The sequence below is a fragment of the Anolis carolinensis genome, chromosome 4 (genome assembly GCF_035594765.1).
Source record: "Anolis carolinensis isolate JA03-04 chromosome 4, rAnoCar3.1.pri, whole genome shotgun sequence".
In the NCBI taxonomy this organism is placed as follows: Eukaryota; Metazoa; Chordata; class Lepidosauria; order Squamata; family Dactyloidae; genus Anolis; species Anolis carolinensis.
This window is the reverse complement of record NC_085844.1, coordinates 126,568,863-126,700,858: the sequence shown is the minus strand read 5'-3', so window position 1 is coordinate 126,700,858 and position 131,996 is coordinate 126,568,863. Positions and strand designations below refer to the sequence as shown.

At 41.2% G+C, this 131,996-nt stretch overlaps 2 protein-coding genes across 5 annotated transcripts; one reads left to right on the top strand and one right to left on the bottom strand.

The window, feature by feature from the left end:
- The first annotated feature begins 30,061 nt into the window (after positions 1-30,061).
- kiaa0040 (KIAA0040 ortholog) lies at positions 30,062-66,651 on the top strand. Of its 4 annotated transcripts, XM_062979426.1 has the most exons (4): positions 30,062-30,463; positions 51,702-51,816; positions 57,163-57,282; positions 61,384-66,651. In XM_062979426.1, the coding sequence occupies exon 4, from the start codon at positions 61,514-61,516 to the stop codon at positions 61,829-61,831; it is 318 nt and encodes a 105-aa protein (XP_062835496.1). In that variant the 5' UTR covers positions 30,062-30,463; positions 51,702-51,816; positions 57,163-57,282; positions 61,384-61,513; the 3' UTR covers positions 61,832-66,651. The 4 variants fall into 4 exon arrangements, with proteins under 4 accessions (XP_062835496.1, XP_008107151.2, XP_008107150.2 ...); XM_008108944.3 differs by lacking the exon at positions 51,702-51,816 and having other exon boundaries at positions 57,167-57,282; XM_008108943.3 differs by lacking the exon at positions 51,702-51,816.
- A 243-nt stretch (positions 66,652-66,894) lies between these two features.
- On the bottom strand, positions 66,895-123,565 carry tnn (tenascin N). Its single transcript, XM_062979424.1, has 14 exons — positions 123,153-123,565; positions 121,305-121,676; positions 115,442-115,705; positions 111,413-111,595; positions 109,867-109,956; positions 96,589-96,852; positions 93,269-93,532; positions 91,519-91,649; positions 87,866-87,998; positions 85,960-86,111; positions 81,196-81,292; positions 77,610-77,771; positions 73,433-73,596; positions 66,895-68,932 (listed from the first exon to the last, which is right to left on the bottom strand). Exons 1-14 carry the CDS (start codon positions 123,556-123,558, stop codon positions 68,786-68,788), a joined length of 2,829 nt encoding a protein of 942 aa, XP_062835494.1. The 5' UTR covers positions 123,559-123,565; the 3' UTR covers positions 66,895-68,785.
- Between the last annotated feature and the right edge of the window lie 8,431 nt (positions 123,566-131,996).

The following is a 131,996-nucleotide window of genomic DNA, read 5'->3' as shown; positions in this document are numbered from 1 at the left end:
TCTATGGCCAGCCTCGGTTAACAGTGGCCACAGCTCTTTGGATCAGGCAAAGTTTCCAAACACTCTTCAAAGGGAAGCTCCGTGTAGACTGCATCAGAGAAATTCAAATGGGATGTAACTAAGGCATGTACCACCATGGCCAGATCCAATGTCTCAAGGAATGGCCACAGTTGGCACACACATTTTAAATGTGCAAAAACTGCATAAACTGGGCCTCCAAGTTCAATGGTAAATCTAGGAGTACTCCCAAACTGCAGATCTGTGTCTTCAGGTGGAGTGTAAGCCAGCATAAAATGAATCTCTATTCCCTTCTGACTGGCCAAGAACACCTCTGTCTTGCCTGGATTAAGTTTCAGATTGTCTATTACTGATGGCCCACACTGGTTTAGGATTAAGACAGTTTCCTTGGTTATGGGTGGAAAGGAATAGTAGAGTCCAGGGCCGGTCCAACAATGAGGCAAATTAAGCGGTCGCTTCGGGTGCAAAACATACAGGGGTGCAGTTGAGACTGCTTTTTCTGTTGATTTCTTGTAAAACATGATGTTTTGGTGCTTAATTTGTAAAATCTTAATGTAATTTGATGTTTAATAGGCTTTTCCTTAATCCCTCATTATCCAACATTTTCGCTTATCCAACACTTTTATTTTTCAGTGATTGGTTTGGGGGGGGGGGGGGTGCCAAAATTCTGTTCGCCTATACTTGAAAAATACCTAGAGCCGGCTCTGGTAGAGTCTCATCTACATATAGATGGCACTACACTCGAAAACTCCTAATGACCTCTCCCAGTACTTTCAGGTATATGTTAAACAGCATGGGGGACAAAACAGAGCCCCAAGGGATCCCATAAGCCAAGGGCCAGGAGTTTGAATTAGAGTCCCTCAGCACCATCTTCTGGGTTCATTCTTCCTGGGAGGTGCAGAGCTACTGTAAAACAGGGTTTCCAAGTCCCATCTCAGCAAGGTCGTCTAAGAAGATATCATGGACAATGGTATTAAAAGCTGACAGGTCCAGGAGAACCAACAGGGACATATTCCCCCTGTCTAATTCGCTTTGCTTTGCTTTGTTCCTGTGTAGAACATTATACATTATTTCTAGGAAAGTTGTCTTTGCTTCATGTAGATAAATCACAAATAGACTGAAAGCCCATGCCCTGTAAGGTGGCCTTGCCCAGGGATCTTCTCTCTAGTTTCTAGTAGTGAGAAGCCAATGTAATGTGGTCATTCTGAGGTCAGTTTTGACTCCCTAAGAGGCATTAATTAAGAATGATTTCTACAAATGGTGACAACTCCAGCTGTAGCTAATGGAAGTTTCTCAGAAATGATATTTCATAATGGTAGTTGAATTTGTCAGATGGGTGAGTCACAGACTCCATTATCATATATCTAGTCCCTTCTCATAGATCTGTGAACTTTCAGAAGGATGCATACCACACACATTGAACCTCCATCAACTAGAGAAACTTCATCCATGTTAGATATCTATTCATCTTAAAGACTGGCGTGGCATTTACATGTGATCTGAAATCTAAGACCCCAAAAGAGTTTATGTATGTATTCTCATGGGTTTCCCACAAAACAGCTTTCCCTGCCTACTGGGATTCTACTCTGAAAGAGTTTCCCTCTCCTGAAAGAGAGAGAAGCTCTCAAGCACACGTCCTTCGGAGGCAAGAGGGTCATCCTATTGTTTGCATAGTTACTCAGAAGTAAGCTCTATTGTATCCAATAGGGCTTACAGTGTTCCCTCACTACTTCGCGGTTCACTTTTCGTGGATTCACTGTTTTGCAGTTTTTCAATAAACTCTAAAAGACTATTATAAATCATAAAAAATTACAATTTACAGCCTAAGGAAGGGAGGAAGGAGAAGCCAAAGGAAGAGAAAAGGAGCCCAAGAGCCAACGGGAGAAGGAGGCCATTTATCAACACACAATTGGTTGATAAAGACTTAAAATAGTGTATAACTACTAAAATAATGTATAAATATTTAAATAAATATAGCGTCCCTATTTCGCGGATTTTCACTTATTGCGGGTGGTCCTGGAACCTAATCCCAGCAATAAGTGAGGGAACACTGTACTTCATATTAAGGGAGTTTAGGACTAAAGGCAAAGAAATATATTGAGCCAGGCTCTTGTTTATGAATGTCACCATCATGATTAAGATACCACATGACTCCTCAGTTGATTGTGGATGGTACAATTGATTAATGTTACTATCCTGAAGCTGCCGCTCCCCCCAACACACATACACACACACAAATGAGGATTATATGATACAAGAACATTCCTCTACTTGTAAAACTTTAGAGTGTGAATCTTGTGCCATTTGAAGCAAAACATTTAAATTTAAAATAATCTAGGGCGCACAACAAAATCACATTATATGGATTTGCTGCTCCTAAAAATCCAATTTAAACCAGCTATCCTTCTGTATGTGCAAATCAGTGCAATCCATGCATAGAAGGTGGATATTTCACAAAAGAGAATGCATGATTATGTGTCCTATGGAGGTATATAAATAGTGTGGCTATTATAAAAGTCCTTGGTGTGAGATCCACATGGAGAGAAACACTTCTGTGTCTCTTCCTCTGTCATTAGTCAGATAACTCTTGAAGTTGAGCCAATTTCTGAAGTGAATTGCAATGCAAGTAAAGAACTGCAGCTAGAAAAAGAAAACAAGAGTTCTATTGTACTGACTGATATGAAAGAGCTATGTGGATCATGCAACCTATGACTACTCAGTGATAATTATTCTTGATTAATGAATCCAGAAATGAATTAATGAATTGTTGATTTTGTGTCATTCCATCATTTAAAAAATATTTTATATTTCCCAGCCTCCTGAAAGGCAAAATGGTCCAAATATTGTTAAAACCAGAGATACCCTTTCCGGATGGAAGGTAAACCTCTGTGATAAACCACTGTGATGCTGGAGTTTACTGGGAATGCTGGCCACAGCATGCCCCCCTTTCCTTTCTATGATGTTCTTGCCTGGGGTTCTCCCCGCCCTTTCTGGTTCTGTCCAGGGATGTGACTAGGTGCTCTATTGATTATTTCCATTAACCCTTCAACCCACAGTGCCTGTGGCACTCCAGTAATACTGCCTAAAGGCTAGAGAATGCTACATTAGTTTAGACATTGCTGTGCCAAGTTAGGATGGGAGGCAGCAGAGAAAAACAAGACCAGATCCTGCTGAAAGTAGACTGCATACCAATACCAAAATCTAGGCTAATGTAACTTTTGCTTTGTCAGAGGGATGATTTAAAAAATTAAACTTGGGACACCCACCCCTTTTGTATATTCATTATTCTGGAACTGTGCATATTATTTCATAGGGAGGGGAAGGTATGAGGTGACAACTCCCTCAGAGAGACTCTGATGAACTAAATTTTGCCAGTAGAACAGAATGAAGGGGAGAAAGAGAAGGAGAGAAAAAGCAACTGCCCTCCCAATGATCCTGTGATGGAACTGTAGCTCAGAGAATAGGATATACGCTTGTTAACCATTGTTAACTAGTATTTTTAGTCCTGATTGCTCTTAGGCTCTGTATAGTTCCTTTTTTAATGCATTTTCTATACATTAATAAAAGATTCCAAAGGACAAAGTGCTGTGTGTTTGATCAGTGTGAAAAGGATGGCGAGCCTTTGTTGCGAGATGTCTGCTGGAAGAAACACATAGGGGAAGAAACTGAGTGCTGCCCATTCCCTGAGGTCAGCTCAACGTTGCAGAGATTAAGGACCTTATCACATGAACCGTGAGAAGTGTTGGGAACCATCTGTCTGGCAAAGGTAATCATACCGTTAGATCCCCAATCATCCCTTTTCAAGCTCTGCCTCCCCATCACACATGTTTCTCTCTTCAGGTTTTTGCCCATTGTTGCTGTCACACCTCAGCCTTGAATTCACCTTGCTACAGCACACAAACCCCACAACAGGTTTAAGTCTTTATAGTTTATTAAAAATAGATGGAAGAAAGCTCTTCAAAAAGCAAAGTAAGCAGCAAGAGTCAGTTACAAATATAGTCTTGAAGTATATGTCCAGAGCTTACCAGGAATAAACAATATCCAAGAAGAGCATGACAAAAATCCAAGACACATGAATACATGGCATCAGGGTAATCTAAAGCACAGCAAGGAACACTGGAGCTGCTTCTCCCGTAACAAGAAAGTTGCTTTGACAACCGCTTTTCCCCAAAGCATCCCTTTTAACAATCTCTGCAAAACATGAAAGCATTTCTGTCCCCGCACCTCCCTCCGTCTGTTTGCAATCCTAGCACTACGCTGAACCCTTAATTCCAAGCGCTAAGCCCTATATAAAGATCCCATGCTATCAAGGTCAGGTTCCTCGTTATTTTTCTCATTATTCATCTGGGAATCGTCCAACCTCTCTTCTCCCATTCCCGTGTCAGTATGCACCTGGCTGGCTTCCGTGGGTTCAGGGCCATCCAGTCCAGCCCTATCTGTGGGAAACTGAACTTGCATCCTCTGTTGCTCCTCTTCTCAAGCAGCAGGCCTTTCAGGCCAATTCTGAGCCTGAACCTGTCTTTCCTCATCAGAGTCAATTCTAGAACCAGACTGAGTCACAACAGTTGCTCATGTTCGGAATCATCACACGGGGAATCCTTTTCTCCGCCCTCCCCATATTATTTATTTTTTAATCAGGGAAAACTTCAATATCCAAAAGTCAAGATTACTATGGACCTCATCCCATTTGGGGGGGGGGGGAAGCCCCCAAATATTTCCCATCCCTTCTTTCCCTCCATTATACCAATGTAATTATAAACCCGTTTGCCACAAGTCCCTCTTGTAAGGCTTTGCTTCCCTCCATTATACCAGTGTAATTTTAAACCACTTTGCCATGATCTCCTCCTTCTAGGCTTTCCTTCCCTCCATTAGTCCAATGTTATGATAAAAAACTAGCAAGATTGTAATTTCAAGCCTAGATTACTATGAAAGAGAAAATGCAGTAAAAACAAAGTGGTGAGGAAGGTCCATTCCTCCATGTCAATGAAATGATTCAACACTAGTGAATCTGTCAGATCCTATCACGTGTGGTTTTTAGAGTTAGTGATAGTTCTGGCACATGCCAGGGGCTCAGAACAAAATTTCAGGCTGTGGCGCAGGCTGGTTAATAGCCAGCTGCAATAAATCACTATGACCAAGAGGTCAGGAGTTTGAGGCCAGTCTGTGTCGGAGTGAGCAACTGGCAATTAAAATAAAAAATAGCCCTGCTCGTTGTTGACCTAAGCAACCCAAAAGGCAGTTGCATCTGTCAAGTAGGAAAATTTAGGGATCGCTTATGCAGGGAGGCTAATATAACTGATTTACAACACCAGATGAGGAAGTACTCCATCAAAAAAGACTCGTCATCATAGTGAATGATGAAGAAGCAGCTCCTCCTTTGGCCGGAATCGAGCATACCCTCACAAAGCCAGAAGCTGGGATGTTAAATAGCCTCTGTGTCTGTGTGTTGTTTGTCTAATAGCATTGAATGTTTACCATATATATGTACATTGTGATCCGCCCAGAGTCCCCTTCGGGGTAAAAAGGGTGGAATATAAATACTGTAAATAAATAAATAAATTTCTCACCCGTGTTCCTTTCAGCACGCTTCAGCTCCATTTGAAAGATGAAAGGCAACGGATGACATCCGGAAGTAGGCAAACATCATCTCATGAGGTCCGTGCCACTTTGTTCTTGAAATGGACCTAAAGTGTCTTAAAATGGGGAAAACACTTCATGTGATGAGGTACTACGATTCCCAGCTCATAATAATTGTATGCTCTTAACTTCTCTTCACTGTCTACCACTTCCCAAATTCTGAAACCCAAGAGTTAGTGTAGGGACAGATTATCTGTACTTATATCCAGCTGGGATATATGCACCTCCAATACTGCAGACACACAAACAAAATTAAAGGCAGGTGAATCATAGAATCATAAAGTTGGAAGAGACCACAAGGCCAATCCAGTCAAATACTCTTCTGATGGTTGAACATTCACTATGTTTGGGCAGCTCCACTGGAATAGATGTTTCACACAAAAGAAAGGTTTGTCTGGGAGAAGAAAGACCCCAAACAGCACAAGCTCTGGAGTTGGCAATTTGACCCAGAAAGTCAAGTTTCCTTGCCCATAACGAAAGTATCCCATGGGCCAGGATCTGCAGTCTTATCACACACTGTTAGTTCACACAGTTACCAGCAATTCAAGAACCTTTTGCTTCTGCCATTTCTGGGTCTCTTGGTCTACTACTGTAGCTGTCTAAAGCAATTGAGATATTGTGAACCATTCACTAAATTGATGCTCACAGAAGTAACATGCTAAAGATAGCAGGGGTGAACTCTCAAAGACATTTCTGGAGAGTTGATCACCTTCTGTAGCCTCTCCAGGTGATTTTACCTCAGTAGGTGTGGGGAGAAGGGGATGTCTTGAGGTAGCATCCCCACCCACTGAGCACGTATTTTAATAAAGCTAATGTTTCAAGAATATTCCATACATCACTAATGATGAAGCTCTATTCTGAGCCAGGTTCATCTTTCAATTTCTTCCTATCACTGTAAAAATGTCAGTAAAGCTCTCCTACACAAGGCTAGAAAAAAATTCTTGGATCTTCCAAAGCCAGAGAACAATCCTTTTTTCCCTTCAAATCAGAAAATTGGATGAGACCAGAAGGAACACCCAGTCTACCCTTTTGCCATGCAAGAATGCATAAATCACTTCTGACAGATGCCCATCTAGCCTCTGTTCAAAAACCTCCAAAAAAGAAGACTCCTCTACACTCCAAAGCAGTATATGCCTCCCTAAAAATTATTCCTTCTCTCTAATCACAATTCCTCTTTCCCTGCTATTCAGACCAAGACAGAAAGAGCAGAATGAGTATTCAGGAGAAGATGGGACACACACGCGCACACACACAAAATCCTGTTTGCTATCGCAAAGGCTAACATGATGCTTCAGCATGGGGACAAATTGAGTTGTTATTTTTCAAAGAGTTCCTGTTTATGACCCAGCAGTTGTGGGAATTGCATGCATCCTTTGAGTCAAATCTTTCTCTTTAGTCTCAATGTTTTACGCTAACATTTTTAAATTAGCTGAATATCTTCAGCTAGAAATTTAATGTCCTGCCCATAAGGTTATGAAGTGATATCTTGCTTCCTGCAATACAACCAAAAAAGAGAACATATCTTATACCAAATGAAACCAAAACACCACCTAGGACTTCATCACACGTGGGGTTGCAAGTTTTGTAGGATGCTTGCAGCACAGCTGTTGTAAGAAGCCCCACACTGCATATCACATGAGGCGGGCTGACTTCCGGCAATGCTCCATACAACATCTATGGCACAAGCATCTTACAAAGCTGCACCAAGAACATGGGAGGCTTCCCATATTCGATAAAGAACAACAGGGTCACCGTGGGAGGAAGAGTTGTGCAGTGATACTTCCCCACGTGTGATGGGGAAGTGTCACTGCAGGTGAGGCAGGGCGCAGGGTGACAGGATTACCCGGCTGCCCCACCAGTTTGCTACAGTAGCTGGTGAATTGCTTCGTGGGACCTCATCAATGTGATGAGATTCTTAGTACCAGAAACAGAACAATTTATGGGCACTGGTGGATTCAATTCATCAACCAGGCCAACCAATAATAAAAGCACAAGAAAGAGGGTCTTTTTGTCTCAAGAAGATCTTGAAGTGAATAGTTTAAAAAGTTTTCGCTAAGTATGAAACCCTCTATTATCAACTAGGAAGATCCGGAACTTTCCCAGTGTTTTGGCATTGGGGGACTGACATTTCAAATCCCCATATGGGATCCGAAATCACATCTCCACTAGAGATGTGCACGGTATTTGTTTCATCTGTTTCATTTGTCTTTCATTTCGTACCGCCCATTCAGACTGCACAATATGAAAGATGCCATTTTCAGACGAAACAAAAGGCGACATGAAAGAGAAAGCTGCATGCTCACAGTGTTTTTGCTTTCATTTGCGTGCCACAAGGCATTCACTCCAGGAGACTTCTTATGCAAGTGTCAGAGGAGATGGGAGGAGGTGATCCTTGGCCAATCAAAGGCCAAGGAAACAGTGACGTGGACTGACAGAGAGGCTATTCAAGGGGCGAACTGCCCCTAAAGTGGCCATTGTGGTCGTATCATTTGCTGCTGCAGGTGGGCTGGCCAGCTCTCTCTTTTGGTTTGGCTTGCTGCTGGTTGCCTTGCCTTGTGTTTTTCCCTCAGCCTTGCTCCTTCCTTGCCTTGTTGGTGAGGACACTGGGCAGTGGGCACAGATTTGGGTTTTCTTTTTTACCTGGCTCCTTGGATTATTTTAATAATGTTTCCTTTGAAGGAAAGAGGCTGAGATTTTTGAAGTGGTAGGGATTGCAGAGGTCAAGAGGGCCAGACCAGCTGAGAGAAAAAGGGAATGCTTTTATAGGGGATTTTATTTATAAAAAGGAAAAAAATTCGCTTGAAATCGGGGTAAGCCCCAAACATTTTAAACGTTGGTGGGCTAAAAGGGGTTGATATGCCCTCCGTGTGTGGCAATTTTCACCCCTCTAGCCCTAAAACTGAGCAGGGGCTGAGCTTCTGAAGCCCTCCTATTGCCGCCAATGGTCCAAAAAATTTCATTTTTTTTCGCACGCGAGAAGAAAATCCTATTTGTATAGGCGCCCCATTTTCGGAAGTGGGGACAGATACGAAAACAAGACAAAATGAATGAAACAGAACAAAACCAACCACGATTCCATACGAATGCACATGACTAACCACAGCCATACCGCACTTCCCAGGCTCAGGCAGTCTGGGGAGGTGAGATGGTCGTGCCAGGCACAAAGTATTTTAGCAGTTCCATTGTTTTTCTGTTCCTTCGTAGCATTTCACCATCTTCTCCATACAATGGCCCATTTACTTGTTCTTCCTTTTACTCTAAATATAGCCTCCCAAACCTCTTTTTTCTTTTTTCTTAATTTCAACCTCTTTAGCAAGTCAGAACTCATTCTGAGTGTTCGCTTTTCCGACTTTCTCCCTTCAAGTACTGGCAGCTCATCATGCTAACTAGGAGAGACGGTGAGTCAGTTGGTGGCTAACTCAATAGAATTTTTGGCTTGTCTCTTGTCTAATTTATTACTAAGGAAGGTCTGACATGTAAAAGAGTAAGACAGCTCTGCCTTTTGCCTTCAGATCACATGGGGGGAAGCATGACTGCAGTCTAGACCGCTCAATTAAAGGCTGTTTAGAGTGCTGGGTTTATCGTAGAGAGACCATAAAAATCAAACATTATATTTACTAATGGTACTTCTGCATGAAGTTTCAGTAATGAAGAAGCTACTGGAAAAGTGGGAGTAATATTTTAGTTCCAGCTTTGCAGTGCAAGAAATTTGGCAGGAGTGACACTAGGTGGAGACTAAGGCCAAATAGTGTTAAAGTCAAAATGCTTTGCAGAACATTAACAGCAGCCAGATAAAATAGGTGCTGCTTCTAGTCCTTTAAGAAATGCATCAATTGAGAAGTAGTCTAGAAAGGAAAGAACTGCGGCATCATCATCATAGGCTAACACTAGTGGCTGAGTATGACTGTATTCCAAGGATAGTCTTGGCGGTGGGTCCGTATGTGACTGTAAAGACTTATTGGATCTGAATGATCTTTCACTGTGAGAACATACATTTCCAGATCGAAGGTGGTCCCAGCAAGATGCATCTTCTCTTGGTACCTTTAGCTCCTTTCATCCCCTATTTGTGCCTCTTGAAAATCAGCTCTGTTCATAACAGCTGACCTCTAGTTAGAACACTCAAGAGCCAGGGCCTCCCAATTCTCAGTGTTTATTTCACAGTTCACACTTTTTAGGGCCTTTTTAATTCTTCAGTGGTGATCCTCTGGACTCTCTTTGACCTCTTCTACACGGTCATATATTTCAGATGATCAAAGCAGATGTTGCTTATTCCTTCAGTCGCTTCGGACTTTTTGTGACCCCATGGACCAGCTCATGCAAAGCTCCCTGTCGCCGGTCGCCACCCCCAGCTACTTCAAGGTCATTTCAAGGATACCATCCATCTATCTTGCCCTTGGTCTGCCCTTCTTCCTTTTTCCTTCCATTTTCCCTAGATAACCCACATTATCTGCTTTGAACTGGATGATATGAGTCTACACTGCCATATAATCCAGTTCAAAGCAGATAATCTGGATTTTATACGGCAGTGTAGAAAGGACCTTTGTTTCGGCCAGTGTATAGGAGTTTCCTGGTTGTAGCAAATAATCAGATTAGCAAGGCTTAGCAATTGTTTGGATGAGAGCCGGCATGGTCAACCAGTTTGATGTCAAACTAGAACTCTGGCAGACCTGGTTGGATTCTCCACTTGGCCATGAAAATCCACTAGGTGACGATATGCAAGTCACACTTTCTCAACCTCAGAGGAAGGCAATGGTAAATTCCTTCTAATACAATATCGCCAAGAAAACCTTGTGATAGATTTGTCTTGGGTGCATCTGCCCACTCGAACACAGATCGTTCAGTTTAAAGCCCTGTTGATCATATTTATGATAGAGGTGTGCAATTTGGCCAAAAGGCATGGCGTTTCAGGGTACATTTTTGGCTAACTTCCTCTGTCTACCAGGAAGTTACTCAAATCAGGAGGAGCGTTGCCATTTTCATTCGGCAAAGATTCGACCCAATGGCTACAATGGGAAACTTTAAAGGCTCAGTCCTCAGTCATTTTAAGGCTTATCTGCATGAAACCTATCTCAGTTTTAGAACCCATTTACAACTGCAGGCCTGCTAAGTTTCAGAACAATTCACCAATCTACTGATATTTTAGAATTATTTTAGGTTTTTACCATAACATTTTTAAAAATAAGACAATCCACAAGAGAGGGTTCTGGGAATTGTAGACACCGGTTGTGTCCATTCTCAGCCAATCAGAGCATGGACACAACCAGGCCTTTTATTGGCTAAGAAAGAGAGAGAGGGAGGGAGATAAACTTCAACTCCCATCATGCTCGGAGAGGAACTCAGAGACTTCTTTGACCTCTTTCTATAACCTCTTTCACAGAAATAGAACAAAGGGGAGAGGAGGGGGGAGTAGCTTTATATGTCAAAAACAGTTACGTTGCAGAAGAAATGCAGGACTGTAATCCGGGAAACCAGCTTGAAAGCATCTGGATAAGAATCAAGGGAACCGGGACTCAAAAAGATCTTGTCGTGGGTGTCTACTACAGACCTCCAAGTCAGGATGAAGGACTTGATGAAGCCTTCTGTCAACAGCTGACCAAACAGGCACAAAGAAGAGATATAGTAGTCATGGGCGATTTCAATTATCCCGATATCTGCTGGAAAACAAACTCAGCCAAGTCCAACAAATTCCTCACTTGCCTTGCAGATAATTTTATGGTCCAGAAGGTAGAAGAGGCAACAAGGGGATCAGCAACTCTTGATCTAATCTTAACAAATGTGGAAGACCTGATCAATACAGTTGAAGTGGTTGGATCCTTAGGGGCAAGTGACCATGTGCTCCTGCAGTTTGCAATACAAAGGAATGCTGAAACTAAGACAAGTCAAACACGCATTCTGGACTTTAAGAGAGCTGACTTCCAAAAAATGAAGGAATTACTGAGCGGCATTCCATGGACGCCGATATTAAAAAACAAGGGAGTTAAGGATGGATGGGAGTTTTTCAAAAGTGAAATACTCAAGGCGCAAATGCAAACAGTGCCAACAAAGAAGAAAAATAAGACAAGTGCAAAGAAGCCAGAATGGATGTCCAGAGAACTTCTAACTGAGCTAAAGCTCAAAAGTGACATGCACAAGAAGTGGAAAAGGGGAGAAATCACCAAAGAAGAATTCAAACATATAGCCAACACCTGTAGGGAAAAGGTTCGCAAGGCTAAAGCGCAAAATGAGCTCAGGCTTGCCAGGGACATAAAAAACAACAAAAAAGGCTTTTTTGCTTACGTTGGTAGAAAAAGGAAGAAAAAGGAGGCGATAGGGCCATTGCAAGGAGAAGATGGGGTGATGGCGACAGGGGACAGGGAAAAGGCAGAACTACTTAATGCCTTCTTTGCCTTGGTCTTCTCAGAAAAAGAAAGCCATCTTCAACCTCAGCAACACGGAATGGACGATGATTGGGGGAAATCCAACCCCGAATAGGGAAACAAGTTGTCCAGGAACACTTGGCCTCTCTAAACGAATTCAAGTCCCCAGGGCCAGATCAGCTACACCCAAGAGTACTGAAGGAACTAGCGGAAGTTATTTCAGAACCACTGGCAATTATCTTCGAGAGTTCTTGGAAGACGGGAGAAGTCCCAGCAGATTGGAGGAGGGCGAATGTGGTCCCTATCTTCAAGAAGGGAAAAAAGAACGACCCAAACAATTACCGTCCGGTCAGCCTCACATCAATACCAGGCAAAATTCTGGAAAAGATCATTAAGGAAGTGGTCTGCGAACACTTAGAAACAAATGCGGTCATTGCTAATAGTCAACACGGATTTACCAAAAACAAGTCATGCCAGACTAATCTGATCTCTTTTTTCGATAGAGTTACGAGTTGGGTCGATACAGGGAATGCCGTGGATGTAGCGTACCTGGATTTCAGTAAGGCCTTCGACAAAGTCCCCCACGACCTTCTGGCAAACAAACTAGTAAAATGTGGGCTAGACAAAACTATGGTTAGGTGGATCTGTAATTGGCTAAGCGAACGAACCCAAAGGGTGCTCACCAATGCGTCGTCTTCATCATGGAAAGAAGTGACAAGTGGAGTGCCGCAGGGCTCCGTCCTGGGCCCGGTTCTGTTCAACATCTTTATTAACGACTTAGACGAAGGGTTAGAAGACACGATCATCAAGTTTGCAGACGACACAAAACTGGGAGGGATAGCTAACACTCCAGAAGACAGGAGCAGAATTCAAAACGATCTTGACAGACTAGAGAGATGGGCCAAAACTAACAAAATGAAGTTCAACAGGGACAAATGCAAGATACTTCACTTCGGCAGAAAAAATGGAAATCAAAGATACAGAATGGGGGACGCCTGGCTTGACAGCAGTGTGTGCGAAAAAGACCTTGGAGTCCTTGTGGACAACAAGTTAAACATGAGCCAACAATGTGATGCGGCTGCTAAAAAAGCCAATGGGATTCTGGCCTGCATCAATAGGGGAATAGCGTCTAGATCCAGGGAAGTTATGCTCCCCCTCTATTCTGCCTTGGTCAGACTACACCTGGAATACTGTGTCCAATTTTGGGCACCACAGTTGAAGGGAGATGTTGACAAGCTGGAAAGCGTCCAGAGGAGGGCGACTAAAATGATTAAGGGTCTGGAGAACAAGCCCTATGAGGAGCGGCTTAAAGAGCTGGGCATGTTTAGCCTGCAGAAGAGAAGGCTGAGAGGAGACATGATAGCCATGTACAAATACGTGAAGGGAAGTCATAGGGAAGAGGGAGCAAGCTTGTTTTCTGCTGCCCTGCAGACTAGGACACGGAACAATGGCTTCAAACTACAGGAAAGGAGATTCCACCTGAACATCAGGAAGAACTTCCTCACTGTGAGAGCTGTTCGACAGTGGAACTCTCTCCCCGGGGCCGTGGTGGAGGCTCCTTCCTTGGAGGCTTTTAAGCAGAGGCTGGATGGCCATCTGTCGGGGGTGCTTTGAATGCGATTTCCTGCTTCTTAGCAGGGGGTTGGACTAGATGGCCCATGTGGTCTCTTCCAACTCTACTATTCTATGATTCTACTTTTCAACGCCTGCCCCGTGAAAGTGCTTCTGGGAAAGCTAGTTCCCAGCAGGGCCCTCCGTGGAGGAAGAGCCTAGGGAACTTTTCCTCTGCCAGGGAGGCAGAAAAGTCCCTACAGGATATTCTCCAGGAACCATTCAGCAGACCTCTGCCTAAGGTGTAATGCAGACTTAACTCCATCCTCTCCAGTAGCTGATAAATCCTACTCTCTTGATCCGTTTTGCCCAGCTTTTTGGTTCCCTCTTCCCTGTTCTGTTTTTGGGGAATTGCACGAAACAGACTAGGAAATATTACAAATCAATTTCGGTGAAACTGATTCAGGCCCAAGCCTAGTTTATGAAGTTCTTAGCCAAAATGTTCCTGCCAACCCCTGTAAGGTGCAAAACATTCCTTGTCAGATGTCCAGCTTCACTCAACCTCAGACTATGGTCCAAGAAGCCAAATAATTCCTGGCGGCATCATCTGTAAAAACCACTTCTTTTTTCACTTCTATTATCCTTCTCTCCCTTCTTGGGCTGTGTCCACGAACTGGGGAGAATGATGAAATGACAGCCTGGGCATCAAAGCCCTTTAGCTTCCTTCACAAAGCCTCATAATCCCATGTGATCACCTGAAGGCTATGCCTTGCAGTGTTTCTGGTTCCTACGTGGACCAAAAGAAGTAACAGTTGTGAGCTTGGCAAGCCCTGTCAGCCTCTCTGTTACATCTTGGATTTTTGCCCCAGGGAGACAGCATACCTCTTACTTAAGTTGCTACTGTGCTTCTAACAACTCATTGCCACGTTTGGGTAACTTTTTTAGGGATTCTATATAATAACCTCCTTTCGTCTCTACCTCCCTGGAACATTTACATCAGTGTGATAATTTCCAAGGACATCAAGGAAGGAGTCGTTATACTAATTTCTGGGCAGAGGGTAACCTAGGTTGGGGAGTTCCTTTTTCAGCAGCCAGTGCTAACGTCTGAAACACTTTGTGTGGGTGGCTACAGGTTGTCTCTGGCCTCCTTGTATGTGCACTTAAATGCCTCATTTCTGGTGTCTGTAGGCAGTGTTGTTGCTTTTGGTGTTTACTGTTGTGAGGCCGTCTTGTCTTTGTAATTTTTTGGCTCCAACACAGAATTCCTTCCTGAGGAAATCCTCAGAGTGCTGAGGATATGGAGGCTGGCAAAGAGGCCTCAAAGCAAAGAGCTCTGGGAGAAGAGGAGCAAGAGATGCCGCCCAAGAATCAGCTTTGAATAGCTGGTGCTCAGAGCACTCTTCTCCCAGACGGTTAATGCCCAGGCTCCCACCTAATGAACAGAAGGGCTTCTGACTTGAGACAGGGCTGAGAATCACCCTCACCCCAAAAGAGGATATTTCGGGAGAAAGCCAACATCACTTTCTAAAATAAGTAAGCAAATGTTATTGCTGGCAACCAGACCTCAGAGGAGGGAAAACATTACAAAATGCAGGATGCCACTCCTTATAAGGACTAGAAGCAGCTTCTGCCCCGTTGCTTGGAAGATGTGGCATAGATCGAAACATGTAACACTTTTTTTAACAAACCCTTTTAGCTACTTCACTTATTGTTTTCTGTTATTACTTTTAAAATTAAATGGGACTGTTTGAACGCTAATCAAAAGTAGGAAAGGCAGCTTGGAAATAGATTTACATCCCCCCTTTAAAAAATACTGTTCAGCTGATTTTATTTGTTCTGGGGAAAAAGCACAGTGAAGAGAAACACACTTGTTTAGTGATGGCAGTCAAAATTTTAGATGTTTTGATGCATTCATGACCATTACTAGGGTAAAGGAAAAGGTTTTCCCCTGACGTTAAGTCCAGTTGTGTCCAACCCTGTGGGTTGGTGCTCATCTCCATTTCTAAGCTGAAGAGCCGGCGTTGTCCATAGACACCTCCAAGGTCATGCGGCCAGCATGACTGCATGGAGCACCATTACCTTCCCGCAGGAATGGTGCCTACTAATCTACTCACATTTGCATGTTTTCGAACTGCTAGGTTGGCAGGAGCTGGGGCTAACACCGGGCGCTCATTCCGCTCCCCGGATTCGAACCTGTGACCTTTTGGTCTGCAAGTTCAGCAGCTCAGTGCTTTAACACACTGTGCCACTGGGGGGCTCCCAGTCACTAAAATCAATCTAGACTTGTCTGAGTGTACAGTATGATCCTTGTATTCTCAGAACAAGTATCAGTACCTACCCACATCCCACAAAATATGTCTTCTCTAAAAAAATTTCAGGTCCTCCAGGCAATTCTATGGTATAACAACAACAACAACAACAACAACAACAACACTTTATTTATATTCCGCCCTATCTCCCCAAGGGGACTCAGGGCAGAACACAGTACACATACACAGCAAACATTCAATGCCGTTTTGGACAGACAGGACAGAACAGAACATCATTCAATGCCATTGTCAGATATATCACATATCACATATACAGACAGACAAGTTGAGGCTATTCTCCAGCTTCCGGCTTCATAAGGGTATGCTTGATTCTGGCCACAGGAGGAGCTGCCACTTCATCATCCACTGTGACGCCAAGTCCTTTTTGATAGTAGTACTTCCTTAAGTTCTTCACACGCCGCTGGCAGTTTTGTGGTGTCATAAATTAAGTTAAATTAGCCTCCCTGCATTAAGCAGTACCTAGAATTCTCTAATCACAGAAACAGCCATTTTCAAGCTGCTCAGGTGGACAACGAGCTAGGGTTATTAATGGTCAGGAGCTCAACCCCAACCTGGGCTTCGAACCAACAACTATCTCAAAGGAAGGGATGGAGAGGTGCTTGGTGGCAATGCAAACCCACATGGAATCGTATTTTACCTGGACACAGTAAGATTTTAGTGGACAGAATTGTGGAATGCCAAGGTCCGAAATGCAAGGATTTCTAAAAAGGTTGCCATTTGCCCCAAAAGAGAGGGTAGTAAGTACATAATAGGGCTGTTCAAAAAGAAAAATGTAGTAATAGGCAATATATCGGCTGGCACAAGCAGCTACAAAAGAAATGTGTAAACAGAAAAAAATAAATGTGAAGAATTTAACCAGAACGCAAAACAGAAAGACATCTTAAATCTTATCAATTTCTCTGTTTGTCTACTCTTCCATAGAGGGCACTAGAGCCTAGGGGGATGGGTTACGGAGCTAGCCATAGAAGAGCAAAGGCTGTTAAATCAAAATGAGTGACTGTCAGTTGCAGAAGGGGGCAGAGCACTCTCTTTTTCCGTGTCCCCCACTCCAGCAGTCACCACTAGTAGAAAACACAGAAATTTTTGCTACAAGAAGCAAAAATAGTGAAGGTAAAATGGTGATTGATGATGAAGGCAGGCAGGAAAAAGCAGACATGATATCAGACACATCACTACGGTATTACCCACATGTAGATGGTGTTTAAATAAACAGCAAAATTTTGATCAGCACAGGATCACATGGAATTAATTTTAACCTCTTTCTCCTTGATTAAAGCTTGACTCAAATCTTGGAAGTAAAGCTTCCAGTCTTGTTTATAACACAGAAGAGGGCCGTTTCCATCATAACTATCCCTCTCTATACAGTGCAGGATTGATATCATCACCTGAGTACCTGCTATTCATTTAAAAGCAAATAGCTATGCTGCTAATGATGCATTTGCCCTCATATCTAACTTGGACCTGAGTGTTTGGAGCAGTCCTGCACATCCACAGCGTAATGGATAGCTGGTTGCAACAGTTTGCCGGCCTTTCAAGAAGCCTGTCTCTGAGGTTGCTCCTGGGATATTGAATTCCCTCCCTCCAAAGCCTAGGTGGGTCCTCTTTCTGCTCACAATTCGCAGGCAGATAAAGATTTATTTATGTTAACACACCTTTTATTATCAATGGATTGTGCAAAGTGACTTTTATTACAGTACTGCATTGCTATCTGTATTGTGTACCATTTTTAATTATGAGTTATTTCACATGATATGATAGCTTTTAAACTTTTGTAATTTCACATTTAACCCTACCTGATTTTAACCCTACCTGAGTTTAACCCTGTTTTGAGCTGCCTCATGTCCCTTGTCAGAAGAAAGGTAGAATAAGAAAATAAATACTTAAAAGGATCTGGAGTGAATAGTGACCTCCCAGTTCCCGGCTTTTCTGGATAAGGCAAATTATTTTGATGCATTTCAATCGGTTTTCAGGCATAGTTATGAGGCACCTTTGTGGATTCCTCCACATCTCCCTCCCATTTCAACATCCTTAGTTATTAAAGCCTTAAATATTAAAGCCTCAACACTTTTCTTTTAGATTCTCCACTGCTCCACACACCTAAAATAAATGCTGTTTCTGCGTTAAAGTACACATGCTGTTTAGTTCTGTCCCAAGGGCTTTTATTTATCATGTAAATGTAAAATGGACTATGGTGTGGAGTCCTACAGGATCACATGGGTATGGGAAGCTGTGGGATGGGGAAGAATCTGCTATTTTAAGTATTTTTATCCTACCTTTCTTCTAACAAGGGACACGAGGCACCTCAAAACAGGGATCCAGAGAGAGCTTTTTCAATAATCGTTTTTAAAAATCTTGTTTTAGCAAGAAATTAACCATTCCCTTTACCCACTAGGCTTGTGCATCCGGGTGAATCGTTATCCATTTCTGCTTGCTGTTTACCAGAAACCCCCATATCCATTTTCCAGTGCCTCCTAAAAACCACCGCACTGCCAAATGGGAGTTTTTGTTCCACATTCAAAAACATGGTTCTTTTCGGTCCATTGGCAGCAACAGGGTTAAGAAAGCACCCTATCCAGCCCATTATGGGGGGTCTTCCCACAGGTTCCCCTGCCATAGCCTTCATGTTTAAAGAAGCATCAGCGTTACTCTCTGTCTCCAAGCCCTCAAGCGCGTGCACACCCCACCCAACATCCTTCAAGTCCCCAACTCCCGTCAGTCCCACTAAATAAAAAGAAACAGGAAAATAAAGGAAAACCAAAAAGATTCAACCGTGATGCTGAATAGGGGGGGAGGAGCAGGTTTTCGTCCTTGGAGGGCCTTACCGTTATGTGCTCCCGAAGTACCGAAGGTACTAAAGAAAACTGAGGAAATGGGAAACGAAATCCACACACAAGTCTATTACCCACTCACCCTCATTCTAGCTTTTTTAATAAACTAGAATGGGAAACAATTTAACTCTTATGTAGTGACTCTTACCTCTCCAAGGATCCTATCCGCACCCTCAGCTTGCACAAACGGAAAAGAATCCATTGTGGCTGGACAAGAAGGGGCAAAGTTAGATTCCCCAGGATCTGTATCAATTATAGCATCTAAATCAGAGTGGATCTGAAATATTTTATATGCAAAATGTCAGGCAAGGTGTTTGTAGTGGCCTGTTCAATGGCCTGGATTTTCCTTAATTGGGCTGTGTCAGTTTTCAAGCTACACAGAACACCAAGGGGGAGGGAACTTCTACATGCAGATTTAGGAATGTTTGAATTAGAACTGTTGGTAATAGTAATTTTCCATACAGGTTAAAAAATATTATAACATGCCTGTCATTGTTGAGACTGCCACGCACCCCCTCTCCCCCAGTAGAGTGGCATTCCATATATATGCTGGCTTTTTAAATGCAAGATATATGCAGAATTGTTTTCCACTGACTGCCACCCCCTTGCCTTCTGCACACCCAACGCCAAGAATGGTAGCCTGTAGGCAGGAAGCTGTGAGAACGTGACGTCACCTTTTGATGTGTCTGGAACCTAATGCCAGAAGGGGAAAGGCACCGTGTTGGCCAGAGGCCAGAAGTGAGGTTACTGTTGGAAAGAACTACAAACAGCTGCCAGCTGCAGCTGGCACAGAATGGCAGGCAAGGCAAAGAGCCCAGATATGTAGAAAAGAAAACAACTATGGATAACAAATAAATCCTAAAAGAACAAATGCATCAAGGCTTTTGGGCACACTGGGTTCTAGCCCATCAAGACCCACAGAAAGTTTGTGGGGCACATTCCAGAACTGGACCAATCCACTCCCAGCACATTCCGTACTGTAGTTTCACAAACACAGATCCTCATTCTAGTCTAAGGAGCCGAGAACACACGTGGCTCCATTTGGGAAGGAACGTGACAAAAAAGACCAAGGAAGGGTTCCTTTGATTCGAATTACCTACAGACTTGGGAACAAGAGAAATCTGTTGAATCTCCTGTTACATTCGCAATGCCACTGAGCTGAACAGACATGTGCCAAGGTGAAGAACTCTGTGAAAATTGAGTTGTCCTTTAAAAGGGCCATCTTTATGCCCCCTTACCTCTTTAGTTACTGTAACACGGCAGTGACCATTTAACACAAAACTAAGCAAAATAAATCATCTATTTTTAGGCAGCCTACTTCTGGCTGGGTTTATTTTTAGCATTCAACGGACTGTTTTGAGGAGGTGAAAGTAGAGAATTGGGGGGAGGAATAGGCAATCTTGGAAAAAACTCTAAAGGAATGTTAAAGGGACAAGATTTTCCATTACTCAGTTAATATGTGCAAAGAGAACTTGGCTGGGAAAACAACTTAGATATGGAAACATGAAAATGATTTGTCCGACTCACTTTCTTCTGTGGCTTCTAACAGGCTGGATAACACTTGTGTATTTCTAAAAGAGTACTTTTAGGCTAAAGTGCTATAAGATGTGTAAATGTATCAGAAGTACAGTTTTAAGAGGGATGGTTTATGTTCTCATACAGCAGCAATAAATCCAGGATATGGCCTCAGGAAAAGGCTCTGATGAACTTTCAGGGTCAGGTAAGGGCCCTTCCACACAGCCATAGAACCCAGAATATCAAGGCAGAAAATCTCACAATATCTGCTTTGAACTGGGTTATCTGAGTCCACTTTCTTCTTCTTCTTCTTTATTCACGTAGTCATTTCCGACTCTTCATGACCTCATGGACCAGTCTACGCCAGAACTCCCTGTCAACCGTTGCCGTTCTCAGTTCCCTCAAGGTCAAGTCAGTCACTTCAAGGATACCATCCATCCATCTTGCCCTTGGTTGGCCTCTCTTCCCTTTTCCTTCCATTTTCCCCAGCATCATGATCTTTTCCAAGTTTTCCTGTTTTCTCATGATGTGGCCAAAGTACTTCATCTTTGCCTCTAATATCTTTCCCTCCTGTGAGCAGCTGGGCATTATTTCCTGGAGGATGGACTGGTTGGATCTTCTTGCAGTCCAAGGCACTCTCATGATTTTCCTCCAGCTCCAAAATTCAAAAGCATCTATCTTCCTTCACTGAGCCTTCCTTATGGTCCAGCTCTCGCAACCATAGGTTACTACAGGGAATACCATTGCTTTAACTATGCGGACCTTCGTTGCCAGTGTAATGTCTCTGCTCTTCACTATTTCATTGAGGTTGGCCACTGCTCTTCTCCCAAGAAGTAGACGTCTTCTGATTTCCTGGCTGCAGTCTGCATCTGCAGTGATCTTCGTGCCTAGAAATATAAAGTCTGTCACTGCCTCCACATTTTCTCCCTCTATTTGCCAGTTATCAGTCGGTCTGGTTGCCATAATCTTGGTTTTCTTGATGTTTAACTGCAGCCTGACTTTTGCACTATCTTCTTTCACCTTGGTGAGAAGGCTCCTTAGCTCCTCCTCCCTTTCAGCCAGCAGAGTGGTATCATCTGCATACCTAAGGTTGTTAATGTTTCTTCCAGCAGTTTTAACTCCAGCCTTGGATTTGACAAGCCCCACACGTTGCATGATGTATTCTGCATACAGGTTGAATAGGTAGGGCGATAGTATACAGCCCTGCCATACTCCTTTCCCAAATTTGAACCAGTCTGTTGTTCCGTGGTCTGTTCTTACTGTGGCTACTTGGTCTTTATACAGATTTCTCAGGAGACAGACAAGGAGACTTGTTATCCCCATACCACCAAGAACATGCCAGTTTATTATGATCCACACAGACCACAGAACAACAGACTGGTTCAAGATTGGGAAAGGAGTACAGCAGGGCTGTATACTTTCACCCTACCTATTCAACTGGGTAGGCCTGGCAAAAGAGATAGGTCTTCAGTTGTGTCTTAAACTCTGACAGCACATTTAGCTTTCAGGGCTTTGCTGGCAGGTCATTCCACAGTCTTCTCGGGGTAGCCAATGAAAAGGTCCCCTGGGTGAGGGTTGCTAGTCAGGTTCTCTTCTGGCTGATTGGAGTAACCACCCCACAGAAGACCTCAGTGTCCAAAGGGGTGGATTGTAACAGAAAAGGTGATCCAGTAGGTAGACTGGACACAAACCATGTAGGGCTTTGAAGATCAAAACCAACACTTCATGCTTTGCCCAGAAACTAACTGGCAACTAGTGGAGTGACTTTAGGATAGGTGTAAAATGCTCACTCGTCAAATGTTCCTATAACCAATTCAGCTGCTATGTTTTCAAGTAATTGGGGTTTCTGAACTTGGTACAGAGGTAACTCAATGTACAACAAATTGCAGAAGTGCAACCTTGAGGTTACCAGCAGGTGCAATACCATCTTTAGGTCTTCTAGTTCTAGAAAGGGGTGAAACTGGTGTATCACCCAAAGCTGGTAGTAAGTACTCCTGACTATCACATCGACCTGGATTGGCATTTGGAGAGACGAAATCAGGAGCACTCCCAAGCTGTGAACACAGTCTTTCAGTGGGAGTGTAACCCCATCCAGAACTGGTTGACACACCTCCATCTCTATGTCAGGACCCTTGACAGCAAGCACCTCTGTCTTATTTGGATTCAGTTTCAATTGGTTTTTCTTCATCCAGCCCATTACATTCATTCAGAGGAGGCACACAATCCTTTGCTAAAGGTGTTTTCATGTAGTCGTACATGAACGTACGTCATAAAACAGCAATTGTAAAGTACTATGTTTTATATCTGACCTAATCACAAAATAAACTATGTATGTGTGTGTATATATATATCAGTTTCTTCTTCTTCATTCACACAGTCGTTTCCGACTCTTCGTGACCTCATGGACCAGTCCACGCCAGAGCTCCCTGTCGGCCGTCGCCGCCCCCAGTTCCTTCAAGTTCATGCCAGTCACTTCAAGGATATATCAGTTTAGTTTGATTTAAGTGTAAGATGTTCTTTATAGAACAGTAGATTTCAACAACTCAATCATAGAATCATAGAATCATAGAATAGTAGAGTTGGAAGAGACCTCAAGGGCCATCTAGTCCAACCCCCCGCTAAGAAGCAGGAAATCGCATTCAAAGCACCCCCGACAGATGGCCATCCAGCCTCTGCTTAAAAGCCTCCAAAGAAGGAGCCTCCACCACGGCCCGGGGGAGAGAGTTCCACTGCCGAACAGCCCTCACAGTGAGGAAGTTCTTCCTGATGTTCAGGTGGAATCTCCTTTCCTGTAGTTTGAAGCCATTGTTCCGTGTCCTAGTCTGCAGGGCAGCAGAAAACAAGCTTGCTCCCTCCTCCCTATGACTTCCCCTCACATATTTGTACATGGCTATCATGTCTCCTCTCAGCCTTCTCTTCTGCAGGCTAAACATGCCCAGCTCTTTAAGCCTCTCCTCATAGGGCTTGTTCTCCAGACCCTTAATCATTTTAGTTGCCCTCCTCTGGACGCTTTCCAGCTTGTCAGCATCTCCCTTCATCTGCGGTGCCCAAAACTGGACACAGTATTCCAGGTGTGGTCTGACCAAGGCAGAATAGAGGGGGAGCATGACTTCCCTGGATCTAGACGTTATTCCCCTATTGATGCAGGCCAAAATCCCATTGGCTTTTTTAGCTGCCGCATCACATTGTAGGCTCATGTTTAACTTGTTGTCCACGAGGACTCCAAGATCTTTTTCGCACACACTGCTGTCAAGCCAGGCGTCCCCCATTCTGTATCTTTGATTTCCATTTTTTCTGCCGAAGTGAAGTATCTTGCATTTGTCCCTGTTGAACTTCATTTTGTTAGTTTCGGCCCAGCTCTCTAGTCTGTCAAGATCGTTTTGAATTCTGCTCCTGTCTTCTGGAGTGTTAGCTATCCCTCCGAGTTTGGTGTCATCTGCAAACTTGATGATCGTGCCTTCTAACCCTTCGTCTAAGTCGTTAATAAAGATGTTGAACAGAACCGGGCCCAGGACGGAGCCCTGCGGCACTCCACTTGTCACTTCTTTCCATGATGAAGACGACGCATTGGTGAGCACCCTTTGGGTTCGTTCGCTTAGCCAATTACAGATCCACCTAACCGTAGTTTTGTCTAGCCCACATTTTACTAGTTTGTTTGCCAGAAGGTCGTGGGGGACTTTGTCGAAGGCCTTACTGAAATCTAGATATGCTACATCCACGGCATTCCCTGTATCGACCCAACTCGTAACTCTATCGAAAAAAGAGATCAGATTAGTCTGGCATGACTTGTTTTTGGTAAATCCGTGTTGACTATTAGCAATGACCGCATTTGTTTGTAGACAAACTGTTTTGTTTGTAGTCTCTCTCTCTCTCTCTCTCTCTCTCTCTCTCTCTCTCTCTATATATATATATATATATATATATATATATATATATATATAAAAACACACACACATTCTGACAGAAGGTGCTTCATCGACCATGTGCTGAGAGACATAGCATCAGTTATTAACTTGTCACATCACACTGTAGAGCCGTTTCCAAGTGTCAACACTTCTACAACTGAATCTGTGGTAATGGGAGTTGACAATACATACAAACACTGAATTGTGTTTAGAAGCAAAAGCTTCAGTATGTAAACACAGTGATAAAAAACAGGTTTTTTTTTACCAAAAACATATTGACTATAATAAAATTCAAATTTATGAAAAAGGAAACCACTAGCAAGGTGTGCTCATTCAACGATTTCCTGCTCTCAGATAATAATACTAATCTCGAAACTTTTCTTTTTATATATACACACTCTGTCATTGGGGCACTGTGTAGTGTGAACTTTTGGTTTCTGTTCTTGCTGGTATTTTTTTTTCTCAGTTTCCTGTTTTCTACAGTTTCTGTCTCCTTCAACCTACACCACCTTCAGGTTTTTGCATAGTTGGCCTTCTGTATTCACAGCTTGAAAATATATTTTTTTTAAAGTCCCAAAAGCAAATTTTGATTTTCCCATTCTGAATAAGGGACACCCATTTATTATGCCATTATAATTGAACTTAAGCATGCATGGATTTTGATATCCATAGAAGGCCCTGGATCATGATGGAGTCTGATTGGCCATCTATTAAGAGTGCTTTGTTGTGCATTCCTGCATGGCAGGGGGTAAGACTGGGTGCCTCTTCAGATCTCTTCTAACTCTAGTATTCAAACTCCAGCAGATATGCAGAATCTACTGTATTGTTTGCATTTTTGTCATCTATTCTACTTCGTGTGTTTTATTGCTCGTTTAGAGGGCTGCAGTGGTGCAGCAGGTTAAAACGCTAAGCTGCAGAACTTGCTAATCAGAAGGTCGGTGTTTTGAATCCGTGGACAGAGTGAGCTCCTGTTGTTAGCCCCAGCTTCTGCCAACCTAGCAAGTGCCCTAGATCACCTGTTTTAAAGAATTAGGTGTAGCCTGGGCCATTTTTCCTTATATAAGTGCAAGGTGGATCTGGTGTGCCTTGCACATACATGTGCATATGTATTGTAGTAAAAATATGCAAGTACAGTAGAGTCTCACTTATCCAAGCCTCGCTTATCCAAGCCTCTGGATAATCCAAGCCATTTTTGTAGTCAATGTTTTCAATATATCGTGATATTTTGGTGCTAAATTCATAAATACAGTAATTGCTACATAGCATTACTGCGTATTGAACTACTTTTTCTGTCAAATTTGTTGTATAACATGAAGTTTTGGTGCTTAATTTGTAAAATCATAACCTAATTTGATGTTTAATAGGCTTTTCCTTAATCCTTCCTTATTATCCAAGATATTCGCTTATCCAAGCTTCTGCCGGCCCGTTTAGCTTGGATAAGTGAGACTCTACTGTACTATATATCTGTATATTTTCAGAAAAGTAATAGCTTTAAGCGCTCTAAATCTAGGAAATAGTGAAGAAATGTTAAAACATCCCTACCAATCCCACTACCATCCTCCTAATTGCCCTCCAAATTTGAGGTGGCTATAATTTAAAATAATAATAATGATCACACCGTGTATAACCTCTAATATCTATGAACTCTCAGTATCACAAATATGTACACAATTTTACAAAAATATTTACCTACTCCCTCCCTAAACAATAATCGGCTGCTGTGTTTCCAATTATAGCAGTTAGAAGGGGGGAATTCAGGATAATTCGAATATAATAAAGGAGGTAGTGCTCTCCCAGCGTTCCCTTTCTCTTACCGCAGCTTGGGTAGGTAGACTTTGGAGCAGAAAAGGAGCACCAGCCACCACTAAAAGGTTGTTGTTGTTGTTCACTAGAAATTGCACCGTTCCAGAAACAAGTTCCCATTATGTCCGTAGAAGTTGCTACTCCGCAAGTTGAAAAGCCTGTTGTATAAAACAAACAAATGGGTGCTTATATGTGGTGAAAGGATAGAGAGAACCGCACATCCTCTAGCCCTGCCTGGCTATGACACTGAGCCTGGCCAGATGGACAGGCAGCCATGGCTCCTCCTGCTTCTTTAATTATAGTAGCAAGAAGAACTACCAGCAGGTCCAGCTTTTCTGATGAATTATAATTTTTTTAAATCAAATTATTGTGAAATTCTTTAAATTTATTTGGTCATACAAATTCCATCTGAAAAGTTTAATCTAGGGCCCCACTTGTGCCTCCACAGAATAGTCCATCTATCTCACTAATATCAAGTAATGGAGGCAAGAAGACATTTTCCTTAGTATAGGTTTATGCAGACTAGGGGCGCTTCCAGACAGCACTAAATCACGGGTGTTAAACAGGGGCAAAAAATCCCAGGGGTCCACATTCAGACCTGTTAGTCCTGGGATATCTGCCTCTGTTGTCCAGACTTGCAGCTTTGTTCCAAGATTTAGAGGCTCCCAAGATGACCACTGCGGGACTTCCGTTGGAAACCTTGGCAGCTTTTTTTTTAAAGCCCCGGGATGAGGATATGCGGATATGTGGATCTCTGCAAAAGTTCCGTTCTTTGTCCTAGCCAGATAAACAGTGCCCTCCTGACATGTCATGAAGTATCTGCCATGCAAACAAATCTAATGGGGATAGGACTGCTTCTGCCCAAGTCAGCACTGCACAATGAAACAGGAACACACATTTTCAAGCCAGGAACAGAACTTTGTCATTATTGACACTTTTTAGAGCCTGGCTATCTGCCCAGACAGATTTGGTTGTGTACTTGTGGCATCGAACAACAGGGTGCTGTTCCTGGATTATACATGGCTTTTCCTATTAGTCACCTGTATGACCTTGGGTCTCAGTATTTGCATTCGTCTCCAGCACATCCATGTCCCAACAGCCAGTAGTAAGTTTTTGCCATTTACTAAACTGTACCCATGTTGTCAGCATACACCCAATGAGGAACCAACATGTATAAACCTGTTGTTCCCTGGCACAAGTACACCACGAAACCTGTCTGCACAGATGGCCATACCAAAAAGTCTAATTACAGTAATGATGACATTCTGTTCCTAGTTTGAAAGTGTTTGTTCCTGTTTCATTGTGTACTACTTAATATGAAAATACTTGTTGCACCCCAGGAACTTCACTTTTCTGCCACAAACTTCATTAAACAGGTGAAGGATGAAGTTCCTCTTCCCAGGACAAAGTTTTTGCCTTCTACTCAAGTGTCACTTTCTTTTTAAGAAATGACCAATCAGGAACAAAACCCAGGAACAAACCCAGATAAAAATTTCTGTGATTTCCGATTGCAGGGAAATTTAACCTTTCCTCAACCTCAGACCCACAAGTGCTGTTGGGTTGCAGTGCTCATTATCCACAGTCCGGATGGCGGATAATCAAAAGTGTTAGGAGTTGTCATTCAATAACATCTGGGGACCCACACTGGATAAAAACTAAACAGTATTGGCCACGATATGAAAAACGTATAACTGGCCACCCCCTGTATTCACGGATTCTCCATCCATTTTAACTTTACCTCAACAGCCTGAGATTTATTTGTTTTCTTTTTTTCATTTTGTATTTGTCTTGTTTAAAATGTGTATGTCCTGCCAACCTAGCAGTTCGAAAACATGCAAATGTGAGTAGATTAATAGGTACCGCTCCGGCAGGAAGGTAACGGCGCTCCATGCAGTCATGCCGGCCGCATGACCTTGGAGATGTCTACGGACAAGGCCGGCTCTTCAGCTTAGAAATGGAGATGAGCACCAACCCCCAGAGTCGGTCACGACTGGACTTAACGTCAGGAGAAACTTTACCTAACCTAAATGTGTATGAGATTGTGTGGTTGTAAGCCACTTTGAGTTCCTATAGAAATGCAGGGTGTAAATAAAGTTAACACTCATGAACAGGGAATGTATGGGAAAAGTGAGTAATTTTATAAAAAGAAAGACTCTAAAAGTCTTAAAGGCTTCAGTGTTAGAGGAAATAAGGAAGTAATAGTCGTCTCTGTGAACAAAAAATAAACGTTAAGTACAGTATTTTGGTTTTCTATTCCCCAAATGGAATGCAAGGCGATTATGGAAGAACCTCTAGCTCAAAGAGAAGGAAGGAAGTCTAGACAAGACACTGAAGTCTTTATTTTTATTATTTAGCTAGCTTGGGGACCCGGCGGTACCCGTGTTGTTAGAAGAAGGCATTGTTTGCTTTGGGATGTTAGGTAATATCACTGAAGTTTGGTCCAGATGCGTTGTTGGCTGGGTTCAGTGCTATCTGGATAAGGGTGAACTACAAATCCCAGATTCCCAGGGCAATCACCCCCAAACCTTGCCAGTATTCGCAGTTGGTCATGTTGCGTCTGTGTGCCAAGTTTAGTCCAGATCCGCCATCTGCTGGGTTAGGGCTCTCTGGATAAGGGTGGACTACAACTCCCATATCCAAGGTCAATTACCCCCAAAACAGGCCCGTATGCACAGTTGGCCTTGTTGGGTCTGTATGTCATGTTTGGTCCTGATCTGACGTCAGCTGAGTTATAGACCAAACTTGACACAGAGAAGCCCCATGACCAGAAGTTAGTGGGAATGGACCTTGATTTCGGGAGTTGTAGTTCACCTACATCCAGAGAAACTGTGACCCCTACCGACAATGAACTGGGACCAAATTTGACACAGAGAAGCCCCATGACCAACTGAACATACTGCAGGGGTTAGTGGGAATGGACCTTAATTTTGGGAGTTATAGTTCGCCTACATCCAGAGAAACCGTGACCCCTAACCGACAATGAACTGGGACCAAATTTGACACAGAGAAGCCCCATGACCAACTGAACATACTGCAGGAGTTAGTGGGAATGGACCTTGATTTCGGGAGTTGTAGTTCACCTACATCCAGAGAAACTGGGACCCCTACCGATAATGAACTGGGACCAAACTTGACACAGCGAAGCCCCATGACCAACTGAACATACTGAAGAGTTAGTGGGAATAGACCTTGATTTTGGGAGTTGTAGTTCACCTACATCCAGAGAAACTGGGACCCCTACCAACAATGAACTGGGACCAAACTTGACACAGAGAAGCCCCATGACCAACTGAACATACTGCAGGAGTTAGTGACAATGGACCTTGATTTTGGGAATTATAGTTCACCTACATCCAGAGAAACTGGGACGCCTACCAATAATGAACTGGGACCAAACTTGACACAGCGAAGCCCCATGACCAACTGAACATACTGAAGAGTTAGTGGGAATAGACCTTGATTTTGGGAGTTGTAGTTCACCTACATCCAGAGAAACTGGGACCCCTACCAACAATGAACTGGGACCAAACTTGACACAGAGAAGCCCCATGACCAACTGAACATACTGCAGGAGTTAGTGACAATGGACCTTGATTTTGGGAATTATAGTTCACCTACATCCAGAGAAACTGGGACCCCTACTGACAAACTTGACACAGAGAAGCCTCATGACCAACTGAACATATTGCAGGGGTTAGTGAGAATGGATTTTGATTTTGGGAGTTGTAGTTCACTTGCATCCAGAAAGCACTGAACGCAGCTGAGGTCAGATCTGGACCAAACTTGGCGTACAGACCCAACAATGCCAACTGTGCATTCGGGCCTGGTTTGGGGGTGACTGACCTGAGATCTGGGAGTTGTAGTTCACCCTTATCCAGAGAGCCCTGAACCCAGGCGATGACGGATCTAGACTAAACTTGGTACACAGACCCAACATGGGCGACTGCGAATACTGGCAGGGTTTGGGGGTTAGGGTTAGGGTTTGCCCTGGTAATCTGAGACCAAACTTCAGTGATATTACCTCACATCCCAAAACAAACCATGGCTTCTTCTAATAACACGGACACCTCGAGGTCCCCAAGGTAGTAGGGTTATATAAAGGACAGAAAGAAAGAGGGAAAGGGCTGGAAAGAGAGGCCGATCCCGCCCAGGTGCCGCCGGAGGGGCGGGGAAAACCAAGGCGGATGACAGCCGGCGGGAAGGACCTCTCTCTCTCTTACTCACTCTCGCCTTCGCCTCTGTAGCAGCCAGGCCAGCGAGCAGGAGAGCGCGCTCAGTGCCGGCAGCAGGGAGGGAAAGTTGGGAACTTTGGCGCGCCTTTTTCCACTCTTCTTTCTCTTCGGCTTCCCTTCCCGAAGCAACGCCTGGCCGCCTCTGAGGAAACCGAAAGGCCCTCTCGTGTGGGAAGAACCTTCCGAGGCAGGAATTGTGCCCTTCACGGCAGCAGTAGCAGCACACAGGCGAGAAAAGAAACTCAAGGGAAGCCCCGCTTCATGCCTCCCAATTGGCGGTGACGGAGGGTAAGGCAACAGTTGGTTGGGAAATGGGGAAGGGAAGGGACAGAACTAGCCCGTGTTGCCTGCTGGGAGGTCTGGCATACCTGTTGAGCCTTTCTCCGCCCGAAAGGGGGCCGCACCACAAGTACAAGAGAGTCTCACTTATCCAATATTCGCTTCTGGATTATCCAACGCAGTCGGCCTTTTAGTAGTAAATGTTTTTGTAGTCAATCTTTTCAATACATTGGTGCTGAATTCATAAGTACAGTAATTACTACATAACATTGCTGTGTATTGAACTGCTTTTTCTGTCAAATTTGTTGTAAAACATGATGTTTTGGTGCTTAATTTGTAAAATCATACTGTAATTTGATGTTTAATCGGCTTTTCCGTAATCCCTCCTTGTTATCCAACATATTCGCTTATCCAACGTTCTGCCAGCCCGTTTATGTTGGATAAGTGAAACTCTATTGTAGGTGATTTGCACGAATCACATAAGATAATAATGGCAATTATTATTATTATTATTATTGTGGGATAGATGTAATCTTGGTTCGGACTTTTAGTTGGACATAGAGATAGTAATGATGTTGATGATAATAATAATTATTTTGTGTGAGCTTGGCTCAGAGTTTTGGTTGGACATAGTGATAGTAATAATGATGATGATAATAATAATATGTGGGATTGATGGGAACTATCATAGTGATAGTAATGATGATACTAATAATAATAATTTTGTGGGATTGATGGGAACTATCATTATAGTAATAATGATAATGATAATAATAATTTTGTGGGATTGATGGGAACTTTGCACAGATTTCTAGGTGGACATGGTGATATTAATAATGATAATGATAATTATTATTTTGTGTCAACTTGGCTCACAGTTTTAGTTGGACATAGTAATAGTAATAATGATGATGATAATAATTTTGTGTGATTGATGGGAACTATCATTATAGTAATAATAATAATAATAATAATAATAATAATAATAATAATTTTGTGTGAACTTGGCTCAGATTTTAGGCAGACCTAGTGATAATAATAATAATAATTTGTGTGAACTTGGCTCGGGCTATTAGGTGAACATAGTGATAATGATAACTAATATTATAATTTTGTGTGAACTTGGCTCAGATTTTAGGTGAACATAGTGACAATAATAATAAACGTTTTGTGTGATTGATGTGAACTTGGCTCGGACTTTTAGGTGAACATAGTGATAATAATTATGCTAATTTGTGTGAACTTGGCTCAGACTTTTACGTGGACAGTGATATTAATTATTATTATTATTATTATTATTATTATTTTGTATGAACTTGGCTCAGACTTTTAGTTGGGCATAGTGATAGTAATAATGATGATGATCATCATCATCATTATTTTGTGTGAACTTGGCTCGGACTTTTAGGTGGACATAGTGACAGTAATTCTTCTTATTATTATTTTGTGTGTACCTTGGCTCAGACTTTTTAGGTGGACATAGTTATAGTTATAATGATAACGATAATAATAATAATTATTATTATTAATTTGTGTGATTGATGTGAACTTGGCTCGGACTTTTACGTGGATATAGTGATAGTATTAATAATGATAATGATAATAATTTTGTGTGAACTGCAAATATTTTAAGCCGAGGGCCAGTACAGACTGTTGGGGGGCCGAACTATGGCTTGGGGAAAAATGAACAAATTCCTATGCACACTACACATATTTTATTTCTAGTGCAAAAAAAAAAACCTGTGAAAGAACGATGCAATATTTAAATATTTTAACCCACTTAAACTTACAAGTATTTCAATGGGAAGTGTGGGCCTGCTTTTGGCTGACGAGAGAGTCAAATTAATAAGGATTGCTGTTGTTCAAGTCATTTCAGAATAATGATGACCCTAAGTCTAAAGTTTAGGGCAGGGACCTTGGAAGGCATTATCCAAACCACAGGCCTTAGTTTGGGAACCCTTGGGGTATAGCATGGTTAGCTTCCCTTTAGCATGTGCTGGACTGGGAACTTGTACGTTGGGTTTAGAGTCCCCGTTACAACATAAAGCAGAGCTTTCCAAACTGCGTTGTGACCCATTCATGTGTTGGCTGCAGTGTGTAGGAGTGTCACGCAAATGTCACGAGAAATGACACAAATCATAAAAATTTATGTTATTACCTTACAAATCATGTTTAATGTATACCATATTAACTCCAGTATAAAGTATAAGTTAGGGGGCCATGATGGCGCAGCGGATTAAACCGCTGAGCTGGTGAACTTGATGACCAAAAGGTTGGTTCGAATCCGTGGAGTGGGATGAGCTCCTATCATTAGCCCCAGCTTTTCCCAACCTAGCAATTCGAAAATGTGAGTAGATCAATAGGTACCACTCCAGCTGGAAGGTAACGGCACTCCATGAAGTCATGCTGGCCACATGGCCTTGGAGGTGTCTCTTCGGCTTAGAAATGGAGATGAGCACCACCCCCAAAGTCGGACTCAACTAGACTTAATGTCAAGGGGAAACCTTTACATTTATTTAAATTATAAGGTTTTAATGAGAATGTTGTATCCCCCTAAATTTCATTATTACAGTTTATTTATGTGTCCGAATCTCTTATAAGGGATTGTGAGGCTGGTAAAACTGATTTACTGCATCGCAAAATGATGCATGTTTAAAAAGTATGTCATCAACATGCAATGTTTAGAAAGCTCTGGCATAAAGGTTTGCTTTATCCTTCTGCTGGTTTCCATGCCCCTTTTCCAGCAGACTGGCTGGTTGTTCTCAGAACAGAATCAGTGTCCACTTACAGATGTGGGACAGACATTTGTGGAAGGAGACACCTCTGTTAAAATGCAGAGGAAAGATGAGAAAGTGAGAATTAAACTACACATATTCATGACTGGGGCAAGCTAACAAGAGAGCCAGTGTGGCGTAATGGTTGCAGCATGTGACTAAGACATTGGAGACCAGAGTTCAAACCCACACTGGGCCATGGAGACCCACTGGGCAAGTCATACTCTCTCAACCTCACAGGAAGGTAGCAAATGTTGCCAAGAAAAAACAATAGTAGGTGCCTTAGGGTTGCCACAGGTAGGGAATTACTTGAAGGCACACAATAACAAAGTTAGTAAGTCCCATTCCCTTTCTCTCAGTTCATAGAATTATAGAATTGGAAGAGACCACATGGGCCAACCAGTCCTATCCCATTCTGCCATGCAAAAACACACAACCAAAACACCTCCGACAGATGTTTCCAAGCCTCCAAACAGGGAGCTGCCCCCTGATTCCAAGGCAGAGAGTTCCACTGTTGAAGAGCTCTTACAGACAGGAAGTTTTTCCTAATATTCAGGTGGAATCTCCTTTCCTGTCATTTGAACCCATAGCTCCATTGAGTCCTAGTCTCCAGGACTGCTCCCTCTTCCTTATGACATCCTTTAAACATAGCCATCATGTCTCCTTTCCTCTGCAGCTCAAACAGACCCAGCTCTATAAGCCACATGTACAAATACGTGAAGGGAAGTCATAGGGAGGAGGGAGCAAGCTTGTTTTCTGCTGCCCTGCAGACTAGGACACGGAACAATGGCTTCAAACTACAGGAAAGGAGATTCCACCTGAACATCAGGAAGAACTTCCTCACTGTGAGGGCTGTTCGACAGTGGAACTCTCTCCCCCGGGCTGTGGTGAAGGCTCCTTCCTTGGAGGCTTTTAAGCAGAGGCTGGATGGCCATCTGTCGGGGGTGCTTTGAATGCGATTTCCTGCTTCTTGGCAGGGGGTTGGACTGGATGGCCCATGAGGTCTCTTCCAACTCTACTATTCTATGATTCTATGATTCTATGATTCTACATGATTCATGAAAGTTGAGATAATTTTAATGGCCCTTCAGCTCTTTCTCTCTTATAAATAGGTATCTTATTACCAGTGTTGGTCCTCTGAGCCAATGTGGCATTGTAGTTTAATTGCTGGGCTATGACTCTGGATCCCTCTTTGTTCATGGAAATCCATTGGGGGACCTTGAGCAGGTCACACTTTCTCAACCTCTTAGAAAGGCAAAGGCAAACCTTCTAAAGAAATATTTCCTCAAGAACTATAAGTTGATAATGACTTGAGGGCACACACAAATAACGGCAGCGGTAGGGAGCAAAGGCACCCAGCTGGGCATAAGTATGATTTCTCTGAAATTTGCTTCCAGGCTATTCCATTTATCATAGATAAGCTTGTTTTCTTCCAAAACTATGTCATTAAAATAAACGGGATGTGACCAACTTGGTCAACATGTTTAGGACGAAGCAGATAGTTTGGAATATGCTTTGTGGGAAAGAATGCAAGGCACTTGGAGGGATGCATGTAATCTCTGTTGTTGTGGGGAGGAGATCCATGTGCAGGTCAAGCCAGAGGCAGTTTTTTTCCTGCAATGCTCATCCAAAGGAGAAATTTGCTGTAATGCCCGCTAGCCAAACTGTTATGCTAGCCATGGAAGAAAGGGTGCAGTGTAAAAGGGGACATGCAGGAACCTCTCACTCTTGTTTTCAGTTGGTGCCTAACCCAGATGGCTAGTTTTATTTTCAAGGTCACCTAACATTTCCCATTCGCCTCAACGTCTAGTGATGAAGATTAGGCTTTATGTCTATATCTAGAAATATTTCTACACATAGCTGTAAGCCAATGGTGTGTGCGGAGGATTTGGGATGATTACCAATACCCTGAAAAGGGGCTTGCAGGGCTTGGAGCTTATAGCAAGTTCAATAGGACTTCAATTCAAAAAATTGCAGAGTTTTGACAAGTTATGAGTTTAGCTGTGCTGATTGAGGGCTCTGCAAGTTGAAAGGTTTCCAAGCTTTGAACTAGAATGACTTTTATCTGATCTCGCAGGGTTTTTCTTAAGTTCTTGCCTTCTTAACATAGTGTAGTGACTATCTCTAAGTTTTAAAAAGTCTAATACAGTGTTTCTCAACCTTGAGTGTCGGAACCCCTGGGGGGGGGGGGCACAAGAGGGTTTCAGAAGGGTCGCCAAAGACCATCAGAAAACACACATTTTTGATGGTCTTAGGAACCCAAATCCCTCCAATATTTTATGTTGGTCATGGGGGTTCCGTGTGGGAAGTTTGGCCCAATTCTATTGGTGGTGGAGTTCAAGGGGCTTTTTGATTTTAGATGAACTATAAATCCCAGCAACTACAACTCTCAAATGTCAAGCTCTATTTTCCCCAAACTCCGCCAGTGTTCGCATTTGGGCATATTGAGTATTCGTACCAAGTTTGGTCCAGATACGTCATTGTTTGTCCACAGTGCTCTCTGGATGCAGTATTTCCTGTGGGTCATTGGAGTTCTGTGTGCCATATTTCGTTCAGTTCCATCATTGGTGGAGTTCAGAATGCTCTTTCATTGTAGATGAATTATAAATCCCAGAAACTACAACTCCCAAATAACAAAATCAATTCCCACCAACCCCACCAGTATTCACATATGGCGTATTGGGTATTTGTGCCAAATTTGGTCCAATGAATGAAAACACATCCTGCATATCAGATATTTACATTATTATTCATAACAGTAGCAAAATTACAAGTATGAAGTACCAATGAAAATAATTTTATGGTTGGGGGTCACCACAACATGAGGAACTTGTATTAAGGGTCTCTGCATTAGGAAGGTTGAGAATCACTGGTCTAATAGTTAAACAGATATATATATATATATATATATATATATATATATATATATATATATACTAGCTGTGCCCGGCCACGCGTTGCTGTGGCGAAGTATTGTGGTATGGGAAATAAAGTATTGAGGAATTGGTGGTAGTTAAGGTCAAGGGTAAAGGTTTTCCCCAGACATTAAGTCCAGTCGTGTCTGACTCTGGAGGTTGGTGCTCATCTCCATTTCTAAGCCGAAGAGCCGGCGTTGTCCGTAGACTCCTCCAAGGTCATGTGGGATGACTACATGGAGCGGCGTTACCTTCCCGCCGGAGCAGTACCTATTGATGCACTCACATTTGCATGTTTTCGAACTTCTGGGTTGGCAGAAGCTGGGGCTAACAGTGGGGTCTCTCTCCGCTCCCCCAATTCAAACCTGTGGCCTTTCAGTCCAGAAGTTCAGCAGCTCAGCGCTTTAACACGCTGCGCCATCAGGGGATATTATTTCCTAAAGGTTGTGAATATACAATATTTCTGATTGGTTTTTTTTGTTTGTTGGAGGCATGTATGAATGCTGCAATTAGGAAAAATGATTAGGATTTAATGGCCTTGCAGCTTTAAAGCCTGGCTGTTTCCTCCCTAAGTTAATTTTTTGTTGGGAGGTGTTAGCTGGCCCTGATTGTTTCCTGTCTGGAATTCCCTTGTTTTCAGAGTGGTGTTGTTTGCAATATTTTATGTGCTTCTACTGTCTGTGGCCCTGAGAAAACAGGATTTGCCAGACTTTGATGATGGGAATACTTTGTTGGGAGGTGTTAACTGGCCCCGATTGTTTCCTGTGTGGAATTCCCCTGTTTTCAGAGTGGTGTTGTTTGCGATATTTTATGTGCTTCTACTGTCTGTGGCCCTGAGAAAACAGAGGATTTTCCAGACTTTGATGATGGGAATACTTTGTTGGGAGGTGTTAGCTGGCCCTGATTGTTTCCTGTCTGGAATTCCCTTGTTTTCAGAGTGGTGTTGTTTGCGATATTTTATGTGCTTCTACTGTCTGTGGCCCTGAGAAAACAGGATTTGCCAGACTTTGATGATGGGAATACTTTGTTGGGAGGTGTTAGCTGGCCCCGATTGTTTCCTGTGTGGAATTCCCCTGTTTATTTACTGTCCTGGTTTTAGAGATTATATTGTTCTGCATTATTCTATCCCAGTAATTATTTCATATTAAAGAAGAATCTCACTTATCCAACATTCGCTTATACAATGTTCTGGATTATCCAACGCAGTCTGCCTTTTCATAATCAATGTTTTTGTAGTCAGTGTTTTAAATTCATTGTGATATTTTAGTGGTAAATTTGTAAATACAGTACAGTAGAGTCTCACTTATCCAACATAAACGGGCCGGCAGAACGTTGGATAAGCGAATATGTTGGATAATGAGGAATTAAGGATAACCCTATTAAACATCAAATTAAGTTATGATTTTACAAATTAAGCACCAAAACATCATGTTAGACAAAAGTAGTTCAGTACACAGTAATGCTATATAGTAATTACTGTATTTATGAATTTAGCACCAAAATATCACGATATATTGAAAGCATTGACTACAAAAATGCGTTGGATAATCCAGAACGTTGGATAAGCGAGTGTTGGATAAGTGAGACTCTACTGTAAATACTACATAGCATTACTGCGCATGGAACTACTTTTTCTGTCAAATTTGTTGTATAATATGATGTTTTGGTGCTTAATTTGTATAACGATTACCTAATTTGATGTTTAATTGGCTTTTCCTGAATCCCTTCTTATTATCCAACATATTCACTTATCCTGCCGGCCTGTTTACGTTGGATAAGTGAGACTCTACTGTATATTGATAATCTTATATTATCTCCTTAGAACTGGATTATATGAGGCCCCTTCTTCACAGCTGTATAAAATGCACACTGAAGTGGATTATATGGCGGTGTGGAGTCAAGATAATCCAGTGCAAAGCAGATAATATAAGATTATAAATGGGTTATATAGCTGTGTTGAAGGGCCTTGAGTCTTCACTGCAATATAATCCAGTGCAAATTAGATAATCTATGGAAGAAGCCTAAGTGAGGCCTAAATCTGCCTGTCCCTAACTGAAACCTGGCTGTCCCTTGGTTGCTAGGCAACCAAGTGGGCAGAGATTAGCCCTCTAAACTGGCAGCAATTGGATAAAACAATTATTGCTCTCCCTCTAATTAGGACTTTATTTTTCTTTTCTTTTTGTTGTATCAACCTTGAGGCGTGGATGATGGGTTGTGTTGTCAAATTTTGAGGTTGGGGGGGCCTGTACTTTTGTTGTTTTGTGAATTGCCGTGATGCCATCACTCTTTTATATATATAGATATATATATATAGGTAATGAAATTTCGGCCTAGGACAAAACAACAAAACTGCACATCCCAGAAACACTAAACTTGGCAGCACAACCCCTCATCCATGTCTCTACGTTCATACAACAAAAAGAAAAGAAAATTAAAGTCCTAATTAGAGGGAGATGAATAATTGTTTTTTATCCAATTGCTGCCAGTTAGAAGGCTAAGCTACGCCCACTGCGTCTCCTAGCAAACCACTCAGCCCAGGGAACAGGCAGAGTTAGGCCTCTTCCACACTGCCTATAAAATACAGATTATCTGATTTGAACTGGATTATATGGCAGTGTAGACTCAAGGCCCTTCCACACAGCTATATAACCCATTTATAACAGACTTAATATCAGGGAAAACCTTGACCCTTTACCTTAACTACCACCAATTCCTCAATACTTTATTTCCCATACCACCATACTTTGCCACAGCAACGCATGGCCGGGCAAAGCTAGTATAATATAAATCTTCCTATCTGTTTTGGCATCCCAGAAACAGACATATAAACTAGTGTATTTTGCCATTGTCAAGCATTGGTTTGTATCACTTGATGTCCCATGGCGTGGCTTTTCTGCCTTCAATAGCATATGGTTCTAGCTTGGCATTTATTTATGCATAGGAAAGCACTGAGGACATAGAAATGGTCTGGCACCTACCTTTCCCCCTATAAACCTGTGTAATTAAATGTCTCATGGGTCACTTGTGTGTACGCCAGCAGCTTAGGGGCAAATCATATATGCTTTCTTGGTGACATAATCTAAATCACATTTTTTCCATTGCTTGCGGATTATGAAATGAGCAGAGCACTTTCAATAAATAGGAAGACTAATTGTCTGATAGCTACCATCTTCTCTTCTAAAATTTCTGAAATATCTCAGGAAACATCCACCAGATTCTTCATAATTCTACATTCCTCCTTCAGAAAACTATCCAGGCTGTGTTACCCACCGCTCTTCCCGTTCTGTCTTCTTGAGTTTGTAGTGTAGCATAGATTACACAAGGATCACAGAATGTTAGAGCTGAAAGGCCTCACAAGGGCCATCTGGTCCAACTTCTACCATGTAGGAATAAAGCACTCTCGTGAACTGCCCATACAAGCTCTGTTTCAAAACCTCCAAAGACTGAGAGTCTACCACCCTATGAGTCAATCTGTTGAACACCTCATACAGTAAGTACGTCCTTCTTAATGTTTTAAGTGGAATTTCTTTCCTTGTAATTTGAGCCCATTGGCTCGTGTATTAGTCACTGGGGCAGCATCAAGCAGAAAACATGACAATAAGCCTTTAGACCAACAGGTATGTCGTTGAAGCTGTCCTCCAAGTCCACTATGCCTCCAAGACTCTCTTGTTATTCTGTGTCAGCTTCATCTTATGAATAAGAGACCTCTAAGAGATCATGTTTTTTTTAAAAAAAATCTTTTAATTAAAACATGTTATACATCATTTGGTATACAGCAGACCCATAATATTCAATATTCAATGCAATCTAAAATATATGTTTTGCATTTATTTTCACACTTATATATATTTTCTATCCCAATATGAAGAGATCATATTATTAACAGCCCTGTTGAGCTCTTGGAAACACGGGGCCATGGTTGTGTTGATTGATTTTATTCTCCTGTACTGGGTCTTTCTCTTTTTCCTATTACCTTCTTTTTCAATTAGTTATGTCATCTCATGATATATCTAAATTATGAGAGTCCCAGTGTAATCATGCTGCCTTACAGTGAGAGTTCAGGCTTGAACTGCTCTTGGTTCATGTATTTGGTCTTTTTCGCAATCCATAATATTCAAAGAACTCTCCTCCAGCATAACATTGCAGATGAAGGAGCAGAATTTATTTATTTATTTATTTACAGCATTTATATTCTGCCCTTCTCACCCCAAAGGGGACCTAGGGCGGATCACATTACACATATAAAGCAAACATTCAATGCCTTAACATAGAACAAAGACAAACGCAGGCTCAGAGCTGGCCTCGAACTCATGACCTCTTGGTCAGAGTGATTTGTTGCAGCTGGCTGCAGCTGGCTGCTCACCAGCCTGCGCCAAAGCCCGGGCCTCAAAACGATCTTAACAGATTAGAGAAATGGGCCGAAACTAACCAAGTGAAGTTCAACAGGGACAAATGTAAGATACTCCACTTAGGCAGAAAAAATGAAATACAAAGATACAGAATGGGGGATGCCTGGCTCGACAGCAATATGTTTGAAAAAGACCTTGGAGTCCTTGTGGACAACAAGTTAAACATAAGCCAGGGAGGAGGGAGCAAGCTTATTTTCTGCTGCCCTGCAGACTAGGACACGGAACAATGGCTTCAAACTACAGGAAAGGAGATTCCACCTGAACATCAGGAAGAACTTCCTCACTGTGAGGGCTGTTCGGCAGTGGAACTCTCTCCCCCGGGCCGTGGTGGAGGCTCCTTCTTTGGAGGCTTTTAAGCAGAGGCTGGATGGCCATCTGTCGGGGGTGCTTTGAATGCAATTTCCTGCTTCTTAGCGGGGGGTTGGACTAGATGGCCCTTGAGGTCTCTTCCAACTCTACTATTCTATGATTCTATAAGCCTACAAAGTGATGCGGCGGCAAAAAAAGCCAATGGGATTTTGCCCTGCATAAATAGGAGTATAGTGTCTAGAAGATCCAGGCCTTGGTCAGACCACACCTGGAATACTGTGTCCAATTCTGGGCACCGCAATTGAAGGGAGATGTTGACAAGCTGGAATGCGTCCAGAGGAGGGCAACTAAAATGATCAAGGGTCTGAAGAACAAGCCCTATGAGGAGCAGCTTAAAGAGCTGGGCATGCTTAGCCTGAGAAGAGAAGGCTGAGAGGAGACATGATAGCCATGTATAAATATGTGAGGGGAAGACATAGGAAGGAGGGAGCAAGCTTGTTTTCTGCTGCCCTGGAGACTAGGGCAAGGAACAATGGCTTCAAACTACAGGAAAGGAGATTCCACCTGAACATTAGAAAGAACTTCCTCACTGTGAGGGCTGTTCGGCAGTGGAACTCTCTGCCCTGTAGTGTGGTGGAGGCTCCTTCTTTGGAGGCTTTTAAGCAGACGCTGGATGGCCATCTGTCAGGGGTGCTTTGAATGTGATTTTCCTGCTTCTTAGCAGGCGGTTGGACTGGATGACCTGTGAGGTCTCTTCCAACTCTATGATTCTATGAATTTTTTTTTTCTGTGAGCTTTCTTCATTGTTTATCCATACATCGAAAATTACATAGATGATCTTGATTCTGATATAATGCAGTCTTATCTAATGACTTCATAGCTGCCCTTCTAAACCTTAGTCTTCTGCTTTCTTGAGTATAATTGCCATTTTGAGTAATGACTCTTTACATAGAGTCATATTGTGTAATGATCCAGGTGCCAGCCAAACTCCTGGTGGAAATAAAAACTGGTACATTTTGATTCCTCGGGATTTCAAAATTTGATTTTGCAACAATGATGTTGTCTGAAACAGGGCTTTCTTTGCAGGAAGAGAAGCCTGAATATATGCCACAGCAGACAGATTAAAATATAGATCCCTGGAGATACTCCTACTCATGCCTAGCTAATGATGCAAATGCTGTCTCATTCATTCCTTTTGCCTGCAGCCAAATACTTAGCTGTTTTCCTGAAATATGTCTGTCAGCCTCAGTCTGCCTCATGTCTGCAGTATCTACCTCTCCTGAAGCCACTTGTGAAGCAGTTGTAGATAACGGCACAATGAAGCCACGGCATGTCCTACACTTCTCAAAATCCTCTAGTCGGCAGCTGATGCAGAGGTGGTCTAGATGTTGACTAGGGCAGTGGTTCTCAATCTGGGGTCCCCAGATGGTTTTGGCCTTCAACTCCCAGAAATCCTAACAGCTGGTAAATTGGCTCGGATGCTATAAGAATGGTATCAATAGAAATAAACAATTTTCAGTACTCACTCTCGTGTTAAAGTGATTTTAGAGTGTTGATATTCTCATACGAACTTAAATATATATGTTCTGATACAAATTTTAATATATGTATTCATAAAACAGTATGTCTGTATTGATAAGTATTTTCCTTACAGTCCCAACTGGGTACTACCTTATGATGTGACACATAAAACATAACCTACATAAATTTCAAACGGAAGCCAGTCCAAATATCTGGTATATATACGTACACAACAACAAGTAATTCCAGGTACAATGTCCTTGCTTCAGGGGGTCCTTCTTCAGGTTGTGTACATTTACATGTAATCTTTAACACAGTCTTTTGATGTGTGGTTATTGTCTTCTTAAACCCATGGTCTCGGGATCTTCCCATATTAGACTGTGGTATGTTATTATGAATATATTGCTGTCTCTGGGGGTTGTAGGCCAAAAATATCTGGGGATCCCAGGCTGAGAACCACCGGACTAGGGGATTTTGAGAGGTGTCACACAAATTCAACACTTCCACTTTCCAAAATTAACATTTGCCAACTTTTCTAGTTGACACAAATAATGTTCTCAAAAAGTAATTTACACTGTTCACGTTGGGATTTCTGGAAGTCGTAGTTTAAAAAGTAATGTTTCAATGTGTTGTCGAAGGCTTCCATGGCCGGAATCACAGGGTTGTTGTGTGTTTTCCAGGCTGCCATAGCATCCTCAGAGATATACCTCACAACCTCTGAGGATGCCTGCCATAGATGTGGGTGAAACGTCAGGAGAGAATACTTCTGAAACATGGCCATACCGCCCAGAAAACACACAACAATCCTAATGTTTCAATGCTTTGAGCCAGGCACAGGACCTTTTTCAGGGATCATAGTAGTCCATATAGTTAACAACATTCTTTTTGTCTTTTATTCCCTGGTTTAGCCCTATCTTGTTCTTGGGAGATCCACAGGGCTCTCAAGAAAGTATCTGGGCTCACAATCTCAAAAGTGCAACAATGCTGTCATTTTTGTTATACACAGAGCACTTAATATGTCACTTCCAGAGCCAAGCAGTTCCCATCACCAGCTTTCCCTCCTCAAGAGATATTTGTTATAATAAGGAAAGAGAGATCACGAGGTAGCCAAAATGTAGAAGAATCACAAATAGGAAAGTGTTCTCATTTAAATCTTTCCTTAACATCTGTATTTGGATAATAAAAGCCTTATCTAGAAGACTCCTGATCTGATAGAATTTCCAATTTCTTCCAGATTAAATTTGAAGCCAACTCCTGTCTAAGATTTTTGTAGCTTCTTTAACCCCACTTTCCTTGGACCGCTCTGTCCTCCCTATTACTCTCAGAGCAGCAAGCAGTGCAGCTACTTACGGACTACTTGTCCACTTCTATCTGTTCTACTCCATTCTGTTGGTTTTTTGTTAGCACCAAGTTATTTGTCCTCAGCTCCAATAACCTGCATTGCAGTTAATTTAAAATTGTTCCTTGCACTTTTAAGGTAGCCTTTCCCAACCTAATGGCTAAGCTTTCTGGAAGCTATAGGCTAAAATATTTGAAGGTCACCAGATCAGGAAAGACTGCTTTCAAGCATATTATAGCTGAAATTCCAATTCCTGATTGCTCAAGCTGCTCTTGGTTCAGTACTGTGGCACAAGAAAATAAAAAATAAAAACATGTTGTCTGTTTTCTGCTCTTTCATGTCTCCAGGGTTTTTTTCTGCCCCTACGATCCTGGGAGGAGGTTGCAGGCCTTGTGATCTTGCTCAGGATACAAAAACAAGGAGCAACAGGCTGATCAAATGGACAACATTGTTGCTTCTGCCAGTTTGGCTCCCCTAGTTAGCCTCAAAACCAAGGTGAAGTTCAGATTTTCACCTACTGTTTTGCCCAACAAAGCCCAAGTTACAATTATTTTAATAATTTTGTCATACTAGCTTAGGGACCCGGCGGTTCTCGGGTTATTAGAAGAAGGCATTATTTGTTTTGGGATGTTAGGTAATTTCACTGAAGTTTGTCCAGATCCGTCAATGGCTGGGTTCCATGCTGTCGTGATAAGGGTGAACTACAACTCCTAGACTCCCATGGCAATCACCCCCAAATCCTACCAGTATTCACACTTGGCCATGTTGGGTCTGTGTGCCAAGTTTAGTCCAGATCTGTTGTCGCCGGGTTAGGGCTCTCTGGATAAGAGTGAACTGTAACTTCCAGAACCATGGTCAATCACCCTCAAACCAGGACCATATACACAGTTGGCCATGTTGGCTGTGTGTGCCACATTTGGTCCTGATTTGACGTCAGCTGAGTTAAAGTTCACCTGCTGGGATGCAGATGAACTATAACTCTCAATTCCCTCTAACCCTCTAAACCCATTCCCACTAACCCCTGCAATATGTTCAGTTGATCATGGAGCTTCTCTGTACCAAGTTTGGTCCCAGTTCATTGTCAGTGGGGGTCACAGTTTCTCTGGATGTAGGTGAACTATAACTCCCAAAATCAAGGTTCATTCTCACTAACCCCTGCAGTATGTTCAGTTGGTCTTGGGCCTTCTCTGTGCCAAATTTGTTCCCAGTCCATTGTTGGTGAGGGTCACAGTTTCAGTGAAGGTACTGCAAGTCTCATTATCTGTGACAAGTCTGGTCCAGATCCATCATTGGTTGGGTTAACAGTGCTCTCTGGATGTAGGTCAAGTAAATCTCCCTAAACCTCTTGTTCAGTTGCTGATGAATTCCTCTGTTAACTATGCCATAAGAAAGGGTAAGAAAGGGTTAAGGGTAAAGTTAGAGGCAGTGGGCGGGGACATGCAAATTAAGGAACCCTGGGATGTCCATTCTGGAGGAAAAAAAGAACATCTAGGATGGAATTGTCTCCGCATGAAAGCCTTCACTAGGGTGGGGGGCAGAATGGAGTTTGTGGAGGACACTGGGAGGGTTTGGACTGCATGTTCATGGCACTCACTATAACTTGCATGTCAGTGGAGAGAGGGCCATTGGGGTCTTCTGCTCAGTGGGAAGTTCAGCTATTCATGGAGGTGGGAGACTGTCTGTGTAAGTGGACACCCTAGCCACATACACACATACACATTTTTCACTTTTATTATGTGTATAGATAATGTCTCCCCCCCTCCCCATTTTGCACCCTTCCACTTTGCTTTTCCTACTTTCTACCTTTGCTTAACATGCACTTTGGAATAGTCCCTTTACCTCCTTGCCAGATACTTTTCTCCCACCAGATAACTTCCCACTTCCTACATCAGACCCTCCAGCTGGCCTCACACCCCAACTTCCTTTCAACCTCCCGATCAGAAGTTGAGGGTCTGTATATGAAATACACTGTGCCCATCGTGTTCTTCGGTATGGCAAACATAAACTTACTTTGTTAATAAAAAGAACGAGGCTTTTTGTGACTCATCGTACCAACAAGAAGATAAATTTTTCTAGCTGCCAAAATGCAAACGCTCCTAAAGCTCAAACTTCAGGAGTGGCAACATTCCTTGCGATGATGAACACCTTGGAATGAGGGCATAGTTTTTACGCAATCTTTCTACAATTTAGTCATTACTTTTCTTAATCCAGGCCAGAGGTGCCAAGACATTTAATGTTTTAAAGGCAAGAAGTTGAAGTTTTTTCAGATTATAAAATTATGTCTTTTTCCCAGTTTTAACGCACAGATATTGGCAATGTTTTAAAAAGAGTTCGGGCTTCTCTATGGTGTGATCAAAAAGGGTAGGGAGGAGTGTGACATCTCCTATTGATCTGATCCTGTACCAGACCCAAGAGACAGAGAAATTTAGTAGGGAAAGCTTTTCCTTGCATTGACATGAGGGAAGGAAATCAAAGTAATTGCAGTAGTAACTAGAAAATAAGCGTGGAGTATTCAGAGAGCATGGCAGGAGAAGCAACCAAGGGAGCAGCCATTGCAACATTAATAGGGAGACCATCTGGTTTTCTCACTGAAAGCACTTTGTATGACTGGTTGGTTGTTATACATTTTATGTCTATAATTACCATAACATTTTATTGATGCGTATTTTAGGGTTGATTGATTTTATTGTGGTATTGTTATGTATTGATGATGTGAATTGTGTTTTCCTTTGATATTGATTTATCTTTATTTATTGCACTCTATATATTGTTACATACAGCGGTGAATCCGGGAAGCAGGGTGGGCTCCCACTGTTAGCCCCAATTTCTGCCAACCTAGCAGTTCGAAAACATGCAAATGTGAGTAGATCAATAGGTACCGCTCCAATGGGAAGGTAACGACACTCCATGCAGTTATGCCGGCCACGTGACCTAGGAGGTGTCTACGGACAACGCCGGCTCTTCAGTTTAGAAATGGAGATGAGCACCAACCCCCACAGTCGGACACAACTAGACTTCATGTCAGAGGAAAACCTTTATCTTTGCATGTTTTCGAACTGCTAGGTTGGCAGAAGCTGGAGCTAACAGCGGGCGCTCACTCCACTCCCAGGATTTGAACCTGAGACCTTTTGGTCTGCAAGTTCAGCAGCTCGGTGCTTTGACTTCGCCACCGGGGCTCTTCCTTAATTCCAAATCTTGCATGAGGATGATCTGTACACTCAAGAATGACAAACAAGTTTTGTTTTTGCTTTTGAGAGTTTCCATTCTTTACAGCCTAATATATATCCAAAAGGTTTGCTTTTAGTATAGTGTAATGGATGAGGCGTGTTATAAGACTTTTTTCTTTACTTGATATATTAATGGTATGCATTTATGATTACTTTTGTAAATTTCCTTTATTATTTTGTCAATATTATATTTCCATAGTCAACATTGTTACTTGCTTCAATGAAAGGCAGTAACAATGGTGATTTGTACTGCATTGTATTCTGTGTGTTTGCTGTTTTGTAAGAGCACACTTGCAAATAGGTAAAATTCCAAATGACCTACTTGCCAGTCTTGAGCCTCTCTACCTTAAAAAAGTTTCCAGGATCCTTGGAAGCTGGTGATGAATTTGATCCTTTGGTAACTATTTCTATATACATACGTACTGCTTATTTTATTTTGTATTCATGAGCTTCCTTTCCACATTAGAAATGTTCACAACAATGTCCATTGAAAATACTGATCCAAAGTTTCATTTGCAATAGATGTTTTCCATGATTGTCAGAAGTCAGTTTTTATGTTTAAACCCTATTTGCCAAACTCAAGGCCTGTGGGCCAAATCCGGCCTGCCATATCATTTTATGTCACTCTTCATATGCTGGACTACAATGCCTGTATTCCTCATCATTGGACATCATGACTAGAACTGATGGGAGTGGTGATACAGTAGCATCTGGAAATATGCAGTATATTCTGTTTAGTCAGGATAGTGGGGTTGACTGTAGATACAAGGCTTGAGAATATGATGTCTGACTTTAAAATATCTTTTAACCTTTCCCCAACCTTGGAGCCACAAGTGCTAATGGATTACAGTCCCCATTATCCCCAATCTTCATGGTGGATAATCAAAAGTGATGAGAATAAAAACCAAAGAGCACCAATTACTATGTAAAAAAAAATTATAATTGACTATCTGTATCCATGGATTCTCTGTCCATAGATTCAATGGCCTTTTGAAGGCAACAATAAGCCTGTTGTGACCCTCGATGAAAATGAGTAGAGTGGTGAAAAACAAGAGTTCAGTCCACCCTGGAGAAACCTAAAAAGAGCATCAACCCCCTCAATTCTTTCTGCCATGGCACCAATTTGGGCCTTTTTTGTTGCCTGGGTGGGGAAATGGGGGGCAAAGCCAGGGGTAGCTGGCTCCCTGTGTTGGCGTTGGTGTTTTCCTCTCTCCGCAGAATGACCCTTGACTCATCCACAATGAAATGCAAAAAACCTTCCCTCAACCTATACATGAGATTGGTTTATACACCAGTATATACTGTAGTTTGCTGTTAGAAGAATGTAGCAGAAATCCTTTTGCATTTTGGGGACTTGAATGCCTTGCTGGTTGAGCACTACTACTTGATGTCAGAGTAATTCCATCTTTCACTGTGCTCATGTTATGTTTCAGTTCCATCTTGCCACCCAGTAGGTGACCAGATACAAAGGACTGCATGTATTTGGATGTGTAATCATTGTCAACAGGTTCCTTGCTGAAAAAAATGTAGCTTGTAACCAGGAGAAAATAAAAAGATATACTAAATTTTGTGCATTTTCACATACAAGACTTCAGCAGCCTCCCAAGGTGCGCGGGTTGCAATGCACATATGGTTTCTAATTTTACACCCATAGTAACAATTTTCATATATAACACCTGCTGTAAAAGGGGAAGTCCATGCATGTACTTGAGTGTTAAATATGCAAACACCCTTTTGAACTCCAGTTTTTACCAATTTCCCAATGGAAATTATGTATTATTTCTGTTTTCAATCTGCTCATTTCTACTTACCATAATTGCTGTGGCCACATTTATATAGACCATGCAGTAAAAATGGCAATTCCTTATATCTGATTTTTACAAACACAAACATCGTAATAACTGGGCTGAATACAAACCTATCTCCTGCAGGCTACAGTTTTTCTATTAATTCTTCTACCCATTTCTAGGGAGATGGATAGAGGAAAGAGCTACCTACTTCCTTAACACAATATATAAGAACGGAGTTTTAAAAGGAGGCTTAACCACATCCTATGATTTTCTTTAAGCCAGGAAGTATAGATATCTTCAGCCTGCTGCATTATAGTTGACTGATACAAGCACATTCATTGGTCCCCAGGTGTCATTATGGCCATTAACCAAAGGAAGAAAGGAAAGTTAGTTTGATTGTTCTTCACATGGAAGATTTTCGAAAGCTCACCTTCTCAGTTACCCTTCAGTAGCAGGAGACACAGAACTTTTATAAACCAGAAATGAATGTTTTGTTTCCATTTTATTTGGCATTTCTGAATGAGCTGAAGAGACAGTTTTAATTGAAGAAGGAGGCCATTGTGCTTCAGGCAAAGAAAACAGGACAGAAAGGAGCTATGCCGTTCTTGGCTTTTCCGAAAACATCCTGAGCAATCACAGGCAAGTCACATGCCTTAACTTAGTTTCCCAGCTGTATAAATGGAGGGGGGGGGGGAGTTGCTTGGCACAGCGTGTTGAGGCGTCCTTTGTCTGTTTAAATATCCTTGCTGTTCTCAGTGACCTCAAGTAACATCTGATCACTTCTAGTCTCAGAGCAAGAAGATGACCTCTTCTTAACAGGTTTATTACAGAGAGAGGAGACACAGTTCCATCAAAGTGGGGAGAGAAACAGGGTGCTTATTGCCCCCAAACTGTCTTCCAGATCAAATAGCCTGAATAGCCCGGGTGACAGTTCTCCTGGGTGGAAATTGCTACTGTTGAATGCCAGGTCGGTAAATACCATGTTTCCCCGAAAATAAGGTAGTGTTTTAGATTATTTTTTGCTCCCAAAGATGTGCTAGGTCTTATTTTCAGGCAATGTCTTATTTTTCCATGAAGAAGAATTCACATTTATTGTTGAACAAAAAAAATGAACATTTATTATATACTGTACAGTAGTTGTCATCACAAACTAGCATGACCAGAATCCTATCAAGAATGTCTTGTTACTACCATTATTTCCATGTACAACAATCTACAATACGTACCTTTACTAATCCTGCATGTTCTGGTGTTCTGTTTGGCGGGCATGCTTCCAAACAAAAACTTTACTAGGTCTTACTTTCAGGGGAGGCCTTATATTTAGCAATTCAGCAAAACCTCTACTAGGTCTTATTTTCAGGGGATGTCTTATTTTCGGGGCAACAGCGTAGTAAAATAAGTGCCATTCAGGACTTGATTTTGGATGATAATGATGCCCTGGTCTGTATTACAGGGACCTGGTTAGATGAGACTGGTGGAGCAGGAGGTAATCTCTTTCAGCTCTGCCTTCCAAGTTTTTCTGTACAGCAGCAGGCGAAACTGGGAGCGGGAAGGTGAAGTGGCAGTGATCTATCATGATTATATCCCTGTGGCCAAGTACCTCATCCCACAATCTGCAGGATTCTCGTGCATGCAATGTTCCCTCACTACTTTCCGGTTCACTTTTTGCGGATTCACTGTTTGGTGGTTTTTCAATAAACTCTAAAAGACTATTATAAATCATAAAAAAATTACAATTTACAGTCTAAGGAAGGGAGGAAGGAGAAACTGAAGGGAGAGAAAACGAGCCCATGCGGCAACGGGAGGAGGAGGCGGTGATTTATCAACACACGATTGGTTGATAAAGACTTAAAATAGTGTATAGCTATTAAAATAATGTATAAATATTAAAATAAATATAGCATCCCTACTTCACGGATTTTCACTTATTGTGGGTGGTCCTGGAACGTAACCCCTGCAATAAGTGAGGGAACATTGTATATCTAAATGTGAGTAGCCAGAACAGAATAAGGATTCTATTTGTGTACCGCCCACCCCACTGCTCAACATTTTCTCTTTTTGAGTTACCAGGAGTGATGTTTGGGCTGGTTTTGGAGTCTCAGCATCTTACAGTGTTGGGAGGCTTCAACATCTGTGCTGAGACTGGTCTGTCATCTGTGGCTTGGGACTTCATAGCCTCCATGACAACCATGGGTCTGCCCCAAATAATGTCTCGCCCTGTTCATACTTCTGAGCACACTCTGGACCTTGTTTTCTATGTGTGATGGGATTATGGTGGTCATGATTTGGAGGAACTCTCTAAAGTTCTGTTGTCATGGACTAATCATCACCAGGTCAGGTTTAGATTCACTGGGTCTCAAAACCATCACATGAGTGAGGATGATCCACCACTGCAGGGTAATAGATCTGGATGGATTCCTGATGGCTCTTGAGGATTTTTCTGTCACTTTGGTGGCCAATTCTGTTGAAGCTCTGGCTAACCTCTGGAACTGAGAAATGGCCAGGGCAGCGAACCCAGTAGCTTCTGAGCATCTCCTCTTGTGGAATGGAGCCAAACCAACCATTTGGCTTTCCAGAGAGGTGGTGGTGGTGAAGTGAATGAGACAGAGACTAGAGCACCATTGGTAGAAAATGTGAAGCAAATCTGACTGGACATGAGCTTGGTCTTATTTGAAGGCCTACTTCACAACAATGAGGGCAGCAATACATTCTTTGTTTACTGCCACCATTGCATTTGCACACAACAGTGGAGCTGTTCCAAGTAGTCAGAGGACTTATTATACACTGGTTTTTAATGGAGAAATGTGAACCACTCAACAGCCCTCTATGAAGAATTCACATAGCACTTTGTAGATAAGGTCACTTGTATTCGCTAGTTTGGATCCTGTAGTTGATACAGTTTCAGTGGATGTAACCTGGGCTCCTGATTTTCAGTATTGATGGATTCATTTTCATTTGTACAGCCTGAAGATATGAACAAGATCCTTGAAGAGGTGAGAGCCATAATATGTGTTTTAGATCCTCGACCTTCCTGGCTCATTATACAGGCCAGATGGGGACTGGTGGAGTGAGTAAAAGGTATGGTCAGTTATTCCTTGGAACAAGCCAACAACATCTTGTCTAATTGAGGCATTTGTAAGGCCTGTATTTAAAAGGCTGTCCCTGAACCTCTCCATCATGAACAATTTTCAGCTAGTCCCCAATAATCAATTTTTGGTCAAGGTATTGGATCTTGTGATGGCCTCCTAACTCCAGGGTTGTCTGGATTAAACAGATTATGTACATCAATTTCAATCTGGTTGTAGGCCTGATTATGAAACAGAGACTGTATTAATCGCCTTGGTAGATAACCTAGGCAGAGAACTAGACCAGGGGAGTGTGTCCCTGTTAGTTCTACTGCACCTTTTAGTGACTTCCAGTCTGCCTTGCTGAGTTGGGATTTAGAGGCAATGTTTTACAGTGGCTCCGTTTTTTGTTTTTGTTTTTGTGTGTGAGTGTGTGTGTATTCTACTCCTTTCTGATGTATAGTGACTCTAAACTGGGCCTACATTGGCTTTTCTTGGCTTGTTTTGGTTTTTTTAATTAATTTTAGTTACATACATTAACAACTTACAGTGAAACAGAACACAAAACAATGAACATTTTACAAACACATAATCCCACCACCAAGGCCTGAACAAGTATCATTTCCTTTACCATAAGATTTATAAGTCAACCATTAAACAAAAGTCATATCCAAAATTCCTGATCAACAAAGTGGTATTGTTTTCCTTTTTCACTTTATAGAACATATTTAATAAAAATTGTGGCTCTGTTTTTTCCTGGAAGAGCAAATCCAAAAAGTGGTGTTGGCGGTTCCTGGCCATTTGCCGGGAATCTTCCCTCAGATTTCTGTTTTGTCTCTATGCTAATTAACATATGCATGAAATTTCTGGGAGAAGTCATCCAGAGTTTTGGGATGCAGTGCCATCTGTATGCATCCAGCTCTACTACTTCTTACCATAGCAAGCCAGGGAGGCTGTCTTTATCCTAAACTGGTGTCTCTCATCAGCAACTCCCAGAAATCCCAACCAATTTACCAGCTGTTAGGATTTCTAGGAATTGGGAGCCAAAACGTCTGGGGATCCACAAGCTGAGAACCACTGGGCTAGATGAAACTCTTAATCTAGACAAGACAAATGTGCTCCTGATCAGACCTAGGGCTGAACCCGACTACCTCAAAGTATCAAAACGTTCCTAATTTTTTTTTCAAATGTATCTGCATATTTGTGAGTTTGCAATTAGGTCTTTCCTGAAATATCTAGGGTTTCCTTCCCACTCCTACTGATTACATTTCACATCCAGTCTCATGCAATGTTTCAGAAATAAACATTGAGAAACCAATTTTCTGATGGAATTTGAGCATAGAAGGCCTACAAATGCTTAGAGGAAGCAAATATATAGGAAGCAGAAGTGGCAGTGAGAGATAACTGTATTAAAAGGAAGCTCTGCTAAAATATAGACAACAAATTAGGAAAGGTGCCAATGGGTCCAATATAATGGAGCTGATCAGTTGTTAAAATGAAATTAGATACACTTGTGGAAAATACGTATGTGAGCAGACTTGAACATATGGTTTTAGATGCTGCCAATAAATACAAGTCACTGAGGAGCAACAACAGGGAAGAGCTATTGCTTCCCTGACCTGCTTATAGGTTTGTGATAGGCAGGCACGTCATCAGCCACTGGAAGAAACAGGTTTTTATGGATCCTTGTGATTCAGCAGGTCTTGTCTCATTAAGAAGCAAACACGCAAACGAACAAGGCAGATTTCAGGTTATGTAAAGGCTTCATTGAATCTGATGAATAACTGTATCCAGGAATGTAAAGAATGCATTTGCAGTAAGACACATTGTTTCTGATAGACTCCTGAGTTGAGACAGAGCGTGGAAGGTGAACACACACACACCCCATTCCTTAAGGAAGTACTGTAGAAAAAAGCACACAGAGCCCTCTTTATGACAATGAAGAAAATATGCATTTGCATCAGAGGGACTGCTTATTGTGAAGGGCAAGAGGTATGTGTCTCTATATCCCTAGTTCCAGAGCACATGAGCATATTTCCCATGAACTACATCTCTGATTTGCCTATTAGATAAATTGAGCTAATGGACACACTGTACTGAAAACAGTTCCTTGATTGCGGCAACTGGGCAAACCAGAAGAGGACAATGATATCCTCGTGTTACCCCAGCCTTTAAATGTTACTCCTTAGTGAGTAATGCATTATCTTTGTCCTGGAGAGAGATTATGTGAGCCAAATTTTTAGAACACATGTTTATACCATAATGAATTTAACAAAATGTAAAAAAAATCCGACATAGTAGGACACCTAAAAACTCTGAAATAGATCAAATGGGGCTCAGGACTTAACACTGAAATTTGAAAAGCTGACATTAACATTAGTTTTGTTGATTTCCTGGGTATGTTCTTCTCAGGACGAAAAACTGAATTTAAGCCATAGTCAATAAACTATAATTAAAAGTTACAGAAATTTGCTTTTGCAACATTGCTGGCTGTTGGTTGTCATATGTGCCACATCCTCTTATCCATCTCCATCTAGGTACTTTACATAGGTATTACACTTGGAATAGACATGCAGAGGAGAAGACAGCAGTAACAAAAGGCACTATGGCTACAGAAGGTGGTGGGTCTTAAACTGGGGGCCCAAGGGTTAAACAACTTAGCCAGTTTACTATTCTGCCTTCTATAACAAATAAATATTTTCAGAGATCCCTCACCTTGCAGAGTTTTTTAGGCTTGGTAGTAAATACAATTAGACCATATTTTTCACTTTCATTCATAAATAGAAGCAGAAATACACTTTTTGCTTACTGATATTTCATTAGTAATTTAGTGTATTTTAGTGTGATATTGTCATTACAAGTAGTTCCCTAGTTACAAACAAGATAGGTTATGTAGGTTTGTTCTTAAGTTGAATTTGTATGTAAGTTGGAATTGGTACATTTTTAAAGCGTAACTCCAGCCCAATTTGCTTTAGTGTTTGATAGCATAAAGATTCTGCAATGTTTGTTTTGCTGTCTGTGCCCCTGTTCAGAACATTTCGTCTCACTTCTTGTCCCCGACACTTGGATTTTGAAATGTTTGGGTTTTTGTGGAAACAAGGAATGTTTTAAAGCTTCAGTGAAGACACTTAATAACTCTTGTAGGAGTGGATTTCCCTTCCTAGGAATAGACTCCTCTCACTTCCTGTTGTCTCACCCCATTTGTAACTAGGAGTTGGATGTAAGTTGGATGTTTGTAACTCAAGAGACTGACTGTATCTCATTTTGGTGGTACTATAAGTACTAGATTTGTGCATTTGGGGTAGACCCTCACCCATTTCGTGTCCTGGCTTTTGGTGGAGGCCCCAATCCATTATTAGGAGCCTCCCAAAATCAGGAGGGCAGATATCTGTTTACACTCTCCAGTGCCAAAAGTTCCATTTTCTCTTGGCCCATTATGGGAGGAGATTCCCACCCAGGCTCCCCTTCCTGACATGTGCTTTAAGGAGGCTTCTTCTTTCCTCCTTTTTCTACTCTAGAGAAGGCACTCAGCTGCAAGCCCTGGCAAGTTTGGACTCTCCTGCATGCCACACATGCACTCTCCTTGGAAAGAGTGTGTGTGGCATACAGGCCTAGAGCATTCATGTCTGCCAGGATCTACAGCTGAGCACCTCTTATTCTGTGATGCCAACTTTCGTGTCAAGTTGATTTCCATAGCGGGAGGGGCCTTCCTGTTGCATGCTTCCGAAGAAATGAAAGGCACGAAGGAAACAGGAGAAACTAATTCCGTGCACAACTCTAATAAGGACGTATAAGTTTAGCTAGGCTATTTGCAGTAAGGTTCACTTCAAGCTTATTTTTTTCAATTAAGAGCATGAGATACATTTTATTTCATTTTAAACATTATAGATTTAAAATCAAATAACATTTATTTATTTACTTACTTAAAATCTATTCTAGTTATTTGGCTATTTTGCTCATCTCACCTTTATGAAAATTATAAACATCTTACCTGTCTTAGACATGGTCTCCATGAACACCTGTTCTGGGCAGTTCTCAGTACAAAGAGTTTTGCCCTGGGTAGTGTATTTTTGTGCACTTTTTAGATCAGACTGATGAAGATGAGATTTGGGGCAGCACAGGTTTGAATGCATAGGTTTTAGGAAAGCAGTGAAGACATAGCTATGTGCTCAAGCGTTTGAGGAATAAATATCTGAGGTGATATGACTTGAATCAAGGCATACGCGAAAGGTGTCAGTGGACAAATCTAACTACATATGCATTTTAAAATTTTATAATTCATGTTTTAATAGAGTTTAATAGAGTTTTTAATTGATGTGGTATTGTTGTAATGTTTATTGATTTTGTTATTATTTTATTGAATGTGTTCTGGGCAATGTAAATTGCCGACTGTTGTAAGCTGCCCTGAGTCCCTACGGGTGAGAAGGGCGGGGTAAAAGTGATGTAAATAAATAAATAGTCAAAACTTTCAAAAGCAAGTCCTCCACAGTGGCCACACTAGAAAAAGGATAACAAAAAACCGTGCTGTGTGTATATCTACTATTACAGGTGGAAAGCAAGAAAGTCATATCTATTAAGAAAGACAGAGACAACTTTACATCCCCAGTATAAGGCTGAAATGTTGCAGGCTGAAAGCTTACATCATCATCAAATAATGAGTGCGAGAAATCCTCAGTGAGAGAAGTAATTACAACCAGTTAATTGGATATTACATGTGTGTCCCTTTGAAGAGGTTAAGCAGGCAGATGTCTAGTTCCTTTCTTCTTCCTTTGCTTCTGGAGCCCTGGGCATTGTGCTGGAAGGAGTTCAGTGAGTCAATTTTGTAACAGCACAACAGCCTTCAGCCATCCTTCGGAGAGCCTCATATAATTGTGGGAGATAGAGACCCACAGCCCTCATAAAAAGCACCTGCCTATCTATCTTAGTCCTGCAAATGAGAGCAGAGTTTCCCACTGTTGTACACTGCTGCTGTAGCAGTACCAGAAACAAACAGGTGTTTCTCAAAACATGACCCAGACAGGTCAAAATGATGTAGGGTTTAGCAACCACAAGATCTGGTGCCACAGTTCTTTGTACTGGTGTACTGGTGTACTGTTTTCAGACAGCAAGCTAAAGTGAAAGTGAATAAGCCTGAATATGCGTAGGTCATAAGAAGTGCAAATGCGAACGATATTCATTTTCCTGCCATCTCCTTATGCCACCCTCAGTGCTAATCCTGAAAGCATTCTCTGATACTGTGTGGTCTAGGACAGTTTCAACAGTATGTGAAAAAGTAGTGAATGTACACAGATATAGATATCATGCATACTAAGCAATTCCTTTGGGGCATTTTAGTTCAATCTACAACCTTCTTTCTCAGATAGAACTCACAAGACACCAATTCTGCATATTTATAGCAGAAGACAGCTGTGTACAGCACCAATTGGTGTGGAAACTACTGACAAGCCATCTGCTACTCCACCCAGAAGACTTTTTCCAGGTATTTGAAATTTATTCTGCTTATTTTCCCTGCTGCCTAAAGTGTGGAGGGTTTAAAGATATGCCTAGTTAATAAAATATATGTGCATCATTATTCCCGTCAACATTTCCACAGATGATAATCAGGACTCATGAGACTGGAATTCAAAGGATGTGAGAACGGCAAAAGTTATTAATGAAAACGAACACACTAAACAAGTTTAAGTAGAGCAACCCCTGGCATTTATGTGCTGAGTTAAGGAAAGCCTACAAAAAATGAAAGGAAAAGCCCAAATCATTAATAGAACAATGTTAATGATGATGTCTGTGTATCTGCACAACATGATTAACAATAGATGTCATGTAGTACATTATTGTAAAACCAAAATGCCTCAGACATGCTCAAAATTACACCTGTCCCCCAGATCCATGGTCATTGCATGAACTCTGTGTTCACACCCTGAGACATCCGAAATGCTCAGCTTCTACATAACATAATACTCACATGGTCATCTTGAGCCAACCTTAGTATCTCAATTTAACCTACTTCACAATGCTGTTAGGATAAAAATGAGGATAGAGTGTACATGGGATACCATATTTTTAATTCTGAACAACCATTGTAATTATATTAGTTAAGAAATAGACAGTCTTAACTTAAATTAGTTTTATGTAAATATTAAAAAACATATAACCTACTGATGCCCCAATTAATGTAATATTATTGGTATCTATTTTTATTTTTATTTTTGAAATTCACCAGTAGCTGCTGCATTTCCCACCCTCATCTTTTCCCTTTTTTGTGGTAAAAATTAGGTGCCTCGACTTATATTCAGGTCGGCTTATACTCGAGTATATACAATAATAGCTAGTAAATCACTCTCAAGGGTACAATTTCTTTTCTGTGCAGCCCTGGTGTATACAGACACACACAAATTGGATGGAGGTATGATTAGAAGAAAAACAATGAAACTAAGACTTAAGCTATAAGGGAGAAAAGAGAAAAGAGGAGAAAAATATATTCATGTCAGCAATACTTATCTGCCGCATGGATCCTATTTTAGGGAAATCAGTGTTGGAGAGAATGAGGAATCAAATCCACATGAGAAGTGAAGTGGTGTGTGGGGCAGATTTCCTCTCTTCCTGTGTCTGTTTTACCCAGGCAAAGAAAGGGAGATTCCAGATGAAACAGGTACACCTACCACCTGAACATTGCTGCCTTGCTCACTTCCTGAGGATGGGGCTGCCGTGTTAATGTTCAAATTGCCACCAAACTTCAGGAGGTCAGAGCAGTAGTAGAAACTTACTATTAAAATTGCAAGTGTGAAACCCATGGAAGTAGAGGGACAACAGTATTTATTATTTTCCTTGATCAGAAAGGAATTGGCGAACACACAGCACAGGCTTTCTATTCCGAAGTCCTGAAATGGCTACTGCAGGCCCTTCCAGACTGGCTGATTTGTTGTTGTTTATTCGTTCAGCCGCTTCCAACTCTTCATGTTGTTAACAGTCCCTTTCCTGACTTCTGTCTGTCCAGCCAAATGACTCTTTGGTGCCTGTTTTACATCTCTTGCTCTTCTTTTGTGCTGGGAAACACCAGCGAGCTGGAAAAAAAAGGGAGAGGGAGGGGCAGGACAAGAAAAGCCCGGTTGCAAGCCTTTTTTGGAGTCTTTTCTATCCTCAGCTCACTTTGTGAGGAACACCCATGCTCATGCAAGCAAAGTGAGCCTCGTAGGAAGAGCTGAAGGAAGCCTGCTCTTTTGATGCTTGCAAAATACGCAGACAAGTTCCATTTATTCAAGGAGGGGGTCTACTCTTTCCATGGGCAAACCTTGGGATTGTGTGTCTATGCACACATGAGCTATCCCAAGGGAGCCTTGTAGGCAAGAAGACCTAAGGAAAGAAGTAGAAATAATGGAACTTGTCTGTAAATTAGCAGCAGTCAAAACAGTGACTCACTGGAAAGCAAAATGTCAAAAGGCAGGAGAAATCTGTCAGGTGGCATTGGAGTGAGCTTTGAAAGATTGTTTGGATTAGTTTCATTGCACAGCGTTTTTGATATGAGATTTAAACCACTGGGGCAAGAGGCAAGGAAGATGGGAAGGATAATGGATTAAGTGAATGACAAAGGCACAGTAGCAACAGCAATGATGTTAGTAACGTGTAATTCAGCAAGTCATTTTCTGGACTGACGTAACAGTAATGACCCATGAATGCTCAAAGTAATCAATAACATAATAAATTCCTTTGTTAAAAGTAACATGCCAAACTTTGCAAAATTCCCAGTCACACCCCACCTTTGCGGCTTTTTTGCAGCAATTAATTGGTCTAATTTCCAAAATTAGGATGCAAATTATAGTGTTTTCTATACCGTAGTAAGAACAAAATTGCATAACACAGAGAAGAGATGCCCAGATGTGAGAAAATGGAATATGGCAACCCTATGCATTGTTAAGCCAAGTGCATGGGGTTGCGATATAGTAATGCCTTCTGTGTGGGATTACACTGATGCTGTGATGAATACAGAATGAAGCAGGTAGGTTGTTTAGCAGAGACTATGCACATAAAACTCCTCTTAAGATTTATAGAGGTTACCAGCTAGATACTGGCCCAGTGTAATTCTTTTAAGGCCCTGTATGGTCAGGACCAGATCGAGCCTGATCTGAAGTTATTGCTTTTACTGTAAGCTGCTTTGGGTCTTCTTCTTTTTTAGAGAGATAAAGTGGGAGTGATAAAGCAGGATACTACTACTACTACAGTAGAGTCTCACTTATCCAACATAAACAGGCTGGGAGAACGTTGGATAAGCAAAAATGTTGGATAATAAGGAGGGATTAAGGAAAAACCTATTAAATGTGAAATTATGTTATGGTTTTAAAAATTAAGCACCAAAACATAATATTTTACAACAAATTGACTAAAAAAAGGAGTTCAATACACGGTAACGTTATGTAGTAATTACTGTATTTCTGAATTTAACAGCAAAACATCACAATGTATTGAAAACATTGGCTACAAAAACATTGGCTACTAACAAATTGACTACAAATAACGATAGAATTGCATAAAATGAACTTACAGTAACAACATTGTCATAAGTTAAATGCGTAAAAAGTTCAGTCCTTGCTGTCTAGAGAAACAGCTGTGGATCTCAGCGGGAGGCAGACTGCGTTGGATTATCCAGAATGTTGGATAAGCGAATGTTGGATAAGTGAGACTCTATTGTACTACTACTACTACTAATAATAATAATAATAATAATAATAATAATAATAATAACAACAACAACAATAATAGGTTAAGGCTTCCTCTTGATTTAACTGGGTGGTGGTGGTCATCTCCATTTCTAAGCTGAAGAGCTGGCATCTTGCAAATGTGCTGGCAGGACTGCTGACCGAAAGATTGTTGGTTCGAATCCGGGGAGTGGAGTGAGCTCCCGTCTGTCAGCTCCAGTTTCCTATGCAGGGATATGAGAGAAGCCTCCCACAGAATGGTAAAACATCTGGGCATCCCCTGGGCAACATCCTTGCAGATGGCCAATTCTCTCACACCAGAAGCGACTTGCAGTTTCTCAAGAGACCTGACATGTAAAAAAAAACTATTTTATATACCTACTAGTATACCCTTTCTCAGGAGGAAAGGGGTCACAAAAAGATTTCTTAAGTAGAAAGGGATCACGAGTGTAAAAAGGTTTAAGAAGCCCTGCTACAGAATATGTAAGCAGAGATCCTGGGTGGGATCTCTGCTTACCATACTATGGTTTAGTGAAATATAGTTGTTTGCAGTGGTAGAGAAGGGCCTTCTTGGATATACGATTTCTTCCATAAGGAACAATCTCTTCATAGACATTGGACACACTCCCAGTGTTGAATGTTTTTACCATCATCTGTTTTCCTATGGACTGTCCTGATTATTCTTCTGAATATCACTTACCCCAGCTTTTTAAATAAATTGTTCTTAATGGGTTTTTATTATTTTTATTGTTTTATTATTCTGATGTTTTAGCTGCTTGTTTTAGAATGTTTGTAAATCCCTCAGAGACCGTTTAAAAAAGAAAACGATTGCAGAGTTGTTCTTAAATAAATGCATCAACGTGATTTATCTTGTGTTTCTGCTTTTTCAGAGACTGCTTGGCAAAGCTTGAAAACCCATCAAAAGCTGGCAAGATCCACACAGAAGTTCCCGCTGTATAATCCAGGCCACAGTCAAAACAGGGACCTTCGCCCTCCCAGACCCTCTTCCAGGGGGTCACTATGGAGCAGATCAGCAACTTTTTCAGCTCCATTTGGACCTTCATCCTCACCAAGCATCAACAGGGCATCTACAACACGATCTGCCTGGGCGTGCTCCTGGGTCTACCTGCCCTCGTCCTCCTCCTTGCCATTTTTGTCTGTTGCCACTGTTGTTTCTGTGGCCGGCGGCAAAAGAACAATGGCAGCTTCGTCAGGAGAAGCCCTTCTCAGGGGACAAAAAGAAATAAGATGATGCGGAAGAAGAAGGAAGAAGATCTCTGGATCTCTGCCCAGCCCAAGATGATGCTGCTGGAAAAAAGGCCCTCTTTGCTGGCCTAGAAAAAGAGCAAATCCTCTGATCCTACCAGGGTTTCAATAGCAGTTCTAGCTGAAGGCATACCATGCTGGTTCTGTCCCTCTAAAGGGAATTGCTGCTTCTTTTTAAAAGGCTTCTGAAATTAAAGGCTCACAGGACTTCCTTGAGATGTTCTGAGGAGTCCCAAGCTGGGCTCAGTCCAAGAGCTCTGCTCTGCTGGCTCCACCTGGACAGACTGAGCTAGCTCCCATGCCAGCCTGCATGGCTAGACCAACAGGCACACAAAGAGGGCCTGTGCAGAGTTGCTAGCACCCTTTGCTATTGCAGACATCTGTGGCTTCCAGCTGAAGGAAGTGCCTGCACTAACACATCTTGCGCTGACACCATTATGCGCACAAGCAAGCAACACTGCCGTATACACTTGCAAACATGTCATTGTCCTAAGCACACACATATAAAATAATTCTGCTTCCAGATGGAGCTGCTTCAAGTAATTGTATATGGAAAATGGTTTAGGTGACTTTAAAAAGAGGTTAGAGCCAATCACGGAATTCTTGATGATTAAATGGAGTCTCCAGTACTCATTCGGGACTTACCTTGATCCGTTTCATGTCCTGGCTTTTGGCAGGGCCCTGATCCGTTTTCATCTTAGCCTCCCGAAATCAGGAAGTCAGATATTTGTTTCTTTGTTTTGGGGGCCCGAAAGATCCATTTTCTTTCAGCCCATTATTTTGTGGGAGGACTTTACCTGTAGGTCCAAAGTGCCCAGGCCTATGGGTGCAGGCTTAGGGCGTTTTCACCCTGGCCTCGGGTGCAAGCTTTGGGCCTATGTACCCGGGCCTCTCAGGGCCTGCGGCCGATAGCTGAGTAAGGAGCACTCCTTACTCAGCACACAGCTGCAGGCCCTGCGAGGGAGACAATTGATCCTAAAAGCAGGCTTGGAATTGATACCAGCTCCCGCCTGCCTTTCATTCTGAGTTGGTTTTTGTTTTGGGTGGGGTGAGCCTTTTTGTTTCATGCCATCCAAATGGATGATACAAAACAGAAACACGAATTAAACAAATGGAACAAATACCATGCACATCACTAGTCTCCAGTTTCAGAGGGAACAGGCCTCAAAATCTAAAAACCATGCACAGGTATCCTCATTCCCATTTTACATCTCTGGACACCTCATGCAGTTGTTTAGAGATGTAGAACTTTCAAATATGTTCAACTCATGGAAAAAATAAATTTTAAAAAGTGTTTTTTTAAAAAAAATAAAATAGAAATTTTCAGGAAAGGTAAAAAAAATTCAACATTTGCACCTTTTATACATTGAAAGTCACTTTGTTACATATGCACTATATGTATATAGGGTTTGGGATAAAACTTTTTATTTTTATATATGTTAAAAGTACAGACTATTCATAATACAATTAAGATAGATTTTTTTAAAACTGAACTTTTTAAAAAAATGTTACGTATGGAGTCACATTCTGAACAAAAAAATCCTTTGGTTTTGCCAATTGGAGAAATAGACCAATTTTAAAAAATAATAATAGAAGAATCCAATCAATAGTAGTAAAATAGAAAAACAGAGAAGATTATTTTCTCCCCACTAGTTCTCCATAGGGTCAAGCAGAGGTAACACACTCATTTGCATTAAAAGTAAAAAAGGGAAGTAAGACTAGTATGCTAACTAGTTAATGCTAACACATAATGCTATATAGTTTATAATCTTCACATGTGTATAAGAATACAGTTTGTAGAAATGATACTGGGACATCTCTAACTGCATCTACCCAAACACTGTTGAAAAGAGAGTGCTTTGCTAAATAGACCCGTGGCCTGGTCTAGCAAGGGTAGTTAAATGACAATGTCCTTTTAGTAGCAAATCCTGAAGCCAGATATCACAAATCTGCCACAAGATCTTCTCAATGCATATATTTTCTGATCGGCACTTTGTATCATGCTGCAGAATTCAATTCTAATAAGATTCATATATTCCAAGATTTTAGACCTTATCAGGCTCTGTGCTTGTGAGTAATGCATGACCAAATATTGAGGGAAGTAAGAAAGGGAGAAGGATTATGACACACACATAATGTAGTGGAATAAGCTGGGCAAAATGAGCACATGTACACTATTTATTATTCTGTCACAGTCACATGTGAACAATTTTCATTATCACAAACTTCAAGGGAAGAGTAACATCTTCCTCGTTGAAATCAAAGGCACTTGTAAATCTGTTACTTTGGACATGTTGTTGTTGTTTTTATGCGGACTCCGGGGAGATGTTAATTCATCTGTATTTGCCTTGGCTTTGTTTACACTCAAGCATCAGCATTCAGTTGCCCCTGCCCCTATTTCCGGTATGAAATCTGATTATGGTTATACATGGGTCCTATAGTATAGTCCTAAGAAATTGAACAACCGTTTCCACATTGTGAATGCATATGTAGAACTCAGGCAGTTGGCCATCTTTATTTGTCTCAATCATGCCCACTTGGAAGAAAGCTTGATCAGATTCAAAGTAACCTTAGCAAATCTGTGTAAGAGTGATTTTTGGATAGTTCAGTTAATCAAATAGTGCATTGTACTAGCCCAAGGTCATGATAAAAAAGTACAGGTGCAGAGTGCACAGAATAGTACCTTCAAAGCAAAAAGGAAGCAAAAGATAACAAACATAGGCAAGCTTCATGCTCACACAGAGCAAAAAAAAAGTGAATTGTTGATAGTTACTGAGGGAGGATCAAATTAGCCTGAATGCAATTTTATCTATCATCCTGATGTATGCAGATGATCTAGTGCTCATCTCCCTCTCTTGGTTGGGTCTTAAAAGTCTTCTGAAGGCTTTCAGTACCTACTGCCAAGAGGAATATCTGTCAATAAATTACTCCATGACCAAGGTTACAGTTCTTGGTAGACGCTACCCCAGGTATGAATAGCCTTTAGATCGACATGCCATAGAGCAAACCTATCCATTCTTTTACCTTTTGGATAGTAAAGACATGGCAAATGGGGGGTAGGAATGTCCTCTTCCTGCTCCATTAGATTTGAGTTAAGGCAATTATCTGTCCTTTCAGTTTTCTTCAGTTACCCTGCTTTTCTTTCTTTTAAAAGCTAAAAATCAATTCCATCTTCAGCCTAGCATTTCTTCTCCTTTGTCCTCCTGGAACCAGTTTTCTTCCCAGGCCCCAGCCAGGATAGTATAGTCTGTCTTTACATCTATTCCACTTCTTGGCATTGCTTGGTTCTGTAATCATTTCAGAGCTTTGAGGCAATAGTTCAAAAGGACTGCAGCGTTACTCTGAAAAACATTACTTTTCAGGGTCATGAGGGCATTTTTTCCCCATGTGCAAAGTTGCAATGCTTTTGGAGGTGTTTAAGGAGAATTCACCATCTCACTCAAATTAGATAATTTTTCATACTTTTTAAGACTCATGCAGTGATGTGTTTTTAAAGGCATGTTTTTGGGAGTCGCCTTTTCATCCTGCTTGATCTTCCTTTGCAGAAAGAGCCGGCAGTACACTTTCAGTAGCAGTCAGAGAATGCCATGAGTAAAGCCATAAATATTTTCCGCTTTCTCTTGTTTCATTAAAATAAAATTAAAAACTGTGCAGTGCAATAGGAACAAAAATGTTTTCATGTTTTTTCACTGAGACGAAAGGATTTTCACAAGATTCACCGAAAAACTGTGGGGAGACAGTGATGTAGGAAAACATCAGACAGATTGGAAGGAGTCATCTCTTGGGTGTGTGATGAGTCAGATGCAGTTTTAATTGATATGAAAAGAAGAGAAGTGTGTGTGATGGGGTGAATGGGTATCCAGTGGACTTGTGCTTTCGGGGAAAAACTTTCCCCGTTTTGTTTCTCAGCTTTCGTTGGGGGCCCCGATCTGTTTTTTGGGAACCTCCCGAAATCGAGAGAGTAGATATTTGTTTTTGGTTTGGGGCCCCAAAAATCATACCATTATGGGGGGGGGCTTCCCACCCACTGGCTCCCCTTCCCTGCATGCTTTAAAGAGGCTTTCGTTCTTACCTGGCACTGGCTGCTTCTACTCTAGAGTAAGAGATGCTCTGCTGCAGGGATTGGCAAGCCCGCACACTTTCCAGGCCTGCCGCCACACCACACACACACCATCCTTGGAAAGAGAGTGTGTGTGGCATGGTGGCAGGCCTGGAAAGTATGTGTGACTGCCACTGCCTGCAGCTGAGCGCCTCTTACTCTAGAGTAAGAGGTGCTCAGCTGCAGGCACGCTCCGGGCCTGCCTATGCTCTGCCACACACACACTATCTTTCCAAGGCAAGCAGGCAAGATCGGCTGCAGATGAAAGAATGTCTTGTATCCAGTCCTTACTTAGCAATCTTAAAGAACAGGTTTTCTGCTTTAAAATGCATTCTCTGATGTGCGGGCGATAAGGTGCCATGTGTTGGAACTGCATCCTTTTCTAGGAGTCAACCCTATTATATTGGCACTTGCTTCAGACAATTGGCTTAGGAAAGTCATTTCTGCAAAGGGGTAAGCCATGTAGGAAACCTTGCACCATGTGCCAGACCCTGGAAGAAACTCCAACTTGGACCAGCATTTCAAATCACATCACCATGTCAGATCAGATGTTGATTAACCCCTGGGTTATAATCAGTGAGACAATTACTTGTATATATTTTTACATGTCCATAAGATGCATGCCTGCTCATTTTTGCTGGGCTTAGGCAGTGGTGTGAGTAGCTGCCTTCATATCATCACCATCAGTCCTATATTGTTCAGATCTGCAATGTGATAATGCCCTTTTATTGCACGGGTTATCAAAATGAAATCCGACAGACTTCTATTTAAAAATAAATTTATTTTAATGAAATCTACCTGAGCAGTTTTTATATTCTCTCTCAAGTGTATCTGTTTTACTGGGAATAAAAGGTGTTTGCTCAGAGATGAAGATGAAATGAAATATAGATTGTGCTTCAACCATGCGACAACCATGAAAAACTTTCAACTGATCCTGGCCTGCACAATGTGGTTGATGCCCCCTCACCCCCAAATTGCTGGCCAATTCAATCCAAGGGCCTTGTATTCTTCTGTCAAGAAATACATGTACAAGAGGTACAAGAACTTAAATGAATTTAATGACATGCATGCAGCTTTAATACATTGCATCAGAATTCTTGAACATAATCCTTTACATGTCTGCGGGACTCCCAAGCAGGAGTTGGTGAATAAATTATGACTTTACCATATATTGAAATATTATAACATCTACAGTGAGCACCAAATCAGAGAATTGTATACAAATACACAACTCATATAACTAATTATCTAGGTCAAAAATTCTGAGCAGTCTGCAAATCAAAGATTCTGGTACACAGTGGCTGATGAACATAGCCATCGCAGAAGCTAAAATTTTCTTTATACAAAACTGCTATATTTCTTACTCTGTAAAGAAATGGATGCTTGAAAATCCACTCAAAATTTGATGAAATATACTTAATTAGCACTTGCAAAGGAATCTTGTAGCACCTTAGAGATTGAACAAGAACAATGTTCATAAGATCTGAGGAAGTAGACTCAGTCTGGATCTATGCCCTATGTCCCAGGATCTGATCCCAGATTATCTGGTAGTGTAGACTCATATAATCGAATTCAAAGTAGATAATCTGGGATCAGATCCTGGGGTACAGGGCAGTATAGACCCAAACTTAGTTTACAAAAGGAGTCCCTGGTGGCGTAGTGGGTTAAAGCCTTGCGACTTGTAGGTTGGGTTGCTGCCTGAAGGCTGCAGGTTCGAATCCAACCTGAGGAGAGCGTGGATGAGCTCCCTCTGTCAGCTCCAGCTCCATGCGGGGACATGAGAGAAGGCTCCCACAAGGATGGTAAAAACATCAGGGCGTCTCCTCGGCAATGTCCTTGCAGACAGCCAATTCTCTCACACCAGAAGCGACTTGCAGTCGCTCCTGACATGAAAAAAAAAAAGTTTACAAAAGCTTATGCTACCAGTATTTGGTACTACAAGATCCTTTTGCACACCATCATTTCAGACTAACAGAGCTTTACCTTTTAATTAGCACTTGTATAACATTTAGCATATAATGTTGGGTTTTTAAAATATAGAAATAATAGTATATTTATTCATTCTCACAAAAAGTCCACTTTATCATGGATACCTGGTTTGTTTTTTACGCCATCCTAAAGCTACAGATTATCAAAAGTTTCCATAAAAAACAACCCTGAAGAACAAACACGAAATGTCTAAGAGAGTTGGTTTTGAATTAAGCAAGGACCTATATGTGTGTGTATAAAAACATATAGCCAAAATACATTCCTATAGTTTCAATGGAAGCAGGATCAAATTTGGGTAACAGAAATGAAGTCTCAGACGGAAGAGCACAGAATGGGGGAATCTCAAAACTAGGAAGTTACCTGTGTTGTCAAAGGCTTTCATGGCCAGAATCACTGGGTTGTTGTGCATTTTCCGGGCTCTATGGCCATGTTCCAGAAGGAATACCTCACAACCTCTGAAGATGCCTGCCATAGATGTGGGCAAAACATCAGGAGAGAATGCTTCTGGAACATGACCATACAACCCGGAAAATGCACAACAACCTAGGAAGTTACCTTTTTTTAACTCCAGAATTCATAATGTTAACAGTGTTGTGATGGGTTTTTGACTACAACTCCCAGAATTCCTCAGCCAGCTGGTTCACACTGTCTGAGAGATTCTGGAACATGCAGTGTAAAAAGTAACTTCCCCAAGCACTATCAGTGACCCCTATAAAGAATAACATAGGGATTGGCCCTTAGTTCTCATCTACTTTTTGAGCTCACTCACAGTATAGCACATGCTTCTATGATGTTCTCAACCAGTTATACCAGATAATGTTTCTGAGCCACTAAACCAGTTAATGTGATTATAAATGTATTAACATAAACCACCCACGGGCTGACACACTGTTACATGATTATGCATTTTTTTGTGTTTGGGTTGGCAAGAAGTCATTTTAAACTCCAACCTTCTTCCTCGTTGCTGTCAGGGATCTCTTTTTCCTGCCAAGGATTGGCTCCAAGCTATGTCGCCGTGGACGGATCTTCATTTCAGTAAAAGGAATGGAGTATAAATGCCCTTTCCATGGTTCCCAGTTCACTCCCTGGAAAACAAAAATACATTTGACATGGATGATATTATAAGCCCAGCTTCTTGAATCTATGGAGTGATGTTCTAATGCCTGGTCATGTTGATACTGAAAAATAATCTCATGAGAAATCTGTGGGTCACATTTGCTGGCAAAATCTTTGATGAAGCACTGATATATTGCCAGTTTCTAAGACCAACCATCATCATCATCACCATGTTCTATAGCAGAGCTTCTTAAACTTTTTTTCTACTGCCTATTACAGGGAAACCAGCTGATTCCTAATCCATCTAAAATGAAGACGTGTGCTTTTCATCTTAAGAACAGACAAGCATCTCGAGCCCTGAGGATTACCTAGGAAGGAATCCCACTGGAGCATTGCAGCACACCAAAACACTTGGGAGTTACGCTAGACCGTGCTCTGACTTACAAGAAGCACTGCTTGACTATCAGGCAAAAAGTGGGCACTAGGTATAATATTATATGAAAACTGACTGGCACAACCTTGGGATCATAACTAGACATAGTGAAGACATCTGCCTTTGCGCTTTGCTATTCTGCTGCTGAATACTCATGCCCAGTGTGGAATACATTTCACCATGTTAAAACAGAGGATGTGGCTCTTAATGAGACATTATCATTATCACAGGACATCTACGCCCCACATCACTGGAGGAATTATACTGTTTAGCCAGCATTGCACCACCTGACATCCACGGGGAAGTAGCAGCCAGCAATGAATGGACCAAGGCAGTGACATCTCCAGCCCATCCCCTGTTTGGGTATCAGCCAGCATGCCAATGCCTTAAATCATGAAAACATTTTCTAAGATCTACAGAGATACTCGCAGGAACTCTTCAGCAAGTGGGAGTCCAAAACTTGCAGGCTAAAACCCAGAATCTCAACCCATGACTGATACCGAATGAGAGACTCTCTCCTGGGCACATAGAAGACTGGGCAACTTGGAAGGTGCTGAACAGATTGTGCTCTGGCACCACAAGATGCAGAGCTAACCATAAGAAATGGGGCTACAAAGTGGAGTCCACAATATGCAAGTGTGGAGAAGAGCAAACCACAGACCACCTACTACAATGCAGTCTGAGCCCTGCCACATGCACAATGGAGGACCTTCTTATAGCAACTTCAAGTGGCCAGCTTCTGGTCAAAGGACATTTGGTATAATGCCAAGTTTTTAATTTTGTTTGTCTTTTCAAATACATTACAACGGTACCCTCGGTTTGCTTCTGACATGATAAATAAATAATAGCATTTGCAAGACTTGCTAAACAGGCTGATTTTCTTTTTTATGAAGTAAAGCTGAAGCATTTTCTGCAGAGTTCACACTTCATGTTGTTGCTAACGGACTGATATAAATGTCTAGATGGCGGATCAAAAAACCTTTACTGTTGCCAAGTTTTCACAACCCCATCATTGAACTAAGGGGATCTCATTTGGTGTCGGGACCCACAGTTTAAGAAGCAGTGCTCTATATTATTTCAGAGGGATCTGAGCAGTTGCATGCATTATTTTCCTACAGGATGAGCATGCCCCATTCCCCTTTGAATGTTTGGGGCCTTACTTTAAGGGGTTCCTTTTTTTCTGGGCATGACTCCAACCTTTGCTAACTCAGACCCCAAATATTCCAATGTTCTTGCACCACCCAATGGACAAACTACCTCATCACATTGAGAGGGAAAAGCATGAGAGTTCTGCCTCCCCATCATACACACATGTGGAAATTTAAGAGCTGGCAATACAACTATCTTATATTCATCACAAGGTCGGTATTTCTTTTTTTGTTTTTAATCAGGAGAAACAGCAGTATCCAAAAACCAAGAGATCCCTTGCCACTAAAGGAGACTGACACCATTTTAAAACCACTTCTTTCCATGGGATCCTGTGGTTCTGCATCAAAGCCCATAGGACACAAGAGACAATAATCCAGGTTAAAACCATTGCTTTGAATTTTTATTAAAAATTTAAATCAGTAGGTGTTTTATATAATGTTCTGTATAAACTTATTTTGTTATTGCTTTATAAGGTTTGTGCATTTTGCTGCATTTTGTATGTTGTTGCACTATTGAGTGTTTTTGTGAGCCGCCCAAGTTCCTTTGGTGGCGAGATACAAATAAAGTTTTATTATTTACTTTCCATGGGATCCTATGGTGCTGCATCAAAGCCCATAGGATACAAGAGACAGTGATCCAGGTTAAACCATCTCTTTCCATGGGATCCTATTGTTCTGCATCAAACCCCATAGGAAACAAGAGACTGCTGATAATTGGGCAATGAAACAGGACGGGAAAAGTTGATGGTTCCCATCCCACCTGTTTTTCAGTTGTAAACATGGGAGTAAAGTGTAATAAGAGGTAGGAGCTCTGAACACGATTGCTGGCCCGTGTTCAGAGTTCCCTCCTTTCAGGACATTTTGGCCTCTTTTCTTTTCTTAATTTTTTAAATCCAATTTTAAGACACATACACATACACACAATTTACAATTCCCACCACCACCATGAGGATTTCTGCCTCTTTTCAACCTGGACCATGTGATGAGCTCTGTGCCTTTCCATGCTTGAAAAGAGCCTGAAATCTCCTACCAGGGGGAAATTTCAATGTGATGAAGTTGATTGATGGAGTTCCCTCCTTTCAGGACACTTCTGCCTCTTTTCAACCGAGGAGCGCTATGCATGACTGACGGAAGTAGTTCAACTCAAGTGATGAACTCAGTGCCTCTCCATGCTTGGAAAGAGGCGGAAGTGTACGACTGGGAAGTTTCTCAATGTGATAAAGTGGGTAGCAAATCTGTCTGCTTTATTATTTACATTTTAATGAGGCATATGGGGTGGCTTGAGGAAAGTTTGAGGCGTTAATCTGCAATGCTGTAAACCTCAGCCTCCTCCCCATTGGCCTGTAGAGCCCAGTTTCGGTGGTTTAGTTCACCTTGGAGGAGGTGAGGTTCACAGATTCTTTGTGCACGAACTAAACCACCGAAACTGGGCTCTACAGGCCAATGGATACTCCACCACAGACATCAGAAGAGCTGCAAGGCCAAGAACAAGCCATGAGAGTCAAGACTAAGATCTACCCAGAGGAAAAGTGTTCTTACCATACATCAAGGGAACTACTGACCGCATAGGGAAGCTGATGAAGAAGCACAACCTACAAACTATCTACAGACCCACAAAGAAAATCCAACAAATGCTACTGTCAGCGAAGGACAAGAGGGATCCTCTCTCCTCTGCAGGAGTCTACCGGATACCATGCAGCTGTGGACAAGTCTACATAGGGACCACCAAACGCAGCGCCCAAACAAGAGTCAAAGAACATGAAAGGCACTACAGACTAATTCAACCAGAGAAATCAGCCATAGCAGAGCATTTGATGAACCAGCCTGGACACAGGATATTATTTGAGAACACAAAAATGCTGGACCACTCCAACAACTATCATGTCAGACTACACAGAGAAGCCATTGAAATCCACAAGCATGTGGACAACTTCAACAGAAAGGAAGAAACTATGAAAATGAACAAAATCTGGCTACCAGTATTAAAAAACTCTAAAATCAAAACAGTAGATGGGAACCAACACTCTGAGGGCAGAGGACAGCTAATGACTGAACAAAGGATGCCCCCAGGCAAGACAAAACCTTTCCAATGCTAATTAGGGCGATTAACTAAAACATTAATGCTGGCTTCCCAGTGACAAAGGACTCTTGCCACACCCTGGACTCTACACAGATATATATTCTTTCCTTTCCTTACTTAGTTTATCCATACCTCACAACCTCTGAGGATGCCTGCCATAGATGTGGGCGAAACGTCAGGAGAGAATACTTCTGGAACATGGCCACACAGCCCGAAAGACATACAGCAACCCTGTGATCCCCCTTCGACAACACAGTTTACCAGCTGTTATGATTTCTGGGAGCTGAAAGCCAAAACATCTGGGGACCCACAGATTGGGAACCACAGGCTAAGACAGTCCTTGTGAGTTTAATGTCTTTTAGGACATTAAAGGAACCAGGCTGGGTGTCAGGTGCCACCTAGTGGATGATAGCTGCAACAACACCACAACTTCATATGATGAAAGATCAAAAAACGTTTCCTACTACAGTACTTGGGGGAAAAAAGCAATTCAAACTTTGTAAATTGCCAGATGCAATATATCCACAAATCTAAAAGAACATATCTAAACCACAGAAACAGCTGTCTATGCTTAATATGGAGATCGCTTCTTCTAATCAACAACAGGTTGACTATAAGATGCGATAGCTACGATATATTCCCTCTCTGTTATCAGATCATTTTATTTCAGCATGGTATTCTTTGGTTCTCGGAAAGATTGAAGCAATTGGCCTGTCTTTCAAAGCAATCTTAATGCTTACAAATGTTGAAGCCTGCAAGTCAGCCAAGAGCAGACTTTTGGATCTTGACTTTTCGTAAGCTGACTATTGGCAATGAGTTACCTGATGCAGAAAAAAGGACTAAGAATAACACAGTTCCTGACACTTACCGCACTGTGGTCGTTGTCTCCATATTTGCCGTTGAGATTGGCCAAGTGGCAGTTCTTATACCACCAACCTCCATAGTGTGACAGGGCACAATTACTGATCGCAATGTCACTGTCCCTGTCCCGGGTAGTAAATTTATAACCATGATGGTAGCTCATGGCATCCCCTGAATCAGGAGGAGAAAAGAAACATTAGAATCATGGGTATTCTAACTTCATGAACACACCTGATTCTTGACACCAGAACTGGGAGGACATATTATTTATAGGTAAAAGGTAAAGGTATTCCCCTGACATTAAGTCTAGTTGTATCCGACTCTGGGGGTTGGTGCTCATCTCCATTTCTAAGCTGAAGAGCCAGCATTGTCCATAGACACCTCCAAGGTCATGTGGCCAGCATGACTGCATAGAGCGCTGTTACCTTCCCGCCAGAGCAGTACCTATTGATCTACTCACATTTGCATGTTTTCAAACAGCTAGGTTGGCAGAAGCTGGGGGTAACAACGGGAGCTCACCCTGCTCCCTAAATTTGCACCACCAACCTTTTGGTCTGCAAGTTCAGCAGCTCAGCGCTTTAACCCTCTGCGCCACCGAGGGCTCCATATATTATTTATATTATTTATAAGAGATGTCAAAAAGGTAACAGAACACCTTTCAAAGTCCAATATATACTATTCCAGCCAAGTGAAAACAAAGTGGGTTCAAAAGATAGCAGAAATGACATTTCAAACCAGCTAATCTGATCAAAATGGACTGTTGTTTTGTTGAAAGGAATATGTGATGGCCAAAATCTTAATAAAATACTTTTGTGTGCCTTGTTCTAGAAAATCTACAGGGCCTGCTTATGCAACACCTTTTCCAGGTCTCCACAATGGCAGCCATAGAGCTGCAACGGACGGAGTGCAAAGGCATCAGAAAAAAACTCCCTGCACCCTGTTGCATGCATTTAAGTTGTACTTATGCACACCTTAAGTCACTAATATACATTATTAGAATATATGAACAAAATGAAGGTAAAGGAGCAGAGATGAAGAGAAAAAGAAAGGGGGCCGGGCTGTGACACAGGCTGGTGAGCAGCCAGCTGCAATAAATCACTCAACCATGAGGTCATGAGTTCGAGGCCAGACCATGGCGGGGTGAGCACCCATCAATTAAAAAATTAAAAAATAGCCCCTGCTCATTGCTGACCTAGCAACCCGAAAGATAGTTGCATCTATCAAGTAGGAAATAAGGTACCACTTATAAAGTGGGGAGGCAAATTTAACTAATTTACGACGTTTGAATAAGGATGATGAAGCAGCTGCTCCCCCCTGTGGCCAGAATCGAACATCCCCTCAGGAGAAGGTTAAATTGCCTCTGCGTCTGTCTCTGTCCTATGTGTATATGGGTATTGAATGTTTGCCCTATATGTATATAATGTGATCCGCCCTGAGTCCCCTTTGGGGTGAGAAGGGCGGAATATAAATACTGTAAATAAATAAATAAATAAATATCTGTGTTGGAACTCAACCACAGCCTGGCACAAGTTTGTAGTCCTCATCAAGGACTTAGGATCCTTCCACACAACCATATAACCCAGAATATCAAGGCAGAGAATCCACAATATCAGATTTGAACTGGGTTATCTGAGTCCACACTGCCATATAATCCAGTTCAGTATGGATTTTGTATAGCTGTGTAAGGGCCTTAGATTATTTGTCTACCTTTCTTCCTTTTTCTCCTCCTATCACTTGCTTGTTAGACTAGTGCGTCTTGAACACGTCCCTTTTTATTCAAAGTATCTGAGCACATGGCAAGGCTCAGATATGTAGTTCTATATATCTAGACTAGTTGTGCCCGGCCACGCGTTGCTGTGGCGAAGTATGGTGGTCTTGGCCAGTGGTATGGGAAATAAAGTATTGAGGAATTGGTGGTAGTTAAGGTAAAGGGTAAACGTTTTCCCCTGACTCTGGGGGTTGGTGCTCATCTCTATTTCTAAGCCGAAGAGCTGGCGTTGTCCGTAGACTCCTCCAAGGTCATGTGGCATGACTGCATGGAGCGACGTTCCCTTCCCACCGGAGCAGTACCTATTGATGCACTCACATTTGTATGTTTTTGAACTTCTGGGTTGGCAGAAGCTGGGGCTAAGAGTGGGAGCTCTCTCCGCTCCCCCAATTCAAACCTGCAGCCTTTCGGTCCAGAAGTTCAGCAGCTCAACGCTTTAAAACGCTGCACCATCAGGGGATATTATTTCCTAAAGGTTGTGAATATACAATATTTCTGATTGTTTTTTGTTGTTTTTTTTGTCTGTTGGAGGCAAGTATGAATGCTGCAATTAGGAAAAATGATTAGGATGTAATGGCCTTGCAGCTTTAAAGCCTGGCTGTTTCCTCCTTGAGTGAATTTTTTGTTGGGAGGTGTTAGCTGGCCCTGATTGTTTCCTGTCTGGAATTCCCTTGTTTTCAGAGTGGTGTTGTCTGCGATATTTTATGTGCTTCTACTGTCTGTGGCCCTGAAAAAAACAGGATTTGCCAGACTTTGATGATGGGAATACTTTGTTGGAAGGTGTTAGCTGGCCCTGATTGTTTGTTAGACAACAAATTTGGCAGAAAAAGTAGTTCTATATGCAGTAATGCTATGTAGTAATTACTGTATTTATGAATTTAGCACCAAAATATCACGATATATTGAAAACATTGACGCCAAAAATGCGTTGGATAATCCAGAATGTTGGATAAGCGAGTGTTGGATAAGTGAGACTCTACTGTCGGGCCGGGCTGTGGCGCAGCTGTTGAGCAGCTGCCTTAAATCACTCTGACCATGAGGTCATGAGTTCGAGGCCAGCCCGTGGCGGGGTGAGCACCCGTCAATTAAAAATAAAAAATAGCCCCTGCTCGTTGCTGACCTAGCAACCCGAAAGATAGTTGCATCTATCAAGTAGGAGATAAGGTACCACTAAAGTGGGGAGGCAAGATTAACTAATTTACGACCTGGAATGAGGAAGTGCCGTCAGTGTGGATGATGAAGCAGCTGCTCCCCCCTGTGGCCAGAATCGAACATCCCCTCAGAAGAACGTTAACTTGCCTCTGCGTGTGTCTCTCAGTCTCTGTTTGATGTGTTTATGGGCATTGAATGTTTGCCCTATGTGTGTTATAATGTGATCCGCCCTGAGTCCCCTTCGGGGTGAGAAGGGCGGAATATAAATACTGTAAATAAATAAATAAATACTGTAATTACTACATAGCATTACTGCGCATGGAACTACTTTTTCTGTCAAATTTGTTGTATAATATGATGTTTTGGTGCTTAATTTGTATAATCATTACCTAATTTGATGTTTAATCGGCTTTTCGTGAATCCCTTCTTATTATCCAACATATTCACTTATCCTGCCAGCCTGTTTATGTTGGATAAGTGAGACATAATCTTATATTATTTGCTTAGAACTGGATTATATGAGGCCCCTTCTTCACAGCTGTATAAAATGCACACTGAAGTGGATTATATGGTAGTGTGGACTCAAGATAATCCAGTGCAAAGCAGATAATATAAGATTATAAATATATAGCTGGGTTATATAGCTGTGTGGAAGGGCCTTGAGTCTACACTGCCATATAATCCAGTGCAAATTAGATAATCTGTTGAAGAAGCCTAAGTGAGGCCTAAATCTGCCTGTCCCCTAACTGAACCCTGGCTGTCCCTTGGCTGAGCTGGTTGCTAGGAGACCAAGTGGGCAGAGATTAGCTCTCTAAACTGGCAGCAATTGGATAAAAACAATTAATGCTCTCCCTCTAATTAGGACTTTATTTTTCTTTTCTTTTTGTTGTATCAACCTAGAGGCGTGGATGATGGGTTGTGTTGTCAAATTTCGAGGTTGGGGGGCCTGTAGTTGTGTTGTTTTGTCCGGTGCCCTGATTCCATCACTCTTTTATATATATAGATATGACTCTGCTCCTGACTTGCTTAAGCTCAATCGATCAGCTGCTGCAGCTGCTGCTTTACCATTTTGAATGCTTTTTCCTTTTTGGAAATCACCACCTCCCCAAGCAGTCTGTCACTTTTCATTAAGAATATGAGAATAAACTTTATTTAGACCCACGATCCTCTTAAATGAACAAGTCCCTCCTAGTAAAAAGGAGCCTATCTGATTCCCTTCCCGGAGTGCACCATGTTGCTAAAGGAAGCAAAACACTTTCCTTACCTGCTGTGCCTCTGTACCTTCCCACAGCCAGCCTGTATCTGTCTCTGCTGGGGCCCACCTGGAATAGGTCATAGACAGCATACGCAGAGTCATTGTGTGTTTGCAAATCCACCCTCAGCTCATAGGGAACAGAGGCGGTGAGTTCATGAAGCTTTTCAAGACCTAAAAGACACAAAGGAATAGGATACTTCAGACTTATAAACAGCCATGTTCCTGGTCAAGCAAAGTGTAGTTTTGTACCAGCATAGTGTCTCCTGGCTAATGATCTTGATCAGACCTGCACAACTTGGCAATAGGTAAGGGCCGGAATTAAAACAGGCGGAACTTCACATCGCAGATAGGTTTTTAGCGCCTCACCAAACTACAACTCTCAGGATTCCATAGCACTGAGCCATGGCAGTTAACGTGGTGCCAAGCTGCATTCATTCTACAGTGTAGATGCACCCCATGACACTGAAATGGGAGACTGTGCCCACATTAGCCTATCCTGTATGAACAGACCCTGGTAAACTCACTTTTGGAAAATAACTTCATGAATCATCCAACCAACAAGATCAATTACCATGGTGGCTTAGGGATTCTAGGAGTCATAATCTAAAAATGGTATTGGAAATAGTCCTAGTGTCCATCCCATTCCAAGTCTCTTATTGATTATAGCACTTTAGTCATCTATCTCATCCTCTGTGTTCACAACATTCATTCTGTGCACTTTGGCCCAGCTCGTTTTTATGACTTTTACTCTGTGCCTGAACTATGTTTAACTATACAATGGTCACCATTTTAATTCTAACTATGTTAATGTGTATAATTTTGTACTTTTATTTTGATGTGTTTTTTATTCTTTTTATTGTAATTACCCGGGCTTGGCCCCATGTAAGTTGACCCGAGTCTCTTCGGGGAGATGGAGACGGAGTACAAAAATACAGTTGCTATAATAATTATTATTATTATTATTAATACAGTAGAGTCTCACTTATCCAAGATTCTGGATTATTCAACGCATTTTTGTAGTCAATATTTTCAATATATTGTGATATTTTGGTGCTAAATTCGTAAATACAGTAATTACAACATAAAATTACTGTGTACTGAGCTACTTTTTCTGTCAAATTTATTGTATAACATGATGTTTTGGTGCTTAATTTGTAAAATCATAAGCTAATTTGATGTTTAATAGGCTTTTCCTTCCTTAATCCCTCCTTATTATCCAAGATGGGGCCCCTGGTTGCACAGTGCATTAAAGCACTGAGCTGCTGAACTTGCGGACCAAAAGGTGCCAGGTTCAAATGCCGGGAGCGGAATGAGCACCCGCTGTTAGCCCCAGCTCCTGCCATGCAAATGTGAGTAAATCAATAGGTACCGCTCCGGCAGAAAGGTGACGGTGCTCCAGGCAGTCATGCCGGCCACATGACCTTGGAGGTGTCTACGGACAACGCCGGCTCTTCAGATTACAAATGGAGATGAGCACCAACCCCCAGAGTCGGTCACAACTGGACTTAATGTCAGGGGAAAACCTTTACCTTTATTATCCAAGATATTCACTTATCCAAGGTTCTGCCGGCCCCTTTAGCTTGGATAAGTGAGACTCTACTGTATTATTATTATTATTATTATTATTATTATTATTATTATTATCACAAGCTCTGTGTAGCTTGCTGCCTAATTGGACTTGCAGTGCACTTGTTACATCTTTATTTTACATCCTCTTTTTCATGGGCCCCCTGAAATCCTTTGGCGGACCGCAAGCAACCCGTAGACCATATGTTGTGCAGGCCTGATCTAGATCATAGGTGGACATCTGTAGCCTTCTGTGACTTGTTGTAACTCCCAAAAGCCCTTGCCAGCATAACCGATGGTGAAGTATGATACGATCTGCAGTCCAGTACTAACTGGAAAGCAAGATGCTCTCTCCTTGTTTTGACACTGATAAAGATATACAACATATCCTTTTTAAATCAATCACACTTTGATCCAAGCCTAATAGAGACAATGGCACTACTAGAGCAGAGCACTGGCTATGGATCACACACAACACACTCAGGCTAGAAGGGTCCCCAAAGAAGCCATTTGCAAAGCTTACAAAGCCCGCATTTCCATTTCTCCAAAGGGCGTCTAGGGTCCTCTGTTGCCACATGAGTGTTGTAGCTCAGCAAGTGGCAGGGGATTGTTCTGACATATCAGAGGACAAGGAGTTTGATGGTTTTGAGAATAATGAGTCCGTCAATGCTAGGAGAGAATTTCAGACAGTTGAGGATGATGTTTTGCCTTCATGTGATCATTCCCTGGCAACCAGGGAAAATGAAACCAGTTCTCTTGGGAAGCCAGATTAGGTTTGAGAACAGAGGGAGTGAAAAATAAACTAATTAGACATTTTGAGAGAATCCATGAGAAGACCTTGAAGCCCAGGTACATTTGGCATGATCTCACAGCTACTTGGTCAGGCTTAAATTAAGTACAGTAGAGTCTCACTTATCCAACACTCACTTATCCAATGTTCTGGATTATCCAACGCATTTTTGCAGTCAATGTTTTCAATATATCATGATATTTTGGTGCTAAATTCGTAAATACAGTAATTACTACATAGCATTACTGTGTATTGAACTACTTTTTCTGTCAAATTTGTTCTATAACATGATGTTTTGGTGCTTAATTTGTAAATTCATAACCTAATTTGATGTTTAATAGGCTTTTCCTTAATCCCTCCTTATTATCCAACATATTCACTTATCCAACGTTCTGCCGGCCCGTTTACGTTGGATAAATAAGACTCTACTGTAATGTCGGCTTTACACCTCTCAGAGGAGACAATGTTGCCAGAGCATGGCTCTCCCTATCTGTCTCTGCTTTTAAGTTTATTTTTCATGTATCCTCAAGTTTCCTAGTATGGTTCATGCCTTTGTTTCCTTGAAGAGTTTACCTTTCTGTTGTCTTGCTCATTGATTTATGTTTGAAGTATCACTGTGGATTTTGGCGCTCTTGACTTTATGTACTTTGTCTTTTTGGATTATTGCTATTTTGTATCTGCTATTCTTCTGACCCTTTTGGAATTGTCTTTTTCCCCCTCTTTACCTGCTTTCTTTATTAAACATTCTTAGAGAGAAATATTTGACTCATATGTAGTGCTGGGTGAAAAGGTGTTTCAAAGCTAGAGTGCAACAATGAGTTCAGAGACATTCTGAGGAAAATATCAGATAGGATGGCACTTTCATGCTGCAATACAACCAAACTCTTCTCTAAGTTCAAAGAAAGAAAAAGAAGGTGCTATCCATTTTGTTGCTGCCTAATGAAAGGAGGGGTATAGATCAATGGGAAAGAGTGGAGAGAAAGAAGAGGGAGGGAGCAGAGCGAAGAGGGGAGGAGAAATCATTAATACCCTGGTTTTGAGAAAAGGTACAGTGAGGAAGAAAGAAAAGAATCTGCGATAGTTGAAAGGTAGAGATAGTGCAACTGATAATATGGCAAAAGTGGACCTGGAAAATGTGGATTTTCCAAGACCGCCTTTTAACACTATCAAAAGTAATTGGAGCTGTATGTACAACCTGCTCACTCTTCCCGAATTACATACAAAATACAGATACGGTACCAAGCCAAAATTCCCCAGTAGAGTCTCCAAAGCCTTCAACGTAATTCCTCCAGCGCTTAAAGAAATCCACCTGCCCTGTTTTTCTCCTTTGAAACACCTGCAGAAGCAAGCAGAAGCCAAGTGGTTTATCTTGTTTGGTGGAACACTGATTTCTAAGCATTCAATAAGATTATAGATGAAAATCAAACATAAGGCGCCTCAAGAACTATGGATGGAATAGGAATACTTAGAATGAAAAGAATCATTACTATTAATGTCAAGAACTGTTCTCATTTGATTTTTTTTTCTACATCTGGGACTCTGAAAGTGTTATGGAACACCACCAGTGCATTAACTATTCTTCCTATTCTGATTTCTGTAGTTGACTCAGGCCTCTTCCACACAGCTGTATAAAATCCACATTGAACTGGATTATATGGCAGTGTACACTAGACAGTTCAGTTCAAAGCAGATATTGTGGATTATCTGCCTTGATATTCTGGGTTATATGGCTGTGTGGAAGGACCCTCATTTGTCAGTTAGCTGCATTTTCCCCTTTCCCACACTACAGATTATTTACAGTGGAGTCTCACTTATCCAACATAAACGGGCCGGCAGAATGTTGGATAAGCAAATATGTTGGATAATAAGGAGGGATTAAGGAAAAGCCTATTAAACATCAAATTAGGTTATGATTTTACAAATTAAGCACCAAAACATCATGTTATACAACAAATTTGACAGAAAAAGTAGTTCAATACGCAGTAATGCTATGTAGTAATTACTGTATTTACGAATTTAGCACCAAAATATCACAATGTATTGAAAACATTGACTACAAAAATGTGTTGGATAATCCAGAACATTGGATAAGCAAGTGTTGGATAAGTGAGACTCTACTGTATCTGTAGTCTCCAAAATGGCATCTGTGGGCATGATATCTGGACTATTCTCTTAGGTCCTTTCTATGCTGCCATATAATCCAGATTATCAAAGTAGAAAATCCACATTATCTGCTTTGAACTGGATTATCTGAGTCTACACTGCATATAATTTAGTTCAAATCAGATAATCAGGATTTTATATGGCAGTGTAGAAGGGGCCCAAGAAACCATAAAGCTGGCTGTCCCTTATTTTTCAAATAAACACAAACAAACACACACACAATATAATATAATATAATATAATATAATATAATATAATATAATATAATATAATATAATATAATATAATATAATATAATATAATATAATATAATCTATATATATAAAATGATAAAGTTGTTTGCGCAGTGACTATAACAACAAAACTAAACATCCCAGAAATACTAAATTTGGCAACACAATGCAAAAGGCTTGCCTCCCGGTTACAACAACACAACCACACCACAAAACCACAATCCGGACCCACAAAACTCACAACAACGCATCATGCGATAACAACACAACTAAACGCCCCAGAAATACAAAACTTGGCAACACAATGCAAAAACCTTGCCTCCCAGTTGTAACAACACAACCACACCACAAAACCACAATCCGGACCCATAAAACTCACAACAACGCATCGTGACTATAACAACACAACTAAACGCCCCAGAAATACGAAACTTGGCACACAACTAAACACCCCAGAAATATAAAACTTGACAACACAACATAAAAGCCTTGCCTCCCAGTTGTAACAACACAACCACACCACAAAACCACAATCCGGACCCACAAAACTCACAACAATGCATCGTGACTATAACAACACAACTAAACGCCCCAGAAATACGAAACTTGGTGCACAACTAAACGCCCCAGAAATACAAAACTTGACAACACAACACAAAAGCCTTTTCTCCCGGTTGTAACAACACAACTACACCACAAAACCACAATCCAGACCCACAAAACTCACAACAACGCATTGTGACTATAACAAATACCAAATTTGACAACACAACTCATCCAATCCCTACATTCACACTTGGCCTCCAAAAAACCAATTACAATAATAACAATAACAACAACAACAATAAGAATCAACACCATCACAGGCAAGAAACAGCCAGGCACTGAGGCTGAGAGGCCAGTCAGTGCTACACTGGGCCTCCAAAAAACAATACAGTAGCATCTAACTTATCCAACCTTCATGACCACAACAACAACAATAATAATAAACACCTACACAGGCAAAACAAAAAAAGGACTATTGTACCACAATAAAAATATAAACCGCACTCAGCAGAATCAGACATTACAACTAACAACAAACCAAAGACAACAGGGATCTCAAGCAATTATCAATCAACACGAAAATTGAAGAAGGTAACAGACTTCAAATACTACTACTAATGTGAGTATAAAGAAGGTGGAGGTCACAGCATAAATACAACCTAATGTAGACTGACCAACACCACCAGACTAAGCCACAGCAACGCGTGGCCGGGCACAGCTAGTCTATATATATAAAAGGATAAAGTTGCGGGCGCAGTGACTATAACAACAAAACTAAACATCCTAGAAATACGAAATTTGGCAACACAATGCAAAAGGCTTGCCTCCAGGTTACAACAACACAACCACACCACAAAACCACAATCCAGACCCACAACACTCACAACAACGCATCATGCGATAACAACACAACTAAATGCCCCAGAAATACAAAACTTGGCAACACAATGCAAAAGCCTTGCCTCCCAGTTGTAACAACACAACCACACCACAAAACCACACAGGACCCACAAAACTCACAACAACGCATCGTGACTATAACAACACAACTAAACGCCCCAGAAATACGAAACTTGGCAACACAATGCAAAAGCCTTCTCTCCAGGTTGTAACAACACAACCACACCACAAAACCATAATCCGGACCCATAAAACTCACAACAATGCATCGTGACTATAACAACACAACTAAACGTCCCAGAAATACAAAACTTGGCACACAACTAAATGCCCCAGAAATATAAAACTTGACAACACAACGCAAAAACCTTGCCTCCCAGTTGTAACAACACAACCACACCACAAAACCACAATCCGGACCCACAAAACTCACAACAATGCATTGTGACTATAACAACACAACTAAACGCCCCAGAAATACGAAACTTGGCACACAACTAAACGTCCCAGAAATACAAAACTTGACAACACAACACAAAAGCCTTTTCTCCCGATTGTAACAACACAACTACACCACAAAACCACAATCCGGACCCACAAAACTCACAACAACGCATCGGGACTATAACACAACAAAACGCCCCAGAAATACAAAATTTGACAACACAACGCAAAAGCCTTGCCTCCCAGTTGTAAGAACACAACCACAACACAAAACCACAATCCGGACCCACAAAACTCACAACAACGCATCATGACTATAACAACACAACTAAACGCCCCAGAAATACGAAACTTGGCAACACAACACAAAAGCATTCCCTCCCGATTGTAACAACACAACCACACCACAAAACCACAATCCGGACCCACAAAACTCACAACAATGCATCGTGACTATAACAACACAACTAAACGACCCAGAAATACAAGACTTCGCAACACAACACAAAAGCCTTGCCTCTCAGTTGTAACAACACAACCACACTACAAAACCACAATCCGGACCCACAAAACTCACAACAATGCATCGTGACTATAACAACACAACTAAACGACCCAGAAATACAAGACTTCGCAACACAACACAAAAGCCTTGCCTCAGTTGTAACAACACAACCACACCACAAAACCACAATCCAGACCCACAAAACTCACAACAACGCATTGTGACTATAACAAATACAACATTTGACAACACGACTCATCCACCTCCCCAATCCCTACATTCACACTTGGCCTCCAAAAAAACAATTACAATAATAACAATGACAACAACAACAACAATAAGAATCAACACCATCACAGGCAAGAAACAGCCAGGCACTGAGGCTGAGAGGCCAGTCAATGCTAAACTGGGCCTCCAAAAAACAATACAGTAGCATCTAACTTATCCAACCTTCATAATCACTACAACAACAACAATAATAAACACCTACACAGGCAAAACAAAAAAAAAAGACTATTGTACCACAATAAAAATATAAACCGCACTCAGTAGAATCAGACATTACAATTAACAACAAACCAAAGACAACAGGGATCTCAAGCAATTATCAATCAACACAAAAATTGAAGAAGGTAACAGACTTCAAATACTACTACTAATGTGAGTATAAAGAAGGGTGGAGGTCACAGCATAAATACAACCTAATGTAGACTGACCAACACCACCAGACTAAGCCACAGCAACACGTGGCCGGGCACAGCTAGTATAATATATAAAAGGTAAAGGTTTCCCCTGACGTTAAGTCCAGTCATGTCTGACTCTGGGGGATGGTGGTCATCTCCATTTCTAAGCCGAAGAGCCATCGTTGTCCGTAGACACCTCCAAGGTCCATGACTGCATGGAGCGCCGTTAGGGTATATATAATATATACACACACAAATGCAATATATGGATCCTGCCTGAACTATTTCTCGTCTTTTAGTGACTGCTAAATACCAGGGCACACTTAACCTGTACTACACATCTGTAAGGTCTACAAAGGTAAGAAGTGCAATTTTGATGTGTTGTTTGTGATGTCAGTCCTGACTTACAGTATCGACATTGTATAAAGGGCAAACTCAGTGGCAGGAGTGCTTTGGGGAAAAATTAAAATAAAACAATTCTAAATCCAGTCAAAAGAGAATCATATTTTAGGGCCAAAGCAGCACTTACAATCCAACCACCTCCATCCGTGGTCATGTCGCAGAACACCTGCAGAGGCTTGTTGACGTCCCCATTCAGATAAATGGTATACAAGCCATTGATGGAATGCCCATTGTGTTGGACTTGGCTGCAATCCGCAGGATAGGGATAGCGCAAACTGACTGCAACAACAAAGCAGATTAAATGATACTTTTAAAATACAAAAGTGAATGTGGGCCGCTCACTTTTTTTTTACAAAAGGAGTTTGGAGCAAAACAACACAAAGACACAAACTGCAAAGGAAAAGAAAGAAGAAGAAAAATGGTAACAAGACCTGAACATGAGCAAATGCAATACCACGAGCAAACCTAAGAATGCAGGAGAAAATCTTATTGAACTCAGTAATATTTACTTCTGAATGGATACAAGACTTAGATGTGGCTGCTTTTGCTCAGTCACTCCTAGGGCCCTTCCAGAAAGGTCCTATATCCCAGGATCTGATCACAGGTTTTCTGCTTTAAACTAGATTATATAAATCTGCAATGCCAGATAATCTGGGATAAACAAAAAAACCTAGGATCAGATCCTGGCATATAGGGCCTGTCTGGAAGGGCCCTTAGTTTCCTTTACTTTCCCTTCCTCACTAGCTTTCTTTTAGATAGTGTCTTCCTTCCGTCCTTCCTTCCTTCCTTCCTTCCTTCCTTCCTCTCTCCCTCCCTCCCTCCCTTCCTGGATAATAACACAACTCTGACATAAGCTCTAGGAAGAAGACCTTTATTGGTCTGCCTTGGAGAACTGTGGCCACACTACAACTCCCTTGTCGGCAAAGCCAGTGATGAGAAGAAATCAGAATTTCAGTGAAGTAATTTGTTACTTTTAATGTTAACAATAACTGAAAAATAGCCTATTACCATTACTGTAATTACTGTAATATTGAAAAACAATGCACTCAACTTGTTGATCTGATTTTCCACTAGTTTCTACTTCTTTTTTCATTGTTTGAAGGGAAAATGTCGTGAAAATGACAAAATCTTGTCAAAATGTATTTCAAAGATCTTTTTAGAATCATAGAATCATAGAGAATCAAGCCCTATGAGGAGAGGCTTAAAGAGCTGGGCATGTTTAGCCTGCAGAAGAGAAGGCTGAGAGGAGACATGATAGCCATGTACAAATACATGAAGGGAAGTCATAGGGAGGAGGGAGCAAGCTTGTTTTCTGCTGCCCTGCAGACTAGGACACGGAACAATGGCTTCAAACTACAGGAAAGGAGATTCCACCTGAACATCAGGAAGAACTTCCTCACAGTGAGGGCTGTTCAGCAGTGGAACCCTCTCCCCCGGGCCGTGGTGGAGGCTCCTTCCTTGGAGGCTTTTAAGCAGAGGCTGGATGGCCATCTGTCGGGGGTGCTTTGAATGCGATTTCCTGCTTCTTGGCAGGGGGTTGGACTGGATGGCCCATGAGGTCTCTTCCAACTCTACTATTCTATGATTCTATGATTCTAATATCTCATCAAGTCTCAACCAATTCAACATAGTTTATGACAACCACAAAAACAAAGTTTCTGAAGTATAACAACTGCTTTCAAAGTAAGTACTCTACAATTAAACTGGAAACAACACTTTCAAACCAGGATTAGAATTTTTTTTTCAAATTTTGTTACATAGTGTTAAACATAAAAAGGCACAAAGGAATCTATTACCAACTTTGAGACAAACTGGAAATACATTTCCAGCATCACCTTTCCTGGACTCAATCCACTTTTTGTTACAATAGTGTATGTAAGGTATCACAAGCTGCTAAACAGATTTAGACCAGAAACAGGCAACAGCAACTTCATTGTCTGTAGCTTTAAACAGTTCTGCCTCTGTGCATGAGTCTGGGCATTGTAGGCAAGAATACAGATGCGGAGTTGTTTACTGCAGTGACCCAGGCCTACCTGTAGAAAATGTGGTAGTTGCTTTTCGGCTCCAGCGATCACCCCTAAAGGCTGTAATATATATGGTGTACTTGGTCCCCCGAGTAAGGTTTTCTAGCACAAACGTTCGCTCATTAGGACCTAGATGTATTTCCTGCCATGAAAAGAGAATGAGAAGTTAAACATTGCACACCACAGAAAGTTTTGCTCTAGCTCATCCTGTCCTTCCTTCCATTCTTTAGTGATCTGTTCCCAATGCAAATCGAGAGAGGAACTATTAGTGGTGGAAGGTACAACATTGTGGTGACTCAAGGAGAGGCCATTCAGTTTCCGGGGGGGGGGGGGGGGATAAGTTGGATGTATAGAATGCAGAGTGAAATACAAATGAAATTTAAAGACTTACTTTCATCTTTGAAGAGCAACTGTTCTTTACCTGTTTTTAAAATGTATGCCACTCTTGTTCTACCTCCATGCTAAATGTTAAAACAATTTCTATTACTGCTGCTTCATTCATCTTTAAGCAGTTTAAATATACTTTTAAATCAAGCATGTCAAACTCATTTTCATCAAGGGCCACATCAGCTTTATGGTTGCCTCCAAAGGACCATTGAATCCATGGATGGAGAATCCATAGATACAGAGGACCATATACCTATATACCTTACCTATACACATAATAAAGGTGAAAAATGTGTATGTGTGTATATGGAGGAGATGTCCACTTATACAGACAGCCTCCCACCGCCACAAAGAGCTGTAGTTCCCACTGAGCAGGAGACACCAATAGCCCTCCTTCCACTGACATGCAGGTTATAGTGAGCGCCATGAACATGTAGCCCAAACCCTGCTAGTGTCCTCCACAAACACCATTCTGACCCCCACCCAAGTGAAGGCTTTCATTCGGGGACAATTTAATCCTAGATGTTCTGTTTTTCCTCCAGTATGGACATCCCAGGGTTCCATAATTTGCATAACCCCGCCCACTGCCTCTAACTTAACCCTCAACCCTTTCCTATAGCACACAGTTAACAGAGGAATTTATCAGCAACTGAACAAGAGGTTTGGGGAGAATTCACAATGATTTACAAGAATTGTACTTGACCTACATCCAGAAAGCACTGTTAACACAACCAATAATGGATCTGGAACAAACTTGCCACATATATGTTGTCGAAGGCTTTCATGGCCAGGATGACAGGGTTGTTGTATGTCTTTCGGGCTGTGTGGCCATGTTCCAGAAGTATTCTCTCCTGACGTTTCGCCCACATCTATGGCAGGCATCCTGCCATAGATGCCTGCCATAGATGTGGGCGAAACGTCAGGAGAGAATACTTCTGGAACATGGCCACACAACCCGAAAGACATACAACAACCTTGCCATAGATAGTAAGACTTGCAGTACCTTCACTGAAACTGTGACCCCCACCGACAATAAACTGGGACCAAACTTGGCACAGAGAAGCCCCATGACCAACTGAACACACTGCAAGGATTAGTGGGAATGGACCTTGATTTTGGGAGTTATAGTTCACCTGTATCCAGAAAGCATTGAACCCAGCTGACATCAAATCTGGACCAACCCAAAATGGCCAACTACAAATACTGACAGGTTTTGGGGGTGATTGCCCTGGGAATCTGGGAGTTGTAGTTCACCCTTTCCAGACAGCACTGGACCCAGCCAAGGATGGATCTGGATCAAACTTCAGTGATATTACCTAACATCCCAAAACAAACAAAGCCTTCTTCTAATAACCCAGGCATTGCTGGGTCCCCGAGTTAGTATATCATAATGATCAATGCTCTTTAGTTTTTACTCAGTTTGGGCCCCTGGATGTTGTAGAATGACAACTCCCATCACTTTTGTCTGGTGATGCTGAGATCCTACATCATCAGACAAAGCTGTGAAACAGAACTCACAGCTTTTGGATAATATAGCATTCTGGATATGACAGCATTTACAGTAATTGCAATGGTGCATCCCAGTAAATGTGAATAGTAATGTTATGATGTTGTAAGTTTGGCTTATGAGAGTGTAAATACTGAAAAGGATGCCAGTCAAAGGTTGGAATGAGGACGACTAAAAATTAGAAGAATGAATTACCGAATGACCACCTATAGCAATAGTTCGCAACTTGTGAGTCCTCAGATGTTTTTGGCCTTCAACTCCCAGAAATACTAACAGCTGGTAAACTGGCTGGGATTTCTGTGAGCTGTAAGACAAAACACCTGGAGACCCACAGAATGAGAACCACTGATATACAGCAATGCAAGAGAATAGTGGAGTCTAGAAAGGAGCATTCACTTTCACTCACCGCACAGAAGTGGCACATGAAAAGCACTCATTTTTTGTTCTCTTGCATTCCTTTGAGGCCTCTTCTACACTGCTGTATAATCCACATTATCTGCTTTGAACTGGATTATATGAGTCTACACTGCCATATAATCTAGTTCAAAGCAGATAATCTGGATTTTATATGACAATTTAAAAGAAGCCTAAAGGCCCTTCCAGATAGGCCCTATATCTCAGGATCTGATCCCAGGTTTTCTGTTTATCCCAGATTATCTGGCACTGCAGACTCATATAACCCAGTTTAAAGCAGAAAACCTGGGATCAGATCCTGGGATATAGGGCCTGTCTGGAAGGGCCCTAAGACCTACCCATATTTCCATTTCACTCATTGTTCTTATCAATCAGGTTGTGAGACTTGTTTTTTCTTACCTGATGGAAATTTGCATGCATTTTCCATGTACATATTTAGGAAAATATGCTTTTGTGTATGTTTCCAAAGTGCATTTTCCCATTAAACTAAATTGGTGTAAATTTTCCAATTGTACATACTGCAAGTTTTGCAAATATGCAACTTTCCAAGAAAAGTTGTGCTCTGCCTCTCTACAGTTCATAGGATGGACAAAATTCATAATTTCAGAAAGAATCTCAAAAACCTTGAAATTGCTTTTCTATCCTTACCACAGAAAATCAATGCAAAAAAAAAAAAAAAGGCTTGAAAACTAAGCCTGGAAGGTTGATTGTTTTCTTTTGTGTGGAACTTTTTCTATCTTTCAGGAATTTACCTTTTGGAGGGGTGTATCATACACCTGGAGCCCCCAGTGGTGTAACGGATTAAACTGCTGAGCTACTGAACTTGCTGACCAAAAGGCCAGTGGTTTGAATCCAGGGAGCAGGGTGAGCTCCCGCTGTTAGCCCTAGCTTCTGCCAACCTAGCAGTTTGAAAACATGCAAATGTGAGTAGATCAATAGGTACTGCTCAGGTGGGAAGGTAGCGGCGATCCATGTAGTCATACCAGTCACATGACCTTGGAGGTGTCTATAGACAATGCCGGCTCTTCGGCTTAGAAACAGAGATGAGAACCAACCCCCAGAGTCAGACACAAATAGGCGTAATGTCAGGGGAAAACTTTTCCCTTTACTAACTTTTACCTATCATCCACCTATGTAAAGTACAAATGTCAAAACAGATTTGAATGGTGCATGCTTCACAGGTGTACTCTTGCCAGAAAGCTTGGAATGGCTCCGTTGGTGACACATCTAGATGTGTTGATGTGCAAGATCTGCAATTTCCCTGTGAGATCGAACCACTGAAAATCGCATGTTTCTAACTGCTTGTTTAGCTCATTTCCGTTCCATGAACGTATGTAGCGAATCACAAACTTACCCTGCTGGTGCCATCTGGTGCCTGATAAGTGAGGAGATAACCACTGATCTGTGCATCAGGCGGTGTCCATGTGACGGTTCCACTGGACTGCGTCACTTCTGATACCCGGAGATTCCTGGGAGGATCAATTTCTAGGCCAAACAAAAAAGCAGGAGCCAATGCAATATTTAATCGTGGGGTTTTGTTTGCAATAGCAGTTTGCGTATTGACAGTTGTCTTTTCCATGTTTGTAAAGGAATGTTGGGCAAGGTGCCGGAGGTTTTTATTCTCTCTACCACCCAGTGCTCACTTTAATTATGAGAGAGGAAAACATGAAAAAGAAACACATAATAATATTGATTCCAACAGTTGGGAATCAATGTATGGAAGCCTGTTCAGTGAATGGACAGCAGATGGAGCTACAGGACACCAAATACAAGTCAAATTAGACTTGGGTATATGCCAGAAGGAATGTGATCAGCTTCAGCAGTGACATTATTGGTGCATAAGAGGGGAATCAAAATGCCATTTTACTCCCATTAATTAATATGGAGCTCATTTCAGCAGGAAGTTCTCCAGCGGGTGCGCATGTCATCCAAATGTATGCATATCTTTTTTAACAATTTGTTGTCAAAGGCTTTAATGGTCAGAATCACTGGGCTGCTGTGAGTTTTTCAGGCTGAATGGCCATGTTCCAGTAGCTTTCTCCCCTGACGTCTCGACTGCATCTGTGACTGGCATCTTCAGAGGTTCTGTTGACAGTGAAGCAAGTGGGGTGTTTATAGATCTGTGGAATGTCCAGGGTGGGAGAAAGAACCCTTTTCTGTTTAAAGCAAGCTTGAACAGCATTGAGTAGCCATGAAGCTGCAAAGTCAATCAGTGAGGGTATCTGCATAGAGGTAGCTTGGCTGTTGTATCTGGAGGCATCCTTTGTTTGGGGGGTGGGTGTTAACTGGCACTTAGTTGTTTGCTGCCTGGAATTCCTCTGTTTCTGAGTGGTGTTCTTTATTTACTGTCTTGATTCTGGTGCTTTTTAAATACAGTAGAGTCTCCCTTATCCAAGCTAAATGGACTGGCAGAAGCTTGGATAAGCGAATATCTTGGATAATAAGGAGGGATTAAGGAAAAGCCTATTAAACACCAAATTGGGTTATGATTTTACAAATTAAGCACCAAAACATCGTTATACAACAAATTTTGCAGAAAAAGTAGTTCAATACGCAGTAATGTTATGTTGTAATTACTGTATTTACAAATTTAGCACCAAAATATCATGATATATTGAAAACATTGACTACAAAAATGGCTTGGATAATCCAGAGGCTTTGATAAGTGAGATTCTACTGTACTGGTAACCAGATTTCCACAGATAGATAGATAGATAGATAGATAGATAGATAGATAGATAGATAGATAGATAGATAGATAGACAGATATTCCACTTGCTTCACTGCCATCAGAACCTCTGAGGATGCCTGCCACAGTTGCAGGCAAAACGTCAGGAGACAATGCTACCACAACATGGCCATACAGTCTGAAAAACTCACAACAACCCTGTTTTAACAATGCCAATTATACTGGTGATAGTGGCACTGGCTATGGCCTAAAAGAAACAAACAAAAAAGTGTTTTGGCTAGAAAAGACAGCAGGCCAAGAAAGAAGATAGAGGTATTGCATCAACTAGGACAGCAGTGCAATGCCAGAAAAGCTATCTTTTCTATAAAATCCTGGAAATTTTAAAGAAAATGGAGCAACCCTGACATCTCATTACCTGTCACAGTTTTTGTGATGGCCCTCTTGCTCTGCTGGATTCCCTTTACAGCCCAGATAGAAATAATATATTCCATGCCTGGCTTCAGTCCAGTCAAAGTGGTGCTGCTCTTATCGTTCCCAACAGCTATTTCTCTATTTTCTCCATCAGCCGAGGTATAGCTCAGTATGTATCGATCTATGGGAGCCAAAGCCTTGTTCCAAGAGACAGTCGCTGTGTTCTCTGTTGTTTGATCTGTCTTCAAGTTTACGGGGCCATCTATTTCTATAAAGCAAAATGGAAATGTTAATATTGTTTTCTTTCACTGTTGAATATATATTTTTCCTTGTTCCAAGAGACAGTCACTGTGTTCTCTGTTGTTTGATCTGTCTTCAAGTTTATGGAACCATCTATTTCTATAAAGCAAAATGGAAATGTTAATATTGTTTTCTTTTTTTTCCCTTGAGACTTCGGGGTTCGCTGGTTTGTTTTTACAGTATTTGATCTTGTTATATTAATTGATGTCCTGCTCATGGACGTCATGCCTAAAGGGACCATCATTAATTCAGAAGGATATGTGAAACTCTTAAGAAACTTCAAGCTTGCCTGTGTTGTGTTCGTCTACACCGGCAGAAATGAGATATTTTCTGTTGCATGACAATGCAAGGTAGACTCCAGCAATACATGGAGCGAGAGCTGCCAGATGTACAAGTTGGGTTTAGAAAAGGTAGAGGAATGAGATACTAAATTGCCAATATTTGCTGGATAATGGAGGAAGATAGGGAGTTTCAGAAAAACATCTATTTCTGTTTTATTGACTGTTCCAAAGCATTTGACTGTGTGGATCATAATAAATTGTGGCAAGTTCTTGGTGTCTGGGGATACCAAGTCACCTTGCCTGTCTCCTGAGGAATCTGTATAACAACCAAGTAGCAACAGTCAGGAAAGACCACGGAACAGCAGACTGGTTCAAGATTGGAAAAGGAGTAAGGCAGGGATGTATCCTCTCACCCTACCTATTCAACTTGTACGCAGAACACATCATGAATGTGCGGGGCTTGACGAATCCAAGGCTGGAGTTAAAATGGCAGGAAGAAACATTAACAACCTTAGATATGCAGATGATACCACTCAGACGGCTGAAAGCGAGGAGGAGCTGAGGAGCCTTCTCAACAAGGCGAAAGAAGAAAGTGCAAAAGCTGGGTTGCAGTTAAACATCAAGAAAATCAAGATTATGGCAACCAGACTGATTGATGACTGGCAAATAGAGGAAGAAAACATGGAGGCAGTGACAGACTTTATATTTCTAGGCATGAAGATCACTGCAGATGCAGACTGCATCCAGGAAATCAGAAGACGTTTACTTTTCGGGAGGAGAGCAATGGCCAACCTCGATAAAATAGTGAAAAGCAGAGACATCACACTGGCAACCAAGGTCCGCATAGTTAAAGCAATGGTATTCTCCATAGCAACCTATGGATGTGAGAGCTGGACCATAAGGAAGACTGAACAAAGGAAGATAGACGATTTTGAACTGTGGTGTTGGAGGAAAATTCTGAGAATACCTTGAACCGCAAGAAGATCCAACCAGTCCATCCTCCAGGAAATAATGCCCGACTGCTCACTGGAGGGAAGGATATTAGAGGCAAAGATGAATACTTTGTCCACATCATGAGAAGTCAGGAAAGCTTGTAGAAGATAGTGATGCTGGGGAAAATGGAAAGAAAAAGGAAGAGGGGCCGGCCAAGGGCAAGATGGATGGATGGTATCCTTGAAGTGACTGGCTTGGCCTTGAAGGAGCTGGGGGTAGCAACGGTCGACAGGGAGCTCTGGAGTGGGCTGGTCCATGTGGACATGAAGAGTCAGAAGTAACTCAACGAATAAACAACAACAAACGATAATGTCTGGCCACATATCAGTTGGCAAACTTTGGTGAAAAACTTTGGTGGGTACAGTTGTCAACCTATAGCCTTATAGCCCTAGTCTGGCACTGTCAGACAACCACCTATTTGGCAAACTGAAGGAACAAGATTTGAAGATGACGACTCCCTTGTGTTAGCTACTAAACAGTGGCTCAGCTGAGCAAACATATAGGCCCTAGTTCCAAGGTGGCATAAGGCTGCTGAAAGGGATCAGAATTGTGTGGGAAAGTGACCTTTTGTTCAATGTATCAATAGCAAAGATGTAGAATAAAATCTGGTTTTTTACATAAAAAAATATTGTGCATTACTTTTGGAGTGACCCTCGTATATATGGAGGCTCTGTCGAACTGGCTACGTGCTAGTAGACTGAAGGTGAACCCGGCGAAGACCGAGATTCTCTGGCATGGCCGCTCGACTGGTCTGACCCATTTGCTACCCACCTTCGATGGCGCTGCCCTATCTCCTTCGCCTACCGTTAACAGCCTGGGTGTCGTTTTAGATTTGCAGCTGACAATGGAAGCTCAAGTCGCTGCTGCCAGCAAACAGGCCTTTTTCCACCTACGACAAGCGAGGCAACTGGCACCCTATCTATCTTATGAGGCTCTGGCAACAGTCATCCATGCCACAGTCACGTCTAGGCTGGACTATTGCAACGCCCTGTATATGGGCCTTCCGATGTCCACGACCCGAAAGCTCCGTATTGTTCAGAATGCTGCAGCCAGGCTACTCACAAGAACACCCATGAAATGCCATATAACACCAGTGCTGCAGCATCTGCATTGGCTTCCAACTGATTACCGTGGTCGATATAAGATGCTAGTTCTGACCTTTAGAACTCTTTACGGCCAGGGCCCATCGTATCTCAGGGACCGTCTCTCCTTCTCCCATCATCGGAGGTCGCAACGACCATCCCAACGAGACTTACTTTATGTACCGGGTCCTAGAGAAGTGCACTTGGAAAGGACCAGACACGGAGCTTTTTCTATTTCTGCCCCTGCCTTATGGAATGCCTTGCCACCCTATATGAGAGCCATGCGTGAGTTAGGGCCTTTTACCCTAGCACTCAAGACCTGGCTCTTTACTAGAGCTTTTAATCTATGTTAATTTTATTAATAGTTGTATGTATGTATTTTTATCCTTTACAATTTTATCTTGTAAATCGCCTAGAGCATCGTGGATGGAGGGCGATTAATAAGTAATTAAATGATGATGATGATATTCCTTTCTGATAGGGTGTTTACTGGGTGGACCTTGTGCTCTCTTCTGGGTCTGTGATTCTACTTTTATTTACTTTACAATACTGAGGTGTCTGAAAAGGGCTACATAACAAACGAGGGCAAGGGGGGTGATAGAAAATATCCCAGGAAAGAAGCCAAGAGAAATAGCACAAGATTTCACAATATCACATTGATGGGCTACCTGTTTCAGTTTTCGTGCTTGCCTTCCTGCTCTGCTGGGTTCCCTTCACAGCCCAGATGTAGATGGTATATTCCATGCCTGGCTTGAGTCCCATCAGGGCAGTGGTCCTCTTGTCCTTGCCTACAAATATTTCTTTTGTGTCACCATCGGCTGAGGTGTAACTCACGATGTATCTGTCTATGGGAGCCTGGGCCCCATTCCATGAAATAGTCGCTGTGTCTTCTGTCACTTTCTTGGTTTCCAGATTAGTTGGGCCATCAATTTCTGTAAAGGGAAGAAGAGATTTTGGTGAGGACACTAACCCTAGTAAGGCAGACTCCCAGAATGTATTTCTTTCGAACTAAGCCAATGTTTTCTTGACATCTGAAGATACAAAATTAAATGATGGCACCTTCCTCACTCCTTCCACCAATTAAAAAAGGACACAAATCAACCAATGTAGCTATAGCTAGGAAACTTGGCAAATGTGAGCTTCAGAAAACCTAAACCCAAAGTAAAATACAGTGTACCACTGAAATAGGATAGGCTCTGCTTGAAACGGGATGTTGGTTGCGATGGAACCAGATCCAGTATGGTTCTTCTTAAGTCTTAGGGAGAAGGTTATTGCTGAAACTGCACAGGACTTCGGGACAACTCTTGTAGGACAGTGGTTTTCAAAGTGTGCTCCGCAGAGCCCTTGGGGCTCCACAAAGAATAGTGAGGAGCTCCATGCTTCCCTCCTCTTCTCCCTCCAAGCTTTCTATCCTCTTTCTGGCAACACTCCCTTCCCCTACCTCCCTTACCCACAAAAGCCTTTTTTTCTTGCTTCTATTGCTGCCGAAAGCATTTTTTCCTAACCTTCCTTGTCACCCAGATCCTTTCCATCTCGCCTTCCTTGCTTTCAAAATCCTATTTCCCTCTCACCGCTCAGGGGGTGCTTTGATTGTACATTTTCTACATGACAGAAGGCAGTTAAATTGGATGGCCCCTCGGGTTTCTGCTATTATTGTTATTGTTATTACAAAGGCTGGGGGTATCTGTTGGAGGTTTTTTGATTGTGCTTTTCCTGTATGGCAAAAGGGGGTTGGACTGGACAGCCCCTGGGGTCTTCCACTGAAATATTGCTAAGTTTATGTTGGTCACAAAGTTTGCTCATGCCTGATATATATATACATTCTACATACTATAATATATAATATAGTATATAACATTTCTTGGGGCTCCACGAGAAACTTTTGCTTCAAAAAGGGCTCCATGGCTGAAAAGATTTAAGAACTCCTGGTCTAGAAAAAGTTTTCTCTCTACTTCCAATGTTCCTGTTTGACATTGTACACAGGGTAAAAAAAAAACCCTTTTCCATTTGAAGCCCACAACTGAACTGCCATTTGTGCATTTCTTTAGAAAGAGGGGGTCATAGCAACGAGTAGGAGCCTCTGATGGCCTAGGGGATAAAAGCCTCGTGACTTGAAGGTTGGGTTGCTGACCTGAAGGCTGCCAGGTTCGAATCCCACCCCGGGAGAGTGAGGATGAGCTCCCTCTTTCAGCTCCAGCTCCATGCGGGGACATGAGAGAAGCCTCCCACAAGGATGGTAAATACATTAAAAAAACATCAGGGCGTCCCCTGGGCAACGTCCTTGCAGACGGCCAATTCTCTCACCCCAGAAGCAACTCCGGTTGCTCCTGACACACACACACACACACACACACACACACACACACACACACACACACACACACAAAAAGCAACTGAGCAGATTAGAGAAGAAGGAGTTTCAACAAGGATAAAGGTAGTTTTTCGGAGTGGCTGGGGTTGAGCTAATATTTCAGGGTCAACCAAAAACATACTTTACAATATTAGACAATGCCTTTGTGAATCACAACTCTGGCTATGTGAATGATGCAGTTAATAGGAGGCATACAGCAATGGAGGGTCTAAAAGGTTAAACTAAAAAAGAAGGAAGCTCAAATATGATCTGCCTGATTAATATGGTATGAAAAGGGACGTGTATCAGAACTATAACCTCTTGACAATTTTTTGGTACACCTTTAATTAGAATTTCATATATTACACCAGTGGTTCCCAGCCTTTGGGCCTCTGGGTGTTTTGGACTTCAGCTCCCACACTTCGTAGCAGCTGGTAACATGGTTGAGATTTCTGGGAGTTGAAGTCCAAAACACCTTGAGACCCAAAGGTCTGTATTACATAGATTGTTGTGCTGACTTAATAACTTATTGATCAGAATGGAAGTTTAAATAACCAGGTTTTAGTATTTCCATAGGCTTGTTAAATAACAATGTAATCATATTTCACCTCATTTCATCACTGTCTGCCTCCTATCTGAGCAAAACAAAAACAAAAGAAACAACATCTGTAAGACTGCAATCTTCTATAACCAACCTGTTTATTTTAGGAAAATGCCCAAATGAGCAATACCATTGGATACATTTCTGATAAAAAAAATAGGCTAAGGATGTTTGCAAACAGGCTAGCAAAGAGGAAGAGTTTAACAATAATAGAAAGAATTTATAGAATGACCCGTGGCACCAATACCCATGGTTTCACCTACTCACATCTGATAAACTACGTATGCTCTCTTTAGGAAATTTCTAGTTCCTCCAGGTATGTTTATGTTTAAAGTAACTTGAACACATTGAAGAACCTTGCAAATTTCTAAAAAGGATACCTCTCTGGAAATTTTCTAGGTTCCCCAAGATGATTCTATGTAATTTCCAGTAAAAGTTGGTAATTTGAATAGGAATCCTCATCCCATGGTAAATTCAGGAATATATCCACTACAGATAACAGGGATTGTTCTGTGCTTTATGTTGTCAGATCAAAATAAATATTTGCAGTTGTGTTCTAAATTTCACATTGGTCGACAACCTAAGCAGCTTTAAATGATTTTACTTCAAGACTGAAAAGCTCCAGACACTCTTCATTACATGGCATTTCATGAGAATAGGAAATAGATTAGGTGTATTTCCAGCTAATCTTCAGAGAGAAAATTATCAATAGCATAACAGAATAGCTCTTTTGGGTGTTTGAGGTTCTTCAAAGATATTGCATCAGTAATCCTTTATGGTGATGGGTATGGCCTATATATCCTGAAGCAGTAGTTCCCAACCTTTGGGCCTCCAGGTGTTTTGGACTTCAGCTCACACCATTCCTAACAGCTGGTAAGATGGCTGGGATTTCCAGGAGTTGAAGTCCAAAGGTTGGGAACCACTGCCCTAAAGGCACCAGATCCCCATCTAATCTTGGAAATAAAGCAGGGTCAGCCTTGGTTTCTCCTTGGACAGAAGATGACCAACAAATGCCAGGTGCTGTACACTACATCCCAGAGGAAAGAACTGGCAAAATCATCTCTGAGTATTTCTCGCCTAAGAACACTCTATAAAATTCATAGGGTCGCCATAAGCTGACAAATAATGTGAAGGCACAACCACACACATGGTGGTTGGTCAGTATTATTATCACTATACTGCAAATTTGTAAACTGAAATTGAGAAAATGGTGCCCTATTAAATTACACTATGTAACAAAATTAGAAACATTTTCTGTTCCTGATATGAAAGTGTTATTTTTAATTTGAAAGTAGTTGTTATACTCCAGAAACTTCGTGTTTGTGGCTACCACAAACTATTTTGGATTGGTTGAGATTCGACGAGATATTCACTGAAAAACTATAGCAGGATGTCCCGCAAAAACAAAGTTTTTGCAGTTTAATAAACTTTTCTATTTTTAAAAAATGACATTTATAACCCAGGAACAAAAATCGTGTTCTATAGTGTTGTTAGTATTTTTTTCTTACCTTTTGGATTAAGATTGGGAACAACAACACATTAAGATATAGTATGAAGCATCAATCGAAAATACGCAACACACAAACAAATACAGTAGAGTCTCACTTATCCAACATAAACGGGCCAGCAGAACGTTGGATAAGCGAATATGTTGGATAATAAGGAGGGATTAAGGAAAAGCCTATTACACATCAAATTAGGTTATGATTTTACAAATGAAGCACCAAAACATCATGTTATACAACAAATTTGACAGAAAAAGTAGTTCAATACGCAATAATGCTATGTAGTAATTACTGTATTTACGAATTTAGCACCAAAATATCATGATGTATTGAAAACATTGACTACAAAATGCGTTGGATAATCCAGAACGTTGGATAAGCGAGCGTTGGATAAGTGAGACTCTACTGTAGTTAAAATATCAGTTTAGAGGATATCTAGTGAGAGCTTATGCTTGTAGTAAAATTTAGCATCCCAGTGGCAGACATTTTTAGAAGTAATAAAGTGACACCAATTCTTTTGCACTTCAGCATCTACCTCCCTGCTCTACTCTCCCAAAGGCTTCCAGGTGTTACCTGTAACCACTATAATGCTTGTCCCATTGCTTTGCTGGGTTCCCCTCTCAGCCCAGAGGTAGATGAAGTACTCAGTTCCTGGTTTCAGGTGTTTCAAGACTGTGCTGTTCTTGTCTTTGCCCAAAGATAATTCCTTAGAGTCCCCACTGGCAGAACCGTAGATCATCATGTATTTGTCAATCAGAGACTGAACGTCACTCCAAGACAGTGATGCTACACTCTCTGTCACTTGGTTTACCACCAGGTTTTGGGGGCTGTCGATTTCTTTAATAAAAAGAAAGATTTTAAACCAGAGTTGAACGAAAGTCTAGAATAATATTTTCCCCCTTCATCAAGAGTGTTCTGACTATCCCGTGTTTATTCCTCAGTCTGTCATCTAGAAAGATGACCCCAGAAGGATGCAAGAAATTATATCTCTTGCTCCTGGGACAGAAGGACAATGGAGTGCAAGATTCAGATGTACAGCAGCAAAATAGAGCCAGGGTATCCACAATCAGCAAATATAAAAAGCCTATGCAGCAGCCACAAAAGTCACCATACTTGGATATCTGAAAATGACATCTCGTGGAAAATAATGAGTTAAAGGGAAGAACAAGACAATTGTCTACTGAGAACCCATCTCCGACATCACTGACTACACCTTCCAGCCAAAAGCTCTGGCAATGGTTTCTGAAGATGAAATTTCAGAAGCGTCAAGAAGCAAAAAGAAGTAGTAATTTTATCTCTTCAATTGGTGTAAACCCACATCATTCAAAGATCACTCTCAGGGGAGTGGGATAGGATCTATTTGCAAATCCTAGATACTGGAGACCAGCTTGCTACAATATTATTATTATTATTATTATTATTATTAAATAATTATTATTTATTTGTGATCCCACCAGTAAAGAACTGGTGGGATCACAAACCTGCAAAAGTCTTGGAGAATGAGCACGCAAAGATACTGTGGGACTTCCGAATCCAGACTGACAAAGTTCTAGAACACAACACACCAGACGTCACAGTTGTGGAAAGGAAAAAGGTTTGGATCATTGATGTTGCCATCCCAGGTGACAGTTGCATTGACGAAAAACAACAGGAAAAACTCAGCTGCTATCAGGACCTCAAGATTGAACTTCAAAGACTCTGGCAGAAACCAGTACAGGTGGTCCCGGTGGTGATCGGCACATTGGGTGCCGTGCCAAAAGATCTCAGCCAGCATTTGGAAACAATAGACATTGACAAAATTACGATCTGCCAACTGCAAAAGGCCACCCTACTGGGATCTGCACGCATCATCCGAAAATACATCACACAGTCCTAGACACTTGGGAAGTGTTCGACTTGTGATTTTGTGATACGAAATCCAGCATGTCTATCTTGTTTGCTGTGTCATAATAAAATAATAATAATAATGCTTTCTTTATATTCCACCCTTCTCCCCAAGGGGACTCAGAGCAGATTTCAGCATATAAACAGACACAGGCAAACATTCAATGCCTTGCTACAGTGACATACAATGAGACACAAATACACAAACAAAGGCAGAGGCTTCTCTATTCATTTCCAGCTCTGGAGTCGGTACTCATCTCTGGTTCTTGGGGGAGGTGCTCTTCTCCATTTCCAAGCTAAGAAGCCTGCATTGTCACCTCCTGGTCATGTGGCCGGCATGACTGCTTGGAGCATCTTTTTGCTTTTTTCCACCGAAACAGTACCCATTTATCTACTCAAATTTGCATGTTTTCAAACTGCTAGGTTGGCATTTCCAGCTCTGGAGTTGGTGCTCATCTCTGGTTCTTAGGGGAGGTGCTCTTCTCCATTTCCAAGCTAAGAAGCCTGCGTTGTCACCTCCTGGTCATGTGGCCGGCATGACTGCTTGGAGCATCTTTTTACCTTTTTCCACCAAAACAGTACCCATTTATCTACTCACATTTGCATGTTTTCAAACTGCTAGGTTGGCAGAAGCTAGGTCTAACAGCAGGAGCTCACCCATTGTTGTGGATTGTAACTGCCAACCTGGAGGTCAGCAGTTCAACCGCACAAAGGTCTAATTGCACCACCACGGCCCTGATATGTGTATCTAACATGAATTTTAGTTCTTGACTTCTGCTGCTTCTTGTTCACAGCCCATATGTAAAGAATATATTCCCTGTTGGGACCCCCAACTTGCTAGAATGGCAGTAGTACTTTTATCTGTGCCTGCCTACAAACACCTGCTTAATGCTATCATCTCCACTGCTGCATTCATAGAATAATAAAATAATAGAGTTGGAAGATACCACATGGGACCTGACTCAAGCCAGGAAATTGCACTGCATTGCAAGAAGCTGGCCCTTGTTTTGGGAAATTACTATATCTTCAGTGATATGCTCAGTCAGTTAATTCCAATTTCATTGAGAAAAGACTTCAAGATGAATAAAGAGTTACACGTAAGGTTGTTTCATATTCATAGATTTTTTCTAAACATAAAAAACTATTTAGTTGAAGTTATTTCTTTGGTGCCAGGTCTCAGGTAACTTTTACAAATGTAGAGTTAAGACTATGGGGGCGATAAGCACTAATTAATACCCAGCAGCTGTTAATATGCTGGATTATTGTTTATTTTGTACTAGTACAATCAATATTAGAAAAACGATTCTCTGAAGATGCCAGCCACAGATGCAGGCAAAACGTCAAGAGAAAATGATCGGAAACCACACAACATCCCAGTGATTCCAGCTGTGAAAGCCTTCTACAATATATATTAGAAAATACTCTTTATAGGTGCTGAAAAGGAAACCACAGGGATCCCAGAAGCTGTTGATCCTACAATATATGTTAGATTTTTTTGTATTTTGGCAGCAAAGACTACTCAGTTGCTTTTCCATGTATGCCCTTTAGATTGCCTTCCCAGTTTCCAGAAGCTGCTTTGCCATAACCAACCCAAAGCACAAAATGTTCAGATCAAAGCTCTTTAAAAGGCTGCATCATCTGCAAGATCAGGACATTCCACAGCAATGATCGACTGCCCTAAACAAAGCAAAATCTCTGTGTTCTAGTCTCACAGGCCAAGAAAACATTGAAAGCAGAAGTAAATTAAAGTAAATCTAAAACCAAATGCAACACTCCAAATAGCAGGCATGAGGTGCAGACAGAAGACACTGAAATGCATGTCTATAACCACCCAACTTTAAGAGAAAGAATGGTACGAAATTTTCACGGCAATAGAAAAAAGTTCTAACAGCTACATTTCACATCTTACTTACTGACTTAGGTGATCCCTTGTTGTCCGAGGATGATTGTCTTCTAGGTGTAGTGTTCTGGCGGTGGGTACGTAGGTGACTATGGAGCCATATTCTTGACCCATATGTTCTTCCACAGTGAAGACATCGGTTTCCAGATGGAAGGCAGTCCTGGTCAGGGTTGGCTTGATGCGCCTTCCTTTTGGCATGTTTCTCCCTTTCGTCCTCCATTCATGTCTCTTCAAATTCTACTGCACTGCTGGTCACAGCTGACCTCCAGTTAGAGCGCTCAAGAATCAGGCCTTCCTAGTTCTTGGCGTCTATGCCACAGTTTTTAAGGTTGGCTTTAAACCAATCTTTGAATCACTTTTCCTGTCTTGAGTTGGTAGTATAGTACTGCTTTGGGAGACGGTGATCAAGGCATTCAGACAACGTGGCCAGTCCAGCAGAGTTGATGGTGTTAGTGTGTGTTTATGTTATTAGATTGAAATGTTGTATCAAGTTAAGCTGTTGGGTGTTTGCAACTGTGTGTTTTTCTGGCAAAGCATTCTAGTAGCGTAAGGGTTAAGCACAAGCCTGCTTGATTGATTGCCCACAGGACCAATAGGTCAAGGCTTCCATTTTGAACTGTCTGGCCGGAACTTATGAACTCAGGAATGCGGGAGGTGCCAGTGTGTAGAGATAACAGCCGAGCCGAGCTGAGAAGAAGCGCCATGTCTCCGGAGACTTATGGCTCTTAGTAACTCTGTATATATGTAAAATAAAGTATTTAGACCTGCTGGGATCAGCAGTAATCAACGATTCAGCTGTCGTTTGTTGGTGCCACTTTTGCTGCTGCATCAGGTGGTCCTTCGGGTAAGCAGAAGAAGAGAAGCTGACTCACCAAGTCAGTCAGGGTGACGGAGGAGAGATTCAACTACCTAGCCCAGCGTGCACACACCACCCTGACAGATGGCACAGGAGCATCACTTCTCAGCCTTTTGGCTAAGATCGAGTGTGTAGTATCTGGCATAGGAGCATCACTTCAATGCTAGCAGTCTTTGCTTCTTCCAGCACGCTGACATTTGTCCGTCTGTCTTTCCAAGAGATTTGCAAGATTCTACAAATGCAACGCTGATGAGATCCTTCCAGGAGTTGAGTGTGATGTCTGTAGACGGTCCACATTTTGCAGGCATACAGCAGGGTTGGGAGAACAATAGCTTTATAAACAAGCACCTCGGTCTCCCTATGGATATGCACTCTCCACAGATAATTATAGAAAGTGCAAGTTTGCTGATAATAATCAAATTATTGAACTGTTGGAAAATTGACCTATGCATCTAAAAGTAACATGAAAGAGCACTTCTCACATCAACACTGTCATTTGTTTAGAACACATTCCTGATGGCAGATGGAAGACCTCACAACGCATAACCGGAACTTGCATTTTCATGGTCCGAGTAACATCACACCAGAACCTTAATTCATGAATCAAACCACAGAGTAGTAGTTCAACACTATATGATCTATCTTGTTCAATGCCCAGGATATTCTATAGGTGGAGATTTCACAGGAAAGTAGAAACTGAACTATCCAAGTGATCTTCCAGGAGAAGAGTGGGCCTGGGAAAAACATAAAACTCAAGTGCAAACCAAAATCTAAAGTATGGTTTTGTTTTTTTAAAAATATATTTTTATTGATATTATCTTATATTTCATGTTGTGAGTATATTGCACATTTAATACAAATGTTCATACCTACACATCATTTAGCTTTTATCACATTTCTCTATCCTCTTCCCTTCTATATTGTCTACTCACATATCTAATATATCATCATTCTATTCATTCTTTTTTTCCCCTTCCCTTCCCTCCCCCCTCCCCTCCCCTACCCCTTACCACAATTCCATTAGAAATTTAACTCCATCCATGAGCACAACTTTTCCCATTTCTGTACAATAGTTACATTGGCTTTGCCACTTTTTATCCAATCTGAATATATTGTCCATTTCTCTTTAATTTTCCTCATTTTATCTTCCTTCCTATCCTCAGAGGTTACATTTGCAATAATTTCTGATTGGACCTGGTCAAACAAATAGTTATTCCAATTCACCATATTCCACTTTTTTTGTCTCTCCAGCCCCAAGCTATTACTGCCTTCCCTGCAAGAATCATAGCTTTGAATAGATCTTGATATTTTACATTAATTTTATTGTTCCCTAATATCCCCATCCACATTAATTCCATGTTTACTTGTGGTGGGAATGTCAAAGGGTAAAAACATTTTGGGGAAAAATAACGGGGAAAATAGAGGAATTATTTAGAAAATCTAAAGTATGGTAACCCATTTCTTTATTCAACTGCTCAACATGGAAACAGGAAAGACTTCCACCAAATTTACACCCATATCTCCAAAACCATCCTCTTCCCCACTCGGTCATTTCTGCAGTCTCTGCCATTTTTGTGACATGGACATAACCTGAAGTGTATTCTCTGTATCACCTTCCTCTCAAGCTGAGATAATTCCTTTATTCTAAAGGTTTAGTGTTATATCTTTATCTCTTTTAGTCTATTAGTTGAGGGCCCCTAACAAGTATAATAACGTTACACCATGTAACACATTTTTTTGTTCCTGGGTTATACATGTCATTTCCTTATTGGTTCTATCATAAATACATGGAAAAAGGTGTACATTTTGCTACAGTTTTTCAATGAATATCTCATTGAGCATCAACCAAATCAACATGGTTTGTGGCAGCCACAAAAACAAAGTCTAAGGGGTACTCAACCTGTACACTGACTTAGATTTAGATCATTCTGAATATGGAAACATTCTGATATGTTTTACTTAATCCATGATTTAAAACACTGTGCATATAAATTTTTCCTCACACTATGAGTATGAGCTAAATATGAAGAACAAATGAATTTACTATTTAGGCTTGGGTCCCATGTCTGACGATCTCGTCAGACAGCCGCCGCTGTTGCTCCACTTCGTAGAGGGGTGTGGGGAATCAGTAAAGCAAGAAAAAGGAAAAAGCAATACATCTTTTATGGAGAACTAGTGTAATCCAAATGTTTGAGACCAGATTTAGATTTAGAGTCCAAAAGAATAATCTATGTGTTCATGATTTGATCAAGAAACATGAAGTGTTGGCTTACACCAGTGGTTCCCAACCTGTGGGTCCCCAGATGTTTTGGCCTTCAACTCCCAGAAATCCTAACAGCTGATAAACTGGTTGGGATTTCTGGGAGTTGTAGGCCAAAACACCTGGGGACCCAAAAGTTGAGAACCACTGGCTTACACAATGAAACCCAAATGGCATCAATGATCAAATATCACATTTAGTGCTTCTGTGCCACCCAATATGACTTGGCGGACCTGTATTATAAAACAATAATTGAGCTATATGCACTTGTGTTATTTTATATAAAATAGTCCCGGGACACTCAGAACTGGCTTTTGCAGAGTTTGATATTTTTCATTACGGATTGCTATTTCTTCCCTTACAGAGTCTCACATACATACCACACACCACACATTGTTTCCTGAAGGAAGAGAAAGCATATAAAACTAATTTAGTCTGCAGCATAGTGACACCTTCTTTCAGGATAGTTTTCAGTGAAGGAAAATCACATGAGATGCAGTGTGGTTTATCATGAAGATAATGAATGCTTGTCTTGCATTTTCTTTTTCGTGTCAGGAGCAACCGGAGTTGCTTCTGGAGTGAGAGAATTGGCCATCTGCAAGGACGTTGCCCAGGGGACGCCCGGATGTTTTGATGTTTTACCATCCTTGTGGGAGGCTTCTCTCATGTCCCTGCATGGAGCTGGAGCTGATAGAGGGAGCTCATCCGCGCTCTCCCCAGGTGGGATTCGAACCTGGCAGCCTTCAGGTCAGCAACCCAACCTTCAAGTCACAAGGCTTTTATCCCCTAGGCCACTGGAGGCTCCTGTCTTGCATATGACCAACTTCTTTAAACTCTTAGATTCTATGGTTTTATGCAGGTAGATATTCTAGGCAGTTGCATCTCCACACAAAAACTGAACATTTTGGAAAGATTCTTACCTAAACTTTTCCGCACTGTCCAAAGTTTGTCTATAAATGAATGAATGCATTCATATGGAGGAGCATTCAATCAAGTAAGCTGTTTAAATAAAAATATCTACAGCACATCTATAGTTAACAAATGTAGAGTAAATCTATGCCCACACTGGTTTATTTAACACACAGTTGCTATTTTTGACACTGAGAGATTATGCACCTATAGCTCTAGACTATTTGCTGACTCCCAAGGGAAGTTTCTATGGAAAATTCAACCTTAGCAATAGATGACAAGGATAATTTTATCACCAAGATCACTTAAAAATGAAAACTTTAGTCCATGTCTCCATTCAAACCTGAAAGATTGGGCTCTCTATTTTCTATCTTGGAAAAGATTGGATTTGCTATATTGTATACTATTTTTATCCCATGATTGATCCCTTGTGTTCAATGCCTTATCACCAAAACAATCAAAGGGATGAGGTTCACCATGCCTTCCAAATGTATTGAACTACCGTGTTTTCCCGAAAATAAGGCAGTGTCTTATATTAATTTTTGCTCCTAAAGATGCGCTAGGTCTTATTTTCAGGGGATGTCTTATTTTTCCATAAAGAAGAATTCACATTTATTGTTAAACAAAAAAAAATTGAACATTTATTATATAGTGTACAGTAGTTGTCATCAAAAACCAGCATCACCAGACAAACTGTGCATCCTATCAAAAATTTCTTATTACCATTATTTCCATGTACAACAATCTATGGTATGTACATTTACCGATCCTGCATGCTCTGGTGTTCTGTTTGGCGGGCATGCTTCCAAACAAAAACTTTGCTAGGTCTTACTTTTGGGGGAGGCCTTATATTCAGCAATTCAGCAAAGCCTCTACTAGGTCTTATTTTCAGGGGATGTCTTATTTTCAGGGAAACAGGGTATTGGAGGAATCCAATATGTAAAAGAAAAGGGAAGAATGAAGGGACTAGGGCCTGAAGTGGAAAACTGCCAGCAAGGACTAGGGGTCTTGGAGTGAAAAATTACAGCCAAAGCAGAGAGTTCAGACAAGGGGGAAGTTCAAAAGAAAAATGCCTAGTAATGAGCAGGGGGGGGGGGGGTGCAGGAGGGGGAATCGGCTGCTGAGGAAAAGCAGGCGCAGGAATACAAATAAGAGCTAGTGCCAGAAGGGCACAAAAGGAAAAGATAGAGATGAGGCATGAATCAGAGAAAATAGCCTGAAAATATCCTGTGCGTATGCTCAAGGTGTTGACTATAAAGCTGAGCTGCATCTCAGTCTTGTGTGGCACTTTCCTTGTTCACCCGGCAGGGTGATTAGATCAAATAAACCTATTGAACAATCTCTTGCCTCCAGTGTTTGATTGAATAAAAGGACCCTGGAGGTTTTGGGGCTATTTGAGGATAGAGGGACACGGCAGCATGCACCAACACAGTGACATGGTGTCTGTGCAATATGTGGAGTCAGCAGTGAAACTAGTGAACACAATCCCACAGTATATACTGATTGTAAGTAAATATTACTTGTTAAAGATATTAACATCCGAAGTCTGAATGTGTTGCCACAGATTAGGAGCAGCTTGGAAAACTTAGAAAGATCGTGTTTTGATAGACTGCTGTGATAGCTGGGACAAACAACAGCAGTGATACCTCATCACACTATAGCCAAGAATCTTTGTTTTTACCTGTCCAGCCGTTCACTATGGATGGCTTCCCTTCCATCTCTCCCTTCACAGATATGACAGTGATCTTATACAGTGTTCCTGGTTTCAGGCCTGTAAAGAGAGGAGGTGGGGGCAGATAATAATGAGTCAAATGTCTTTTGTTTCCTCTTCTGTCCAGATTTATAGGGGACTTGTGTTTTGAAATCCTCTTTTTTATTATCTGTACAAGATACATATGAAAGATGATCTTCTGTAAAGATAATGGAAAGGTAAGTTGCAACTAATGACATGTGTCGCCAGTCTTGAATCAACTGTATTAGCCATTGTTTTTGAAGACCATTTCCAGATGCTGGTTTTGATCTTCAAAACTCTAAACATTTTGAGACTAAGAACTCAGAAAGACCTTCTCCTTCTATATGAACCTGTCTTCTGTCCTTCATAAAAAGGCCCTCTATACCTCTAGCTACCATGAGAGATTGGCAGGTGCATATACAAGACAGAATCTTTCCTTTAGATATGCCTTGACTGTGGCCCTATCCCTAGATTTCAGGTAGGTAACAAGAATTATATGGTTTCATCAGGACTTTGACGAATTCAAATACTGTTTTGATTTGTTTAAATGTATGTATTTGATCGTGGTTGTCTTCTATTTTGCTTTTATTTAATCAAAATATGCCACATTTTACATTGTTTTCAGAGCCCCCAAGATCAGATAAGCATTACATGTGCATAAATAACAGGTCCACTACATCAAAGGGTATTAAAAAAAACTGGTAAAAATAATCTCAGAACCATCAAAAATAATATTTTAGTATTCCTAGATAACAGGAGACAAGGAAGGCAAATGTTGTCTACATCTTCAAAAGGGGGGGAAGGACCTATTTACTGCCCGGTCAGATTAATATCCATTTTAGGAGTGCCGTGAGAACTTCTTCTTTAATGGTTTTTAAGGAGAGACTGGATGGACATCTCTCAGGTGTGCTTTGATTGTGTATTCCTGCACAGCAAGGAGTTGGGCTCTATGATCCTTGTGGTCTCTTCCAACACTATGATTCTTTGATTCTCCATCAACTGTATGGCTAACATCTAAGCTGCTAGAACCAATTAGAACAGAATTATTGAGGGTGCATATACACTATCTAGGGTGCAACTATGCTGTAGGTTATTGCAGTTTAAGTACCACGGCTCAACGCTACAGAATACTGGAATTTGTAGTTTGATGAGGCACCAGTATCCTTTGGCAGAGAGGGCTACAGACTTTATAAAATTCAACCTCCACGATTCTGTAGCACTGAGTCCTGGTATTGAAAATGGTGTTAAACTGTGTTAATTCTACAGATTACCCTGAATCAGTTTACTGAATGGTACATTTATGCAAACCCCACTGATTCAATGGGTCTGCTTTAAATTAGAACTAGCAATAAGGTTCAGGACTATTCACGGTCACAGATGCTAAGCTAAAAACAACTTAAAAAATAACAAACACATACAAGATTTTTCAATTTCAAAAAACTCAGCTGTTGTCCTCCATTCTCTAATTCCATATGAACAGCACTTTATTGCTTACCTGTGATAGTATATCTGCTCTTGACATCATTGTTTTTGGGAACCATCACTTCCTTCTCCTCCCCAAGTAATGAACTGAATCTGAGTTTGTAATAATCGACCTCTGTCGCAGGATTCTCCCACTCTACTTCCAGCGAATTCTCTGTTTTCTCTGTGACCCAGATTGTACCAATGGCAGACACAGCTAGGAAAAAAGAGGAATCACCATGTATCTATCAAGAATAGGATATTATTCAAATTTACAGCAGCATTTATATTCCGCCCTTCTCACCCCGAAGGGGACTCAGGGCAGATCATATTGCACACATAAAGGCAAACATTCAATGCCATAACATAGAACAGAGACAAGACGCAGGCACGGCTGGCCTCGAACTCATGACCTCTTGATCAGAGTGATTTGTTGCAGCTGGCTGCTAACCAGCCTGCGCCACAGGTGCAGAGTATTGATTATAAGAAAACTGTGGACATGGAAGATAATACAGTAGTCTCACTTATCCAAGTTAAACGGGCCGGCAGAATCTTGGATAAGCAAATATCTTGGATAATAAGGAGGGATTAAGGAAAAGCCTATTAAACATCAAATTAGGTTATGATTTTACAAATTAAGCACCAAAAATTTACATTTAAACTATACAACAAATTTGACAGAAAAAGTAGTTGAATATGCAGCAATGTTATGCTGTAATTACTGTATTTACGAATTTAGTACAAAAATATCATGATATATTGAAAACATTGACAACAAAAATGGCTTGGATAATCCAGAACCTTGGATAAGCGAGTCTTGGATAAGTGAGACTCTACTGTAATGCAAATCCTTGGCTGTAAGATAGGAAAGCTAAGGAATTTGCACTAGGAGTTTTCCTATTGTCTTTGGTTGAAAGAAAACACATAATATAAATTATTATTATTATTATTATTATTATTATTATTATTATTATTATTATTATTATTATTATTATGTAGCTTGTGCTACTGCTGCTATCTTATGGTCTACAGCAGGGGTCCCCAAACTAAGGCCCGGGGGCCGGATGCGGCCCTCCAAGGCCATTTACCTGGCCCCCGCCCTCAGTTTTAGACTTGGGCTCACCCAAAGTCTGAAATGACTTGAAGGCACAACAACAACAATCCTACTTGATTGTCTAATTGGCCAGAAGCAGGTCCACACTTCCCACTGCAATCCTGATAAGTTGACAGTATGTTGGTTAAAATTATTTTTATTTTTAAATATTGTATTGTTCTTTCATTTACTAATATTGTAAATTTAATATTGTAAATGAATGATATAGTAATAATATAATATATTGTGTATACATATAATATTGATAATAATATTATAATGTAATACAATATAATATTTATTTATTTTAGTATTTCTACCCCACCCTTCTCACCCAATAGGGGACTCAGGGCAGCTAATAGTAATAATACAATATAATAATATCATATAATATGATAATATTAATTATATATTATATATTAAATGTAATATTACTAATAATATTATGGTATAATGGTATAGTACAATATAGTATTACATAATGCTAATATTGTGCTATGCTAATAATATAATATATTGTATGTACATACAACTTGTAAGCCGCTCTGAGTCCCCTTCGGGGTGAGAGAGGGTGGGGTAATGTAGTTAGTAAATAAATAAATAAATAATTGTTGCTGGGTTCTGTTTTTTTGTTTTTGTTTTCTTTGCACTACAAATAAGACATGTGCAGTGAGCATAGAATTGGTTCATTTTTTTTTCAAATGATAATCTGAGGGACCATGAATCGGCCCTCCACGTAAAAAGTTTGAGGACCCCTGGTCTACAGCATTATATAAAGCAGGGCAATCATGTTCTAGTTCAGTGGTTCTCAACCTGTGGGTCCCCAGGTGTTTTGGCCTACAACTCCTAGACATCCCAGGCAGTTTACCATCCCAGGCAGTTTACCAGCTGTTAGGATTTCTGGGAGTTGAATGCCAAAACATCTGGGGACCCACAGATTGAGAACCACTGCTTTAGATATAAGCAAAGCTTTTGCCCTGAAAATTAAGCAGTCCCAGAAAGATTAAAATTATTCCATAAGCCATATATTTATTACAGTGACTAACAACACTAAACTATATAAAGTGTTATAATGCACTTCTGAAACGCTATTTGTATAGGCACCAATTTTCGGAAGCAGCACCTGAAAACAAAGATGGGGCCATACGAATAGAACATACAGAAACAGATAGCAATTCCATATAAATGCTCAACACTATCCTATATTGTAAAAAAATATATCTTAATAATAAAGTGAAATGGGTGATACCTGGCTGTCCTTTCTCTGGAAGGCAAACCCTTTTTAAAGATCCTGATAGGCTTTTAGAACTAAAGGTGCAATATTGTTTTTAATTGAAATATTTTTATCAGTTTTAGGTATATCAATCAATCAATCAAAACTTTCTGACAGTCCAAAGATCCAATTGGCCCAGCAGTAAAAAGTGCACAACTGCAAACAGATTAATAAACTGATAACACTAATTAAATGCAGGACGACAATACAAGATGCATATGAACAATACAATACAAGATGCATATGAACAATGTTAAGGACACTGCAAATAGATAAAGGACAAGTTTCATCCTGATTCTAATACAAAAAGTTGTCTTATCCTGGCTAGTTCAGAGAGAAATTTGGCAACAGCCAAGATCACATGGGGGAAATTGTCTGCTAATAAAAACTTTACATGGAATTGGGCTGATCTACTGGATAAGTTTCTCAGTAGTAGGTTAATAAGATGTAGCCAAGCCTGTTTATAAAAACTGTAGGACAATAAGCTATGATACATACATTCAACATACTGGTTATTGCATGGGCAAAGTCTTGCATTGTATGGGATTCTCACAAACCTACCATGAAGCTCTTCGGATGGGAACACATTGCACCTTGCCTTGGAGAACAAGCAGAGATATTTGGCCACAGTCAAGTTCTTAAGATACAGTAGAGTCTCACTTATCCAACTTTCTGGATTATCCAACGCATTTTTCTAGTCAATGTTTTCAATACATCGTGATATTTTGGTACTAAATTCGTAAATACAGTAATTACTACATAAAATTACTGCGTATTGAACTACTTTTTCTGTCAAATTTGTTGTATAACATGATGTTTTGGTGCTTAATTTGTAAAATCATAACCTAATTTGATGTTTAATAGGCTTTTCCTTAATCTCTCCTTATTATCGAACATATCCGCTTATCCAACGTTCTGCTGGCCCGTTTACGTTGGATAAGTGAGACTCTACTGTAATTCGTTTCTTGAAGAGGCCCAGCACATGGGCCCAGGGTACATGGGAAATAAGAAACATATGAGTAAGAGTGCAGCTCACAGAGGGCAATGTCCCACAGTCTTTGTTTAATAGAGTTAAGTGCCATGTTTTAAATTGTTTTGATCCTCTTAATATTTTAATTCTATTGTAATGTCAATTTTTATAATGCGCTGTTTTAAAATTTTAGCTCCCTTAAGTAATAAAATCAAAGAAAATATATACAATACGTGGAATCAGTTCAAACATAAAGGTAAAGGTTTTCCTTTGACACTAAGTCTAATCAAGTCTGACTCAGGGAGGTTGTGCTCATCTCCATTTCTAAGTCAATGGGAGCTCACCCCGTCCCGCGGATGCAAACCACTGACCTTCCAGTTAGCAAGTTCTGCAACTTAGAGGCTTAACCGGTTGTGCCACCATGGCCCCTATATCAAACCTTAAATTGAACTTGATGATGCCCAATAAATAGGCCTATATTTTAACAAAAGATGATCTGGAAATTTTCATTCCAATCACTTCCTGTTGAAAAAAATGGGCTTTCATAGGCCTAAAACAGCCAGAGATGGTCAAATAGTACAAACCTCGAATCGTAAACTCACTTCCAAACTTGGTTTCCAACTGTAGCTTGCAAGTCACCAACAATATTTTATATATTTAGACATCAAACTATGTTTGAAGTAATGGCTTAGCAGATCTTAGGACAAGAGTATTTCAGCACTCCTACCTGTGCTGGCTTGCAGGAGTTCTGGCTCACTGGAAATGCCTTTCCTTACATTGCGAAGTGCTATTACATACTTGGTGCCAGGAAGAAGGCCCAGGATCTCGTGGCTGACCTGGTCTTTGGGCACTCGTACTTCCTTCACAGAGGCCTCATATCCAATGGGAAAGTAAGTGATGATATAATAGTCCACCTCCATCATCTTATCCCACCCAATAGCCAGGGAATCCTCTGTGGTCTTGAGGAGACGGACATTCCAAGGAGCAAGCACTGCAGCAAAAAAAAGGAAGAGAAAGAAAAGGAGAAGCTAAGCTAGCAACCAGTGAATTCTTTTTAATAAATCTATATATTTATTATTATTTTATCAATATACGTATTATTATACAATTGATAAAGACAATAATTTCCATCTATATGACTACTTACATCAGTTTAAACTAATTTCCTCAAGCGCTCCATTGAAAAACAATCATCTAAATGATAATAAAAAGATTACAATGGATGCTCCACCTACCACCTCTAAGATACTGTTATAATCCCATTAATCTGTCATTTTAGAGTTTCTTCGTTCTAGCTTTGTCTTAATTTTTTACTCTATCTTCAAAACTGCCAGCATTTTGACATTTTCTTTTTTTATATACATGAAATAAATGGTTCCCACTTTTTTAAAAGTAATCAGTTGGCTTCTCTTTCAGCAAGCAACATCATTTGTCCATTTCTGCCAGTTCTAAAACTTTCATAATCCAATTTTCTTTTAGGAGTAGTTGTTTAATTTTCCATTTTGTGCATACCGCAGAGTAGTCTTGCTGCAATAATCATGTAATAAACTCAAAATTTGTGGGTTTTATTTGTTTAGTTGGAAGTACCAGTAAAAATAGAATTGGGTGTAGTTATAATTCGATTCTAAATATCTCTTGCAACTAATTTTGTATCCAATATTGTTTTGCCTTGTTTCACATCCACCACATATGACAGAAAGTACCTTAGTGCATTTCACTTTTCCAACGTAATTTTTTAGTGTCCTTGTACATCCTCACCATTTTAACTGGGGCCAGGTATCATCTATACATCATTTTATAGACATCGTTTTTCAAATAAATTTTTTAGATATCTCTTAATTCTTTTGATCACATTCTCTCCCATCTCTTCACCTCAATTTTCTGTCCAACATTTTTTGCCATCTGAATTATACATAGCTTTCACTTACTCATCCTTTAGTTTCATTTTCAACAGAAATTTTGTACAGTTTTCCAATTAAGTGGACTTTGTACATAAATTGATTTCAAATTCAGTTTTGTTTTCTTCAAATTCAAATCATTTTGACCATTTTATATCTTTCATGTTTGTGTTTTTACTGATCAAACTCAACTGGTAAAGCTAGTCCCACTATATTCTGCACCGAGAAGATCTCATCAGGAATACTGCATTCAGTTCTTGATGACTTACCAGTATTTTAAGAAGAGTATAGACAAGTTGGAATGGTTCAGAGAGGAGTGATAGAGATGATAAGAGGTATGCGGAACAAAAAACTTGAAGAAAGGTGAAGAGAAAATAAGCTGGTGAAGAGAAAATAAGATGACATTATAGCACTCTTCAAATACCCAAAAAGCTGTTACAGAGAGGAGAGGGAAGACTTGTTCTCTGGTTTCACAGAGAACAAAGCAAGATGTAATGGTCTTAAATTACAGTAGATTTCAAATGAACATTAGAAGGAACTCTGGTTTCGCAATGGAATCAATTTCCTAGAGAGGTGGGAGAATCTTTTTTGGTGAGTTTCAAAAAGAGTCTGGGCAGCTAAATGATGGCACATCAGCTCCTTTCAGTGCTATGATTCTATTATTTAATTGGTCTACTTTAACTAAGACTAATAGTAAAATTCAGGCCAGAGAATTTATTACATTAATCCTATCAATGATATTTATATATTTGTTCTTCTACTATTATTTGCTCCTCACCCTTCATAAAAAAGAAATCACAGGACAAATAGAATACTAAGTACAATAAAAGGTAAAGGTAAAGGTTTCCCCTGATGTTAAGTCCAGTTGTGTCCAACTCTGGGGGTTGGTGTTCATCTCCATTTCTAAGCCAAAGAGCCAGCGTTGTCACCTCTAAGGTCATGTGGCCGACATGACTGCATGGAGCGCCGTTACCTTCTCGCCGGAGCGGTACCTATTGATCTACTCACATTGGCATGTTTTCGAACTGCTAGGTTGGCAGAAGCTGGAGCTAACAGCGGGCGCTCACTCCGCTCCCAGGATTTGAACCTGGGACCTTTCAGTCTGCAAGTTCAGCAGCCCTGTGCTTTAACACACTTCGCCACCGGGGCTCCATACTAAGTACAATAGCATCCAACCAATAAATAACAGATAATACATCATAAAATCAATAATATAAGTAGCAAAACAATTACATCACAGAAAGTGAAAGGCTGCCCCACTGTACAGTTCCTGCCCACCCATCAATGGGAAGGCTTCAGCGAGTGGATTACTTACTCCAGAAAGCAGTTGGCACACCCCTACATAAAGCCAGCTACTTCCCAAATGCCAGGAAAATTGCTAGTGACCCCAAAGAGAGGAAAATGGAGAATTAATCATTCCTGGAATGGTCACTTCACATCATCCAATGAGAGTCCCAGCCCTGTTTCTGGCTCATCTTCAACAGAAAAAGAGTGCTGCAATAATTCAAAGGAGCAGTTAGTGCAGGATATGTGACAATCTTCTCTCTGTCTGGGAATTGTCACATCTGGCCCATCAGGTAAATCTGGACAAAAGTATTCCAAGTCATGGATGCCATATTCACATCTAGAAATAGATGAAGTACCTTGACTGTTGCACTAGGGCCCTGAAGCCTCTTTTCACCACAAACTAAACACAGGTAATCCAATAAGTAAAAGTTTATTAAAAGCAGAGTATATAAAAAGCAAGCAGATTCAAAAGAGGGAATCACAGTTCAAAGGTTATTCCTATAGAAACTGAGAGTCTAAAAATACATTCAAAGAAAGTCTCCAAAGTCAATCCACAGAGATATCCAAAAACAAGGTAACATGAATCCAAAGCAGGCAAACTATGCCCCATAGGAACGAGAAGCAAGAAAAGCTTAGAAACTTAATTACATGAATTCCAAGAACACAGGCCCAAGAAACCGAGAACACTTTACCTGAATGCTGCATTACTCTCAAAAAGATTATACCAGCAGGAACCACTTTTAAAAGCCCAAAAATCTCCCATTTCATCATTTCTCATGCACCCGCTTCTCCGTTCCTTATCTCCAATTATCTGGGGAAAGCAAGTATGTCTTTGTTCCATGCTCTGTCTGCACAACTGCAATCGCCTTGACCTAGACAAACTTTCATCTCCCTCATTTCTCCCAGCCTAAACTTCTGGCAGGTTCCCAAGGGAATGGATCTCGCTGTCTCAAATCTCTTGGGAACTGCCAGGAGAAGATTCCAAAACATCTCTCTCTGGGCGGTTTCCAGTCTCCTCTGGGCCCTCTGAATCTCTCCCAGCATTCCCTTCCTCCTCATCTGAACACTCAGAATCTGACCAGAATCTACAACATGGACTACAAACCTATTATTTAAGCAGAGTGTGATCCCATCCAGATCCTAACCAAATCCCAGTCCCAAGAATTACCCAACCATTATATTTCTCTCTGATTGGGGTTCAGTAAAAGTTTACTAGCCTTCATCCAACCCATATCTGCCTCCAATGGCGAATATACATGTTAGACCTCTTTCTGGGTATAGCTGACCTGCTGATTAAAAAAAATGGCACCAGTTTTTCCCTATCAGCTGTGGTTTTTGAGATACAGAACATATGCCATCTACCATCGCCATCTGCGAAAACCATAGAAAACCATAATAACTATATCTAACAACTTAATCACAAAGCCACTAGAGTCACTCCTTTTCATAAGGGTGCGTGTGGAACCCAGTACCCCATGCCCCGCATCACACAGCTTCTCTTCCAGCTGATCCTATGGGGGGAAGCGGGGAGCATACGTGGAGCACACAGCTTCCCCCCATGGATTCCAATGGTATGCGGCTCCACCCTCCTTCACTCACAGAGCCACACCAGCATCATATTATGGGAGCCGGCGGGTTCCGTAGGTGACCTGGATTAAACTGGCACATGCCACTGAATTAAACCCTTTGTGATGAGGTCATAAGAAACTAGAGATGATGTAGTCTATCAACTGCAATTTTCTGAATCAGCATTCCAAATAACCCAAGTAACAGGTCTAAATACAAAGAACATTTTTTGTTGTTGGGCTGGGTTGTATAACAAGCACAGCAAAGTCTTACTTGACAATGATGGGAAGGTAAAACCTGGGCGCCATCAATGTTCTCTTGACACTTTGCTCAAATGCCTTGATGGCTTCACATAGAAGTTTAATAGAGATGTTAGAGAACATGAGAATTAAATGAAACCCCGAAGAAACCACTGCACATTTCCAATGGAGTCAAGCAAATGATGCCACATCTTGGAAAACATCCTGGTAGATTGTGGCAGATCCCAGCAAACCTGTAGTCCATCCAGCAAAATACCATTCCTGATGATATAAAAAATTATCAAGACATCCAGGAGGACCATTGTTATTCTCCTGGCAAAGGTCAATGATCAGTTCAGCCAAGGCCACGACAGCTCCAAACCCAAAGCCCAAAAAATTGTATCAAGATAATACATGTGTGGTCATCTTTATGCATTACTACATTACTACATCCTTGTGGTTTTATGCACTGTGTTACTGGCTAGAGTGTTGAGGCCACAACCTTAACGTTTCATACTTTTGCCCTGCCAGCTCATCTTGGCAACACAACCTATAATTGTGCAAATGGTACAGTTATTTAAGACCACAATTAAGGCAACCAGTGCTGAAATATGTTTTCTTTGAAGAATGTAGAGCTGTGACGACAACAGAAGATAATGACAGTATTTGAAATCAGTATTTGAAAGTTGGAATTAGTCTTATAGCATTTGATAATGAAGCAATCAGTAAAACTACTGCATGTGGTATTGTAACTTATTAGGTTTCTTGTTTTTTATCAAATATTCTTGTCAATCTAAGAATGCCATCCTAAGAACATATAAATTGTCAAGGTTTTTACTTCTAACAGCTTCACAGTCTGGATAATAAAACTTTGAAACTAAAACAAAATACTGGCTAAAATGTAATATGTGAGTTTATCCCCTCTTAAAGATAAGTCAGAGCTACTCTGAAGGGAATTTAAAATATTTACCAATCCGTTCATTCAGTATTGAATAGGAGTGTGCAAAACAACAGAAATCCATACTGTTTTTGTTTTGAATTTTGGGTCCCCTTCCCCCGGTTCTGTTTTTGGGAAATTTCTTCCCAAAACAGAAATGGAACTCACAGTTCCGAATTACGTATCCAAACACACACCCCCTTCTAATCTTCAGGAATCTTCCCAAAAACCGAACCCAGGGGATTTGAAACAAAAACAGAACAGAAACAAAACAAATTTCTGCCGTTTCTTACACCCCTAGTACTGATGTTCAAAACTAGCAACAAAGCCTCAACAATCCAAACTGATCATACACTCCCAAATACTGTGACATCTACTGTGATGGGAAAATAATCCTAATGTCTATTTATAAATACTTTCTTTCTCAAAATAGATTAAATAGGTTATTCACGCCACCCCATTAACAGAACATCTGCTCAGTCGAAAGATCTTGAGGTATACACTGAAAACTTTCCCTTATCCAGAGAAATAGAAATCTCGATAGGCCACTGGAATGTCACCTCTCCCATCACCAGTCTTTCTATAAACAATCCAAGTGGACAGAACTGGAAAATGCTTACCCTTAAACTACCCCATCTCACAAGCCAGAGAATAGCCTCTTACCTTTAGAGCAGTCAAGGCCAGTGAAACCATCCTCACAGTAACACTCCCCAGTGTCACAATATCCATTACCGCTGCAGTCACCAGGGCACCTCTTCTCGCTGCAATCATCCCCAGTGAACTCCGTGTAGCAGTGACACACACCATTGACACAGAGTCCGTTGCCACTGCAATTCTCGGGACACAGGAGCTGGCTGCAGTCTTCACCAGCATAGCCAGTGTTGCAAATGCACCGGCCACCAATGCAGCGCCCATTTCCATTGCAATTTCTGGGACAGGTGGGTCGGGAACAATCTGGGCCTTCCCAGCCTTCATCACAGTTGCAGCCACAGATCTCCTGGATAAAGGTTCCATGGCCACTGCAGGAGGAAACACCTGCCCAACATGAACAGAACCAAGTAACCAAGCAAAGGGGAAACAAAAAAAGAAAAATTAGGAAGACTATCAGTTAATGAACTTGGCAGTCATCCTAACAAGGGCACAAGAACCAATTTGGAGATAAGTCTCATTCTTTTTGGCCTAAGTCAGGGTGCGACGATCCAGATGTTGCTGAATTCCAACTTCTACCCTTCCTCACCATTGCCTCTGCTGGCTAGAAATGACGGGCTACTGTATCGGGTGGGCCATGTTTTGTCTATCTCTGCCCAGTCCAATTATTATTTCAATAGGTCGTCGTCGTCGTCATCATCATCATCATCTTTGTGTTGTCGAAGTCTTTCATGGCTGGAATTACAGGGTTGTTGTGTGTGTTTCCGGGCTGTATGGCCATGTTCCAGAAGTATTCTCTCCTGACGTTTCGCCCACATCTATGGCAGGCTATGGAGGTTGCCTGCCATAGATGTGGGCGAAACATCAGGAGAGAATATTTCTGGAACATGGACATACTGCCCGGAAAACACACAACAACCCTACAATAATCTTTATTTATAGGCCACCCTATCTCCCCAAGGGGACTCAGGGTGGCTTCCAGGCAAAAAGGCAAACATTCAATGCCTTGGTGATAAACAACACATAAATAAAAAAAACTATGCAATATAAGGTAGACTTAGTTAAATGAAAGGATCTTGGGAATTCAATACTAACGAAAGTCACATTGATTTGCTTCCTGTAGTCCGAATTAACAATTTGATTTTGGCATCTATTGTGTCTTCTGTTTCCTATTTCATGTTGCTCTGTAAAGAAGGCAAGCAAAGTAAATCCCCAAGGTAGGTTCTTTTTTTTCTTTTCTTTTTTTTTTTGGGGGGGGGGCTCCAAACCCACAGATTTCCTGAGCTACTCTTTTTCTGCATAAAACAAATGACAAGTTACCCATACTGGAAGCTTACAGGACCTGCTATTCATCTTTTAAATGAGTAGCAGATCTTACTATCTTGTTAATCTCATTTTTTCAAAACCACAATTGGACTGACTAATACTTACTGGGCTTTTTGAAATTTTTGACAGTCTATGTGGCTTAAGGACAAAATGGGATGCTGGACTACAATAATTGCCTACTCTTACTGTAAAGCATTTCAAAATACCACAATTTTGTGATGGAACACAAACAAACAACAAAAGCAGGCACAGTACTTTAGAGAGAGGAGTCAAATTTTTAGAATATTTAGATGAAGGGAGACCTACATAAAAGACTCCAAAATTAAAGCATATAATTGTAGCTTAGATAAAACATACATTGTGACCCATAAAGCTAAACCTAGTCTGTCACCAACATATTACAAGCATATTCATCTGGGACTGTGAGAACATGGTGCTGTCAAGTGCTTAACAGGCCACAATAAATCGTGGACCACATTTGGTTTTGTGCGGTGCAGCTTTTGTCAACATACCATAGTCACAATGCACAGTTCTTACCTTGGCTTCTCCCACAGCACCGCTGAGGATTACAGAGCCCCCTCAGATGTGTCACTTCCATCTCCATCTTCTCCAGCCTTTCCAACAAAGACTTGAGCTGCCCTAGGACTTCACAGTCACCTTTGGGAGTCTGGAGCCGAATGTTGTGCCTGAATATAATGTTTTGCTCCTCACCCTCATCCATTTCACCAGCAGCCAAGAGAATATGGCTATCATCTTGGGGGGGTTGTAGATCTGGTTCCACCTTGATCTGGCTAGACTTGGGCACATCGATCTTGTATGAATGGCTAAAAGATATTTTCTGGTTTTTGCCAGAACAGTTTTCAGTTGGCGCAGCGAGCTGTGACAAGGCTTCAGACAGTGAATAGTGCAGTATAATAGTCAGAAGATAATTCAAAATTACCATTTTTTTCTGTGATTACCACAAAAAGAAAAAGAAAAAGAAAAAATGAACAAAATCTTAAAATTAAAACAATATTTAATATTCTTTCAACATAACAGGAAATACATTGAATAAATAATCAGCAACTCAGAACTTACTATATAATATTAGATCTACACACACAGAAGAAAGAATAAAATGCCTTGATTGCCCAAGCTGATTCAGACTGCATATGTCTCTCAAGACTGCAGTCCAGGTATCATCATTTTAAATTATTTTCTGTGAACAAAGGGAATGGTAAACCAAGACTTTCCCAAAACATTTGTTCATTGACAAGTTAGTTTATTATATGCAGACAAAGAGGAGTTGCAGGAGGAGAGTATTTAATCATGAATTAATTGACACCAATGGGTTATGAAAAGCATTTAGACCAGGGGTCCCCAAACTAAGGCCCGGGGGCCGGATGCGGCCCTCCAAGGTAATTTACCTGTCCCTCGCCCTCATTTATAATATAATATTTTTATATCCATTTTAATAATATAATATATTGTATATACATATAATACTGATAATAATATTATCATTTTATACAATAGAATACTAACAATAATATCATATAATAATATTAATTATATGTTATATATTACACTAGCTGTGCCCGGCCACGCGTTGCTGTGGCAAAGTGGTGGTGGTATTGGTTAAAAGTTGTTGTGGAATTTTTATTTGACGTTATTTGTATTTTTTAATTAATTTTATTGTAACTTATCTTTTTTATTTATTATATTTTATTATTTTGTTGTATTATTTTTAGTTATTTTATTATTATAGTATTTTCTTGTATTAATTTTTAGTGTTTTTAATTATTTTAGTGTTTTTTATTTTTTTATTGTATCTGTATTTATTTTATTTTTTATTCTTTTATTAACACTGGGCTGAGTGGGTTGCTAGGAGACCAAGTGGGCGGAGCTTAGCCTTCTAAGTGGCAGCAATTGGATAAAAACAATTATTTCTCTCCCTCTAATTAGGACTTTATTTTTCTTTTCTTTTTGTTGTCGAAACCTAAGGGCAAGGATGGTGGGTTGTGTTGCCAAATTTCTAGGTTCTGGGGCTTGTACTTTTGTTGTTTAGTGGGAGGAACGGACACCATTACTCCTTTATATATATAGATATAATATTACAGTATAGTGGTATAGTTCAATATAGTATAATGCCAATATTGTGCTATGCTAATAATATAATATATTGTATGTACATACAGCTGCTCTGAGTTCCCTTCGGGATGAGAAGGGTGGGATATAAATGTAGTAAATAAATGTAGTAAATGAATAAATAAATAATTTTGGACTTAGGCTCGCCCAAAGTCTGAAATGGCTTGAAGACACACAACAACAACAACAATCCTAATTAACCTGACTATCTCATTGGCCAGAAGCAGGCCCACACTTCCTACTGAAATCCTGATAGGTTTATGTTGGTTAAAATTATTTTCATTTTTAAATATTGTATTGTTCTTTCATTGTTATTGTTGTTGTTTTGCACTACATATAAGATATGTGCAGTGTGCATAGGAATTGGTTCGTTTTTTTCCCCCAAATGATAATTCGGCCCCTCAACAGTCTGAAGGATTGTGGACCGGCCCTCTGCTTTAAAAGTTTGAGGACCCCTGATTTAGACACTTGTTCTCTAGGCTGTATCAATAAGAATTAGATGACATTAATTGACACCAATGGGTTAGGAAAAGCATTTAGACACTTGTTCACTAGGCTGTATCGATAAATAATCCATTGGGTTGCTATAAATCAACAGGTGACTTGAAGGTACACACAGACATTCATACAAATCAATTTGGATTCATGACCACTAGACAAATTGCAGTGCGTATTAGAACAAAGATTTCATATGAGGAGGCCGCATTAATTTAGTGATAATCAAATAAGGCTGCATCCAAGAAATTTCAATTAGATACACTTAAAATGTATTCTATTTTGTAAAAATCTAGCTACTATATACTTAATAATTTCAAAATATGAAACTATTTGTTAATTTTAAATATTCAACTTCTTGTCTACTAAGAGCTCTTTTACACTTACCTAAAACCCGGGAGGAAGCGGGTTAAAATAACCCACTTCTTCCCTGGTTTTAGTCCCACCTCCTCCTACAACCCTGGATTTTCCCTCAGCAGGTGGCTAGATACCATCCCCCAGCCCCCCCCCCCATTTCCTCCCAAAAATTTTTAAATGGCACGTTAGAAGGTGGAAGGGGGAGGAGGGATTTCCTTCCTCCCCCCCCCCCCCTTGACACATCATCCTACTGGCAAGCCCCTCTGGTAAGTTTTGGGGGAGCTGGGAGGAGAGGGTGGGCATCTTCCTGCTTCTTCAGGCTCCAGAAGCCCGAAGAACCAGGATGGCTATGGGGATTGATCCCTGGGATCTCAGAACAGGGTTCCAGAAGTCAATTCCCACAGGCCCAACAGTTAATCTGAAATAAACTGGGAAATCCCAGATTACTTTGGATTAATCCGGTTTAACCTGGGCCATCGTTTGGATGCCTAAAGGTAATCTGTGATGGGTCACAGGTTTTGGGCTTGTGTAGAAGGGCCCTAAGACCCAAAATCATGTTCATATGGACTGTTGTTGAGTCAGGTATCACCCATCCTGTATCTGTTCATTTCACTTTTTCAGCATAAGTGTAGTATCTATTTCTCCTTGTTGACATTCATTTTGTTAGTTTTTGCCCAGATCTCTAATCTGTTAAAATTTTGATCCTGTCTTCTGGGGTATTAGTAATCCCTCCCAATTTGGTGTCATCTGCAAACTTGATAAGCATGTCCTCTAAGCCTTCGTCCAAGTTATTAACAAAGATGTTGAATATGCACTGGGCCCATTCCAGAACCTTTCAGCACCCCAAAATCACGTCTTTCCAGGATGAAGAGGAACCACTGAGTATCCTTTGGGTTCACTCAAAAATTACAAATCCACCTACTAGCGGCATTAGCCCACATTTACTAGTTTGTTTGCAAGAAGGTCATGGGAGACTTTGCTAATGGTATTAATGAAATGTATATATTGCCATTTTAAGATTATAAGATTAAGACTGGATGGGAAGAAATTAATGGAGAATTCTGTAGGATTAAATAAAATAAACCAGGCTCCCTTCATGAAGTTCACCTCGCTGAACTTTTGGGGCAAACCACAGAGCGTGGAAACAGCTGCTGTAGGAGCAAGGAGAAAAAAAGGAATAAAATGCCAAAGTGGAGGTCCTTAATAAAATAAAAATCTGTTGCACCATAATTTTTTGATCCCTAGAAGGCTAACCATTTTAGCACTTCTCAAAGACTAGGGTGCATCTATAATGTAGGGTTAATGAAGTTTGACATCACTTTAACTGCCATGGCTCAATGGTATGGAATACTGGCTATTGTAGTTTGATGAGGCACTCAAAACTATTGATGAAATACTAAAACTATTAAAATACAATAAAATCAATCTAGAATAAAAGGAAAAATTGGGAAAATATTGGGATGGGATATAAAAAATGAAATTAGAAGAAATGAATTTTAGTAAAAATGTTCAAATTGTATTAATATCACTTGTGAATCAGTATTAATCTCAAATTTTGATTTTAAGCAGAATTTGTCAATTATGTTTTTAATATCTTTTATGTCTTTTTATATTTTTATTTGTTTCCTTTTTTAAAAGGGGAGGGAATATAGGGTGTCGGACGAGTGCACTTGGGAATGGTTTAGCATTGTGTTGGTTGTTTATTTTAGTGTTGTGTTTTTTTGTTTTTAATGTTTAATTAAGGAATGAAAATTGTATCTTTTCAAAAATTCAATAAAAATTGAGTTTTTAAAAGATGTATGGCAATTGAAAGATAGACTCAAACAGAAGCATTACTATTGGTAGTTCTGGTAGAGAAATATTGGGATATTTTTTATGTCCTAATTTTCTCCTAATTTCAGAATACATTATTCTGCTGAAACAGCCTTTCCTTCTCCCTTGTCATTCTGTGGTTAGTCTAGCCATCAAACATGCAAAGGACATCTTTAATAATCATCATTTTCCTACACTTATCCTTACCAACACGCTGCCAGAGATTAGTTCTCAGCATGTCCTCCAATGCCTTGTTTTCTCAGACAAATGAACTAATGACGATTGCGTCAATGCTTTGCACTTAATAAGACCTTGCTTTGCAGTATTTGTGTGCCAAGACACAGATTAGGAAAGACGCTGGTTTGTTTTCTTAAACTCCTATCAGATTTGTAGCATGCCATTCTCAGCCACAAATGTGACTTTGTTTGCAATGAAAGTCTCTTCGGGACCGCAAATTGAATCCAGGTTTGCCTGTGCTGGCCAATGCCACAGAGTCAAATCCCGAACTCCACTTCTTTTAGGTATATTTAGTATAATAAGAGACTCTGGCTTTCTTCAAAGGGCAGAAGTAGAACATCCTGGAGGTTTTCTGTTTTGAGAGACAGAGGAGGGGCAAAGGCCTATTACATAATAATCTCAAGGAATTACTGGTTATCTATACACATAATAAAAGTGAAAATGTGTATGTGTGTATTTGGCAGGGATGTCCACTTACACAGACAGCCTCCGGCCTCCACAAACAACTTTAACCCACAGTACTGGGGAGCCAACAAAGCCCTCCCTCCACTGACATTGCAGGTTACAGTGAGTGCCACCTCCCAGTGTTCCTTTCTCTTTCCACTGGTGTGGAATTTGCATGACCCCACCCACTGCCTCTCCCTCAACCCTTTCCTATTCTTTTCTATGGCACACAGCAACTGAACATAATAGAGAGAGGTTTTGGGAGAATTCACCATGATTTATAGGAGCTGTAGGGACTGGAATGTATAGTTTACCTGCAACCTAAGAGCACTCTGAACCACACCAATGATGGACCTGGAACTAACTTGGCACACAGACTCAACATGGCTAACTATGCATATTGGCGAGGTTTGGGGGCAGATTGACCTTGACGTCCAGGAGTTATAGTTTACCCGTATCCAGAGAACACTGAACCCATCTGATGACGGATCTGGACCAAACTTGACACACAGACCCAACATTTCCAACTTTGCATACTGGTGGACTTTGAGGTGATTGACCTTGGCATAAGAGAGATATAGTTCACCTGAGAACCCAGCAGATGATGGATCTAGACCAAATTTGGCACACTGACCCAGGATGGCCAACTGTGAATGCTAGTGGAGTTTTGGGAGGACTGACCCAAGATTTTTGGAATTGTAGTTCACCCACATCCTTGGGCATTTTCTAATGGGAGCATTTATTTTAAAAAACAACAGGAAAGACTGAGTTTTTTTCTAAGACATAGCGTAACATATGATCAAACTGATATAACCTAACATCCAAAAACAAACAATGCCCTTTTCAAATAACCTGGGCCGCATCCCCAAGCTAGTAACTTATAAAAGAAGCATAACTCAGAGAGACCTGAGACAACAGCAAAAGAAAGGGAAAATATTGCATTGGATTGTAACTTGGGGGAAGAAATGTTAATGAAGAGTTTATTAGGATATGGAATAGTATCTACAGACACCAAAAAGACTTATGACCTCATCAGACGGGGCATATTTCAGCAGCAAATGCCTGTTCAGCCATAGTTTACCCATGGAGCCTGCCGGCTCCCATCCCATGACACAGAGGAATTTTCGGCACGGCTCCATGGGTAAATTAGCATGAAATAGGCATATGCCACAGGCAGCAGCAATATGGAAGGCTTCCTGTGTTGCACCAGAAGTAACGGGGGAAGTCACGCAATCAAAGCTTCCCCCTGCGGAATCAGCTTGTCAGTGAACCGGGCAATGCGGGGCATAGGACAACGGGTTCCCCACGACCCCCGACGGACACCACCGAATTCACCACGATCTGTGGTGATTCCAGCAGCACATGTAAAGAGATCTTTAGCTAATCTATGACCTCTTCATATGGGCTTCTTTGCTGCAGCGACAATGGGATTTTGTAAGTTTGGCCACAAAGCCCAATGGCTCCCATCACACACAGTAAAACTACTTCTGGGGAAGCTCTGTGGCCAAACTAGAGAAAAAACCCCTACTGCCAACAAAAACAAGTCGGCAACAGATGGCATGGCTCACACCTCTGAGGATGCCTGCCATAGATGTGGGCAAAACATCAGGAGAGAATACTTCTGGAACATGGCCACACAGCCCGAAAGACATACAACAACCTAATAATATGTTATGTGTTCCAGAGTCGCCAAACTACACAATCTCGATTTCTGCCCAGCCAATGGAACAACCACAAATATTGCCTCCCCACAAGCATTGTAAAATCACATATATCCGAAACCTGCTCTTTCTCAATCCTTTATATAATAATAATAATAATTTTATTCTTATACCCCGCCCCATCTCCCCGAAGGGACTCAGGGCAGCTTACATGGGGCCAAGCCTGAATAGAACAATAAAAACAAGACAAGAAACCAATAAAACCAATAATCAAACCATAAAAACAAGTCATAAAAACCACATACAAGATAAAATGTTAAAATCATGAATAAGGTTCAAAGAATCTAGGCCAAAGTGCTAAGAGTGCAAATAAAGGGAAGGAGGTTACTCAGCTGTAATGGCTATAAAGTGCCATTATAATAATCCTTTCTTTCCTATTTAACCAGACTAGGCCACAGCAACGCATGGCCAGGTACAGCTAGTAGAAATATAAACAAATAAAAGGGACTAAGCTAAGGGCAGTAGCCAGAAAAAAAATTGGGGAGGGGTTTTGAAAATTTCAGGGGGGGGGGGGTTGAACCCCTACACACACACACACACACACACACACACACACCGGCTACAGGCCTGTCAATATCTACTTGAGATAGTGCCTGGAGGGACTCTTAATTTTTTGCGTCTCATAGACTTAGCATGGGGATTTGGTTAACCAGTTAAAATTCATGAGTAAACCAGGGTTTTTTTTTAATCTGAAAAATTTGGGGGGGTTTGAACCCCTAACACACACCCCCTCCACGCTACAGATCTGACTATGCTGAAAGAATCAGCATGTCTCCTGAACAGGATTATTCTGCTCCTCACCAACCCTTTCAGTGGTATTTGAGCGTCAATAACCAAATGGGCAGAGATGATCAAGCAAATATCATATTTCTGGACTTCCAAAAAGCATTTGAGTGACTCACTCAGCAAAGGATTGATGAAACCTATGCATCATGGGCTGGTAGGTCACGAAAACAGACTCATGTAAGGGTTGCAAACTAGTGTAGTGAAACAACAAGCAGCTGAGAATAGCAGTACAGAACCAGTTCTCACAATGATAGACAGCAGAGTGCCCTTCAGACCCGTGACCTCATCACATTGATGAAAGGCAGCAGGGGGATTCATCAGCCTCCTTGATGAATCTGTGGAGCAATCCCATGGCTCCATACCCTGCAGCAAGGAAGCATCACTGTGAGGCTTCCCCCCATGCTGGACCCAATACTACCTACAGAACACAGGAAGCCTCCCATGTTCTGGGTCGAGCGTCTGGCACAGTTCATTTACAGAACCCTACTGGAAGTAAGTGTGTGTCGTGTGCTTGGTGGTGTTGGGTTCCGTAGATGAAGTGTGCTACAAACATTCTAGGACACTTGTGTAGACCCATGTGATGAAGTCCCCAGTCTCATGTTCTCCTTGACGAGAACCTTGAAACAACCTCCTCAGATGAGGAGTACCACGAGAATGGGCTCCAGCAGCATCAATCTCAGAAAAAGAGTTCTCCACAAGGTATCAGTGCCCCCCCCCCCCCCCGCTCATCCCCAATCACATACACCAGCAAAAAGAGGACCCTGGTGCACGATTTTTCCCACCTGTGTGAAAGAGGCAGGTACAAACAACAACTGGAAAATGTCCAGGCATCAAAAGCAGAGTATAGTATTAGCATCAGCGGTATTCCTTCATATGGTGACCTGAGATTGTTAACTTTTTTTCCCCTTTCTTGATTCTGATTTGTGAATTGCTTTGGCTTCTTGACCCTAGTATGCTCTTTCCTTTCAAGGTGACTTTTCAGTTGCTTCTGAAACTTGCAGGACAAAAAGTCTGAATAGAGTCTGCTTTTGGACAAACCTCTCTGGTAGCTCTTTTCATTGCTCACTGCCTCATCATGTTTTTAACACTGAAGTAGTTTGACTCATCCCCTCCCTGCACCACCCTGCTCAGCGTGAATACATGCTACCCTCACAAGGACAAACAGAGGAAAGGACACATGGATATAAAACATCTAGAGAACACCTTCATGTTTCTTAGGTCACACTTGGAACCTCATCACATTGATTCACCAGCCTCCGTTATGAATCGACGGAGTAATCCTGGCACCTCGTGCCCTGCCTCGCAGGCAGCAAGGATTCCCCATACCATTTGGGGAATCATTTCCATGTGGCTTCTCCCCGTGTTAGCCCATTGTTCCTAAAGGAACATGGGAAGGCTCCCG

Excerpts from the sequence above, each read along its gene's own strand:
- kiaa0040 (XM_008108946.3), top strand. The coding sequence starts at position 61,514 with ATGGAGCAGATCAGCAACTTTTTCAGCTCCATTTGGACCTTCATCCTC.
- tnn (XM_062979424.1), bottom strand. The coding sequence starts at position 123,558 with ATGGTAATTTTGAATTATCTTCTGACTATTATACTGCACTATTCACTG. Across the intron at positions 96,853-109,866 it reads CATAGTGAACGGCTGGACAG|AAATTGATGGCCCAACTAAT; the intron begins GTAAAAACAAAG and ends TTCCCTTTACAG. Across the intron at positions 77,772-81,195 it reads TACTGGGGAATTTTGGCTTG|GTCTTGAAAAGCTTCATGAA; the intron begins GTACCGTATCTG and ends TGTGTCTTTTAG.